Genomic DNA, 143957 nt, shown 5'->3' with positions numbered 1-143957 from the left:
ACTCGGCTGCAGATGTGGTGGGCGTGCCTTAAGCACTTGATCTGGTTGTTGCTGCGCTGCGGCTGCATACAAGCCTTTTGGACTGGAGGCTTTTTGTAGTCACTGAAGTTTATATGTTCATTGTGTAGTGTTTTTCAGTGATCTTGATACTAAAACATTCTTGTCTGTTTCTGGTCAGATGAATGTATATTCTGTATCACGAAGCATATAATAAGCAAACGCAGTCACATTTTTTATTTATTCTAGACCAGCCAATTACACAGGGCAACAGTGCATTAGGGATGACAAATACGGAACGTGTAAAAGACTTGGCTTATATGATAGTTTTCTTTTGTACCTGACAAAGGATTGGGAGCATGGTGCACGCCCACCACATCTGCAGCTGAGTGGACACGCCCAACACATCTGGATCTGGATGCAGGCGATGTAGTCTACCTGTTGTGTTCACAGCAAGATGTTGTGTAATATTTCACTCTGGGTGATTGTGTTCAAAAATGATCCAATGAGTCAGTCCCTATTTTGGTAGCAAATTGTGTGAACTAGATCATTGTACACATTATATAAGTCTGTACATGTCTACACAAACACAACATTCATGACAGTGATGACACGGACAGCATTTTGTGCTTGACCATGTTTATTTGTTACACGACATAGCGGTATGTCACCTGTTATAGGAGCGTCTGGAACAGCGACCAGATCAAGTGGTTGAGCGCGTTCATGCGCTGCAGTAAAGAGCAACGTTTGTTACTTCAAACCCCAGGTCGTGATGGGAACATGTGCTGGATACATTTGGATTATTTTCCTATGGGGAAATAATATGCCACGATAAAGAAGGTTTAACGCGACAATACAGCTCTGGCAGTTTTGTGTCTCTATGGGAGTGAATGGAAGCCGAGAGGACACGCCCCCCATGCTTCCAGATGTGGCTCCGCCTTTACCAGTTAAACTGATCACCAGACAATCCGGAACACCGGACTATCAAGGTGCAACAGCGGCTTGGGAACTTCACACACGCTCTTGTTCCAGGCCTGTCATTTCACACTGTTGTTAAAACAGCCCAACACACAACAAGATCTTCCCGGCATTACTGAACACACGCACTTGAACAATATAGAAACTGAACTCTAGACGGACTTTGGCGACCGTGTAAACAACTCCCGCTACGAGCCCAACACGCTACTACTCCTGCTACTTCCTTAGCCGCACAGCACCGCAGGAATGGTGCCGCGGCTTTACTTCCGCTCTACTTCCGCGTTTCGCGGGATTTGTCTATTTTTTTTTTTTTTTTTTTTTTTATTTTTTTTTTGCGGGATTTGTCTATAGAACGGCTAAGACACCTGCGTGCTTACGTCAGTGGGCACGTGCGTGCTGTTGTTATTTTTTGTTGCTACGTGCATCTTTCAAACATTGCAATCTTTGCAAACTTTGGTCGAGACCAGAAAGTGCGCTATTACACCTGCTCTGAACTTTTCTACGGACACCAGCCTCATCTTTGGGATATTTCTACAAAGACAGCTTCTGACCGTCCCCTGATTCGGACTCCAGGACTCTCGGGAGGAAAAAGCACAGGTTTGTGACATTTTTGACTCGGTACAAATGTCAGTAACGCGCCTTACAAAGCTTTTTAAACCGGGATTGAAATGGCGGCTTTTTCGTTTTTCTTCATACAAATTCACTAAAATCATCGCGATATCAGCTGCAATGAAACGCCGGAGGTACACCCGCGTAGGTTTAGTCCTGGTTTAGTCCTGGTTTAGACCTGGTTTAGTCCTGGTTTAGACCTGGTTTAGACCTAGTTTAGACCTGGTTTAGACCTGGCTTAGTCATGGTTTAGTCCTGGTTTAGTCTTGGTTTAGACCTGGTTCAGTCCTGGTTTAGACCTGGTTTGGTACTGGTTTAGACCTGGTTCAGTCCTGGTTTAGTCCTGGTTCAGTCCATATATGGTACAGGCATAGACAAGTTGGGCATCTTGGCACAGTTCTTTTGGTGAGAGGAAGTAAAAAAGTACTACAGTAGTCGTGTCATGTTTTACATTTTAAATGCAGTAATATTGTAATGTAACGAATTTACAACAAGTCATACATCCACATTACAGTTTTGAAGTCACTTGCCCAACAGTTTTTTTTTACCCCACTGAAAATTCCTAAAAGTAGGGTCATTTATAATCCAGTGAGATTCCTGAACATAGACAAAATCAGATTTAAACTGTTTGGCAAAAATAAATAAAACTTTGCGTTTGGTGTTATTTCACAAACCCCCATCACGGAGAAAGAAGATAGAAAGATTCCAGATTCAAATAGTAACTCTAATGAACAGAGATAAACAAAAGGGAATGCTCTAAGTAAACCCTTAGAGTCGCTCAAAGTACCTGCTGTCTTTTTTTTTCATTCATAGATATGCATTTTTTCTATTAGAGTCAAATGGAAAAATGTTTTAATAAGACTCTAAATCAGTCAATAACAACAGTCATATCTTCATAAGAATATGTAGTTGAACGTGAGAACAAGCACCAAACCAGAGGTCCTCTTCTGTGGAACCGATGTTAATAGTCACTTTTTTGATTCAAGGAGACAGCGCAGAACCACTGATGAATCCTCTTTCTATCTTTAAGTGGTGCGTCCTGTTAGTTCTGGTGTTTGACACAAATGTTTCTTCCCACAGGTCTGTGTGAGCCAAGACCCAATAGTGCTCCTGGCCCCCGGGCCTTCAGGCCCCCAGACCTCCAAACCTCCAAACCTCCAAACCTCCAAACCTCCACATCTACACATCTACAGATCTACAGACCTCCACATCTACAGATCTACAGACCTCCACATCTACAGATCTACAGACCTCCACATCTACAGCAGAGGACATCACATCTTACTCTAAATCACAAACACACCCTAACACACACACCCATAAACTCACGCACACACAAATTCACACAAACACACACTAACACCAGCACACTCACACAAACACACAAAGATTCACACACAAGCACACTCACACACCACTGCTTCTGCCACGCCTGCTGCTGCTCCTGCCGCTTTCTGCCACGCCTTCGCCGCTCCTGCCGCGCCCCACGCCCGCCTCTCCTGCCGCGCCCATGTCCGCCGCTCCTGCTGCGCGCACGCCCGCCTCTCCTGCCGCGCCTATGTCCGCCGCTCCTGCCGCGCCTCCGCCCGCTGGTCCTGCTGCGGCCCCCGCCCGCCGCTTCTTGCGCGCCCGCCGCTCCTGCCTCACGCCCGCTGCTCCTGCCGCGCCCCCGCCCGCCTCTCCTGCCATGTCTCCGCCCGCCTGCTCCTGGCCCGCTCGCCGCTTCTGCCGCACCTGCCACACCACCGCTGCTCCTGCCACGCTCACGCCCGCCTCTCCTGCTGCGACCACGCCCGCCTCTCCTGCCGCGTCTCCATCCGCCGCTCCTGCCATGTCTCCGCCCGCTGCGCCTGCCACGCTTCCGCCCGCTGCTCCTGTCCCGTCCGCCGCTCCTGCCACGCTCGCTGTTCCTGCCGCGCCTCCGCCCGCTGGTCCTGCTGCGCTCACGCCCGCCACTCCTGCTACGCCCACGTCCGCGTCTCCTGCCGCGCCTCCGCCCGCCACTCCTGCTGCGCTCACGCCCGCCTCTCCTGCCGCGCCCATGTCCGCGTCTCCTGCCACGCCTCCGCCCGCCACTCCTGCTGCGCCCACGCCTGCCTCTCCTGCCGCGTCTCCATCCGCCACTCCTGCCATGCCTCCACCCCGCTGCTCCTGCCACGCCCGCTGATCCTATTGCGTCTCCGTCCGCCGCACCTCTGTCCACTGGTCCTGCTGCGGCCCCCGCCCGTCGCTCCTGCCTCACGCCCGCCACTCCTGCCGCGCCCACGCCCGCCACTCCTGCCGCGCCCCCGTCCGCTGGTCGTGCCGTGGCCCCCGCCCGCCGCTTAAGCTGTGCCCGCTGCTCCTGCCACACCACTGCCGCTCCTGCCTCGCCCCTACCGCTTCTGCCTCGCCCTCTCCCGCTGCTCCTGCCTCGCCCCTGCCTTCTCCACCTCTTAGGGTTCACCGTGTGCCGTTACTCGTATGTGTCCGACATACTGCTCCTGCCTCACCCCCACCCCCCCGCTCCTGCTGTGCCCGCTGCTCCTGCCATGTCCCTGCCTGCTCCTTCTGGCCTGTCCTCCTCCTCCTCCTCCTCTTCCTATGCCCCGCTTCGCTTCTCTCGCCAGGCGCCCCAAGCCCTCTACGCCTCCTCCTACTTGTTTCCCTCTTTGTTGCACCTGCCATGCCCCCGCCTGCTGCACCTGCCATGCCCCCGCCTGCTGCACCTCCTGTTTCTCTTCTTTCTGCTTGCAGATCTTTCTTGGGTTTTGTCTTTTCTGAAGCGCTAGTCCTTCCTTCTCCCTCTACTTTCTCTCTATCTCTCACTTCTCCTTTTCTCTCTCTCCTGCTTCTCTTTCTCCCTCCCTCTTCTCTCTCTCCCCCTCACTCTCTCTTTTGCTTCCTTTCTCTTATCTCTCTCTTTTGCTCTCAGTCTTCTCTTTTTTCTTTCTCTTTCGCTCTCTGTCCCTCTCTCTAACCCTCTCTCTTTCTCTCTCTCTCTAACCTGCTGTCCCTCTTTCTCTCCCTCTCCCTCCCTCCCTTTCCCTCTCCCCCTCCCTCCCCTCCCTCTCCCTCTCCCTCCCTCCCCTCCCTCTCCTCCCTCTCCCTCTCTCTCCCTCCCTCTCTCCCTCTCCCTCCCTCTCTCCCTTCCCTCCTCTCCCTCCCTCCCTCTCTCTCCCTCTCCCTCCCTCCCTCTCCCTCTCCTCCCTCTCCTCCCTCCCTCTCTCCCTCCCTCCCTCCCTCTCTCTCTATCTCCCTCTCTCCCTTCCTCTCTCTCCCTCTCCCCTCCCTCTCTCTATCTCCCTTTCCCTCTCCCTGTCTCTCTCTCTCTCTCTCTCTCTCCCTGTCTCTCCCTCTCTTCTGTTCTTTTTCCTCCCGTCGTGTCCTGTCCTGTCGTCTCCTTTTTCCTCCCCTCCTTGAGTCGTCACCTTACCGTGGTGGAGGGGTTTCGGTGCCTGAATGATCCCAGGAGCCGTGCTGCTGGGGGACGGGTCAGACCAAGAGCGGCTCCCTCTCTCTCCCCTCTCTCTCCCTCTCTATATCTGTCTCTTCTCTCTCTCCCTCTTTCTCTTGATTCAATACTAGGGGGATATACCATCAAAGTCACTCCTCCTCTCCTCTCCTCCTCCTCCTCTCCTGTTCTCCTCCTCCTCTCCTGTTCTCCTCCTTCTCCTCCTCCTCTCCTATTCTCCTCCTCCTCTCCTGGACGTGTGGATCTTCAGTTCTTCTGTGTGTAAAAATGAACCTGTAACAGAACTTTTCTCATGTTCCGAACAAGAAAGGACAAAATCCGGGTGGACGTGTTTGCAGTTTGACAGAGAGAGAGACGAGGGGATGGAGAGAGACCCTCTGTTGAAGACTTCTGCCACAAATCAAATCTTCAACTAGACTTGTTCATTTTCATTCTTTATTCATTTCATGGTTCTGTTTTTCACTCGTCTACACTGGACTTTTCAACACGTGGACAGTCTGAGATCAGCTTCATAGTCATTGATTTTTCATGCTCAGAATCACGTGGGCAATATGTTTTTAGAACTGGGATTGTGTTCACTACGTCCACATTTGAAACTATACAATTTCATTAATTTAATTTAATTTAATTTAATTTATTTATACAATTGGACTAGAAAAGAGCACAGGTGAAATTCAGCTGAACACAACACAAATCTGATATCAGCACTTCCATTTCTTCCATTCCACTTCCTATCAGTGTGTTACATCAAGTCCACTGGAATCCAGTTTATACACACGCTTCAATACTGTGGGCTGGTTTAGACGACTTTAAACAGGACTAAACCAGGTCTAAACCAGGTCTAAACCAGGTCTAAACCAGGACTAAACCAGGACTACACCAGGACTAAACCAGGTCTACACCAGGTCTACACCAGGTCTACACCAGGTCTACACCAGGACTACACCAGGACTACACCAGGACTAAACCAGGACTACACCAGGTCTAAACCAGGACTACACCAGGACTAAACCAGGACTACACCAGGTCTAAACCAGGCCCAAACCAGGTTTAAACCAGGTTTAAACCAGGACTACACCAGGACTACACCAGGACTACACCAGGTCTAAACCAAGTTTAAACCAGGTTTAAACCAGGACTACACCAGGTCTAAACCAGGACTAAACCAGGACTACACCAGGACTACACCAGGTCTAAACCAGGACTACACCACTAAACCAGGACTACACCAGGTCTAACCAGGAAACCAGGTAAACCAGGACTACACAGGACACCAGGTCTAAACCAGGCCCAAACCAGGTTTAAACCAGGACTACACCAGGACTACACCAGGACTACACCAGGACTAAACCAAGTTTAAACCAGGACTACACCAGGTCTAAACCAGGACTAAACCAGGACTAAACCGTCCCCCACCATCAGCTTTAGAAAAGCCCCAGCGCTCAGTGACAGGCTGGTGAACAGTTCTCTTCCTCCATTGAAACAAAAGACATGGTTGGACACTAAGGCTGCTCCAGGTCTGGTAACTGTACCTGTTGTGAACACTACTACACAATAACTCCTTCATAGACATTAACTCAGGTCAAAGTTTTGGTATTAGGACATTCATTAATTGTAACACCACTTATGTAGTGTACACACTTGAATGCCCATGTGGTCGTTTTTACACAGGCCGTACAAAACACAAGCTGAAAAACAGACTGAACACAAACAGGCTGTAAGGACCTGGAACCCCCTGTATCCTATGGCCGTGCATTACAAAGACGCCAACCATGGCAGCTGTATAAGCCTGAAAATCTGTACTATTGAACATATTAAAGAAACAATAAGAGGAGGAGATAGACTGAAAAAATGATTACAGAGAGAGTCCTACTTAGTGGAGTTGTTAAGGACCAAAATAGTTTGCTTTTATGGTATAAGCATGAAACTTTGCCAGATTAGTAACACCCCCAGGACTATTATTTTCTGGATATGGAACCAAGTATAATTCAACACTGGAGCTGAGAACTGGACATGTCACAAAATGGACTATAAGAAAATGAGGTTGACTTAAAAAATACTACATAATCCCTTTCTGACAGTCGAATTTGTTTAGTTATCCATTTTGTAATGTTGAACAACTATTTTTCATAAACTCCAAAGGATTAAGGCAGTCACATGATCGTTTTCCTTGAGAATGTAAGGGGTGTGTGGGTTCCCTGTGGCTGAAATCCAAGTTAATTCAATATTTTATTTTTCATATTTATTGGGTTTTTGATAACAAAACACATTTTACAACTCTAAAGATCTGTAAGTGCCATATCATGGTTCATAATGATAGTTAAATGCTGCGTGGAAGCTTAACCCCAAACACAGAACAGAGATCTACCTTAAATCAGTAAAACTTATTCAAAGTGCTCTAAGTGCAGCTGCTACCACATTTGCATGACCCTGTACACGCCAAATTTGTCTTTGCGCACTTGTATCTCCCAGCACAGGCTTCTGCATCCACACTTTTTAAGATCAGAGAATGCGTCCTTTGCCACTTGTCCTAACCACTGACTGCCATCATGCTTCCATCCCCAATCTGCAGGGCTGGGCAGATCTGGTGTCTTAAAATTCTAAAATTCTTAATGGTGCATTATAACTTTTCTGGTGGGGGGTCCACAACCTGCTTCTTTCATGAAGATGTTACAGCTTTGGCTGGAATGTTCCACTGTATGGCATTAAACATACCAGTCTTGTGTTCATTCAGTTAAAGATTGAAAATGTGTTTATTGCTCAAATATCTAAAATGCAGACATTCTTACATTTAGCAGAGTCTCATGTCACCAGGGAGATGGATAAGGTTAATGTCATACGGTGAAAGCAAAGCAATAACATTTTCCATGGAGACAAGCAGGTATCTCACCTTCCACTGGAAATGTTACATTGTGAACCTAAAGACGTTAAATTGCATTGTCCTTTACATAGCCATCTCACATTATGGGAAGAAAAAAACAAACAAAAACATTATTTCAGCAGTTTAAGCATTTTGTTTTTTAATTAGACTTTATTTTAACATTTGAAGCTAAAACATAGTACATTTGTGGTCTTAATAATGGGTTTATATCTTTATTACAATCCATATCTCACTGTAGTACAGGTGTGAACAGAGCCTCCTCTTTTGATTAAATTATAGTCTGAATATCTACAGCTCATTCCACATTGAGAGATCACAATGAAAATACGACACCATCACAAAACCTGGTCAGATCTTGCCTTAATTTGGTCATAATCCCAAATCACCATGTTCACAATTTTTTAGGTGTTTTCAGTCTGGTGTGGGATTACTGGAATGAGCCGTCCACCTCTGCTCTTGTCATGATTGTTATTATGATGTGTGATGTGTTTTAGGGTACATTAATTTGGTGATGATTGTGGTTTATTCGTGGCACATGCCAAATTTTAATTCATCACCGTGACCCCTTAAAAGACAATTTAAGCACAGATGTTGCTAATCTAACATTCATTTATTATGGTAAGGATAATAAAATGCAAGATCATTTACACACTGGCAATTGTAATATTAATGCAGATATTTTTTGGGCAGAAATTTGTTAGTAGCATTACACTACTATGTAACTTTTCTGCTGGGAGCGATAATGGCAGTGTTATATTGTTCCTCAGTATGGCATTAAACTTGTCTAACTCCTTAGAGACAAGCCAGTGGCACAACCAGGCCATGGTTACAGGTCAGATCTATGGAAGAGGTGACCCCACTCACAATAAGAATTCATATTTTTTTTCAAGGTATTTTTTGAGCAATTAAAACACCCAAAATAAAATTAAGGTTACATAAATAAATGTAATGCTTTACTGCTGAATATTTCAGGCAAAGCAATGAAATCTCCATGGTAACAAGCAGCCGTAACGTCCAGAACAAGCCTGCATTAAAGAAACTTAAGTCAGCTTGAAGTTTTTATGTACAAAGCCTTAAATACTAGTCACTTGTGTAGTTGTGTACTTTATACTTTCACTCAAGTACAAGTTTCGCAGTAGTACTTGTAATTTTGAGTAGTTTTTTCACCATTTAAACCAGGAAACTTAAAGGAAGACCAAAGAGCTGACTGAACCATTGAATCTACAGGCTAAACAAAGAGGAGGGAGAGAGAAATGAAGATAGAAAATCAAACCTACATAAAATTATGTTTTACATTCGCCTTAAAGTGGGACTAAACACCTAAACTCCACCCACAAACACATTTCAAATAGATCTGATAAACTTAGGGGCGGGGCTAGGGGGTATAAGGAACAGTGTGACACGTATCCACACTACAAACTCCCCCTCATAGCCAAGATTTTATAAACAGAAACAACAGGCTGTAATCAGGGCAGTCCTGTGTGATGTCACATAGTACTTGATACCACAGAGGCCACTAGAGTTCACATACTCTCATTTTTACACATTTTTGATCAGATTATTTAGCAAATTTACCTAGTTTGCTCTAAGATTAACAAAAAACAAAAAAAAAAGCACTAGAAACAGTAAATAATACTATTGAAGATGCACTGTGTAACTTTTTGATTGGGGGTCTGTCACCTGCTTGTTACTATGGATATGTCACTGCTCTGCCTGGAATGTTCCACAGTATGACATTAAACAGATCTACCTTACATGTATTCAATCACAGGTGGTTTTATTGCTCAAAAATACCTAGAAAAACAGGCGTTGTGACTGTGAGCAGAGTCGCCTCTCCACAGATCTGACCTGTAACTTGGTCTGGTTTAGTCTCCATGGAGATAGAAATTTTTAATACCATACTGTGAAACATTCCAGCAAGCAATAACATCTCCATGGTAACCAGAAAAGTTACACAATGCACCTTTAAAAAAACACCATTAGTTTAGTAACAAATATCTTTGTGATTTCATTTTTACTTTCATTTTAAAAACAGCATTGAAGCCGCTTTGCAGTAGCTAGTATCTTGAGAATACATATTCTTCTTTATAACCTGTATGATTATTTAACATTATTTTCCAAAAAAAGGCAGTTTAAGCAATAATTTAGCTCCCAGCCTTGTTTCCATGTCAGCCATTTTGTGACATGCATGGTACTCGACTCCAGGGTCGACTTGGGCTTGGTTCCATATCCAGAAATGTTGGTCCTAGGGATGTTACTAATCTGGCAAAGTTTCATGCTTGTACCATAAAAGTGAACAATTGGGCACCTTTTTGGTCCTTCACAGCTCCACTTTATGTGTTGTCAGTTGAAAACCTCCATTTTAAACCTTTTTGAAATCTAAATATAAATCTTGTATTAAATCTATGTCTCATTCTTCTCTCTGATTTCGCTGCTCGTTGATGATATTTCAAATGTGCACTGCAAATTGTGTGAACTAGATCATTGTACACATTATATAAGTCTGTACATGTCTACACAAACACAACATTCATGACAGTGATGACACGGACAGCATTTTGTGCTTGACCATGTTTATTTGTTACACGACATAGCGGTATGTCACCTGTTATAGGAGCGTCTGGAACAGCGACCAGATCAAGTGGTTGAGCGCGTTCATGCGCTGCAGTAAAGAGCAACGTTTGTTACTTCAAACCCCAGGTCGTGATGGGAACATGTGCTGGATACATTTGGATTATTTTCCTATGGGGAAATAATACGCCACGATAAAGAAGGTTTAACGCGACAATACAGCTCTGGCAGTTTTGTGTCTCTATGGGAGTGAATGGCTGAAATAAATTAGAAATAATAAAATAAACTGCATATAATATGTGCCTCGTAAACCTTAGGCTATCAATAACCCGACACAACGTTAACCTTCAGAACATAAAAATGAGGTCAAATGGGCTAATTAAGGATATGACGTACACTTCATACTACAAGCATAGACAATGAGACTCGTCTTTTCAGATGTAGGTAACAATACTAACAATAACTTTTTTTTTTTTTAGTAGTTAAACCGCCACCCGCCCGAATTTTATTCAAATATAATTTTTCGTCACGTCATCCGCCCAACCCGCGGATTAACCGCGGATACCGCGGTTGTAACCGCAATCCGCGCATCTCTACCCCCCACACTTCACAGAACAGCACTTCAATTATACATGTACAATATACATGACAAGAAAAAAAAACACTCACACACTCATCCAGACACCACACTGGCCCAGCACTCTGACCCTCCCCTCCCTCCCCCTGACATCATGCTCTGTGCTCAGGGCATCACTCTCTCTCCTCCAGGTATTTTTAGGCCCGAGCCCCGACAGGGCGTAGGGCCTATTGCTTCCGCTAAGCGGAGCGAATGGGGAGTGACGTGCGCATGTCCGAATGCGACAGGGCGACATGGAACATTGTCCTCGGTCGCTCCCAGCACAAACAGCAGTATCCCAGTAACCCACGCCAAAGGCCTGAGCCATATTTACTACTGCTAAAATGAATGGAAGTCAATGGGAGGTCAGGGGGCGACCCCGACGAAATGGTCCAGACGCGCCCGTCACTCACCAATAACCCCACGGTGACGTGGGAAGGTTGAGAGCTTTCAAAAAATGTATAATATGTTGTTCTAATGTTTTCGGATATATTGTTTTTGCTCGAATTATTATTATTTTATTTTATTAGGCCCGAGCCCCGACAGGGCGTAGGGCCTATTGCTTCCGCTACGCGGAGCGAATGGGGAGCAATGAGCGCATGGCCGAATGCGACACGACGACATGCACAGTCGCCCCCGGCACGAACAGCAGTATCCCAGTAACCCACGCCCAAGGCCTGAACCATATTTACTACTGCTAAAATGAATGGAAGTCAATGGAAGGTGATGGGTGACCTCGATGAGATGATGAATGACGAGCGCATCAGTGCCCGTCACTCACCAATGACCCCACAGTGACGTGGGGAAGGTCGAGAGCTTTCAAAAAACGTATAATATGTTGTTCTAATGTTTTCGGATATATTGTTTTTGCTAGGCCCGAGCGCCAGAGGCTGGCGAAGGGCCTATTAGTATCGCAAAGCGATGCTCCGAGTGGCCAAAAAATGAAATGGCGCGATGATGTAACTTGCCCATAGTGACCAGGGACCCTCGCCATCACGTAGCAATGCGCCAGAGGTTTCCGAAAATGTATAGTTGGCCAAAAAAAAAGCGGAACATTGTTCTCGTATCGGTTCTCACCCAATTTTCACTCACTGAACAATGACGAAAAGTCCTGAAATTTTCCCATCTGGTAAAACTCTCACCTCTCTAACTTTTGGCTATTTTCATTTTCCAAAAATAAATAAAATGGCTCGTCAGCGCCCCCAAACAACTCAAAAATGCATTAGGGAATACGAATGACACACAAAAAAATTTGCATGTACAATCATTCAAAGTCAAAATTTGACACAGAAGTCGATCATGTCAAGACAAGGAAAAAATATTATTACACCAACACCATCCGCTCCACTAGGGGGCAGCAATATTGGCTGAAAGTTTGCTAAGCTTTTACAAACTCCCCCAAGGACGTTCACCCGAACTAGCTCAAATTTGGTCCACATTATCGCAAGATGTGGAACATCAAAAGTTATCAAAATTTTTCACACACGTCTTACGGTCTCTGAGCAATGAAGCAACAAAAAATGCATACAATTTTGGAGATTTACAAATTGCTCCCATTTGCTCAAATGAACTCTGATTTCAATGAAATTTGAAACAGTTGTTAAACTCTCTGCCCTGAAGCTACTTAATGTGAAAATTATTAATTTGGTGCATTAGCGCCCCCATAGATTGAAACAAAATTTAATATGTGAGAAAATCATTTGTTCCCAAATAGTTGTTCAAAAGTTTCTGAAATTTAGCACAAAATTCCATTTTGGCATCCTGATCCAAAAGTCAGTAACACCCATGTCATATTTTTTATGGCGTTGCCATAGCGATGACATAAACTCTTCATTGGTAAAATCTACAAATTCTGGCACAAACTTTGGCCGATTTCATTCAAATTATAATCGTGGGTTCACACCCCGACCCTGAACAGATTTATATAAGAAAATCTCAGGTGGGCGCAATAGCGCCCCCTAGAGAAATTGCACGGTAGTGCCAAAATTTACTTTGTCGTAGACATATAAAATTTGGTACACAGATTCATGACATGGTCTCGATCAAAAAAGTCTAGGATGCCCCCTGCCATTTCCCCATCGTGTTGCCATGGTGACAGGCTAAACATCTGACCTCGCCAATAGGACACCCAAGAAAAACTTTGGCATAGCCAAACCAAATTTGGTACACAGATGCATCATGGGAATAGGAACAATGCGGGCTGTGGCGTTTGCGGGGTGCGGCGCAAGCACGCGCGAGGGCCGATCATTGCCGCTTGCGGCTATATTTATTAATATTATTATTATTATTATTAATTTATTCACTTGTTCTTTTAATGTAATGAGATAATGATGAAAAGTGCTGAGAAAAAAATCCCTTTGCATTAGGATTGTGTAGGATTTAAGATGAACACACAGATGTCTCCACTAAAATGTTATGCTAGCCAGCAACCTGAGTGGAAAATGATTTTATTGTGGGGGAGCTTTCTGAGCAAAAGCCCTGAAGGTACTGAATAAGCTGACAGGAGCAAAAGTCCTGGAACCGGCATCCCACCTGTTGAAGACAGCCAATCAGAGGAAGGATGGAGCGTTACCAGGGAGATAAAGCAGGTATGACAGGTGGCATTGTGACATTAAGCAAGAGCAAACAGTCTCAACACAAGTGGGACAGGGTGACCGAAGGATTGCAAAGACTTTATTATTTTATTTGAGTTGGACAGAAGATTTGTTCATTGAAAGATTTCCTTTTTAGCAACATTTTACCACATATAGGAAGAAGAGGAAAGAAGAGATTTTACAATGTCCTCGTTTGAGTCCGAGGGCCAGTCTCCTCCTCGGTGTGGTCCACAGTTCCCTACTTTGGGACAGGAGCCTCCAGAGCTCAGCATGTACAGTGACTGCTACTACCCTCCTCCATCACTGCCCAGCCCTCAGCGCACCACCCCAACGTCCTATGAGCTCAGTGACTACACCACCCCCTCTCCAAATCCTTACCTCTGGTTCAACAACTCCACACCATCTTACCTGAGCAGCACCGCAACGCCGGGGAACCCAGGGCCTCCCTTTGTCCCGCAGCACTATGGAATGCAGAGGCCATACCTTGGCCCAGCCGGAGCTGGGGGTCCAGGAGGGGAGCTAAGCTGGTTCTCCCTGCCCTCACAAGAAGATTTAATGAAGTTAGTGAGACCACCGTACTCCTACTCTGCTCTCATCGCTATGGCAATCCATGGGGCGCCAGACAAAGGACTAACACTAAGTCAAATTTATCAGTATGTGGCTGATAATTTCCCATTTTACAACAAAAGCAAAGCAGGATGGCAAAATTCAATAAGACACAACCTGTCGCTCAATGACTGCTTCAAGAAAGTGCCAAGAGACGAAGATGACCCAGGTGAATTTTTTATGTTTTATTATTACATGTAGATTTTAAATGTAGCTAATTAAATTGACATGTCTTTTAAACTCTACCATAAATACTCCAAATCTATAAAGAAGGCCTACTGGTAGTTACTTTCTACTCCTGTCTTTAAGTACACACAGGTGAGACAGTACTCCTATGATTTTAAAACTACCTTACAATTACATGGCTACAATTATATGTTTCAAAACCTCCCCCAAAATTACTATTATCCCCAAAACTGCAGCAACAAAAGTATTTTGATTAGTTTCTTGGCTGTCTGTAAATCCATAGTGCATCCTTTACACAGTATTGGGAAGTAACTGAATACATGTACCAAGAATATATATTCAGAATACACATTTTGAGTAACTATATTCTGGTGCAGGTACTTTTTCATTTGGTGGTATTCAGAATACAATTACTTTCCTAAAGTCATAGGAATACATTGTTGTACCTGATCACAAAATTTAGGTTTCAAATGGCTCGATATCAGAGAGAGAGAAAAATAGAAAACGCCGCTCATGGTGAGTGCATGTGTGATTTTCCTTTGCCAATTAGTGATACATAAATGCAAAACACAATGAAACAAACAAAGCCCTTTCACTGGCTACGTTGCGTTTTTACTCTATAATTTAAATGCAACTTGATGTAAAAGTCTTCTGTGTATTCAGAATATAGTACTCTGTATGGACCATGTAACAGAATTAGTTTTGAAATCCATTTTAATGCAGGTATTCTGTATTCTGCAACTAAATACATTTTCAAAGTATTCTTCCATCATTGCTTTTACACTGGCGTGGGGTACGGGGGAGTAGTGTAATGAAATGTTTCTCTATCAGAAGAGGAGAAAAGTCTGTAGAGGTGGGAGGAGGCAATCTCCCACAAGGACCCCCCCAGGAGGACTCAAATATTCGCACTCATGAGGCCTGGGGCTCTGGGGGGATCTGAGGATGATTGATCAATGCTTGGCCTGGGCTGCCCTCCTCTTTCACCCGGGTGTGAGATACCAATGGCCCTACAGGATGAGCTCAGGCTGGAAAACAAGATCTGACAAAGATTGCTACGTATTTACCCGTTTGTAAATAGAGATTTGTATCAGTGAGGTCGCTTAAAGTCTACTTACATATTAGCATGCTATCATAACATCTTGGTGTGTGCTTGCATGTGGTAGCTAGCAGAAAGGAAACAATCAACAACTATTTTTAGTGACCAGTGCATATTCAAGAGTGTGCTCTCAGCTAATTTTACATGTCTGAAGTTATTTGTCATTAAACCACTGAAAGTTTCAGTCTTCACTGGTTACTCTAAAAGCATCAACCCATTACAAGAAACAACAGATAAAGCGAAGAAGCAACATACAACACACAACAGTTCTGAGTACCAACAAACATTTAGAATGAGTTCTAGTGTTCCTCCTTCAAAATATGAAGTGATGAGCTGGAAACCAAAGACACTGGCTAACTACATGAAAAAGGTAAGGCTACCATTTCTGTTAACCACATGTTTGATCAGTGCTGGAGTAAAATTTGTATTGTATGCATTTACATAGATGATTAGAATGGGTATGAAACACACCCATTTTAATCATCAAAGCAGTGAAAATGTCAAATGTTTTGCATAAATGAGTTTCCTTCCTCCAAACAAACAACAAACCTGTGGCGCTCTAACAAAATAATTTCGTAAATATACCAAAAATATATATCTTCATGATATATCAATACAGAAGCCCGTGATATCGATACTGTATCATCACATTAAACGATACGATATATCAATATTTCAAAATTTTTGCACACCCCTAGTTCCCTTTATTGAATTGAATTGAAAGTTGACAAACAACTCACAACTAGTACATTATTAACGATGGTACTATTTTAAATTTGTTGCATAAAATACTAAAAAAAATCCTACTCTCTATGCAGCTTAAATTGTCTGGCTGTGACGATGTTGCATTACAACTAAACATAACTGGAAAACATTTTTTGGTAAGTATAAAGCTTACAATATACCACACAATAGTGATTTGTTAAAATTAAAACAACATTCTTGACAGCAAATGTCTGAGTGTGATCTCCGAGTGTTCCCTGGTTATTATTGTCAGTAAGTAGTAATATTTTCATGAACAATTAAGTATTGAAAAGTGCAGTATTATTGAGTCCTGTGTGTTTTCTTATTTCAACAGAAAACTTAAAGAGTTACAAAAAGCCATATCAAACACAAGCCCTAGTTCAAGGTAAGCAACATACACTGGTGAAACAGTGCAATTTCATTGTATGTAATCTCAAGCTCTGTCTTATTCTTTTTAGATTTAACAGCAACCACAGACCAGGTAGTAACATAAAAATACACTAATCATGGTTTGGTGTCTTTAAATGTCACTTCTTCCTGTAGCAGCAGTTGTTCAACAGGAAGAAGACAATGAGAAGTATGTAAGTTATAGTGAATGGTATACAAATTCTACACAGTATATATATATTTTTTGTAGATGTTTTTACTGTAAATGGTGTAAATTTAGCTAAAAACTCAATACAGTATATTCTGAAAGAAACAATAAATTTTTTGACAGTCGACTCTACAAACCATGTTCTTTTTCAGGATCTGGATGAACAAGTATATGACAATGCGAGTCTAGGTGAAGTCTTGACAGCGATAAAGATGCAAAAGAAACAAAATGTCTACCATGGTACAGTGGAAATATCTTGTCAAATCCAAGATAAATGAATAAAAATGACCCAAGTTATAAAAACAATATTATGTTAACAAATTATGTTTTCTTGTCTAGAAACGCTTACTAAGCCCAGTTCAGAAAAGCCCAAAAGGAAAACAAAGCCTGCTATGGCATCACAAAGATTTGGCCATGACCAGGTAATCATGAATTTATAAAACCTGTAATTAATGCAAGCCCACTCAGTAGTCTCATTTCTGTCACTCCCTTAAAATCCACAAGAGGGCAGTGTACACAAAGACTTGAGCTTCTCCACCAGTAATGGCTCAGCAAATTATTCTCTCATAACACAAAGGTATGTTAACTTAAGTTTTTTGTTCCATATATAAACCATTTTACAAACATGTAGTAAGCCTGTCTTTATTGTAGAGAACTTCAGTCCTTGCCTGCGCAAAGTTCAAAGTTGGAAGAGGTAAAGGACTACTAGTATTTTATATCAACACACTGTATTAGAACTATCCTAGAACAAACAAATGTCTAATAAAAAGTATATGCTGGAATTAAAGTTGCATTTCCACAAGTTTACCAGCAGATTGCAGTGTTTTAAACGCTATGGCCACATCTAGCACTCTTAAAGAACCTGTACCCAATTTTTCCCACATATTTAAGTAAAATTTATCTTGCACTAGAACAGATCTATTGTACAAGTATAACCAGCTCTTAAGGTCATAATAAGTCTGTTGTGTACTGTCCGCATCCAGTTATAAAGGATTTTGGTTTGTTGTTAGCTTTACAATGACAGTCAAACTCTGCTCTGGTGTCTCAGAGTTGTAAAAGATGTAGAAAATCAGGTGCATATATATATATATATATATTTTTTTTTTTAAATTTTACATTCGTCTGTAATTTCTAGGATGGTGCATTTGTGGTAAGAGAAAGTTCCAAAGGCCGAGCAGAGCATCCTTACACTTTGATGGTGCTGTAGGATGCCAAGATTTACAACATTAAGATCCGTAAACAAGGCGATTGTTTTTTCCTTGGCACTGGCCTCCATAAGAAAATGGTATGAATAGGTTTACATGGGTCTACATCACTCTATATGGGCAGATCTTAAATAAAATAGAACCCAGTATATTAAAATAAATTTAGTTTAGATTTAGACAAACTTTATTAATCCACAAGAGAAATTACTTGGATCCACAAATTCACCATGATAATCTTGGGGCACGATATACGTTTTTAGGTGGAGGGTCCGAAACCTTCTGGGGTGTTCTACAAAATGGCATAAACATCATAACAAGCTACATGAATGCAAGCAGATATCTTTTGGCAATAAATATTGAAAAATAATAATAATTTGTGGAGAGAAACCTGCCAGGTGTGTTTCATGTGGACCGGTCCAGTAGGTCCCTAATTACCATGATATTAACCATAAACCAGGTCAATTTTGTGCATTTTTACAGTTAAAAGGCAAATTCTACCATTACTCTGACCTGCCCTCAACCTCAGTGTCAAACAATGGGCAGTTTGGAATATTGTGACGTTACATAAAACCAAACTTTAAGACAATGTCATTTTCTCTGCAGTTTAGAAAGAGCAGAGAGTCTGGCACCAAAGTCCACATCTCAACATTCACTTAGGGGCATGTTTGCTGCCAACTTGTCCTGCGTCATTAGGCCCTTGTCATTTTGTGTGTGTGCTCCTGTGTGTAGAATTTCCCTGGAGTGAGAGAGATCATTACTCACCATGCCCACACCCTACTGCTGCTCATTGATGCCAAGGACCTGTGTTGCTTCCTGCACCCAGTCGGACCACAGCAATAACAAGAACTAATAATAATAAGCAAAATATGGGCGGGTAGCTGTTTCTGTATTATTATAACCATTTAAAAAAAAAAAACTTTTCATGTTTTCATATTGCTGGGTGGGTACAGATAGCTACATTCTAGCTATCTGTACCCACCCAGCAATATGAAAACATGAAAAGTCATCTGTGAATTTACTTTTTAGATAATTCTTATAAGAGGTTGTGAGCTCAAATGCTTAGCTAAGCTAAGAATGGGTACATTTTACATGAATAAACAAATAGTTCTCAAATAGTTCTCAATACTGCCATCCATTCAAAAAAGTTGCAATGAAATAAAGTGAGCATTCACACTTTACTGCTGCCTAGTCTCCCTGTAAGCCTCTATAATTACTGTCACATGTTAAAACAAAAGTATCGTATCTACTAATTTAACTGAAAATTCACTATCAAGTCCATGTTTTACCACAAGAAGGCGACACACTACAGTAACTACAGTGACTACAGCAACTTCTCGAATACGTTTTCAAAGTAAGGAGCATTGATACTTGTTTTATTCTCTCTGACAGGACCGAGCATGAACATTACTTTAAATATAAGTTTGATTTAACAGAGCAAAGCCTGTCTTCGTTTGATTTATATTTAGGGTGACCAGAATTTCAAAATAAAAAACTGGGACGTCCTCGGTTTTTTAATGTGGTTTTTAAATTTGTGAAACGAGTGCGTAATTAAGAAAAAAGTGTTCTGCAGAAACCATTCATAACTAACATGTGAAATAGTATAGTCACCTTAAGCAGATTTTATTTATTTTTTTATTTTTTCACAGGGCTCAAAACTGGGACTGTCCCGGGTGAACAGCATGGTAAATAGGCACGTCTGGTCACCTTATTTAATTTTTTTAAGAGTATACATTTTATTTTGAAAGTGCCGTCACACCGGAAGTGTTTGTCCTGTCCTGCGGACCTTACCTGATTTGACACATCTGTGAACAACTATCATCAAAGTTCCTGCTCAGATTCCTCCAAATTATTCTATTTCATATTTGTGATTTTCTGGGACCTGATTTAACCTACCCGCGCTTTTATTTGGGTACTGCGACGGGCGAGGACGATATTATGACTCATTTGATTTATAGTCTGTGGACGCTCTCTTAGCATTAGCATTTGTTAGCTTTGAGCTAAAGTGTGGAGAAATGGAGTCGCTTGGGGTTGAAGATCTGTTCAACTTTCGGCGGTAAGTATTGGACAATATTTTCCCTTTATTACTCGATCAGAGCGATGTTTGCGCCGAGAGTGCAAACCTGATGTGCTAACTTAGCGGTGACCTCAGTTGCTAACTACACAGCTATCTTTTGATCATAGACGAGTGTTATTTATAGCTCCTTGGCTAACTTTATTTCACGGGTCATGTTCACATAATATTGGCTGATTTATGTTGCGAAAATGTTAAAACTGTGAAACCTGTTGTTTACTCTAAGCCACAAACTAAGCACCAATTTACAGTGAGTGGAAATAATATCTTGATCTCTGCACCAACCCTCAACTGGTCACTTTGAGTTAAATTACTTAAACATTACTTATACCACTTTTTACAAATCTCAGATGCCCTAATCAAATCGAAATCTAAGCAGAAATAAACCACAATCTTGTAATATAATAAATGCAACTGCACCCATTCAGTTGTGGGAACAGTATCATTTGTAGGTTTGGACCATAGACTGTACAATCTATCTGTCTAAGCTTGGATGTGTCTTGCCTCACGGAAAACGCTACTAATTACTAATTACTAATCTGTTTTGGCCTGTGTGGCAAAGTTAAGCTCTTATATAATCATGTAGAGACACGTGTAATAACTAATAGAAAATGAAACCTGACAGAGTTGTACACAAATGACCAGATGCATTCCTCACACCAAAACACTCTGGAAGTTGAGTGTAGATATTAGTTTGGGGTAAATTTTTCACACACGAGCTGATTATGATTATAAATACAATGTGCAGACAGAACCTACCCTTACAAAATCATTCCTTGTTTTTGGCTTAAAATAATACTGTTTGTTTTTAACAGGTTTCCCAAAGACCCCCTCATTCTTCTTCTGCTGCTCCTTTATTCCCCTGTTGGCATTTGTTTAGTGCTAATTCGGATCTTTATTGGAGTCCATGTGTTTTTGGTGAGCTGTGCACTTCCTGAATGTTTTCTTAGAAGGTGAGTTTATTCCAACTGTTTTCCATATTCTGTTAACCTGTCCCCTTGTCACAACAAATTCTGAAGCATGATACATTGCTACAGAGATATGTAACAATAAACAATAAATCTGAAACTAATTAATGCTACTGACAATACCAATAATGCAAAATCATCCTTGTAAACCATTTTTTAAGTACACAGTATCATTAAAAAGGCATGTGCAGCAATAAAAGTTTCTTATTCGACCCTGTACAGCTCAAATGTTATTGCATTTCTGCTATTTCTGATAATTATTTGTAATTTACTGTTACAATTTATGTTTTTTCTCTTTGTTATGTATTATATTCTGATGTATGAGCTATGTGTCCAAGTAATTTCCCTTGTGGATCAACAAAGTTTGTCTAACTCTAAGTATTACAGCTAAAATAAAAAAAAATCCCCATTATTGCAAAGAAATTGTTCACGCTATAAATATTGAGTTCAAATATATTGTTTCAGCTTTCATACATTGAACATAAGTCAGTATAGTAATTATTGTGACAGGGTGAGACCTTGTTATTTAGTATTACCTGGAGTTGTGTTTTGTTTAATCCACACTACCCCTGCATATTAAGCTGAGTTTTTCTCTCAGATAGAAAGCTGATCTGCTCCACTTTGTGTTTTTAAACTCCGTACACCTTCACTAGAATCTTTTGGATAAATTCAGCCCTGGAACTGTCAATTTCTTCTTAACAAAAGGTAAATGGTAGCTGTTAAAATAAAATCTACCACTTCATGACATCACAAGGTGGGACAGAGCATTTTGAGCTTTGGAGATGCTGACAGACTAACAGCAAAGGAATACTCAAGCATGTGTGAATGAAACAAAACAACTGCAGGCATGTTTTTGATGAGGTAACAACATTCTAACATGACTTAAAGCTCAGAACAGTCCATTTTGTGTCATAGGACATTTAACTCCTCCGTCTTGGCTGCAGGTTCATAGTGCGGGTGATGTGCTCTGTTCTGGGGATGCACGTGCGACAGAAGAACCCTCGCTCCAGAGACAAAAACACAAAACTGTTGGTCTGTAATCACGTCACAGAGTTTGATCATAACATCCTCAGCCTCCTGACGCCTTGTACCACGGTGAGCAATCTAACCTAACCCTAACCCTAACCCAATGCAGTGTTTTCCTATTAATACAGGAGACTACAGGGGCACCCATGGTAAAAAATAGTTCCATAGCCTAAAACAAATTGGACTATTGATACTTAGCAGCTGAGGTCATTAATAATCCCTGGGGTTGTGATGCTAAATGAAAGCACTACTCTGTTAGAAGCTGTTACTCAAATAGCCTTAATCTGACCTTTATTTTAACACAATCTGATCAGAAAGAAATTACTTAGTTGGAAATACAACAGGTGAGATTATCTGTGCACTTAAAAAAAAGTCTCTGACACTAGTATTAGCCAACAGTTTTTTCAGTTGGTCCCTCTCACCTTTTGGTTGAAAATCAAACACTTAAACAGGACCATAAACACATTTAGTTTTAAATCCATTTTGAGTTTTCAGACAATAAAACTTTTTTGACACTGTTTGCTAATGTGTGCATTGTGTCACCACGATAACTGCTGAACATTTCGCTTATAGAGATACATGTAGAACACCCCCAATGTGATGTCACTGCACTCTGTAATGGCATAACAAAATCTGTTTTTGATGCTGCTCGTGTTATCATAAACTTATAAAAGAGACTACAGTGTTGACATTTAATGACATTTATTCTCCACAAATTGAATGAGATGGAATTATACAACTAAAAATAACAAAACCTTAACAAAATCTACGGGAAACACTGGAATGTCCTGAAATGTTATATTATCTGAAACGATGCAAGAACGTATTTGATGGTTGATAGATGGCAATTGAAATTCTGATTCTAGGAACATTTTATTTGGTTCTTTTTAGTCATTTAACAGTTTAAATAAAGCTATGCATTTTTAATGTATTTCTCATTCTGTAAAGATTTTGAATGACTTTGTGTATACAAAACTTGCCTTGCCTGTTGTCCGTAGCCTCACCTGGAGGGCTGGACGGGGTTTGTGTGCTGGGCTCGGGGCTTCATGGAGATACAGGCCTCTGCAGCGTCTATGGGAGACACTCTGAGGAGATACTGCTGCACTGACGGCACTGCCCCCCTGCTCCTGTTTCCCGAGGAGACCACCAGCAACAGACACAAAGGCCTGCTCAAGTTCAGGTCTGTACTCCCACCCACCACCACCCACAACTCTGCTTTAAAGATGCATTGTGTAGCTTCTCTGGTGGAGGGTCCGCTACGTGCTATGTAGAGAGGCAACCCCACTCACAGTCGGAATGCCTGTTTTCTAGGTATTTTTGAGCTATACACCCAATTGTAATTGACAAAATGTAAGGTAGATCTTGTTAATGTCATATTGTGGAACATTCCAAGCAGATCAATGACATATCTGTAGAAACAAGCAGGTGATGGACCCCCAAATAAAAAGTTACATGGTGCGCATTTTATTTGACACAGTCTGACCACAAATCATAGACTTAGTTGGATCTTCAACAGATGAGCTGATTTGTGCTGTTAAACAAGTCCCTCTCAAATAATATTACAGTCATCAGCTTGGACTGATCACAGGCTCCTGAAAATGTGCTTTTTAAGGCAAGGCAAGTTTATTTGTATAGGACAATTTGTACACAAAGTAATTCAAATCAAAACATAAATAATCATAAAATTTACATTAAAAGAGAAGAGTACAGAATTTAAAAAAAACAATCAGTCACATGCAGAGTCAAACGGAACCTTTTTGAGAATGAATTTAATATTTTAAATCCATTTTGCTGTGTTAATGTTGCTAATGTGTGCATTGGCTATCCATGGAAAATCCTGAACATTCCCGCATAGAGCTACACATAGAACACCCTCAGCATGATGTCATTGACCACCACTAACACTCACTCACATATCACATTCAAACAACACATGGACCACTGCTGCTTCACTGTGGCACCTCCCAGCGGTCTCCCATCCAAGCACTAACCCAAGCCCAGCCCTACTTAGCCTCCAAGATCTGATACTGACAAAGAGGTATTGCCAAATGCAAAATTTACACAAATTTCTGCAAACAACTCTCCAATTCTCCATACCTACTTTCTTGATAACGTCATAAAAGCTTGAGCTCTGCAGGCCTGGCCCAGTCCATCACAGTCTACCAGCTCTGGAAGATAAATATAGCTTTAACTGTAGAAGAGGGTTTTAAAGTTATCATCTGGACACTGTTTTTGAAGTCAGGTTGCTTTCATCCATGATTAAAAAACTCTAAACAACACAGAAATCAGAACATTTGTTTGTTTTTGGCATGTTTATTGCGATTGTAATTAATCTTGCAGCCCTATATTTCAGATGGAGGGAAGGGGCCTCTATATTAACTCTATGGGAGCGTCACTGTTTTTGAAAGAACTATTCAAACTTATGATCCACATATGTTGATCTTAAGGTCTTTTCAGCTGTCGACACTCACATCTTTAGGGTTGAATAATGGCACCGCTTTCTGAAACTATTGTGAAATTATACAGACAAAGAAGACGCTGAAGTTTGTGCCAGTTTTTGTTTCGGTGGATAGACCCAGTAACTAGAGATATTAACCGCAAACGAGGTTATCAAATCTGCATTCTGATCGTTAAACAGCTAAGTCCAGCAAAGATTTCTGACCTTTTTCCAACACAGTTTAAACTAGGCATTAGGAACGGGACAAGATCTGGTGTCCCTGTTGTCTTGGCCAATATAACTGCGATTAACACGTATATCATGATTGCTATTGCTGACGGTTTTAAATGTTATAGATATGAATAATTAGAACTTTAATATTATGAATATGTTCCATATTTAAACAACTGTTATAAATGTACCATGTTGTAAGTGCAAACAACAGTGATCTAGAAGAAAACGTCATGGATAAGTTGCTTTTTTCAGTACATTCTGGTTATAAAATGGTGATTATCTTTGCTGGCGATTCTCACAATTATACAAAATGTCCCATGAATGATTATTGTGTACCCTTTTTATCATGATAAATGATATTGTCATTTATTGCCCCTTCCCCAGTTTAAAACGTAGATATTGTATGTGGTCTTCTTCTGGTGTTTTTGATATCATTGTATGTGGTCTTATATTCTTCTGACCCTGCTCTTCTTCTGCAGCTCGTGGCCATTCTCTCTGGCGGAGCCTGTTCAGCCTGTGGCCTTACACGTATCCAGACCTTTCATTGCTTTGGTAAATCACATTTAACTGAATCTAATGATAGTTTTTTGACTCTATTTTCAAGGAGCTTTATGTAGCCTCTGGTGTTGAAGTTAAAAAAGGTACTACATTAACAAATTAACCTGTTTTGCCAGAGCAGCAGATAGAGGGCACAATCAAGTTTTTCTCATTCTCAGTAAGCACAGAACTTTTGTTAATAATAGTGTAAATTTACTACATGTTATTTTCAGAGCATCCCAGAGTGCAGCTGGCTGGTGGAGCTCATGTGGACCTTTTTTGTTCCAGTCACAGTGTATTATGTGAGGTAAGAAAAATGTTTTATTTAGTATAACTTTGCCTGCAGCCATAAACTTCCTAATACTTCAGTTCAGTTTTATAGATTCTAGTTGACATTCATGTTATATCACTTTCCACACTTCCTTTTTGCATTAACTTGTAACTTGTGACTTTCTCTTGTTTTAAAGCTGGCTCCCTCCGGTGTCCAGACAAGATGGAGAATCAACACAGGAGTTTGCAGATAAAGTTCAAGAGGTAAAATCTAAATCTAACTTTACATATCATTATTTTAGATAAAAAACAGCACATATGATGTACTCTCGGTTCTTCATTTAATACACCACAGCGTTACACTTAAAGGTGCAGTATGTAACTTTACGTTTGGGTGTCCGTTACCTGCTTGTTTCCATGGATATGTCATTGCTCTGTCTGGATTGTTCCACAGTATGACAGTATGACAGTATGACAAACAGATCTACCTTTGTTCAATTACAGGTGGTTTTATAGCACAGAAATATCTAGAAAAACAGGCGTTCTGACTATGAGTGGGGTCACCTCTCCACAGATCTGACCTGCAACTTGATCTGGTTTGGTTTCCTAAAGATAGAAAGGTTTAATACAATACTGTGGCACATTTCAGACAAACAATAACATCACCATGGAGAAAAGTATTTGACGAATTCTCTACCTGAAAAGTTACACAGTGCACTTTAAAACATATGTTAAAACACCTCAGCTAAATGTGCACAATGTACCTGTTCTGGCTGATCTGTCAACTGCTTGTCTCCATGGCAGTGGCATTTTTTTGCTTACAATACTCCACAGTATGGAATCTAACATATCTGTATTGCATTTACACAACCACAAGTGTTTTATTGCTCCAAAATATCTTGAAAAACATGCATTCATACAGTAAGCGGGGTCTCCTCTCAACAGATCTCACCTGTAACTTGACCTGAGGGTGTCAGCGTTGTGGAATATTCTAGGCAAAGATATAACCTTTCCATAGAAACAAGCAGGGAGCTGACCGTCCAGCAGAAAAGTTGCATAGTGCACCTTTTAATATAGCCATTTTTTCCAGTGTTTTTTTTTTAATGTTTATTTTTCAGCTGTTGGCCGCTGAACTTGGCGTTGTCGCAACTAAAATCACCAAAGCCGATAAAGCAGAGCACACGAAGAGGAAGAGATACACAGCCCCACAGGCTCAAACAAGTATGCCCCCTGAAAAAATATATTTAAATTAAAGTAGTAAAATACCTGTAATCATGTACTTCAAGAGTAAAAAGTAAAAGTATTTAGCAGATTTGTGGTGAATTTTGTTCAGTACGAACAATTAAATTTTTGTAGCTTCTTATATTTGCTCAAAATATGAACGTATTTAAAATAAACCCTGACCCTTTTCAGCAGATGTCAAACAGTAATAAAAATTTTTTACTTAAATCCTGTTCAAAAATGTAGTGAAGTAGAAAACAGATACCTGCTCTCAGATGTAGTGAAGTAAAAGTAAAAAGTATCCACTTAAAAATCTACTTAAGTAAAGTACAGATACCTAAAATTTATACTTAAGTACAATACTTTTTTACTTTGTTATGTTCCACTCATATGCTCTATATATAAATAAAAACATAGCTAACGTGCTAGCCACCGTGTTCCAAATAGGAAGTGAGCATGGGGGCACTTCCGGCTCCTCCTGACCCTGGCTCCCATTGACTTGCAATATTGTTGCGACTCTCTCTGTAACTGCTTCTGTGAGCCTCATCGTTTTGGTCTTAAAATGTTCGTATTAACCCACTCTACGTGATCCTGATGTTTTTATTTCACAGGTTATACTTTTCATTCCACTGATTATAGATACAAACTACTTAAGTGTTGCATTCTGTTATTTATCCACTGCAGCTGATATTTTTTCATTTTGTACATCAAGAATAGTTTTTGGGGGGATAAATTTGCTTCGTGGTTTCGTTTCAATATTATCGTTTATCATCTATATTTACAGCAGTATATCACACTTCGTATTATGTTATTACTACGTATATGTTATTATTATTATATACATATTATGTATTATGTGACAGGCCTATTGTGTCTGTTCTGGATGACTCACTGTTTGCCTGCCTCAGGTGTCCGGCCCGGCTCCATCGGTCTTGGTTTTATCCAGAGCCTGGGCACAGACGAGCGCAGACTGGCAAAGATGGCACAGCAGGTCAAAGATGTGCTCCCTCATGTCCCTCTCAGCATCATCACTAAAGACTTGGGTTAGTTTCCTGTTGGTTGTTCATTCAGAAGGCTTGAACAATGAGGGTAAAATATCCAACTGGGATTTTTCTGACAAGTACGAGTGTTTTGAAGTGCACACTTCAAATATAATAGCTTAAAGGTCCTATATTATGCAAAATTGTGTGCTTTAAGGGCTCAAGTTACCTGTTACAAGTTACCTGATTTTTTTTTTTTAATAATACTTAACATCTATAGTTGACAGATTCATTTAATACCATATTTTAGATTCTGGACAGTTTAAACCAAAGCATTAAGATCTCCATGAAGACAAACATGTTAAAGTTCTTTTATTGGTTTATAAAGCTCTTAATGGTCTTAGTCCTATTTATTTATCTGATCTGCTTTTATCATATGAGCCCTCTCGGACTCTCAGGTCCTCAGGTAGTCTCCTTTTAGCTGTCCCAAGAGTCCAGACTAAAACTCACGGTGAGGCATCTTTTAGCTTTTACGGCCCCCGTCTGTGGAACAGTCTGCCTGAGGATCTGAGGTCCGCTGCGAGTGTTCATATTTTTAAAAGTAAACTTAAAACATATCTTTTTAATTTAGCTTTTAACTGAAACTTTTACCTGTTTTAACTTAAATTATCATTATTATTGTTATTATTATGGTAGTTTTAAATTAAATTATCATTACTATTTTTTTTTGTCTCCATCTGGTCTTAGCTACACACTTTTAATTTTTACTATAACTTTTAAGAGCTTTATGTTTATTAGTTTTTTAGTTTTTATGTTTCTGTTTAAATTGTGGTATGGGGGAGGGGTGTTAATTAATGTAAAAATGTTTCTGTTGCATGTGAAGCACTTTGTGCTACATTTCAAATGTATGAAAAGTGCTATACAAATAAAGTTTGATTGATTGATTGATTGAAACAGGTTGCAGACCCTTTCAGAAAAGTTACACCTGTTTAACTTGATTTTTGTTTTCATGTTTTGTTCAGCGAAAACAAACTGTGTGGATACAACCATCACAAATTTACTGGAGAACAAAGAGGAGCCCCTGGAGGCTTCTGGGACGTCAGCGTTCAGTTCGACGCTCAGCTCCTTCTCAAGCTCCGCCCCCACCATCAAGGTCAGACCCTTAATGAACTCAGCATTTTATGAAGTGGTGAAACTATGCTATGAACTATACCTCAGTAAAAACAGAAAGAAAGAAAATACAACAAAATTCTGAATGTCTAAAAGCATTTTTGCTTCAAATAATGGTTTAGTTCTTTTCCAATTGTCCCTGTAAAAATGTAAAATCTGTCAATCACTTGGACAACATATAATTTTAAAGCTCCACAGTGTAACTTTTTAGCAAAAAAAATTTTAAAAGTCTAAAAGACTTTAATTTATTTATTTATAATATATAAATAATATATCATATTACATTACATTACATATACATGTAGTTATATATTTAAAGGATTTTTAATTTACCCTATTTGATGATCCATAATCATGTTGTTTCCTCATCAAAAACATCCTTTTCCACCTTGCAATGTCATGTACAGGGAGTGTTCTACTGTGTTTTTAAACTCCATACATTTTCATTCAAATCATTTGGATAATTTCTGCCTTGGAATTGCCGATCGCTACTGAACTAAAGGTAAGGCTTGATAACATCACAAGGTGGAACAGAGTATTTTGAGCTTTGGAGATGTAGACAGACTAATAATAAAGGATTACTCAGACATGTGTGAATGAAACAAAATAGAACTCCATGCATGTTTTTGATGAGGTAAGATTATGACAAATCTTAAAGTTCACAAGAGTCCATTTTTGAGCAACATAGACTAATAAACACGGACACAGTTTCCACAGCATTAATTAGAAGGAAAGTCATTCCATGTCATGGAAATTTCAATTAATTCAATTTAGACACAATTCAGTGTATTGATGTTTTTTTCCTCTGCTCACTCCACAGCCTGCTGCCAAAACATTTGGGAGATCACCAGCCGACAGACACCTGTCTCTGCAGGAAAGGAAAGAAGCTCTGTACAACTTTGCCAGAAGGTAAGACACTCAATTCACTGGAGTTTATTTTTTTATTCAGGGTTTTCAGGCAGATTCCTTTATTGTGGCTATGACAGATTAGACTACTCATTTTACTAAAACAGTTAAAATCATTATATTTAGGATTTTTGGAAAAATTTTCACACACGTTTGATGAGGAAGCAACATTATAACATAGATCAGATAATAGCTTAATATCGGGCCTTAAAAGACATTCTCTCATAACTCTCATTTTATAAATGCTGACTATTTCTTAATGTTTTTTTTGTTTTTGTTTTTTTTTTGTTTTCCAGACGTTACATTGAAAAGCATGGACTGCCCCAAGAAGACAGTCCCTAAACTCTGGGTCAAGCCTTTGTTCAGAAACTTGCCGCTGTCTCCTCAAATCTCAAATGGTTTTATATTCAGTCTCATTCTCAACATGTTCACTTTGGTGTTCAATCCCTTATTTTGGCTGGTTCATCATTTTGATAACAATTTGTATTACAATCCACTGACTGTGAATCATCTATTTATTTTTATAATGTCCAGAGCCATTGATGAGAATAAAATTCTGCTTGACCTCACTGATAACATCATTTATTTCTATATATACCTTTTCTTAACGTCAAAAGACATAAAGTAACTTTAAGTGGAGGACCTCCTTGTCTCACTGGAGATATTAATGTTTTTCCAGTAATCTTCCACAGTATGGCATTATACTATTGCCTAGGGATGTAACAATATCCAAATCTCTTGGTACGATATTATCACGATATGCATCTCACGGCATAATATTTATTGCGTTATTTTGAAAAGGCTTATATAATTGTAGGTAGGACACTCTTTTTGCTTTTAAATATACCGTGACAAGATTTTGGTGTACATTATTTCCATCATAATCCCAAGAATTCAAGTAAACATATTTCTTCATGTTGTCTGCACTGAAATGAAGTATGAGATATGTAGTTCTCTATGTTTATAAGCTGTTGCTACTATGAAACCGTTTAAGCAAAGGAACTTGTAATTCGATATATTTTGTAATAGCCCACAATATTATTGTGAGACTTCTAACGATACGATATCACTGTATTTCGGTTATTGTTACATCCCTACTATTGTCACTTTACGGTGACATCACGCTCAGGGCATTCTACATGTATGTATATGGCTGAATGTTCATCAGTTACCAGGGTGACACAATGCACACATTAGCAAACAGTCAAAACGTTTTTAGATGGTCAGAAAAAATACAAAATAGAGACCGTGATCATCACCATTCGTGGTCCTGTTTAAGAGTTTGATTTTCCACAAAAAAGAAAAATGAAAAACTGTTGACTAATGCTAGCTAGGTTGTGACTAATGTTATTTTTGAGGGACTTGTTTAACAGCATAAATTATCTCTTCTGTTGTGGTGATATCGGCTGCAAAGTCTCCATACCTATGTCAGATCTTGAACGTCATACTGTGCAGTGGCATTTGGCATCCTGTAAAGATCTGGGATCTCATTTATAAAACTTTACATTGATTTCTTTAAAAAAAAAAGTGTATGTAGGGTAGGGTGACCAAATTTTCAAAATGAAAAACTGGGACACTCCTGGTTTGTGGTGTTTGGTAATAATAAAATTGTGAAATGAGTGCCTAATTTTAAAAAAATGTTAAGCACTTGGCCCATGTGAGTCATTTCTTTGTGTTTTGGTCATTTTAAGCAAATTTTCTGTAGCTTACCTAAACAAATGACAGTTTATATCTCTCTTTACTGTTGGCAGGGATCAGATTGGTCAGAAATATGGACATCTGGGACATTTCTTGTATAAAATTGGGACAAATCAATGGTTTTGTATAAATCTGCTGGGACAGGGAACACAAGGCTCAAAACTGGGACTGTCCCGGGTAAATACTCTCTGGTCACAAAAATATCAAACTTGCTCCTCTTAAGACTTGTGCCAACTGTGTAATGTAAAACTAGAACAGAAGATGGAGCATGGATCTTAAACTTTTTTTTTTTTTTTTCCAATAATCAGACAGTTAAATGTCGGAGAATAAAACGTCAAAGCTCACAAAATAAAAAAAAAATAAAAATATATATATATATATATATACAAAATCTAATTAAATTAATTGCTGTTTCTCTTAGTTAATTATGCAGTTTAATAGATTCAGTTATAATGTTCACTTTTAGAACTCTACATTTAATTTACATTTAAGTATAACATAAAATTTTAAATAAAAACGCTTTATTCCTACCGGAAGTTTTGATTTCTTACTTCCGGGTCAGTGTTGGAAGTGCTGCGGATCAGGCTAAAGGCTAAAAGCTAAAGGTTCTGAAATGTCGGGTTTAGAAGGAATTACAAATGAATCGGCTGCAATAAAAGACGACCAGGACATCGGTGAAGATGAAGAAGATCAGTCCGATGAGGAGTACGTGGACCCGACCCGATACGTGTTTTACAGGTGAAATATTTTAATTTTGCATTTATGGGTGTGCAGTATCGGCTTAGCTTGGTGGTAGCATCATGTTGACTTAAATATCGATAAATTGTTGAACTTAACGATTTTTGTCATACCATGTTTGTTTTACTACAAGCAATTGTATATCTGCACATTTGCTAATAAATGATTAGATAGAGAAAGCTAAATATATCTGATATGGTCTTAATTTCAGAGTTAGGGGCGTCACCTCATTACTCGTGGTATATTCAGGGGCATTTTAAGAGCGATTTAAACATTTGTTTTTTGGACTTTATTGCAGTAGTAATGTTATATCACCTTTTAATGTTATTTTTTGTTCTTTTGTTACAGGGACAGGAAAGAGTGGGCAGATCTGGAGCCTGTTCCCCAAGATGATGGTCCAAACCCGGTGGTGAAAATAGCCTATTCTGACAAGTGTAAGTGCGACGGAAGAACTACCCATTTGCTTATGAGTGTATAGGCCGCATCTCCATTCTTTTTCCTCGCTTCTTTCTTGATTCCTCTCTACGATCCACCATTTTTCAGCTGTTCATCAAATGTGTCATATTAAGCATGTCCCAAAGCTCAGAGGAGGCAAGGGAAGGAAACCGTGGTCAGTCATATTTAACATGCACATACCAAAAAGGTGTAGGCTGAAGCTTAATCTGATCAGGTCTACCCTTTATCATCATTAAGCATCATCTTGAAACCAGTTCAAATGTATAAATATAGCGAAAAGAAACAAACAAAACAGCAATGTACTGCAAAGTATAGCAGGAACTATAACTAAAGGTCATAATTAATGTATCTGCAAAGAGTTAAACATTTGGGTATGCAGGAGGGGGACATCAGAGCAAATAATTAAATTTTATTTGTCTCACAGCGAGAAGTTTGTATGTTGGAAAAACACAAGTACAGGGACAGCAAGAAAGGATGTTGGACATATATTTTGTTTAATTTATCTGAAACTCTCACCTCTGTCCCTCTCTCCTCTGCTCCTCTCTCCTCCCTGTCTCTCCTGTGTGGGTGGGACTTCCTCACCCATTTCCTGCACAATCAAGGAGAGGAATCAAGAAGAAGGAAGCAAGGAAAGAGAAATGAGACACGGCCATAGTGTAACTAGAGGTGGTATGAAACATGAGTTTGGGTCCATGAGAACGAGACATGATTTGGTTTGCTTTTTTTTCTATTTTTGCCCTCTGCAAAATTTCACAGCACTTTTTTTTTATCTCTTAAGATATGTTTTCTTATGTGTGCACACTCCTGGTTTATTGCATGTGTTTGCTATCTCTGTGAATGTTGAGTTGTCAGTTTTATCAAATAGGAAATTTTTAAATTGGCAACTTTACATTCTGGAAGAAGGATTTGGCATTCGATGTAAAATAAATACAACCACTTGCCCTTTTTTTTTTTTTTTTTCCACAGTCTCAGATGTTTACGATTATTTCCGAGCGCTGCTGAAGAAAGACGAGAGGAGTGAACGAGCACTGGCTTTGACTTCAGACGCCATCGACCTGAACGCCGCCAACTACACAGTCTGGTGAGAGCAGACTTGACCTTGTGTTTACATACATTATTTTGCTATTATTTTGGCTATAGACACATGTACTCAGCCATATAGAAAAGATTGATGTTTTAAAACCACTTACCATCCACCCGCCCGCCGGCGGGCGATTTTCCAATAAAAAATGTTCACTCTGTATATTCACCTTCATTATTGTTTTCACTACTGGCATGCCATACATCGTTTGAAAGCTTAATTTCTCAATAAAACAACTATATCATTCATTTTATGCCACACAACGAGCCCAAAACGCGATAACTTAAAAATTCACATCATAATCAAAGAATAAGATACGCGTTTCTTACCTTTGAGCCGGTTCTGTCGGTCCAAAACGCGTTCAATCCATGAAAAGTTGTACTCAATAAATCCGTAATAATCCACAGAAAAAGAATATCAAGTTTTTTCCATAAAATAATTCCATGTGGGTAAATAATCCAGAAAATCCTCGTCCGTATGAATGGATGAAAGCGTGAATGAAAAGAGATGTTGCATTTCCGAGCCTTCTCCCTCTCTGAGTTCCGTTTCTCTTGGCGCTCTTGGGTACGCTTGTTTTCCTCACACTCTTAGCTTCAAAATGAGACCCTCCCCGCTGTTGTCGGTGCCTGGTTTAGCTGGGACAAGCCGCTGAAGAAGCTAACGTACCGACGTACTTCCTGGCTTTACGCACGCGTCATCAGTTTGTTTACGGGAAATCTCTTCAGTCATTGGATCTTCCAGAAAGTGATTGACATATTGTTTTAGCCTATCACCAGAGCTTTCAAACGGTGGGTGGGACATTCAGATGGTCTTTGAAACGGACGCGGTGTTTACAGGCGCCACAGAGAGGGACACAAGAAGCGGTGCGGGAGGGGCCATATTGGGCAGATCTGCCACTTGGAAGACAATTTTGGCTACTTTTAGGTTTTTTTCTTGAGAAAACATGCCTAAAGCTCAGAAGAATTAGTATTATAATAATAACAATTATTATTATTATATTATTATTATTTTAGCACAAATTTGGCAATCTTGTGCCGAATTGTCATTTTGTATACACAAAGGCTCACAGCATCAAAACCCTTTGTCCTAGAGATCTGAAATTCTACACAGTTGTTGCCAACAACTTGAACAATGACTGTAGTGAGTCACAAATGCCTAGCATGAAGTATGCCCAAGCTAAGGCCTTTATTTTTTTCAATTGTTTTTTCGAAGCAAAAAAATACAATTTTTAATTGACTGTACTGTAGGTTAGGCAGCACTCACAGTCTTCATATGCATATCTACAGAAACTAGAAGGCCTAAGCTTTAAAATGGTGCCTCACACAAGCATGTGGGTTCTAAGGTTTTCTTTTAATAAGCTATGGCACTTGGGTATGTAGTGCTATTGTGCACACGCCAAAATAGGTGGATGGTAACAGGTTAAAAATTGGGAACTTCAGAAAATGATAGGTCTTTTCTCAATTGCAACTTATTTACATAATTAATATATTCTTGGATATCTTTATTTTGTATGTCCTCAGGCATTTCAGGCGAGTGCTGCTTCAAGCCTTAGGGAAAGACCTGAGGGAGGAGATGAGGTACATCACTGCCATCATTGAGGAGCAGCCCAAGAACTACCAAGTCTGGTGAGATCTACCTTGTAGCATTTGTAACAATGCTGCACCTCCACCATTTACAAGATTTGTCCAGCTTTGTTATGAGCAGACCACCAGAACATTCAAATCCACAAGTCACAAAGACTGCAGACTGCCCCGATGTAGTTTAGCCTTCTCATAGGGTCTTAAAAAGTGGAACAAGATTAATTTGTTAAAACATATCAATAAACTAAAAAGTAAATACATGCATATCTGAAAACTGGAAATATTACATGTAAATTAATATTCATTAATTATTAATATAAAATATTGAAATGTTTGACCAGGCATCACAGGCGGTTGGTGGTGGAGTGGCTGAATGATCCATCTGAGGAGCTGGAGTTTATTGCAGAAATTCTGAGTCAAGACGCCAAAAACTACCACGCCTGGCAGCACCGACAGTGGGTCATCCAGGTACAGTTCTTAAAGGTTTTTTTTGTTTTTGTTATCACAACAACAACAACAAAACTTACAGATAGTAGCTTTACAGTGCACACAACATTTTATTTTATTTTTTCTGATTATGACCTTTTTTTGTGGAATAATACCTGTCGTAGATATTGGTCATGCACAGATCAGATGTTGTGTGTCTGTGATGGGAAAAATGCATTTACAGGAACCGTTCATGTTCATATGCAAAGAACACATTTTTCTGACTGTTTAACAACATTTAAGAAGGTGCATTAAGTTTAAGTATACCTCTTGTTCCCTTTACCTTTTGCAGGAGTACAAACTGTGGGAAAATGAGCTGTCGTACGTGGAGAGTTTGTTGGAGGAAGACGTCCGGAACAACTCTGCCTGGAATCAGCGGCACTTTGTCATTTCTCACACCACCGGCTTCTCCGACCCGGCCGTCATCCAGAGGGAGATCGAGTGAGTCCCACCTGTCCATACTGTGGTGTAACTACTTATACCATGGTCAGAGAGAAACAACAGAAATATCACTGTTCTGTATCACTGCTGAGAATGCTACAGAATGTACTAACTAGCATCATTTAAAACATTAGTGAACAGGTTTTCACATTTACAAGTGAGACATTTCAGTTGGTAGCCGTGATATTAATGCATTAAATAACTTGGAGAAGTGCTTTCAAGTTGTTTAATGGTTACTGATGATATGTTTAGCATCATGTTCATTATGAGATTATTACAGCATATTTTTTGTGTCTGTTGCAGCTATTGTTTGACTCAAATCAAGAAGGCGCCTCACAATGAAAGTGTCTGGAATTATTTAAAAGGGTAAGACCTGTTTTATCTTTGTTTCTAAGTTTCAGGCAGATTCAAGTTTTGATTTTTGTAATCGATCTACAAAAACATATGTAGTCAGTTTTCATTGCAATGTTATAATTTAAGATTTAAGATACTAATATAGTAGTAATTCATATGATTCGCTGTAATCGGTAAATAGAATAATAGATAATATGATTATTAATGTGTGTATTTTTATTTTTGTATGAGAAGGTGGGTATTTTACCTTACTTTTCTAGTTAAAAAGCAAAACTAACAAGATCTTGTGAGATTTTACCCCATGTATTTACATATGGACTGAACCAAAGAAGGATTAATGCTAAATTTCTTGAAAAGTCGTGGAGCTGAAAAGTAGTAATATAATGATAGCAAATTAAATTAAATTAAAATTAAAACAAATAAACAAAAAGTGTGATCTGAACAAGCAGTTTATTTATTATAGATTACATTGAAGTCTTGTTTTGTCCCATACCTGCCATTTGGGAAGCGTTACCTTGTATTAATTAATGTCATACTGTGGAACATTGTATTATTTTTATAAACTGGTATTAGTATATTCTTGGACTTACAATTTGTGTAATCCATAGACTATATATAAATGGACATAGCTAAACCACTAGCCACCATGTTCTAAATCGAAAGTGAACATGGGTGCGCTTCTGGCTCAGTCAACTCTGACTTGGTTTTGGATTAAAAAAATGTTGCCCTGCTTTCTGTAAGTGCTGTTGTCAGGCTCCTCATTTTGATTTTAAAATGTTTGTATTAACCTGCTCTGCGTGATCCGGGTGTTTTTATTTCACTGTTTAGTCCATCGATCAATATCTATTTTTAATATGTAACTCTCCTAATTTGCCTCTGCTAGCCTCATGAGCTCATGACTGGAGCCAAATGCTATGGGTGACGTCATATTGCCTTAGTCCACTTCTTTATACAGTCCATGGTTTAATCATATTTAGAATCTGAAATGCTAGTGGATGTGTTTTAAGTGACAGTATAAAATGTACATAACAGACTTTTTTTTTTGTCTTGGAGGCTGTTGGTTAGATTAATAATAATACTGTTCTTGTTTTTCCCAGGATGCTTCAGGATCGCGGTCTGTACTCTCAGCCCGGCCTCATGGAGCGCGTTCTGGAGTTAAAGGAGACGCACTGTTCTCCATATCTGCTCGCCTTCCTGTTCGACTGCTACGAGGATGCCATGGAAACCAGCAGCCAATCAGAGACAGAGGAGCGGGCGGACACACTCAAGAAGGCCCTAGAGGTGAGGCCGTATTTTGAAGAATGCATTTTTTTGATTTTACATTTGATACAATTATGTACCCATATTTGAGTTGGCTATTATTGTACAGATGAGTCCTCTGTAGTCACAAGGTTTATTATCCCACTCTTGTTTCTTGAACCACTTTGCAAAATTGGGAAAAAGGGGAAACATTATACTATATTTTATTTTTATATTTATTTATTCAACTTGTCATTGTGGTTGCATGAAGTTTACTTAAAGGTCCATTATGTAACTTTTCTAGTGGAGTGCCCATCAAATACTTTTCTCCATGGAAATGTTATTATTTTATCTGGAATGTTTAAGAGTATGGCGTTAAACCTTTCTATCTTCATCCAGGTCAGCTCTGTGGAGAGACAACCTCGCTCACAGTCAGAATGCCTGTTTTTCCTAGGGATTTTTGAGCTGTAAAACCACCTGTAATTGAATAAATGTAAGATAGAGCTGTTTAATGGCATACTGTGGAACATTCCAGGCAGAGCAATGACATATCCATAGAAACAACAGACAAGCCCCACCCCCACCAAAGTTACACAGGACACCTTTAAAGAAGCATATGATCTCGACAGCTAACGTCAAAATAAGTGCTATTTAAACTTAACCCTGTACACAATATTTAAATTATTTTATCATCATATTGAGACAAAATCTATTATACATGATCACTATATATAGACTCTTGCTAACATATCTGTGTAATCTCTCAGTTGTCCTGGTAGGATACATGGCAAAGAAAAATTGCTATCTTACTAATATAATTTGACTGTTGATTCTCATTCTTTACAGATTTGTGACCTTTTAGCAACAAAGAAGGACACGATACGAAGAGAGTACTGGCTCTTTCTGGGACGATCTTTAAAAAACAAATATGGCGTTGTGGATGTGAACGGAGAGGAGCCAGAGTCAGTCCAGTCCTCTGCGCCTCAGGAGCAGAGCTAAAGTTTATCACATTTTAATGTTTCCTCTTGACTGTGTGGTACGGGTCAGTTTAAAGCCTGGTTTATAGAGAAAGATTTCCTCCTACTTGAAATGTGCATCTGCTAAAGGTGCATTGTGTACCTTTTCAGGTGGAGGGTCTGTCAAATGCTTGCCTCCATGGAGACAACAGTATGGTATGAAATCCAAATCAGACAAAGTTACAGGTCAGATCTGTGTCGAGGCAATCCCCGCTCAGTCAGAATGTCTGTTTTTCTAGGTATTTTTTCTAGGTAATTGAATAAATGTAAGGTGTGTTAGCTGTTTTAATGTCATACTGTGGAACATTCTAGGCATTGCAATGACATATCTGTAGAAACAAGCAGGTGATGGACCCCCACCCAAAAAGTTATCCAGATACGGTAAACCTGCATTTGACCCATTTTTGCTGCTTTAAAGAACAAATATTATGCATTATGTGTATTATTATTGGATTCAGAAGTCAAGGATTTGTCATTTTCACAAGTAAATTGCAAATACTGGAATATAGAATGCAAAACCACAAGGTGACATTAAGACTGCAGCAGATACAGTATAACGTGCAAATGCGTTTTGTCTGTTGCATCAGTACAGAGTCCAGATCACAGTTATGGCAGTTAGGGTGATTTCATGTTTTAGGACTTAAAATGATATCTAATTAAAAAAAAAACTTTACTTAGATTTGCGGCCATCTTGCTCTTCTGTCATTAAGTATTGTTCATGTAGTGTCATATTGCATACAGTTAGCATGTTTGTGGCTAATATCACAGCTTGTATTTGCCTATATTGCTGTTTTAAATCTACCTTGACTCGTACCACACCACTCCACCGGAAACCTACCTGTATTTGTGACTGTATTAGTACCATGTATAGTTTATATTGAAATAAACTGCAGAGCAGAAATTAATTGTGTGCTTTTCTCTCATTTTGTTGGATAATATAACAATGTCCCTTTTGATTTATGGCACTAAAATATGGAATAAAACTAAATGAAATTGTGAACTAATTTTATCCATGTCATATTTTGTTAGTTTTTTTGGTAAACTTTGCACCTAATATAGATTCAAAAACATTTAAAACTCAACAAAGACTTTTTTTCGCAGTAGCGTGTGTAGTGTAATTCATGATTTACTTAATGATTTGATTTATATTACGCCTTTCATGACACCCAAAGCCCTTTACACTCCATGCTGCACTGCACTTCACACTCAGTGGTGATGAGTTACTATTGTAGCCACAGCTGGCCTTGGGCAAACTGACAGAAGCAAGGCTGCTAATCTGTGGCATCTGCCCCTCTGACCACCCGCGCTCACACACACCATTTTTATACTAGGCAATGTGGGTGAAGAGTCTTGCTGAAGGACACAACCACTGGCCACCTGCGATGTGATGAGATCAGGCATTGACAAGCTGGTATAGTCACAATACACATAGTGGAGCCCTAAAGGGACATTTTTCATTGTTTGGGAAAGTAAGTCACGGATGAAAAATTTAAATATGTGTTGCCTCTGGAGGTAATGTTGTATACGGGTCAAATATTGGACCAATTTTGGCACATTTTGTTAAGGTCAGAATTGTGTGATTGTAAAACTGGTGGATAGAAATTAATTGGGTACATTTGTTTGAATTATTTGTGTATTATTTCATTTTTAATCAGCTCTTTCCTTTTCCTCTTTGATTCATTTCATATTTTGCATATCTCCAAAACAACCATTGATACTATATATTTTTTTTATTTTCCATCTATTCTTTCAAACAATACTGCAGTCCACACAATAGCTTCTTAGCACATTTTATTACTCCACTTTATATGACAGAATCAGAATGAAAATGCATGGAAAAAGTGCCTTAAGTAAGATAACGTCTTTATTTTCTTCGTCAATCATCTCATGGAAACCAAACAGAAATTTTGAGGTACTCTTCCCACTTTTGCCAATTTTTTATTATTTTCTTATTTTATTTAAACTGAAAAAATTTAATAAGTAAAAAAATCAAATATATTAAAATTCAGCTTCCATCATCACACGCTTTCCTTCTGTCTCTGTCTAATTGGATTATAATGAATTTGACCATTTCCCATCATTGTGCAGCCAAAACTCTTTAACTCTTTGTTAGATTTTATATTAATGATATTTTTGATCAAAACTCTCTCCCACCACCGTTTTCATCAACTGCCTGCTCGATTCAGGATTCACCAAACAAAGCATAAATTTCATACTTTATCAATCATCCTAAATACACTCCAAACCCTTCTGATTAGTTTGTGCTAATTATTAAAAGTTGAGAAAAACAAGAAATTAGTTGAGGATAATAGGCTCTGTGCACAGCAGCACTAGCTAGCTCACTGTGTCTCAAAGCTAACAGTCACGTTTATTAAAATAATAAACTATAAAATAAACATTCAATTTTTTTTTATTAATTAAAGTCAAGACTACACAATTGTTTTTTTTTGTTTTTTTTTTAAATGTGTAGAATAATTCAGTTTGGGGTGTTGTTTGTATATTTACTATGCCTCAAAATTAGCATTAGCATTAGCATTGAGACACAAACTTCTACTTTTATAAACACAGAACTGTCCCTTGATTAAGTATTCATTATATTTGTGTACTTTTTAACATGTTGTCAGTGACATCCACCCACCGCTCTCTGTTCACTGCCATATCTTTAAATATTTATCCATTTTAGCACGGCTCTGCAAAACCCCGCATAAATACACAGTTGGACAGGATTTTTTTTTTTTTTTTAGTTGGACAGAAGGTAGTCACAGGAACACAGTGAGGTTGATGGGCGCTGCTGTGCACGGAGGACCTTATTCAGCTGGTCCAAAGGTCAAACTTCTTCCGTGTTGTCATAGAAATGACCTGAGGAGAAATCAATACAGTGAATTGGTGTAGCATCATAACTTTTTGTCTTAGGCTACTGAAGACCGTAACAAGAAATAAAGTGTCGTGAGTGTACTACATGCATATATTAAATACTGAAATTATATATTTGTTTAAATATTGTTAATGAAGTCACACAATTAATGTTTAACTACTGACATCTGATATATGTGTTTAAAGATACTGCTGTGTAGGTTGTGACTTTTTAAGGAAATTCTTTACAGAGCAGCTGGTGAGGGGTCATCCTGGCTGGCACCAAACCTAAATGGGTCTGGTCATTCCCATAAATGGAGAGGCTTCAAGGAGGAGCCAAGGCGTGAACCTGGTCAACATATCATTTGCATATTTCTGTGAATGTATACATACTGGGTGAAGGGACAGATGCAGGCGTCAGATTACCTGATTATAAGACCTGTGTAGAATAGGCCATCAGGGACAGTGATTTGACCCAGAGCTCTGTATTAGAATTGTATTGTATAATAGGGAATACATTTTTGTGATTTCAATCGATCGATTCCAGTCATTATTTTTTACAATTGGAACACAACCACACTACTTATAGGATCAAGGTTATGACTCTAAAATAATACAAAAAATAATAATAATGTAGCTTGAAATTGTTCTGCCAATTGTGAAGGACAAGACAAAGCAGTTTTCTTGCACTAATGACAAATATAGGTCTTGTACTAAATTGTTTCATTCACACAAGTCTGAGTAACTCTTTATTATCAGTCTGTGTACATCTCCAAAGCTCAAAATGCTCTGTTCCACCTTGTGATGTCATCAAATATATGAAGCAAGATATATGGAATTATGTAACAAGACAAAAAAGTTAAATAACTCTACTAAAGATATTTTGACAAAGTAAAGGGTGGCTAAATGAGAGGGCGTGTCCAAACTTTTGAATGGTAGTAGGTACTCTTTTAACATTATGAGAAGGGTCTGTTTTCAGTGTGTCCTTGGCTTTAGTGTCAGTACTCACATTATAGAAAATAGCTGTTAATTGGACCAGGACATAGTGATGACGGCAGGATTTGGGTCGTCATAAACAGACCTGCGGCGTCTGGATCCACAACTCTGTAAATAAACACATGAATAGACCATCACCAGAAAGGTTACACATTGTACCTTTAAATATGTAGGTGTTATTTACATTTTTTCTCATAATCCCATAAGAATTTTTGTGTATTTTATAAAAAGCGTAGACTCTATACTCAATACCAATTCTAATACCACCATGATAATAAAATTCACCCTTTCTTTAGACAATACACTGTGATTTTCAACATTAAAGCATAGTACTTTCTTTTTTGTTCCCATGTTGTGTTACATCTGTGTAATCCCTCAGTGGTCCAGGTAAGTTCCATAGTGGTCCATGGGTGTATACTAATCTATGTGCTCTTATACTTTTAAACTTGTTCTGATACAGCTCAAGATCATTCTAAAACTATTCAGGAAAGGTTCATGAAGGTTCAGACGAGACGTTTTAGTATCAGTACTTTTGACAATCCAACTGCAATAGTATCAATTGTACTTTTTAGTGGGGCAGATTGGTATAGGCTCCCTTATATCTTTTCTGCTCAAAATGAAATAATTCAACCACCTGGTAAAAATGGGATGATAAAAAATTATATCGCTTATCGTGAATAAAAAGGGTAGACAATCGTTCGTGGGATATTTTTAAATATCAAGATAATTGCCAACAAAGATAATCTCCATTTTTATCACCAGAATGTGCTTCTGCATGATGATAGCTTCTAAATCATTGTTGTTTCACTTATAACAAAGTACAGTTCTGTAACTGTTTAAATATGGAAACTATTCATAACGTTACAATAATTCATATCCATTAAATTTTTTACCGTCAGCAACTTTAATAATTATTGGGATATTGTCGCTGAAGGTCCATATTAAGCCAAATTGACTCTTATGAGCTTTAAGCATTGTTATAATGTAGTAACCTCATCAAAACATACCTGAAGTTGTGTTTTGTTTCATTCACACATGTTTGAATGACACTTTATTATTAGTCTGTCTACATCTCCAAAGCTCAAAATCTCTGTTCCACCTTACGATGTCATTAAGTGGTTGTTTTCAAGTTAATGGACCATCTTTTACATTTAGATCAGTAGAGACTGGCAATTCCAGATTTAAAATTATCCAAATGATTTTAGTGAAGGTGATTGAACCTGGACACAGTGGAGGACTTCTTGTATTACCACATGACATCACAAGGTGGAACACAGTGTTTGTGTTTGAGAGAAGAACTCAAACCTAAATATGCAGGGTTGTGTATTAAACATGTGTGAATGAAACATAAACCAGAAAATAGCGTAACATGAGTCCTTTAATAACAATTATTTTAACCATGATAATAGTGACACCAAATTTCAATATCGCCTCCTGCCTTCCTCCCTGTTGTTGTGTTAGCATGTGTGTGTTTTCTGTGTTTACCGGCACACAGGCACTTTTCTTGGTGCAGAGTTTGACTTCACAGTGGAGGAACAGGTCGGAGCTCCCTGTGAATTGAAACATGTTGAAGGAGAAGAAGTTTGAGGTGCTGCGTCCGTTTCCTACCACCTTCACCGTGTGGTCCTTTGGGTTTGCACACCTGAGAGGGACATACAAGAACACATGAGCACGGTTGGACAGAGCACTGATGTCCATCAGGTCTGGACCTTAGATACCAGAACCACACATTTTATAAAAACTTTATAAAGACGAGTGGATCTGAAGCCATATCCTGTCTCCCTAATTTCAGAGGGTGTGATTTACAGGCAGGGGGTAGACTGGCAATCTGTGTGTTCTGGAAAAATCCAGAACGGCTGTGTTACTGTGGGGCCTGTGGAGCTATTATGTCCAGGGCTATTCTGCGTATAGCCCTGAACATAAAGGTAGATTTTTTTTCCAGCTGTTTAAAAGTCCTGTATTACTACATATTCTCATATAATGTTGTTTCCTCATTAAAAACAGACCTGAAGTTGTGTTTTGTTTCATTCACACAAGTTTAACACACACACACATGCATATTTAGGCTGAGTTCTTCACTCAGACAGAAACACTCTGTTCCTCCTTGTGATGTCATGTGGTAAAACAGGAAGTGCTCCACTGTGTATTAAATCTCCATACACCTTCACTAGAATCATTTGAATGATTTCAATTTACAATCTCTACGGAGTTAAAGGTAAAAGTTAGCTGTTGCACTATATGACATCACAAGGTGGAGCAGCATTGGAGATATAAACAGACTAATAAAAAGGTTACTCAAACATTTGTGAATGAAACAAAACACGACTCCAGGTATGTTTTTGATGAGTTAACAACACTACACATGGAATACTCTGGTGAATGTATAGTGACCAAACCAGCTATAAACCAGCCCTAAACCAGCCCAAAACCGTGACTATCTAGGACTAAACCAGGACTAAACCAGGATTAAACCAGCTCTAAACCAGCACTAAGCCAGGTCTAAACCCAGTAAATGCCTGTGTAATAGCAGACCCTCACCCGTGTAGCACCAGATCATATTTGGGTGTGCTGTCGGGCTGTGGGTGACTGGTGGCCCAGCAGGACTCTGTTACCACAGAGACGAGGCTGTGGTCCAGACCCGAGGTGCCGAGTTGGACCCAGATGGTCTGATCCAACTGCAGAAGGGTGTCAGGCAGAATGGGATGAGTCCGGGCAAAGTCCAGGTAAGACTTCATAGACAGGTTATAGGACCAGGTCCCTGACACGATCTTCTGCACCACCGAACTGCACAAAGATGTGGATGTTCATTGATTAGTCATTCCAAATTAGCACTGTTGCCATAGCAATTAACAATTCAAAGCTAAATATCATATCCTTTGAATGATCAGAAACAAAAACCCATGAATATTATTTTTAATGTATATCACTTTTATATTTTTGTATAATTATTAGCAATAATATTTTTAGGCCTATTTTGAAACCTTATTTATTTTTTATTCAGACTGTTTTGGTATTCTACAGCTGTTCTTATACTTGGCTGTTGCAACACAGCAAGTTCCCCATTGTGGGATGAATGAGGAAATTGCTGTGTTTTACACAAGTTATAAACAGAACAGGTAACACCTAATAAATATCTCACTGTATTTCCCATGGATTTTAAATGATAAAGTAAAGGTAAAGTGAGGTAAAAGTCAGATAAAAAGCACTTTACATTTAGGTTTAAAATGACTTTATAGTGTTTCTAAAATGATCACGATTACATATTTGTTAGTGCTTTAAATTACATATTGAATGCGACCTGATAATAAAACATAACTGAACATATTTGGCACATATTCTTGTTGTCTGACCTGTCTCTGATGCGCAGGGCCACAGTCTTGAGGCTGGGCTGGCTGTAGAAACAGGAGAACTCCACAGAGAACTGGTCCTGACGCGTCACCATTCCCGACTGGTTCTTCATCTGGATTGTGTTCTTAAAGATCACGTGACTGTTCTGGGTCTGTCATGCACACCATAGTTAAAGCTGCAGTATGGAACATTTACATATATAAGAATGTTCACAAGGCAAAAATATCCAGGTTAGGAAAACTGTTTTTATCATTTTACTTCTAGTATCTCCTTTAAAGCCAGTCTATATTGAAAGTGCTTCCATCTCCACAAACCTTTTGGCTTTATTATTCCACATTATGACATAAAACATATCTTCACAGACAATGTTCTAAAGTATGTTTTTAACTTTCTATTTCCATTGATTCATGCAGTTGACATTCCACCTCCAGAAAGTTCCATACTGTCACTTTAACTTTAAAACAAAGTTGTGTGACAATGACACTGACCGTGACCTCTGTGCCGCAGGAGTTGATGCTGTCGAAGCCAAATGTGATCATGTGACTGTGTGGGTCCATGCGCCCTCTGCAGCTGGGATCGTTCAGGTGCAGGTCTGAGTACTGGACGCCCTTCTCGTTCAGGAGGCACCCAATCAGATCCACAGTGGCTGAGTTCTGCCCACACACCGTCGGCTCACCTGGGAAACAAATCCAGAGCTCCTCAGCTTGTATAATGGAAGGATGTGGAGTCAGGAGAGGTTTTTAATTTTAATTATTGATACTACAGCTGATGTCATCAAGATTCCCTGGGGGTGTGATGCTAACTGTAGGCACTGCTCTGTCTAAGGCTTTGTTAGACTTTAACCTGAGCATTAACTCAATCTGACCATAAAGAACTGCCAAAACGACAAATGGGTGGACTGTTTAAGACCTGGATTAGTTCTGGTTTGAACCTGTTTTAGACCTGGAGTGTTCTTAATTGATTCCTGGTTAAATCCTCAATTAGAACTGGCACAGCCCTGGTTTAGTCCTGGTTTGGATCTGGTTTATTCTTGGTAAGTCTAGGTTTAGTCCTGGTATAGCTCTGTTTTAGTTTTGGTTTAGTCTTGGTTTAGTCCTGTTTAGTCCTGGTTTAGATCTGGTTTATGCTGGGTTAGTCTGGGTTTAGTCCTGGTATAGCTCTGTTTTAGTCTTGGTTTAGTCTTGGTTTAGTCCTGGTTTAGTCCTGAGTTTAGACCTGTTATAGCCCTGATATAGCACTGGTATACCCCGGGTTTAGTCCTGGTTTAGATCTGGTTTATCGTGGGTTAGTCCAGGTTTATTCCTGGTTTAGTCGTGGTGTCACCCTGAGTTAGTCTTGGCATATACACTCCAGTATACTTACAACACAAATACACTTCAGTATCACAAGTAGAAGATTGTTTGGGAAATGTCAAGATTAAATACAGTCAATTATGGAAAGTGAGGCAGCCATTTTGTTCTCACCAAAGGTCTTGTTGGATTTGTATTTATGGGCAAAGTTGGCACGACAGAGGCAGATTTCTTTGTTCAAGTCAACTCCACAAAACTCATGTTCACTGCAGTAAGTGTCCAGGCAGAGACCAGTTTTACCAACTGAAACAGGCACAGAATAGAAAATTAGAGGCTCAGGGTGAAAAGAGGGGGGATTTTTTTTACTTTAAAGGTCCTATGTTGCACAATATTGACTCTTGTCAGCTTTAAGTCATGTTAGAATGTTGTTACCTCCTCAAAAACATACCTGAAGTTGTGTTTTGTTTGAGTAATCCTTCTGTCTGTCTACATCTCCAAGGGTCAAAATGCTCTGTTCCACCTTGTGATGTCACCTATTCTCTGATCTATGCTATAATGTCGTTTCTTCATCAGAAACATACCTGGAGTTTTGTTTCATTTCATTTACACATGTTTAACACACAAACCCTGCATATTTCTAATATAGATCCAACCATTCTCAGTTCAACTGAGCATCTGGTGTTGATACTAGTTCTTGACAATCGTTACAAAGCGGCATCAAAAACTGTTGCCAAATCTCGTTAGTAGTAGGAATATAGATTAGCTCACCACAGTGGGCCTGAGTCTCCCAGTTGGACAGGTTGAAATTGGCCTGTGAGCAGAGGGTGGCGTAGGCTTGATGGAAACTGCACTGAAGCCCATCTACAGAGGGGTAAAGGCAGAGGGTCTGAAGGCACGAGGCGAGGAAGGGGGTGGGGTCGATGTGGGCGTTGCAAGGGGCAAACACAGAACTGTTCAGGAGGAGACAACTGAGAGAAGGGGACATAGAGTTAAAAAAGTATAGTATTTGTAAGTGTACTAAGAATAAAAGAGGACTGAAATGGACTTAAAGTGACTTACAATCTATGATGCAAAACTGGGAAATTAAAGGTGAACTATGTAACCTGGTGATCTGCGTGTCTCCATGGTTTCTTAAAGGTCCCATATTAAGCAAAATTGACTTTTGTGAGTTTTAAGCCATATTATAATATTGTTACCTCATGAAAAACATATCTGGAGTTGTGTTTTGTTTCATTCACACATTTCTTTCTTCTTATTATTATCCACCTTGGGATGTCATGAAGCAGTTTACAGGTTAACAGCAAGTTACCATTTGAGTGTAGCAATTCCAGGGCTCCAAATCACACTAGTCAAGCTCAGGGTAAATATGCAGGATGTGTGTGTGAAACATGTGTGAATGAAACAAAACACTCTAGGTATATTTTTGATGAGAAAACAACATGTGAGTGGAGTTGCCTCTCCAAAGATCTGACCTGTAACTTGGCCTCCTTTTGCTCTCCATGATAATAGAAAGGTTTAATGCCATACTAAACATTTCAGACAAAGCAATAACGTCTCCTTGGAGAAAAGCATTTGACAGGCCCTGCACCACACAATGCAGCTTTAATAATGATAATACTTTAAGTACAAAATCAAATTTTAGCCTTGAACTGCAAAATGCTCTTTCCAGTATTTTAGATGCAGTCTGTCTCTGCTGCTGCTGTTTGACTCTTACTGTTGGGCTGCAGTTTCACAGTTGATGGTGGGATCTTCAACATCTGTCTGGGCATTGTCACATCTGGAAAAATAAACAGAAGAGCACTGGGTATAAGACAGGTACACTGTTATGGAAAAAAGAACATTCACACTTTTAAAATCCATTTTCCAGTTTTCAGACATTTTTAAACATTTTTCTTTTCCAGTGTTTGCTAATGTGTGCATTGTGTCTCAGTGGTATCTGGTGAACATTCTGCCAATACACATACACGTAGAACACCCCAAGCCTGGGGAGGTGGTTTTATCCATATTTTGAAACATGTATGGGCTGGATTTGGACTATAATTAGACCTGACTCAGTCCTGGTATAGTGATTTTATAGTGATATTAGTTCTGGTTGTAAAAACTTGTTTTAGACCTGGGGTATTGGTTTAATCCTGAATTAGAAGTGGTAATCCTGATTTGTATTTGGTTTAATCCTGTTATAGAAAATGGGATACTTACTCCCAAACTACCTTTAATATATGACAATGTTTCAGTCAGTGGATTGGTCAGAACATCAATTATGATGTTTTATAGTTTTATACCAGTTTTATACCATATTGTGGATCCACCACCAGAAAAGTTACATGGTGCTCCTTCAATTGAACTTACCCATCTTGACTGAGATCAGACAACCGCACTTTGTAATCCTTTGTAGCATTTACACAGAGACCAGTTAGTGTGGCAACATCTAACCCTGGATCAGAGAAAGAGAGAGAGAGAGTTAGTAACTACATAACTTTTGTAGTTGAAACTACAAGGGTCATGGAAGATCAGATTTCATTTCATGCGAGATAACTCAAAGTAACACCTGGGACTGTGAAGCTCTGGGCCCTGGTTTTTGGTTCTCACCTCTGAGGATGATGAGAGCAGAGAGCCCATCAAAGTGCAGCTCAAAGTCTTGTTTGTAAACGACAAAGATTTCAGATGATGTTCTGGAGATGGTGAGTCCTTCAGGCATCTGAGCTGTGCTGATGTTCACAAAGGAACCATTCATCTGAAACACAATGCACTGACATCAGGCACTGAGGGACATGGACCCAGAGGTCAAGTAAAGTAAAAAAACACAAAAAAATCACTGAAAATCTGTTCACGTGAGAGAACTGTTTACAACAGTAGAATGCTACTGTCACTAAGTGGCTATTATTTGCTTTTGCATGCATTGTGACTTATTGTGATTGACAAACTGAGCATCTGAAAAGGCTGTGTCCATATTAATAAAAGTGTGGCCGTGGTAAAAAGTAAGACAATACTGGTGCTTAGAGGTAAGTGGTAAAGCCAGGTGCTTATCTAAATAAATCATATTAGAATTACTGTATATCTAACTACATTGATTACAGTAGACATTTTAAACAGCCTCTCACTATACAGCCTCAGAATACCTACCTACAGTACCTACCTACAGTAGGTATTCCGAGACAAAAAAGTAGGCTATGCTATGAAAATCCTATCAAATGAATTAGATTTTTTTACTATAATTGTACAAGTGTAAGAATAATGTCTCAGGTATTGGTATCAGTATTGGTACTCTTCATATCTGTTTTGGAAAAAGTGGTATAATTTTTTTTTGGTTGAAAAAAGTCATTTTGGAACAGTACAAATATGAACCAGACTGTGATTCTTTTAATAACCATGATCAGTATAGATCAGTGGGTGGAGATAGGGGGTAGGTGAAAACAGACATCTTCTGAAACGTTGAGTCATTTTGAATGCAGGACAGGATTACTTAAACATGTATTTAACAATCAAAATACAACTCTGAGCAAGTGAATGATGAGGGAGTCAAGTCATTAAATATGATTTTACATAGTGTTTTAAATATTTTTAGGTTTGTGGATTTTATTATGTGCTTTTGATACTTTCCTCCCTGGGGGTGTGATGCTAACTTTGAGCACTACTTTATCTGAGGCTTGTTAGACTTTAATCTGATGTTTATTTTAACACAATTTGACTAGAAAGAGCTGTCTTAATTAGAACTACAACAGGTCAGGTGTCAAATAACATTACAGCCACAAGCTAGATAACATTAGCCAACAGTTTTTCATTTTTTTCTACCATGGTAGTCACTAATGGGGATTCAAATAAACTAATAAACTAAGGGACCCAATATTTTATAATTAAAAGTCATAATACATTTCTGTATCTCACCTTGACTCCGCCCTGTCCGATGTGGATTTGAGTGGAGTGGACAGTGAGGAGGAGGTGGTCCAGCAAACTCACATCCCTCCTGCGCCGCTCCTTAAACACGACCCCCAGCTGCAGCCCCCCATCACCCTGGGAGACCAGGGAGTAACCACATCTGTCTGGGATGGACCAGAAGCCCCCTGAAAAGTCACTGACACTGAAGCCAGTCACTGAGCACCACTGAACAAGCAAACACCTACACAAGGAGAAGAGGAAATTATATTAGAATTATTTTTTAGCTGGATTAGAAATCATCAACTAGAACAGGACACAGGATTTTGTGAATTAAATCTGTTAAACTGCACTGAGACCTTTGACTGAGACACAAAGGCGACTGAGAAGAGCAGTGGAAATGTCACTACAGCATCTACAGTATCTCTTTCTCTGTCACTATGTTCATATCTTGTTTTAAGGACAAAATAGCAAAATAAAAACACCAGGGTCATGTAAAGTGGTTATTACAAACATTTTAAGACCAACTGAGCAGCAGTTACAGAGGGGATATGTTTTTTTTTAATAGAAAGAAACTGTAGCCAGAGCCGATGGAGCCAGAAGTGCGCTCATGCTTACTTCCTATTTGGAACGTGGCGTCTAGAGGGTTAGATATGTCCATTTATATATACAGCGTATCATGAGTGTCAGCAGTTTCCATGTCCTTGAAATGTAATGAGACGACCACATTGTGACATACAGGTGCACACTCACTCTGCGTTGTGGCAGTGGTTGCAGGGCTCTGAGGTCAGGACATTGGACTCATTACAGATTCCCAAAGAGCCATCAGAGAGACAGGCCTTAGAGTCTCTGGGTAGGACCACACCTGGACACAGCAGGAGGAAAAGGCACATAACAGCATGTACATTACTGATACTTTGCAGCTGATTACACAAATTAAACTTAATCTGAGTTTTATTTTAGCACAATCTGATCAGAAAGAGCTGATATGGTTCAAACTACAACAGATGAGATGATTTTTACTGTTAAAGAAGTCCCTCACACATAGGGTGACCAGATTTGCAAAATTAATAACTGGGACACCCCCACTGGGATGTTGGTATAAATACAATTGTGAAAAGAGCGCATAACATTGTCCATTCTCAACTCACTTGTGGTTTAGTATAAAATCTGAGGGACTTTTGTTGGTGCATTTTTTGGCCTTATGGTTATCTTCAGGCACAGTTTTCTGTATTTTAGCTTAACAAATTACAATATGTTCCCCTCTTTACTGTTGGCGAGTATCAGATTTGCCAAAAATACGGACACCTGGGACATTTCTTGTATAAAACTGGATAAATCTGACAGTACATAAAACAGAGAGCTCAAAGCTGGGACTGCCCAGGTAAACAGGACACCTGGTCACCCTGCTCACATGTAAAATTACATTTCATAATCATAATGTCATAAGTTATCTAGCATAAGCAACAGTTTTTCAGTTAATTTAATAGATCCATGATTGTAATCAACACGGTAATTTCTAAACTAGTAACTAAAACTATTACTCAAGTAAGAGTTACCTCAATAAAAGTTTTACTCAAGCAGGTGTAAAGGTTTTGGTTACTCTTCATTCTGTGAGTAAAATGTAACTGAGTCCTACGCTCCTCTGCGGGAGCTTACCTTCGTCTCTGCATCCACTCAGAGATAATTCCGTTTTTCCTAATGTGACGTTGGTAGAGTCCACAGTGCTGGTCTCAGGACTGATCACCAATAACAAGTTCTGAAGAAAAACAAGCAAAATGTAAAACAAATCTCATTAAACTATTGATACTATGCAGCCGATGTCATCAACATTAACTGGGGGTGTGATGCTGACCAGAAAGAGATGCTTTAGTTGGAACTACAACACATGAGCTGACATGTGCTGTTAAACAGGTCCCTCTCAGATAACATTACAGTCACAAGAAAGCATCATCAGTTTTTCAGTTAGTCTCTCTCAATATTTTGTTGAAAATCAAACACTTACAGGACCATGAACTCTCATATTGATGAGAAGCTCCTGAAAATGTGCTGTTTAAATCCATTTTATATTTTTCCTTTAGTTTTCAAATGATCTAAAACTTTTTTGACTGTGTGTACTAATGTGTGCATTGTGTTACCATGTTAAGTGACAAACATTCCATCACACACATACATGTAGAACACCCCCAGTATGATGTCACTGCAAAGTATCAATGTTACATTTGGACCAAGTCTTTACGGCAGCTCTGCACTCACTCTGGGCTCAGGTCCGGTCACTGCTGCGACTCCATAGATCCCCCCAAACAGAGACAGAGACACATTGAACTGTGAAAATAACAAGACAGTGGACTAAACACAGAGGCAGCACACACTAAAACATTCAGACATTATGGCCCGCAAGCTGTAAATTTACCTTGTTTGACTTAAGTTGCCAAAACAGTAGTAACAAAAGAAATAGCTTTAGTGTTCAAATCATACACATTGCCTCACTTACCATTGTACTGTAGTTTACGTCCAGTATGCTAAACTGGAGTGAGCAGGTGGAGTTTCCTTGGATCCCCGGGAGAGAGGGGTACTGAGGAGAGGAGCTGCTGACATGGTCCATGTTCAGAGACAGAGACACAGAAGCCACCCCTGAGCTCGGAGTAAGCAGGCAGTCCCCTGGAGAAGAGGCTTTATAACCATCAAAACAGAAGAATAACGAACCAGCAAACTCACTCACCTGCGGGAGAGAGAAACAACAGACCAATGAAATGTTAGTTTTATACTCATTATATTCATTCAACATTTAAAGGTTCTATATTACACAGAATTTACTCTTGTGAGCTTTAAGTCATGTTTGAATGCTGTTACATCATCAAAAACATACCCTGAGTTGTGTTTTGTTTTATTCACACATATTTGAGTAATCTTTTACTATTAGTCTACATCTCCAAAGCTCAAAATGCTCTTTTCCACCTTATGATGTCATCAAGCAGTAGTTTTCAAGTTAACATCTCCTTTTACTTTTTGTTTGGTAGAGATTGGCAATTCCAGAGCTGACATCAATCAAATGATTCTAGTGAAGGCGTATAGAGTTTAAAAACACAGTGAAGTACTTCCTGTATTATGACATTACATCACAGTATGGAACAGTGTTTTCTGTTCTAGAGAATTAAATGTGTTGATGAAACAAAAAACAAGGTATGTTCTGGCATATTTCTGATGAAGAAACAACATCATAAAACTATTCAAAATCAAATGATGTAAAACTTGTTTATTTTCATACGTACACTATCTTTAAATATCTGCTCCATTTATTTTCAGTATTTGTACATCCAAAAATACATTTAGTTGTACTTTTGTTCCCTGCGGCCCTCTCTATATTTGTGTTATTGTTACTCACATAAAGTGATTTGTATTCTTTTCCGTAGACAATGATGGGACATGAGAAATTGAACTGTACAGAGGTGAAAGCTGCTCCTGTAAATAATAAACAAACACTTTTATTATGTAGCTCATCTTTTACTGTTACATATATTTTTTTTTATATATCTTTATGTCTGTAGTAATATTTGACCCCCATTAACCATTATCTTGACAGCCGCTGTTAGATAAGAAATCAAGTGAAGAAACAACTGAAAAATCATGAGAAAACAAAACCCACCTGAAGAAAGACAGACCATTTAGCCTATGTTTATTACTGAGAATAAACTTTGTAAATGCGACCTCATTAACGTAACATTTAAATGGAGCGCTTCAGGATACAACAGTATATTACATTTTACCTGTCGTTTGACTCAGAGCAGCCAGACAGAGGAGGAAAAGGGGGAGGAGCATGTTGAACCGACCAATCAGCTGACAGCAACCTGGAAGGAAGTTTGATACATGATGAAAATATTCTATCTGATGCAAACTGTAGGCACTGCTCTGTCTGAGGCTTGTTAGACTTTAATCTGAGCTTGACTTCAGTTAGTCACACTCACGCTTTTTTGTTGTTGTTGAAAATCAAACTCCTAAACAAGACCATGAACACTCCTGTTGATAAAATCTGCTGTTTAAATCTATTTTGTTTTCAGATGATCTTGATGAAACGTTTTGAGTTTGCTCATGTGTGCATTGTGTCACCAGGGTAACTGCTGAACATTCCAACAAGATGCGGATGTAGAACACCCCCATGTTGATGTTAGTGCAAAGTATCAATAGACATTATGGAGATGATGAGCAGTTATTAGAATTAGGAAATTGCACTGTTGTACCAAGGACACTGCCTGATCACACCTTGAAATTTGGCATAAGTGATCAGAGGTTATAATACTCCCTACAATAGAAGCATGGGCAGACTTGATTGGGCAATACCCCAATGTGTTCATGGTTCTTAAGCCAATATTAAGCTATTTTCTGATAATAAAGTTGATTAAATTTTTTTTTTCTTTATCAAAAACAGACCTGGAATTGTGTTTTGTTTCATTCACAAATGTTTAACACACAAACCTGCACATTTAGGCTGAGTTCTTCTCTAAAAAGGAAAACACGCTGTTCTCTCTTGTGATGTCATGTAGAAATTCAAGAAGCGCTCCACAGTGTTTTAAACTCCATACACTGTCATTAAAATAATTCGGATCATTTCATCTCTGGAATGGTCAAACTCTACTGAACAAAAAGGTAGTTGTTGACTTGAAAACTACCACTTCATGACATCACAAGGTGGAGCTGAGCATTTTGAGCTATGGAGATGTAGACAGTATAAGAAAAAGCATGTGTAAATGAAACAAAACACAACTCCAGGTATGTTTTTTGGGAGGTCTGCCTCTCATTAAAATCTTAGCTGGTTAACTTGAGGTACATTTAAGTTACACTTTACTATGGGTATGAGATAAGATGATATAAAACAGAGTGGAGGCAAAAAATGTACTTGAAATAATCAAATAAAATAAAGCAACTAAATAAATAAAAATAACAACAACATAAATGTCATTGTTTGGTGATGCGATTCCAGCTCCCACACATGAATGTAGTCATTGTGTCCTTGGGCAAGACACTTAACCCACCTTGCCCCCAGTGTGTACACTGGTGTATGAATGTACGTGTCAGTGGGTGAGTGGTTCCTTTATGTAAAGTGCAGAAAAGCGCTATGAGACCATGTACCATTTACTTTAACTATATAGAAAACACCAAGGCCACATCAAAATAGGCACAAATAGGAACTAAATGTGGATCAAAACCAGGACCAGACAGTGCCTAAACCAGGTTGGTGGTTTTTAGATTCTAGATTGTGATGTTCCAGGAGCCAGATTTCCCTGTTGTTTACATTGTACTTTACCATTAAACATCCAAAACGTAAACTCACAAATGCTCAACTTAGTCATTTCGATTAATAACTAGAAACTTACTCTACTGCAACAAAAATCTACATTCTAGCAATATTCATTTTAACCACCACCCCCATCTGTATTAAAGGTACATTGTGTAACTTTTCTGATGGACGGTCTGTCACCTGCTTGTTTCCATGCTGTTATTGCTCTGCCTGGAATGTTCTACAGTATGACAATTAACAGCTCTACCTTACATTTATTCAATTACAAGTGTTTTTATAGCTTGAAAATACCTAGAAAAACAGACATTCTGACTGTGAGCGGGGTTGCTTCTCCACAGACCTGACCTGCAACTTGGTCTGCTTTGGTCTCTATGAAGATGTGAATGCAATAACATTTCCGTGAAGAAAAACATTTCAGAGACCCTCCACCAGAAAAGTTACATGTAGAATGTTTTGATGTCATCTGAAATCCAGCAATAGTTACATCAGGACTAAATCAAGACTAGTGTGCACCACTCTATTTATTCAGTCTTTACCTGTTGTGTCGTTTATCTTCAGTGTCTCTCCTGATGTTGGTAGATGTTTAGTAGACTCTTCGGGTCTGAATCACGAGAGGATCTGAGAGTCCTGGTTGTGGACCTGGTCTATAAGCTGCTGCTCTTGGGCCTGGGGCATGATCTCCTGACACGAAACCACCAGTCAAACCAGTCCCACACCGATAGATTCCTGAGAAGATGCAAAAATGTGAAATGTAGACGACCCGAATACATGAGACAGGAAACTGGGTCTGGAACATGTAAATTTCATCCCTTTAATTATCTTATTTCTTATCTTGTTATTATTATATCTTGTTTAGGGTCTGTCCACACGCTGGTTCGGATTTGGTCTGGTTCTGGTGCCAGTTTGGTCCCAATTTTGATGTGATGTGTGAACTCAGACCAAGTGTGTACTCTACATCAGTGGTTTTCATTTTTTTGTTCTCTATTTTTGTACTTTCTTCTGAGTATACATCCTAATTTGTGTAATAGTTATTATTAAGTATACATTTGTTTACTCATATTGGAATTGATTATTTTATTTGATTATTATATTTTCTTAATAATACACAAACATTCCTTAAGTTGTAATGTTGCCTAAAATACTCTTCAGTTTCACCTAAGTTTATCTGAAATCTGAAATAAGACAAATTAAGTGAAACTTTATTTCGATAGTACATGCAGAAACAACCGCAGCTGACTAAAGTGCTGAATAGGTCATAAAACATTTCAACAAAAGCAAAAAAGAAGCTAAGACAACATCTATCAATAAAATACATATTATTCTTTTGATAGATATTAGGCAAAACTGACTCTTTTAGCCAAGTTATAATCAAAATATAATCAAAAACAGACTTGGAGTTATGTTTTGTTTCATTCACACATTTTTGAGTTACCTTGCATTATTAGTCTGTGTACATCTCCAAATGCTCTGTTCCACCTTGTGATCTCATCAAGTGGTAGTTTTCTAGTTAAAAGCTCCTTTTATCTTTGTTTAGTGGAGGTTGGAAATTGGAAAAAAAAAAAGTTGGAAAATGATTCTAGTGAAGGTGTATGGAGTTTAAAACATGGTGAAGCACTTCCTATATTACCACATGACAGACACACCACATATTTTGAAAATAAAGAGTTGTTTGAAAAGAACTCAGCCTAAATATGCAAGTTCTGTGTGTGAATGAAACTCCAGGTATGTGTTGTGATGAAGAAACAACACTATATACAGATCAGATCCTTAACAAGTTGAACGACAAATCCAAACAATATCTGGTCTAAGAGAGGGTGCTGTGTTCTGTGTCTTGACTTCATGACCTAAATAAACATTATTAGTCCAATAATACTTAGCGTAGCTATTAAGATAGTTGCCCCTGTCTCTATCTCAATCAGTAACATGTCTTTAACACAGAGAAATATGAAATACATAATGCATTTACATTGCTCATTATAAGGCTACATGTCCTGAAGTTATAAAGTTGAGGTATAAATAAACAAACGTGAAATAATTTTCTCACAACAGCTTCAGAAAGTGGTACCCCAAAAATGTGATTATGAAAGGCAACTTCTGAAAGGACTTTAAACAATAAGATTAGAAAAGCTCAGTCTGTGAAATCCAAAATATATAAAGATGAGGTTCAATATTTGTGGATTATAAATTTGGAGATTTCTTCAAAAAACAGTTTAAGTAATTTTGGCCCCTGTTCTTTATCTGAAATGATGAAAACACCAGAACATGAACACAACATTCACTTGACCTATACATTATTCTCACAGTTTTTTGCATACCAGACGGATTCTCTTTCCCATGATGCTCTGAGGCCAAGGGCATTGTGCTTTTCTCAGTGTAGTGTGGCAGCTCCTTTTACACAAATATACAAATATTAAACTTGTTAAACTAGAAATACAGGAAACTTTTATACCTGTTCATATTAAACAGGTCTATCTAAATGTGTCTAAAACATAAAATGTCTTTGTGCATGTGTTTCTTAACCCAGAATTTCAGTGATTTCACACTTCTTGTAGCAAAAAGAGGCAACATCAACCATTCCAATTTTACTGAGAGAAAATTCAAACCAGACACAACACTTGATTTTGTAGTACTGATGAAGAGACTGGTCACTGTTTTGAGCTCCCTGAGTTCAGATGGGGAGATCTTCTATATCAGGGGTGTCAAACTCATTTTGGTCCGGAGGCCGTATCCAACCTACTTTGATCTCAAAGGGGCCGGATCAGAAAACTCATGGCATATAAACCCCAAAAATAACAATAAGTTCAAATATTTGTGCAGAAAAACGCAAATCTATTACAGAAATCTTTTTAATTGATGAACTCTTTCTTATTATAATATTATAATATTATGAACAACCTGACACTTTAAGAAAAATTCAATTTCAACACAATGTTTTAACATGAACTTGTATGTAAACAGGAATAAGTCAGTTTTTCTTGTAAAATCCTGCACTAGGCTCCACTTTTCTCATGTTGGACATTTTTCTCATGAGGGTGTCACAGTCAACAGTCAAAACGATCGTCCTTTAAGAGCGTTTGGAAAGAGACAAGTCTTCATTTGTGCTGCTCTGGTGGGAGGGGCCACGTACAGAGATGCTGGAGACGCTGCTATGATCAGCACCGCAGAAAATTACCAATATTTTAATAGAAAATATAATTAAAATATTTTAGTAGAAAATCACCCAAGGGCCACATTAAAGGTCTTTGAGGGCCGGATCTGGCCCCCGGGCCTTATGTTTGACACCTGTGTTCTATATATTTAAAGGTGAATTATGTCACTTTTCTGGTGCAGGGTCCATCATCTGCGTGTTTCCATGGATATGTCATTGCTCTGTCTGGAATGTTCCACATTATGACATTGAACAGCTCTATTTTAAATTAAATTATAGCTGGTTTTATAGCATCAAAACACCCAGAAAAACAGGCATTCAGACTGTGAGTGGGGTTGCCTCTATAAGGATCTGACCTGTAACTTGGTAAAGTTTGGTCTCCATGAAGATAGAAAGGTTTAATGCCATACTGTGAAACATTCCAGACAAAGCAACAACATTTTCTTGGAGAAAAGCATTCGACGGATCTTCAAAGAAGAGGAAGAAGAAGAAGACGATGAAGATAGTGACAATAAAGAAGAAGAAGTAGAAGAAGAAGAAGAGGAAGAAGAAGAAAAAGAAGGCAAAACAATGGAAAATACAGGATACCTATATCATCAACATCATCAAGCAGAGGTGGGTAGCACTTAAGTTACATTTACTTGGGTAACATTTTCAAGAAACTGTATTTTTCAGGGTAGATTTCAACATACTTTTACTCCTACTTGAGAAATATGTAGGTTATAATGACCAGATTTTCAAAATTAAAAAACTGGGACACCCTTGGTTTGTGGTGGTTAACAATAATAAAATTGTGAATCAAGTGCATCATTAAGGAAAATTACATTTTCTTTGTATTTTGGTCATTTTTAGCAGCTTTTCTGTATTACTGAAAAAAATGACAATTGATGTCTCTCTTTACTGTTGGCAGGGATCAGCCTGGTCAAAAATAGGGACACCTGGGACATTTCTTATATAAAACTGGGATAAATCAGTGGTTTTGTATAAATCTGCTGGAACAGGGGACACAGGGCTCAAAACTGGGACTGTCCTGGGTAAATAGAGCCGTCTGGTCACCCTAATGTAGGTAACACTATTTAAGTAGCAGTACCTCTCCTTTAGTACTCCGAAAAAAAATGTGGCAACTCCTCCCACTGTGAGTAAATCTACATGTGACAAAAGCTTTATGTCAACAATATAAAATGCTTTGGACATTTGTGTTTCTCTTTCTGATGTCATTTAGTTTTGGACAAGTTTTCCCAAATACTTTTTCTCTTGACTAATTGAGTGATTTCTTGGACCATTACTTTATACTTCTACTTGAGTAATTATTTATTTTATTTTATAATTTTATTATTATTTAGAAGTAACATGAGTTCCATTTTGGGTTCCTCTTCCCACCCTGACTTTCTCTTGACATCATTTCTGCAGGTTCACTTATTTTGTTTTGTTTGTCAGGATTAAAAAAAACTCAGACTTTTCCTTCCTCATCTCCTTGGACCAGTCCTTGAGCAAACATATGTCCCTCCCTTCATCAAACACACACTCACTGCTTCAGTTTTTGGTTTGGTTCTGGGGCAGGAGCAGAGGCAGTGGAGCTCAGGAGAAGCCAAAACACGTGAAAATACAGGTGAAACGACAGGTGCGACTATAGGTGAAAAAGCCGGTGAAACGACGCACCAGGTGGACACAAGTGAGGTACGAAGCTACATTTTTTAATCACATTTGTTCCAGTGGTGAGTGACTATGTGGAATTTTAAGGTCCTATATTACACAAAATTTACTCCTGTGAGTTTTAAGCCGAGTTATAATGTTATTACCTCATCAAAACATACATGGAGTTGTGTTTTGTTTCATTCACATGTTTCAGAAATCCTTTATTATTAGTCTCTCTACATCTCCTGGAAAAAAACACATATACCACTACCTATGGCATCAACACTGAAAATTCCATCCAAAAAGTATAGGGACAATTTTCATGCAAGGAGCAAATTTTTGTACCAGTTTAAACATTAATATAACTAAATAAAGGTGTTGTCTTGTATTTTTATAAGTCTAAACATAACTCTTGTGCAACGTAGACTAGACAAGACTTTAGAATTTGGTCTTTGTTAACATGGTTGATTAGTTAGGTTAGTTATGGAATTTCCTTGTAGGTCTGCTGTCCATATCCATCCATGTACTAATACAAAATATATAAAGGAAATAAAGTGAAATTTGAAATATAATTAACCATGTTTTGGTTAAATGAGTAGCCTGACTTGCCATATGCAGATGAATCACCTTACAAATATTGTGAATCTAAATAGATTAAGATAAAATTGTACTGTAATGCCTTCAAATATTGACACTCTCCAGAATATTTGGTGTTTCTGTTAAATTATACTCTTTTTGTTAGTGTTAAAATGTTTGTTTTGGTTTGAGGCTATATTCTCTTTGTCAGTACACAATTCCTTACTCTCACCGAGTTTTCTCTTTTATCCAGGACTGGTGCAAGGGATCATTATCATCATACCAAAAGTTACACTTGGTTTTCCTTCTCACAAGATCCACAATACATCCATATGGGAACATTCACCTGTCAAACTGTTTGGACAAAGTGTGACAAAGATGAGGACACTTCACCTGTCTGAAAACACTTCACCTGTCTGAGGACACTTCACCTGTCTGAGGACACTTCACCTGTCAGATCACATTTCTCCTGTCTAAGGACACTTCATCTGTCTGAGGACGTTTCACCTATCTGTGGACACCTGCCTCGTGGCAGGTGAGGCAGGTGAAGATGTCGATCAGTGTGACTCTTACGAAGGTGTGGAATTTACCTGGTCGCAGTGACAGGAAGGTCACACTCAAATTCAGAGGTAAAATGTCCAGTATTATATAATAAAATATGATATAAATGAAAATAACATCATATAATATAATTGTATCCTGTCATGACTCATGTTTGTTTGTCCATCAGGTTTCAGTCACAAAACGAGGATTCTTCAGAGCGAGGAAACAGCCGTCTTCAATGAGGTAAAACACATCTCTTTCCTTCCACAACTAAGCCCCACAGTCTCTTCAGGCTACACTTTCTGCAGATAGGTGCAAGGTTTGATTAGAGTTCATCTTCTGTCTGTTTACTCTGTGTTCTTGAGTGGCAGCCATGTTTGCAGATATAGTTAAATAGCTGTGAGGGTGAATAAATAGTGTTACTAATTGTACATGAGACAATAAACTCTTTAAAACTGCAAACAGTACACAGAGAACTGATTTGACCCCAAGAGCTGGTAATACAATATATCTGTCGTGGGACAAAACTCTTTTCTCTTTTTGTGGTCATTTTGTGGTGTCTCAATACAAAGCTTTACTATGGAAAACACAACATTGTTCAGTCTGCCCCTAAAGATGTTCTATTATTTAAGTTAATCAGTTTGCTGGCTCTGTCAATTTTTCAGATGTATATGTCCTAAACTAGTGTCCAATTTATAATAATATTAAAGGGCCTGTATTATGCTATATTCTAATCCAGCGTTCTCCAACCTTTTCCTCTGGTGAGCTACTTTTACAAAATAAAAATGCCAGAGAGCTATTAATTTCAGTGGTTACAAGAAATTAAGAGTCACAAAGAGTGGTTAGATGGGAACATTTAGATGAATATAAAACATAAGCCATTTATTAGTTCACGAAGTTAAGTATCAACATGATGCATTTACAATAGTAATAGCCATTTGATTAATCAAATTTGATATTACACCATAAGTATAATTCAGAAATCCCTTGGTGAGCTACGTGGAAGGGGTTTCCTTCCAGGTAGCTCCCGGGCTACAGGTTGGAGAACCCTGTTCTAATTTATATTATAATGTTGTTTTCTCACCACAAACAGACCTGGAGTTGGACTTTGTTTCATTCACACATGTTTAACACAGACATCCTGCATATTTAGTCTAAGTTCCTCCCTCAAAAAGAAAACACTCTGTTCCACCTTGTGAAGTCATTTGGTGATACAGGAAGTGCTCCATTATGTTTTTAAACTCCACACACCTTCACTAGAATCATTTGGATGATTTTAGCAGTGGAATTGCCAATCTCCACTGAACTAAAGGTAAAAGAAGCTGTTACACTTTGAGCTTTGGAGAAGAAGACAGATTAATAACAAAGGGTTACTCAAACCTGTGTGAATGAAACATAAAACAACTCTAGGTTTGTTTCTGACAAGGTAACCACATTATAACATGGCTTTAAACTCAAAAGAGTCAATTCTGCATGATATAGGACTTTTAAATGATTCAAATAAATACATGAATAAAATTATATAATACAAATGTATGTAATACATTTTTCTCTATACATTCATGTAAGTAAACTACAGAAGAAGTTTCAAATTGATCTCTCTAAGTGTAAAATTTTTCCCACTCCCCTGCAGTGTCTCACCTGAGCCCCTCCTGCTGAGCACACAGTGGCTCTCCTTCATCATACACGACTGTACAGATACTGCAGTCCTGTTCACACTGACAATACTGTAAAACTATTGTTCACTTTTATTAGTCTTTTGACAGGGGTTCTCAAACTGTCATGCATGTCCCACTGGTGGTACAACTCTTTAGAGACCAATTTTACTCCTAGTGACTTCAAATCACACTGGAGAGCATTTTTCAGATATTGAAAATTTAGCCATTTTTTTACACCAAGCTGCAGTCTCTGGGGACTCCCTAAAACATTGTTTTCCTATTCACCAGGTCTAAAAACAGACTTTTGACAAGACAAATTTTAATTTAGACTTTAAATTTAATAAAAACTTTTTCTTTTACTTCCTGTTGATGCATCTGAGTGGCAACATTTTCTCTCAAACACAGTAATGTCAAACAACAGTTCATTTTATTGGTGGTTAGGCGCACAAATGTTTTTGTCAATATATTTTTGCACACTCAGGATAAGTTTAGGTTTTGAAATGAATAAGTGAGGGTTTTTAGTAGGGATGGGCATGATTAATCAATTAATCGATAATTGATCATTAAGAATTTTATCGATTACATTAATTTTAATCGACAAACCGAATGTAGGTTGCTGTGCGTAGAGTGCACAAACAGGGGTCCGTACATGAGTCTCCCTGCACTCAGAAGGAGTGAGACACAAACAGTCGGTCAGTCTGCAACGTACCGAAGCACAAATGCGTATTTAACGATGACTTGTACAAGAAATTCCACGCTTTCTGTTGCGTTCGGGACAAGTGGGAGGCCATGTGCACAGTGAACAAAGCAGCACATATGTGTCGGTGTCCAGTGGGAAAAAGCTTTACCAGGTGAGAGTCGCACAATGTCGATGACGAGTCCCCACCTCCCACCCCCCGTACGGTGTCCTGGTTTTGACAAACGCAAATCTGGTCACACTAACCTGTATTCCACTGAGTCATGTCTTTTAATCCGACAGAAATTGATCGCATCAGCGCACAAGAGCTGTAGTTTTATCTTCGCTGAGTTTATGCAAATTAGCGATGCGGTTTTAAGTTTTGTTTCTGTGAGAGTTGCGCATAAGTGAATTAAACACATTATAATGTCAAACGGGCTGATGTGGCTCTAGAGTCGTTACGGTTTATATGTCGTAAAGTTGAATTTATTTATGCAGATTAGTAGTGCAGATAGTAATAATAATGATGATCATTTTAATTTAAAAACGTTAATGACTAATCGATAATCGATCGTTAATTCTTCCGACGATCGATTAAGAAAATTTCATCGAATGCCCATCCCTAGTTTTTAGTTAAGTTTGCTAACTGGGTCTGTAATTTTTTAGACAAAACAAAATTATGAATTAGTTAATAAACTTATGAATATAAATGCAAATAAAACAACTAAACTATGGCAATATGCTTGTTTACACAATCCTGCAGTCAAATATTTTATGCTAAATACATTTTTACAGATTTGGACAGTTAATTTGGTTATTTTTACTGTAAATTTACTGCATTTGTGGATCTTACTACAGATTTTAACAATACAATTTAATCATATAATACATATAATGATTGTAATTTGTTTTTTTGTTTGTTTGTTAGTTTGTTTTTACAACTTAATAAATAAATCCCAAATGAAAAAAAAAAAAAAAAAAAGATGAATTAGCAGCAGAATTCATTTTGGTGGCAGGGGCTGATGGGTAGTGTAGTCCAGATGCAGAAGCCCCTCCCACAGAGTGACATCACAGAACTCCCAGGCAATGGTGAGATCAGTGTTTGTTTTTCAGGCGTGAGTCCAAACTGATGTAAAACTCAATCTGATAACACTCTAGTTTCTTTCTCATAAAAGTCCATTGTGTAACTTTTCTTAAGTGGGGTACAAACATTAGACTTATCTATCTCCTTGGAAACAGTCAGGTAGTGAATCCAGGCCAAGTTACAGGTCAAATCTGTGGAGAGGCTGCTCACCATAAGAATTGGGCCTATGCAGTTAATCAAATTTTGATCGATATCGAAATTCTGTCTTTACTATTCGCCAGTGATCAGCCTGGATCTTTTTAATGAAGTCTACAGTCTGTCCTTTGTAAACACATTTCCTAGTAGTTTGGAGTAGAATTTGGAGGAAGAAATTTGACTATTTTTGGTGTTAAATTGCAGTTATTAAAAGTCAATATATGAAGAAAAAAGCAATTGTGAATCGTGAAAAGCAGCAAAACACCTGACAAATAATTCAGTGTTTAAGACCAATCTACATCTTCACAGAAACAAGCAAGAAAAGTTATATAAGAAAAGCTACATAGTGCACCTTTAATTCTGAGTTTATTACAGTAAACCTGTATTGAAACAGTATTTGTTATTTTGCAGTATTTTCGCTGGCCTCACTACGTTAACTTGGGCAAAGATGAAGTACTATCTGTCTGTGTCTACAACTGCAGCAGAATCTTCTCCAACAGGTCAGTCCCTAGATTATTTTAAAGGTGCGGTACCAGATTTTCAAAATGTAAAAAACATCTCCTCATTTACTCTTTCATTGTGTCTTTTTTCCTTGTCTCCTCTCTCCTCATCTCATCTTTCTTGTGTCCTCTTTCCATGTCTCTTCTTTCCTTGTCTCCTCTCTCTTCATCTCCTCTCTGCTCATCTCCTTGCTCCTTGTGTCCTCTCTCCTCATCGACTCTCCTTGTCTCCTCTCTCTTCATCTCCTCGCTCCCTGTGTCCTCTCTCCTCATTGGCTCTCTCCTTGTCTTTTCTCTCCTTGTCTCCTCTCTCCTTGTCTCCTCTCTGCTCATCTCCTTGCTCCTTGTGTCCTCTCTCCTCATCGACTCTCCTTGTCTCCTCTCTCTTCATCTCCTCGCTCCTTGTGTCCTCTCTCCTCATTGGCTCTCTCCTTGTCTTTTCTCTCCTTGTCTCCTCTCTCCTTGTCTCCTCTCTGATCTTCTCCTCTCTCCTTGTCTCCTCTGTCCCTGTCTCGTCTTTCTTGTGTCCTCTTTCCATGTCTCTATTTTCCTTGTCTTCTCTCTCCTCATCTCCTTGCGTCCTCTCTCCTCATCGGCTCTCTCCTTGTCTCCTCTCTCTTCATCTCCTCTCTGTTCATCTCCTTGCTCCTTGTGTCCTCTCTCCTTGTCTTATCTCTCCTTGTCTCCTCGCTCCTTGTGTCCTCTCTCCTCATCGGCTCTCTCCTTGTCTTTTCTCTCCTTGTCTCCTCGCTCCTTATGTCCTCTCTCCTCATCGGCTCTCTCCTTGTCTTTTTTCTCCTTGTCTCCTCTCTCTTCATCTCCTCTCTGATCATCTCCTCTCTCCTTGTCTCCTCTGTCCTTGTCTCGTCTTTCTTGTGTCCTCTTTCCGTGTCTCTATTTTCCTTGTCTCCTCTCAATTCATTTCCTTTCTCCTGATCTCCTTGCTCCTTGTGTCCTCTCTCCTCATCGGCTCTCTCCTTGTCTTTTCTCTCCTTGTCTCCTCTTTCCTCATCTTCTCTCTTCTTATCTACTCTCACTTCATCTCCTTTCTCCTCATCTCCTCTCTCCTTGTCTCCTCTCTCCTCATCTCCTGTTCTCCTATCTCTTTTTCTCCTTGTCTCCTATATCCTTGTTTCCTGTTTTCTTGTGTCCTCTCTCCCCGTCTCCTCTTTCCTTGTGTCCTCTCTCTTTGTCTCTTCTCTTCTCACCTCTTCTTTCCTTGTCTCCTCTCCTCATCTCCTCATTTCATCTTTCCTTGTCTCCTCTTTCCTCGCCTCCTCTCTCCTTGTCTCCTCTCCGTGCAGACTCCTGGGTCAGTTGGAGATCAGTCTGCAGCATGTGTTAACATCAGGGCGGTTAATTCTCAGAGAACCTCTCACTGACGCCAACTACAGTCTCACAAATGTAAGTACAGAGACACCCAGGTATATTAAGTCATTTTATTCTTAAATGTTACTGTAAGTTTTGTTGTTTTAAGTAAACCTTCTTTAACTGAAAGAGGCATATTAAATGGGCATTAACAACTTCATTTTACGAAAGAGGAGAAGCTTAAAGCCGTAGTGTGAAACATTACACAAAACTGATTCATGTGAGGTTTTAGCCATGTTATTATAGTGTTACCACTTCAAAAACGTACCTGACATTGTCTTTTGTTTCATTCACACGTTTGAGTGACCCTGATTTATTAGAGTGCATCTCCAAAGCTCAAAATACTCTGTTCCAACTTGTGATGTCATGAAGTAGTAGTTTTCAAGTTAACAGCGCCTTTTACCTTTACTTCAATAGCGACTAGCAATTCCAAAAATCCAGAAATTATCCAAATTATTCCAGTGAAGGTGTACGGAGTTTAAAAAGACAGCTGAGCACTTCCTGTATTACCACATGACATCACAAGGTGGAACAGAGTGTTTTCTGTTGGAGAGAAGAACTCAGCCTAAATATGCAGGATTTGTGTGTTAATGAAACAAAACACAACTCCAGGTCTGTTTGTGATGAAGAAACAACAGTATAACACAGGTCAGAAAATAAAATAGAACAGAATAGAACAGAAAATAGATCATAAAAATAACGTAATCTGGGCGCTTTCACCTAACAGAAAAAGTGACGTAGTGCATCTTTAATGAACTGAAGTGGTTATTGTAATTTCCAGTGTATTTTCTGTTGTGATTAGATTTACATTGAGTTGGACATCAGGTACCACCCGGTTCAAGGATCTGCAGGAAATTGGGATGGTCAAGACTTCATCCGACTAGAAGACAAAGACCAGTGAGAATTATAAAACATTACACTTCAGATCATACTAAATTTAAACCTATTATTGTTTATAATAGTAAGTAATAGTTTTGTCACAACATGACAAAAGTAAACACGATACTAACATTTCAAACTCAATTTCGATACTGAGGAATAGCCTCGATACAGATTCTGATACCACTTAATAAAAACACTCTTTACATAGACAATAGAATGTAATTTTCAACATTTAATAGTACTTTATTTTCTATTCCCATGTGGTATTTCAGTATATCTGTGTAATCCCTCAGTGGTCCAGGTAGGTTCCACAGAGGTCCATGGGTGTATACGAGTCTATGTGCTCTTATACTTGTTCTGATACAGCTCAAGATCATTTTAAAGCTTTTCAGGAAAGGTTCATTTCTGTCCTCAAATGCTCAAATGAGTATCTAGTTTCAATATTAGTTTTAGTATCGATTAATATCTATACTTTTGACAACCTTGGTAAATATGCTCCTTATTGATTCTTAATGTTTCCAGTTCACTTGTGATCAGAAATGACGCTTTTGATGATATTGAGAGGTGAGTATTACAATATTATACGTATTGCATTTGACGTTTACACAAATCTAAAAATATATGTTCATTTGTAGTCAGCTGTCAGGGATCCGTCCCATCCAATTAGAGCGCGAAGTTCGGCGCTTAGGGAGGGAGTTAGTGACAAGTGGTGAAGATGATTATGACAGCGATGAAGACTGGGACGAAGACTACACTGAGTTGGAAGCGGTCACGTCCACACAACTGTTCAGGTAAAGCCACCAGGGGAAGTTTTCTTCTATTAATACTTTACAGCCACTAACGGGGGTTATAGAGACATTTTTATGAATAAATACTGTATAGAAAAACAAGGAGAGCATAAACATGAATAGATCCATTAAGATACTGAGACTAATAATTTCATTTATGAATACTACACATTGCCAAACGGGGAGTAGAGAGCCACTTACTTGACCCGGTTTTGTCTTCATAAACCCCTTTTGCTACAGTTTTAAACTATTTACATTCAACAATCACAAACTATCGAACAATGGAAGAGATGTTATTTTAGACAGCCACTAGGGAAAGTGGAGGTCCATTTACTCAAGTGTACCAGCCATTTTATTGTAGATGCTGTGAGCACTTTGCATGGGGCGATCTAAATAGTTCTACACATAGAGTGAACCACCCTCAGAGAGAGTCCAGGGTAATTTTTATATTCAGTATGTTCTGCTGTTTGTAGCCACCAGGGGAAGTAGACAGTTATGCATTCTTGTGATACTGCTTAATCTAGGGTGACCATATTTTCGTTTGTGAAAACCCAGACACCTCACAGGGGGTGGGGCCTCGACACTGAGCTACTCTCACCTCGCAACCTGTGCACATGGCCTCCCACTTGTCCCGACCAGGACGGAAAACAGGGAATTTCTTGTGCAAGTCATCGTTAAATGCACATTTGCACTTCAGGATGTTGCAGACTGACCAACTGTTTGTGTCTGCTCACTCCTTCTGAGTGCAGAGAGCTATGAGAAATGCTCAGTTTAATGGCACAATGAAAGATAATGAAAACCTGGACATTTGCATCACTTAAAAAAAAACAAACCTGGACGTCTAGGACAGGACGCAAAAAATGGACGTGTCCCGGGAAAAACGGACGTTTGGTCACCCTAGTTTAATCCAGATAATAAATGTACTCTTTTTTTTCAGTCGTTGCAGAGCTCTGTCCAAGAGAGAAGCAGCAGCCACTCCCAAAGTCCAGAGTTTTCAGGTCTGATCTTGGTCTTAATTTAAATTTAAAGTAATTTAAAGAAAATTAAGTGTGTTTCAAATGAATACTTTGCATTTCTTTCTTGTTATTATCAGATAAGTGTGAATGTTCTGGAGGCTCAGAAGCTGGCTGGAGTCAATATAAATCCAGTCGTGTTTATCCGAGTCGGGAATCACAAAAAACACACAGCCACTCAGAAGTCCACCAACTGTCCATTCTATAATGAGGTAAACAAAGTCAAATGTTCTAGACCTGAAAATATAGTGAATTTAAAAAAGACGTAAATTTTTTTCCTGGTATTCATTAACAAACTCCACTCCTGTATGCCCCTGGGACAGCAGATGAAAATCAACCTGTGGGTTTAATCTGGCATATTTCCCTTTTCCAAATAAAATAAAAATAAATAAACATGGTAAATGGTCACATTTTTATACAGCACTTTTCCACCTTCAAGTCACTCAAAGCGCTTTACATCAAGGAACCACTCACCCATTCACACACACACATACACCAGTGCACCCAGACACCTAGGGGCAAGGTGGGTTAAGTGTCTTGCCCAATGACACAATGACAGCATTCATCTGTGGGAGCTGTTTTTGCCTTTTGTTCTCTGTAAATTCCAATATTTATAATTCATGATATAAACAGGTCCATTAAATTCCATGTTTAAAACTCCAGAACTGATTTTTGTTTCAGAATTTTGTGTTCGAGCTTCAGGAGGCTCCAGAGATGCTCTTCGACAAAGTCATCGAGATCAAGGTCAGTGCTACCTTCACTGCACCACCATCCTCCAGCCATTTTAAAAAGGATTATTTGAATATTATCCTTTGTTAATAACAATCAAAAGTTATTCCTCAATTTCCTAACAACAACTAGCATGGTAACAGTGCTCATCTGCATTAAAATCTCAGTTTCACCCCAAGAGCTGCTTTTACAATGTATCTGTGCTTTGGCAAATCTTGGAAATATTTCTGTCTCTTTACACGTTCCTACTTATTTATTTATTTCAGGTGTTTCACAGAAAAACGCTGCCATTTCTCTTGGATCTGATTGGATTGTTCAAAATGGATATAAGGACTGTCTTCAACCAACCAGGTACCAGATATCTGTTCTCCAAGCATTCATAAGTAATCATAAGCGTTACAATGTCTTTGAATACTTGTCTTAAAGCTTCAGTTGTGACTTGTTGCAGATCAGCGCTTCTACCAGCAGTGGGCTCCGCTGAGTGACCCCACCGACACACGCTCTGGGGTCAAAGGTTACGTGAGGGCGACGGTTGGTGTCCTGATGAAGGGGGACAGTCTGGGCACCAGCATCGAACCGGGGTCCCATTCCCACGGATCGCCTGAAATCGAGAAGTGAGTTACCGCACAGTTCTACCATCTGTCCCAAATATTTATCTAAATTTTGGGGATCGTTAAATCCTTCCCCCGACCAGTATCACAGGTTGTTGATGTGTCCTTGAGCAAGACACTTCAACCTCTTAAGTTTTTTGTGAGGACCCTTTGCAGTATTCTTCTTTGGCACCTAGTTTCCTATCACTGATAAATGATCTATTGATTATCCACAGGCATGCTAATCTTATACCCCAAGAGAAACTATAATACCATAAAATACTACTAATAATATTAATTAATAAAACTTGAACAAAAATACCAAGTCTAAACCAGATCTAAACCAGGTCTATTGTAGAACTAAATCAGGTCAAGTTTTTACTGGTGATATTCATGGTCTATATTTGTTAAAAGTATAATTTGCATTCATTATAGAAATGCATGTTGCTCCCCTCCCCCTAGTGTCCAGGAACCTGTACTGGCACGCAGATTCCCATGTTAGCTCGGATTTAGCGTCTATGGCAGAAGAAGTACTCAGAAGATACAGATACTGGAGCAAAAATATACTCAAGTAAAAGTATCACATGAAAAAATCAACTTAGGTAAAAGTATTAAAGTACCTGGCTAAAAATGTTCTGTGCAGATTTTGAGATCTAATAAAGCTTCAAATTAGTAATGATTTTGATTCAGATTTGTGCTGAGGTTTGATCAGCAGAATTAACTGAATCAAGCATTTTTTCCTACCTGTTTTAATTGTATATTTTTTGTTCAAATTACAAATGTGTTAAAAAATAAACTCTCAGCCTTTTCACCAGGTTGCATTTACTGTATTTTTCGGGCTGTATGCCGCACTTTTTTCATGGTTTCGAATGGTCCTGCGACTTCCTCAGGTGCGGCTTATGTATTAAAATATATAATTTTGCATGTTCGTCATTTTCATACTGACAGCCACGAGAGGGCGCTCTAGGCTTATGTGCCAGTATCTGCTACTCCTGTATGGAGTAACTCCTGTAAATGGATCTATTAAAATAATAACTCCTGTACCACTGTCACTGGGCATTCTACTCTGGTTCTACTGCACATGTCTCCTGCAGAAAGAGCCTCCGTCCTGCTGCAAACAGTGAAATCTGCAGCCAAAAACAATAATCGAGCAGCAGAAAGAAAGTTTGGAGTGAGGGAGACACTTATGAGGCACTGGCGAAAAGCGGAGGATACTCTTAACTGCAAGGAAGAGAACAAAAAAGCGGGCTAAAAGCTAGACTTGGTGATCTGGAGTGAAATGGGGAGTTTGGTAAACTTTTTAAGTTCTGTTGTTCATGCTATAGTTATCTGAATAACTGTTCATGTGTTACGTTAACGTACTGGACACCTATTCAGCCTGTTAATCTCTGTTCCAATGTTATTATTACTATAACCTGCCTTTCATGATGAAATGTCCGTTCTTGGTCTCTGATTTTACAAAATAAATTTCCCCCAAAAATGGCATTTATAGTACGGTGCGACTTTTTCTTCTTCATCCTGCATTTTGCTGGTTGGTTGGCTGGTGCGAGCTGTACTCCGGAGCGATTTATAGTTCGAGAAATACAGTTAATAATAAAAAAAAAAAACTTTTACTTTTCAGTCAGTAAAAAGTACAGATACCTGCTCTCATATGTAGTGAAGTAAAAGTAAAAAGTATCCACTTTAAAATGTACATAAGTAAAATACATATAATGTACATAAAATGTATACGTAAGCACAGTACTTTACTATTTTTACTTTGTTACGCTCCATCACGGCTTAGCTTTACTATAGCATTACTATTATTACTTCTACTGTCCCACAGAAACCTGATGCTTCCTCGGGGCATGTCTAAAGAGCGGCCCTGGGCCCGGTTCAGGGTCCGGATTTACCGAGCCGAGGGCCTCCCCACTATGGACTCTGGACTCATGGCCAAGATGGACGTGTCTGACCGCACGGTCTTCATCGACCCGTACGTGCAGGTCACCTTCTGTGGGCAGCAGGTGAGCACAAACTGCCTGCAAATATACGGTCTTCACTGTATTTCATTATTTTCATTTCTTTGAGGTTTCTACATGATTTTCCTTGGTTAAAGCCACAATATGTAACTTTTTAGTTCTGTTTATTGAACTGAAAAAGATCTTCCACAGTATTCATATAATAAATTCTAGTACACCTCAAAGTAAAGCTATAACATGGATAAGCGCTGACAGCTGACCAAAATAATTACTACATAAAGTTTATTGAATTCAGCTTTAAAATAAATGTAATTCAATATTTTTTATAACACCTTTGTGATTGATTAGTTGATTGAAAGTTCTTAAAAGCTGATTAATTAAATGAATCAACACACAGCAGTATTTATATAATTCCTAAACCATGAAAACCCTGCAGTATTTTGACCTTTGACTCTGCCCTTTTCAGGGTGAGACCTCTGTTGCTGGGGCGAGCAGTTTTCCCGTTTGGAATGAAGAGATTTTGTTCATCGAGCAGTTTCCTCCTTTAGCTCAGCGAATCAAAATCCAGATCCTCGATGACTCAAAGACCGGAGATGTCGCTTTGGCAACGCACTTCCTGGACCTGCAGCAGATCTCAGACCCAACCAGGAATGGTCAGTTGGGATTTAAACCCTATCAAACTGAACATCTGCATATGACATGATTTTAATTTTGATCTTCGTTTAGTCCTTCAATTTGACCAAACTTGACTGATCTACAAGAGAAATTACATGGTCACAGTATAGTTCAATGCATAATAGTTCTTCTCTCAAACAGAAAACAATCTGTTCCCCCTTGTGATGTCATGCGGTAATACAGGAACTGTGTTTTTATACTCCATACACCTTCACTGGAATCATTCGGATTTGGAATTGTAAATCTCTACTGAGCTAAGGGTAAAAGAGAGCTGCTAACTTGAAAACTACCACTACATAACATCACAAGGTGCATTTTGAGCTTTGAAGATGTAGACTAATAATAAGTAATTAAACAATAACTCAAAACAAAGTTGATCATCTACATATGCCTTGATTTTATTTTTGATCTTGGGTTAGTCCTTCAGTCCATTTGAGCATACACACACATAACACAATAATTAATTTACTACAAAATCTTTATATTTCAGGTTTTAATCCCACATTTGGTCCAAGTTGGGTGAATTTGTACGGATCCCCTCAGAACTCTACTCTGAGAGATATACACCAGGTTTGAGACACTTGCTCACAATTTTTACTTAAAGGTGCATTGTGTAACTTTTCTGGTAGAGGGTCTGTCAAATACTTTTCTCCATGGAAATGTTATTATTACTTTATCTGGAAAGTTTCACAGTACGGCATTAAATCTTCATGGAGACCAAACCAGATCAAGTTACAGGTCAGATCTGTGGAGAGGCGACCCCACTAACAGTCAGAATGCCTGTTTTTGTAGGTATTTTTGGAACGGTAAAACTACCTGTAATTGAATAAATGTAAGGTAGAGCTGTTTAAAGTCATACTGTGGAATATTCCAGGCAGAGCAGTGACTTCTCCATAGAAACAAGCAGGTGACAGACCCTCAACCAGAAAAGTTAATGCACCTTTACATTTTTTGACATTTGACAAAAATTAGTTTCTCATGAATTTGCTCTCTTAGTATAAAAGACTGAAATTGCAATACTTCTTGCAAGGCTCTAAATGAAGGACTTGGAGAGGGCATTTTTTATCGAGGCCGGATCCTGATCGCTCTAACTGTGGAGGTCTACACTTCTCCTTCAGCTAATAATGAGGTCCCAACTGGTGCTGTGGCAAAGGTAAGATTTAAAATTTCAACATTAAAGCACCCATCTTTCACCATTTTCTGATCTGTGTTACAATGTTGTTTCCTCATCACAAACAGACCTGGAGTTGTGTTTTGTTTCATTCACACATGTTTAACACACAAACCCTAGATATTTAGCCTGAGTTCTTCTCTCAAACAGAAAAAAGTTTTACCTTGATGTCATGTGGTAATACAGGAAGTGCTTCACTGTGATTTTAAACTCCACACACCTTCGCTTGAATCATTTGAATAATTTCAGCCATTGCAAATCTCTACTAAGCTAAAGGTAAAAGGAGCTGTTAACCTGAAAACGTCCACTACATGACATCACAAGCTGGAACAGAGCATTTTGCGTTTTCGAGATGCAGACAGACTTATAATAAAGTGTTACTCAAACATGTGTGAATGAAACAAAACAGAACTTCAGGTATTTTTTGAGAAGCTAAAAGCTTAAAGCTCATGAGTCAGTTTTGTGTAATATAGGATCTTTGTAAAATAAATTTAAAAAAAGTTCCATACAGTTTTATTGCAGAAATGTATTCTTTATTATTATTACATTATCTTTTATTCAAGCTTATTTTTATGTTGTGTGGCCGTGGGATATATGTGTGTTCATAATTTATTTGTTAAAACTTAAAAGTGCACTATGTAACTTTTTTGGTGCAGTGTCTCCATGGAGATGTTATTGCCTTCATCAGTAGGGCTTTAAACGTATCTGTCTCTGTTATTTATTCAATCTCCGATGTTTTTATTGGTGAAAAAAATATCTGAAAAAACATATGTTACATAGAGCAGCCTCTCCTCTCACTGGTGGTTTCCATGGAGATAGACAAATTAAATGAAAGACTGTGGAACATCTAGGCTTTGCAGTAACATCTCCCCAGAGCCGAGCAGGTGGTGGACCCTCAACCCCACCTTTAAAATAATGCAAACATGATGAGTGCTGTTGCTTTCACTTTCCACTTTAACAAAAAGCATGGTGAAAAAGCTATTCGTAACATGGCACTAACTGAGCCGTGTTTTTGAAGGTGAAAGGGGCTCTGGGTAAACTGGGATTGAGGAAGAAGAGGAGCAGTAAGAAGAAGAACCAGGAGCAAAGCACAGGTTTGTACAGCACTAGTTTCTTTCATTTTGTTATAATTCCATATGTATATTTATGTTTAGTTTTGCCCTCTTTTAAATGTGTCTTCCTCCGCTGCAGCTCCTCCTCCTTCAGTATCTGGAGACAGCACCGAGGACTTTGGGGAGGTTCCTGAAGCTGTAACCGTGGAAACAGAAGAAATCCACCCACTTCCTGAGGTCAGAAACACAAATACGAATGTAATGCTTTCCCCGCAGCAGAGGATGGGTCAAATGCAGAATACATTTTTGCTTTAAGGGGACAATATAAACAAATATCTGAGAAGGTGAGAAGAATTCACATGAAAGTACCTGATTTTGACTGAACTTGAGAAACAGAGCAAGTTTCTTAACAACAACTAACATGCTAATAGTGCACTTCCTCATTAATTGCATGAAGACAGCACACAGTGGTCTCAGTTTGACCCCAAGAGTTTCTTTCATGATATAGCTGTACTGTGGTAAAACCATTTTTCTGCTACAAAAATTTGGTTACTTGGGCACTTGTTGTCAAGGCGGCCGACTTAAATATTAAGTGCTGCGGGAAACACTGTGATTGGTTGTTGTGCCCAATATCCCTGCTATGATTTTTGGTTGCCTCCATGTTTTTGATCCTGATTGGTTATTTGCTCTCAGCATTTTTAGTGAATCTCTACTCTTTGTTTTGACTGACTGGCTGTGTCCCTTGCCTGACAATGCCATCCTGATTAGTTAATAGCAACATTTCTTTTTATATATATGTAATATACAAGGAACTGAAGGGATGGCACTGTCAGGTAACTCCCTCTTCTTGATCCTGGTTGGTTGCTTTGTATTCACAGGGTTTTCTGGGGGAGAAGCAGGAGTTTGTGTTGTTTGCATCGCTGTTTGAAATCACCATGATGGACCCAAGTGTGGGCAACAAACCACTCAACTTTGAACTGTCCATCGGTAATAAAAAACAAACAAACCTTAAACTTACCATTTTATGCGGTTTTAGTTTATGTAATATACGTGTCATACTATTATTTTATACAAGAAAATGTTTGTTTATCTTGCACCTAATGTAAATATATACATAAATTTATATATTGATAGATAATTTTCAAGCAGGAAAAATAAAGTTTGCTGTTACACATTTTTATAAACTGTCCTGGATTGGAAGGTACGTCCTCAAGTTAACAGCTACCTTTTACCTTTAAGAGATGGACAATTCCAGGGCTGAAATTATCCTAATTATTCTAGTGAAGGTGTGTGGAGTTTAAAAACACAGTGAAGTGTTTCCTGTGTTATCACATAACATCACAAGGTGTAGTGTTTTATGTTTGAGGGAAGAACTGCTCAAACATATGCAGAGCCTAAATATGCAGGATTTGTGTGTTAAACATGTGTGAATGAAACAAAACACAACTCTAGGTATGTTTTTGATGAAGAAACAACATTATAACCTAGATTAAAAAAATAGCGTATTATGGGCCCTTTATAGTCAGTCAGTCTCTTTTTAGTATATCTTCAGCCCAGGTTTCTTTCTCAGGTAATTTTGGTAAAGCTGTGGAGGTGGTGCGGAGGCGCGCTCAGAGCAGAGAGGAGCTGCATAGGAGCCGTCAGGAGCTGAGTGAGGAGAGCCAGGGCCTTCTGGAGTCTGAGGAAGAATTGGACCGAGACCCGGACCCAGAACTGAACCCAGAACCAGAACCTGAGAACCACTCTGTAACTGAGCCAATGAAGGCAGAGTACACCGAGTATGACAGGTAATACATATGCCCGTACAATATTGATCATGAAGTTAAATAACCTAGTGCTTTTTGGTTTGCTTTTGACACATTATTACACATCTATGGGGTATTAACTGTAGACACATAACATATTATTTAGATCACCGTGGCATGTAACCTTTTATTGTTTTGAAAATGCTGAATTCACTAAAAAACATATTATGTTTAACTCCCTTTGCTCTTCGCATTAAGTCACTCCCCCTTCAGAGCGCTATCACAAGACAGTCTGCATACATTTCGCTAATTAAACTACAGCGCATCTCATCATGTTTGTCAAGTTTTAGTGCAAGTTTTTGTATCCTGCTTTTGTATATTTATGAAAAATTGTCCTGGAGCATGAGTTATGTGGGTTTGTGGGCTGAGTTTTGGACAGGATTGCATAATCTTTTTGCGGCAGCAAGTCACCACAAAAAACTGCTCAAACCATACTTAAGAACATTCTCCACAAAAATTTCCATAGAGACAAGTAGGTAGAGGCCCTTCTATTCTATGCTTGAATCAGTTTTGTGAAGATGCAAGTCCACTCACAGTAGGCTCACAGTAGGTTACACGGTGCAGCTTTAAGCATGCTTCAAATCTCATTAGTTAGACTTAGATAAACTTTATTGATCCACAAGCCCAAATGCTCTGTTCCACCTCATGATGTCATGAATCGGAACATTTTCAAGTTAACCTTGAGTTCAGAAGTGACTGGCAATCTGAGGGCTGAAATCATCCAAATGATTCTATTGAAGGTGTTTAAAAACACAGTGAGGCACTTCTTGTCCACTTATAGTGGAGTGTTTTCTGTTTGAGAGAAGAACTCATACTAAATATGGAGGATTTGTGTGTTAAACATGTGTGAATGAAACAAAACACAGCTCCAGCCAGAAAATAGTGTAATATGGGCCCTTTAAAAACTTCTTATTTGGTTTTCCAGGTCTTTCCGGTGCATCCCTCTCCAGTCACGGCCTAAACCCTGTCTCTGGGTCCTGTCCCGGTTTGAAGACCACAGTCCTCGACTGTATCAGTCCAGCTGGCTCCACAAGATCTCTGACCGCCTGGAGCTGGGTCTGGAGCAGGTGGAGAGGCTTCTGAGGAGACCAGGGTCCAACGCCAAGAACAGACTGCAGGAGGTGCTGTTGGAGCTAATCGCATCCTGCAAGTATGGAATGAGAAAGGACTAAACCAGGACTAAACCCAGATTAAATGAGCTCTAAACCAGGACAAAACCAGGACTAAACCAGGACTACACCAGAACTAAACCCGGTGTTAACCTAGTCTCTCCCTCTCTCTCTTTCTCAGACATTTCAGTGTTTTTTCAGACAGACGCTCTCAGTTCAGACCCAACACTTTGGACCGCTGTCGTAAAGACTTCCTCAAGAAGAACCTGGTGAGTTCAGGCTCCTTTCTTCTGTCTCGGTCTCGCTCTGTCTCGGTCAATCCTTCTCACTACCGCTCTTTCTCTCTTACTTCCTCTCTCTCCCCATCTCTCTCTACCCCTCTCTCTCTCTCTCCTTTACTTACTGTCGAAACCTGATCTATTGCAGGTGATCTTGGCCCGTCAGGCGGTCAGAACGCGCCGGAAAATCACCAAACGAAACATCAAACAGAAACTAACCGACGCCAGGAAGATACTCAAGAAGCTTCGCCTCCTAGCTCATGAGGTCAGAGGTCGCAAGGTCATGAGGGGCCAAACCTGGTTTACTTTCACACCAGCCTACACATCTCACATTTATATACTCCTGAGGCAGTATTAAAGGACCCATGCTAAAATGAGTTATTGGAATTATGTCATAACATTGTTAATTGAAAAACAAACCTTTAGCTGTATTTTGCTTCATTCACACTGGTTTGATGAATGATGTTTAGTAAGTGCACTTCCTCTGAACACTCCAAAAACATGCAATTTTGAATTTTCCAGGGTTGTTACATCACAGGTATTATTTTCATCTTTAAAAGGCCAGTAACAATTAAAATACAAACAATGCATCTTTGTGATCCTCAAATAAAGGCGCTGATTTGACTTTTACATACATATACGTTATCCATAATAAACCAAAGCTAAAGTATTCATTTTTAAATTCATAATATAGGATAGTTAACTTAATAGGCAATTTATGAACCTGTTGCCTATGTCTCTTTCTCAGCCTCAGAGCACAATTCCTGATGTGTTGCTATGGTTACGCTGTGGTAGAAAACGATTGGCTTACGTCCGGATCCCCGCCTACTCCATCCTCTTCTCAGTGGTGGAGGAGCAGAAGGGGCGGGACTGTGGCCATGTGTCCACTTTTTACATGAGGGTGAGTTGTTATTATGTAGTATCTGATTAATAAGTTTCATTTTTGTTTATTATTGTGTAACTTTCTCTTGTGAAGGGTCAGTTTATAATTTAGCATCTTATAATCTACATTGGTTTAAAAGTAGGCTAACAAAAAAATTCTATGGTGGCCAGATCGCTATTCATGAGTTACAGAATGCTAAAAAATTAGAACCTTTGCCAAAGTGTTTGAAGGGCCCGTATTACGCTACTTTCTTATCTATGTGCTAATGCTGTTTACTCATCGCAAACATACCTGGAGTTGTGTTTTGTTTCATTCACACATGTAGCACACAAACCCTGCTTATTTAGGCTGAGCTCTCAAATGGAAAACACTCTGTTCCATCTTGTGATGTTATGTGGTAATACAGGAAGTGCTCCACTGTGTTTTTAAACTCCATACACCTTCAGTGGAATCATTTGGATGATTTTAAAAGGCACTTGAAAACTACTGCTACATGACAAGGTGGGCCAGAGCGTTTTGAGCTTTGGAGATGTAGACAGACTAAGAATAAAGGATTACTCAAACATGTTAATGAACTCCAGGTATGTTTTTGAGGTAGCAACATTATAACATGGTTTAGTTCACAAGAGTCAATTTTGTGTAATATAAGAAACATTTTAAAATATACTATATTTTATGAATAGGAAAAATTTCTCAAAATGCTACAGATAACAGGAACCTGAAACTCATGCATAGGCCTCTCCTTAAACTGGACATCAAAAAGTGAAATACCAAATATAGAGCAAAGCATAGCCAGAATGATGCATGCATGTTTATTCTGTTATGATCTTTTGTAACACACTGTTTGACTGCAGTCGCCGGGCTCTGCTCCTGGGGAGGTGTTTGTGAAACTGGAGCTCTACCTGTGGCTGGGACAGAGTAAATACAGTAAAGATGCTGTGGGCTCCTTACCTGAGGACTTCACACCCATGCGTTTACCTGAGGAGGGGGTGGGGCCTCCCACCAAACAACTTCCTCTTAGCCTAGCCTGTCAAGGTGGGTCAATCACAAAAATGTAGAGATTTAATGATTATTTATATATTGTTATATGTAACTTCTGGATTTTAAAGTATTTTTTATGCTAAAGATTAATGTTATTTCATCTATATTACTACTTTTATTAGATTCATCTGAAAACAGTCATTAAGTTAACTTGATCTTTTATACCTACATACTTAAACAATTTTGAAAAACATTTTGTCGTAAAAAACTTAAGATTTCACTTTTAGTACCAATAGTTTCCAATGAAAGACTTTAGTTTCTGTTTTAACTCTGGTTTGGCCTCTCATTTTAAAACATCACATTTATTCTGGAACCTTTGTGTGTTGTGTTCACAGACAGTCGGTATTTCCAGCTCCGGTGTCACCTGTACCAGGGCAGGAGCCTGTTAGCTGCAGATGATAATGGGCTCTCGGATCCATTTGCCAAAGTGCTGTTCTCCACCCAGTGTCAGGTCACCAAGGTAACGGCCAACATTTGGGTCACAGGACTTCTGCTTTTTAACACAAAATGTCTTGTGAATATTGGATGTAACATTAACCCAATTAATCCTACTAAAAAGGAGAATAATTAGACACAATTTAATCATAAACATTTGCAGACAATTTTTTTTTTTTAATCTGAATAACATGAATAAGTTTGGCCCTCAGCACGCTATTTTGGTCCATCGATTAAAAAGTTTGGGCTCCCCTGACACAGACATTATAATGCTCCTTACACTTAAAGGTGCATTGTGTAGCTTTTCTAGTGGACGTCTCAATGGAGATGTTATTGCTTTATTTGGAATGTTTCAAAGTATGGTATTAAACCTTTCTATCTTCACAGAGACCAAACCAGACCAAGTTACAGGTCAGATCTGTAAAGAGGCGACCCCGCTTACAGTCAGAATGCCTGTTTTTCTAGGTATTTTTGAATATAAAACTACCTGTAAATGAATAAATTGACCCCAACCAAAAAGTTACATAGTGCAAAGGACATCATTATTTCTGAGTTTTACCGAAGTATTTTAATGTGATGTTTGGACAGTGAGCTTATATCACTTAGATTTAATTTCAAGTGTTTGCATTTAAATGCTGTGACATGTTCAGAGGGTTTTAGTTTAATATTGTGGTGCGTTTAGGTGCTGCAGGACACGTTGTCTCCGGCCTGGACCCAGTGTTTACTCTTTGACAGAGTTTTATTGGAGGGATCCAGAGAAGAACTGGAGCTAGACCCACCCCTTGTCATCATCAACATTTACGACCAGGACGCCATGGTAAAGCTTCCTGTTTACACAATCATGAACAATTATAGTTAACCTAAACTGTAATTCTCATTGTATTTATGTCTATGTACACTGCCACTGGTTTTGCAGAGTGAATTGGTAACCCTGTTACGCTGCCTGTTCTATTGACTCTTTGCAGTAACATCACGCCTGGGAAGAAGGGGTTTCTACATGTATCTATGTCGGTGGAATCAAATCAAATCAAATCAAACTTTATTTATAAAGCACTTTTCATACAAAATGCAACACAAAGTGCTTTACAGTGATTAAAAACAGTCCCGCATTTCCAACCACCCACCCACCAACCCACCAACCCAACCCCCGCACCCCCAACCCCACATAGTCAAACAACCCAAACACACACACTCACATACACACAAACATGCACACACACACACACACTCACACTCACACGCTAAAATACATAACCGGACACAATAAAATGTGAGGCTGAATATAGGCGAACCAGTTGAATGTTTAGCAGTTACTATGGTGACACAATGCGCACATTTGCAAACACAGACAAAAAAGCCTTTAGTCTAATTTGAGTAAAAGAGCTTCAGGCAAAGTAGTGCTTTCAGTTAGCTTCACACCCCCAGGCTGATGACATCAGCTGCAAAGTATCAATATCCCTGTTAACAAAACACTATAATGTTCCAGTTCTCAACAAACCATGCTCCAAAAATGTGTCCTTGGAGAAACTAAATAATTTTTAGTAGAAAATAGTAAAAATCTCGCCAGAAGAATCCATATTAACTCATGTGCTGCATTCAAGGAGCTTACTAACCCTCTGATCTGTTTTGTGATGCATTCAAAGGCCTTACTAACCCTCTGATCTGTTCTGTGTTGTGTTCAAGGGCACTCCGCGGTCTCTGGGTCGGGCCTATGCAGAGCCGCAGATCAAACGTGTGGAGGAGCTGTACTCTAAACCTCAGCTGAAGTTTTACGACATTTCTCTGGGAAAAGTTTCGGCCGGAGAACTGCTTGCTGCGTTTGAACTCATCGAGTTTGATTACTCTGCACCGGGGGAGGTACAGAGCTGCAGCAGCCGTCACACATTTATTCTATTACTGTATGTTTTTATTGCAAAAAATGTAACTAAAAATATCGTGAAAAAATATGCTTTGTGTTTGTGAGTGGGCTTGCTTCACCCTCATAGACTGTAAAATTGTTGCCCCTCTGTACTGATCACATGACTCTCTCTAGCCCCGTCTCCCTCGAAGTCTGGACCCTCAGGAGTTGGAGGAGGCCGAGGACCGCACCTTCCTGATCCCAGAAGGAGTGAGACCTGTGCTCAAAACGTTTAGGATTGAGGTAAAGATCAGGAGGAATCAATATAAGATGTTCTTATAAATCTGATTGTTAATAATAGAACAATTTGACAGTATTAAATTATAACTATTTTCTAATCTTTGCTATAATGCTTTATCAAAACATATTTGGAGTTGTGTTTTGTTCCATTCACATGGGTTTAACACACAAACCTTGCATATTTAGGCTGAGTTCTTCTCTCAAACTGAAAACGCTCTGTTCCACCTTGTGATTCCATGTGTGGTTCCACTGTGTTTTTAAATGCCATACACCTTCACTAGAAACATCTGGATAATTTTCAGCCCAGGAATTTACAATCTCTACTGATCTAAAGATAAAATTAGCTGTTAATTAGAAACTACTGCTTCATGACATCACAAGGTGGAACAGAGCATTTTAAGCTTTGGAGATGTAGACAGTAGTGATGCAGGGTTACTCAAAGATATGTGTATGAAACAAAACACAACTCCAGATATGTTTTTGATGAGAACATTCTAACATGCCGTAAAGCTCATAAGAGTTAATTTTGTGTAATATAGGACCTTTAAACATAGGCTTGAAACATCAACTATATTATGTAACATTAAAATCATTACTGAAGCCTTCTTCTTTTCTCTTCTACATTCAGGTCTTGTTCTGGGGCCTTCGGGACCTGAAGAGGGTGCAGCTTTTTGAAATAGAGCGCCCCCTGGTGAGAGTGGAGTGTTCAGGAAAAACGCTTGAGTCAGAGGAGATCGAAGATTACAAGAGCCAGTCAAACTTCAAGGATGTGGTGCGATACCTGGATGTGGTAAGGCCCAAACCGGGACTGAACTGGACCTAATCTAATGTAGATCTAAACCAGGACTGAACAGGGCTTAAAATGGGGCCTAAATCAGGTCTAAACCAGGTCTAAGTCAGGTCTAACCTGGACTTAACCAGGTCTGATCCCGGTCTCTCCCTGTGTGATAGGAGCTTCCAGAGCAGGTCTACCTGCACCCGCCCCTGACCCTGTTCGTGGTGGAGCGGAGGGCGTTTGGGAGGTTGGTCTTGGTGGGGTCCCATGTGGTCCACAGCCTGATGTCCTATGGCCCAAAGGAGCTGGGGGCGGAGTCAGACCAAGAGGAGGAGGGGCCTATACAAAAAGGTAACGTCCACTAAAAATCAATATATTTTAGGAGTAGTGTGAACATTATACTTAATAATAAATTTTGCATGCTACACAATTTGTCACATTTTTATTTAGAAGGTAAAAATAGCATTATGTAACTTTTCTGGTGGAGGGTCTGGCCCCTTCTTGTCTCCATGGAGATTTTATTGCTTTGCCTGGAATATTCCATAGCTTGACATAGAGTGACATGGAATTTAGAGTACACTTCTCTAGCTTGCATTTTTTACACATGTTCATTCTCACAAAAACATGTATTCTTACTGGTAACCTCTCCACAGACTTCTAACTTGTCTTGGTGGAGATACATCAGCTTAATGCCACACTGTGGAACATTACATGCAAAGCACTAATATCAAAGTTGACTCTTGTGAGCGTTAAGACATGTTAGAATGTTGTTCATCAAAAATTAAAAATCACACATGTTTGAGTAATGCTTTATTATCAGCCCCTAAAGCTGAAAATGCAGTAATCCACCTTGTGATGTCATGTAGGTAGTTTTCAAGTTAGCAGCTACCTTTTACCTTTTACACAACTGTATGTATGTTTGTGATGGGGAAACAACATTATAACATAGACCAGAAAATAGTGTAATACAGGCCCTTTAAATATAATGATCAAAGTTAGTCATTTTGTATCTGAAGTCAATCTGGATTCTAATCATATCATAAAATCCAAGAGAGTACAAAAACTTATTCCTTCTGTGTGATGTCTGGTTCTTTTGTTCAGTTGTGCAGAAGGAGGTGAAGGTGGCTCCTGTGGACACTGTGGGAAACTTGGGACTGAGCTCTCTCAACCTCAAACAGAGCAAGATCCCAATCAAGGTACTACCCAGACTAAAGCAGGACCAAAGTGGGACTAAATCAGGATTAAACCAGAAATAAACTAGGACTAAACCAGGATTTAACTAGGGCTAGATTAAGGCTAAATCAGAACTAAACTAAGGCCAAATCAGGACTAAAGGAGGACTAAACCAAGTCTAAACCAGGAATACACCAGGATTAAACCAGAACTAAACTAGAATTTAACTTGGACTAAAACGGGGCTAAACTAGGATTGAACTGGGGCTAAACCAGGACTAAACCAAGACCAAATCATGACTAAAGGAGGACTAAAGGTAGATTAAATGAGGACTAAATCTGGACTAAATCAGAACTAAACCAGGACTAAACCAGGACTAAACCAGGACTAAACAAGGACTAAACCAGGACTAAACCAAGACTAAACCAAGACTAAACATAATAAAATCTGAATTAAAACCAAGACTGAACCAGGACCACACTCTCCCCATAACATTTCTTGCCCCTCAGAACCCTCTGAAGGTGGTGTCCAGCAGACTTCTAAAGGAGGAAGAGTTGGAAGAGGAGCCAGTGGAGCCAGAGGAGCTCGACTGGTGGTCCAAATACTACACCTCATTACAAGAAAGGGACAGAGAGGTAATCGATACAACCACATCTATACAGTTCCTATATGGGAAAGGCACATTTGACGTCCGAAAAACAAGTAATATCAGGACAAAACCACAATTTAAAGGGTCCATATTATGTTGTTTTCCTGGAGTTGTGTTTTGTTTCATTCACACGTTTAACACACAAACCCTGCATATTTAGGCTGAGTTCTCTTCTCAAACTGAAAACATTCTGCTCCACCTTCTGATGTCATGGAGTAAAGGAGTTCTCCACTGTGTTTTTTACTCCATACAATTTCACTAGATCCATTTAATTTCAATCTCTACTGAACAAATGGCAAATGTGTTAGGAGCCAAGAGTAAATAGCAGGGCATATTGTGTAGAATTGGCTTTTTTGGCTAACCTTCATCATTAGCTTAGCCATGATGCATCTTGATTGATTCATACATTTTTATTTTCCTATTATTGAGGCTGAAGATCTCAGAAATGCCCAGTTTTCATCTACCCCCTTTCTCCACCCACTGCTCTGGACTTAGTTGTGATTATTCAAAATAGTCATACTCTGGGTCATACATAGGGTTCAGACACATCACAAAGCCATGCTTCAACCATAAAATGGATGATTGAAAATCTGCTGTTTGCTACGGTGAAATGCCTCCATGAAGGACTTCAATGGAACCAAGCATGACATGTTTTATTTAATACTGCAATTGACAATGAACAAAATGTACATTTATGATATGTTTAAATTTAGAAGCAAAAGAAAGATTTCAGCTCTGTCAGCTGAACAAAAGTTTCAGTGAAAACATTTCTCAGCTCATCCAAACCTTTGTCCAGTTGACAGAATCTTCTGCTATGGATCCTACCTGGTGTCTACCACAGACTGTATCTACACAGATATTTTAATTTAGTAGTAAACTCCCCAAAAATCATATGGCATCATAACCAAGACAAGACAAAGAAGCAAAATTGGCCTGACATCTTGAATGAATGTTTTCTAAAACAGTACTTTATCCTTTATTTTGAAGGGCTTGCCTGTAAAGAGTGACTTAAAGGTCCTGTTGGTGTATCACTCATAGTCATACATGGTCTTTTATTTATTTATGTTCTATGGTGGATGTTTGTATTTTGCTTTCTTGTCCTGTCTTTGTGATAAGGCATGTGATCCCCTGTCCCAAGACAAATTTCTCTCATTGGAGACAATAAAGGTTTATCTTATCATATCTTGAAAGCAATGCATTTTATTTTTGTAGGCTGAATCTCAGAGAGAACTGGAGGAACAAGCAGAGACAGGTGAGCAAGCTGCAGTGGCCTCTAGTGGACACAGATGAAACTGTATTGTTTATCTGTAGTCTCTTATGTTCTGATACAGCTCAAGATCATTATAACGCTATTCAGGAAAAGGTTAATGTCCTGTGAATGTGACTTTTTACTATTGATACCTGCTCAAATGAGTATCTACTGTCAATACTATTTTTAGTATCGACTAGTATTTGATCTGATTCTTGATTTTCAACCCCTACTTTTTCAGATGGGGTCAATTTGACCATGGCTAACATTGAAGACGAGGAGGAGGAGATGGTGGTGGTAGAAACAGAACCTCCAAAGAGAAAGAACATTGCCACTCTCACGGTCAGAATTATTTTTCTAAATCATTTTTTATTTTTCTAAATAATGGTTAAAAGTAGTAGTAGTATTAGTATTAGTATTAGTAGTAGTAGTAGTAGTAGTAGTAGTAGGCCTGCATTGATCCATCGTTTTCAGTTCCATCTTTGATACTATAGTTTAAAGCCTATACCAACAAAAATAAAACAGATCCATATGTGCTATGGAGCTGTTATTTTATTGTTATTATTTAATCAAGTCACTGCAACTTTGCATTAATAGAAGTTCAAACATTATGAGACTTTCTCTGCTAACTATGACCAGAAAATAGTCTTATTATATTTATATTTATAAATATAGATTTATATGTCCAACCAATATCTGATCCAGCAAATTTTTCTGGATCGGCGCCAATATCTGATACCAGTATCGGATCGGTGCATCCCTAAGTAACAGTGTGTCTCTTCTTTTTATGTCTACAGTTGTACATTGGTAAGTTGTGGTAGTAGTATCAGTAGCAGTAATAGTGTTTGTACTAGTAGGCATATCAGTAGTAATACTGAATGAGTACTCAGTCGTAGTATGCTGAGTGTTCTGTTTGTGTCTCTGTATGGCAGTTGTACAGTGCTGAGTTGTAGTAACAGCAGTAGTAATGATTATAGTAGTATTTGTAGTAGTATGCTGACTGCTCTGTTTATGTTTCTGTATGGCAGTTGTACAGTGGTGAGTTAGAGGCTCAGTTCCATCAGTTCCAGGACTGGCTGCAGATTCTGCCCCTGCTTAAAGGCCGAGCTCTCGGGGACTCTCTGGAGGAGGAGCCAGTGGAACGCATCATGGGGAAGTTCAAGGTGGGTCCTGGTTTATGTGGATATGCTTGTCTTATTTTTATTTTATTTGGTTCCAATCTAAAATCACTGGTACTTGATGTTGGCTTCAGATGTTTTCACGGTGTATCGAAATAAGACTTTTTTATTGTTTTTATTTTTCAAAATATTATATATGCCATGTATTCTTGATGATGATGTTTTATTTTACACACACAGGAGTGATTTGTTTTAAATGTTAACTTTTCTATTGCTTCACATTATTTCATTTCATGCTGTTCTACAATTATTTGACCAATTATGGTATTGCTTGGGTAAATCGGATACTTTTGGTTTTAATTCCTTCCTAAAATCAAAACATATGAAACCTGAGCATTTTGTAAGTATCAGACGTTTATTTTAGTGGGATGGCATGAAAATCAAAATCCAAAAATGCAAAAATACCTTATTTTATTCCTGGCTGTTAAGTGATGATTTATTGCTATTGTCACATACATACTGGTCAAAAACTGGTTCACTAGCAAGGACCATATTACAACAATGGAATATGATAAAGATATTTGATGATGTGATTTTTTTTATTTATTTTTTTTTTTTTTATTTTTTTGTGATATCTGTGTGATTTTCGTGTGATTTTGTTCAGGGCTCGTTCCTGGTGTACCCGATCGACCCGGAGGCAGACAGCCCAGTGCAGATTACAGAAGGCATCCCCAAAAACTCCCCCATCAAAGTCCTGGTCCGAGTTTACATCATTAAGGTACTCACACTCTAACATAATGCAATCTAGTCATTTATACAAAATATTTCTGTAGGAGCTATTTCTATACATTTATGATTAACTAGTAGATTTAAGTTCATCATCTTAAAGGTTGTATAGAGGATTTTCCAAGGAACGAGAAATCCAGCGACTGTTTGTCCTTTTTCAAATGTTGCGCATGCGTGAAACCACCCCCCCCCCCTACAGCTCCCTACGTAGAAACACCTCCTCCCGCCTCCTCCTTACGCCAGAAACAGGTTTGTTTACAGCCGGTGCTGCACATGACTTGTAAACAACTAACTACAGTGTTGGTTAGGCAAGACGGAGAAGTGAGGAGCGGGGGGAGCGGGTGTGCGGACATTTCGTGCGCGGACGAGAAGTGAGGAGCAGGGAGAAGAGCGGAGCAGGGAGCAGGGGAGAGGAGAGGGGAGAGGGGAGCGGTGCGCGGAGATTCCGTGCCCGGAGAAGTGAGGAGCAGGGGAAAGAGCGGAACGAGCAGCGGGGAGAGGAGCAGGAAAGGGGAGCAGAGAAGGTTGCACGGAGATTCAGTGCGAATGAACTAGCTACAACACGCAGCAGCAAGCGGACTCTTTCTTTGCCTTGAAAATTACATTTTCAGACATAGGATATCGCTTTCGTGTCCTGAAAGATGTTTGTCGAGCTCTTGGAAATAAAGTACGTTTTCATAATAAGCAGAAGTGACCTGTCCAGGAGTAATTTGGCGACCAATGCGTCAGTCTTTAGACCCTGCGTCTGCTTCAGTCGCGCCATCGCTGGAATGAATCTTCAAGAATCACCTTAGTTTGGCTTCGCTGCTTTTCCCCTTGTCTTCTTCTTTCAGCAATCTCAAAAACGGACTTTCTTTTGCGGCTAACTGCTCCTGGATTCTTGTCTGCCATTGCAACAAACTTTGTGCTAACTGCGAGGAAGATATAGGTAAAAAAAAGCCGCTAAGAACTGTTGCGTTGGTGGAGTAAACAGCGTCTGTGCGGCTTGCGTCTGTGGACTGCGTGACAGGCGTACCTAAACCGTGTAATGGCAGCGCGCAGGCAAGTCAGTTACGCTAGAAACGTAGGGAGTTTGATTGACAGCCTGTCAGCTAACAGATAACGAGGCAGTGTCGTTATCTATTGGCAAATGTTTAGCCCCACCACGTCCAGAGTTGATGAATTTTGATTCTCTTTTTTTTGGTCATCATAATTACAAGGCTACTGCATCTCTATAATGCTATCATTGACAATTTGAAACAAAAAAAATCCTCCATACAACCTTTAATACAGGTTTTAAATGGAAGGTTCTCAGATTAACCCCCCCCCGTCCCGTCATTGCTCTTTCAAAATAAAAGCTCCCTCTCTCACTGCTCTTTCTGTGCTCAGGCCTCCAGTCTCTCACCCACTGACCCGAATGGAAAAGCAGACCCCTACCTCCTGCTCCAGGTTGGGACCCAGAGTCAGGACACAAAGGACCGTTACATCCCCAAACAACTCAACCCCGTCTTTGGAGAGTCAGTACCATCACTATTATTTCTGGTTTAGTCCTGTTTCAGTTAATGTTTAATCTTGGTTTAGTCCACGTTGTGTCCTCGTTTACTCCTTGGTTGTGTCCTGATTTAGCTCTGGTTTAGACCTTGTTTAGACCTTGTTTAGTCCTGGCTTAGTTCCTACTTTAACCATGGTTTTGTCCTGGTTTTGCCCTGGTTTTATCCCTGGTTTAGTCCATATTTATTTAGTTTGGTTTAGTCCTCTTTCAGTTCATTTTTAATCCTGGTTTAGTCCTGGTTTGGCTGAGTAGATCTTGTCCATTCCAGGGTTTTTGAGTTTACGGCCTCATTTCCATTGGAGACTGAGCTCCTGGTGAAAATTCTGGACCATGATATGGTTGGCGCGGATGATGTCATCGGTGAAACTCACGTGGATCTGGAAAACCGCTTTTACAGCCGTCACCGGGCAAGCTGTGGACTGCCCCTGTACTATGACACGTAAGAAGCAGGAGAAGTTTTTATTTTTAATAACTTGAGGTAGCATGTAAGCATGGGACAATAAACAATAAGATCGTTTAAGAAATCTCCATTGTATCAACAGAATGTGCAGAAATTACTTATACTACTACTACTACTATAATACTTATCCATAATGATCTCTACTACGTCATTGTTGTTTTCATCTTTAACAAAGTATAATACTACAGCAGTTTAATATGGAACCTATTCATTACATTCAAATTATAATTATTCATATCCATAACATTTTAAAACTGTCAGCAAATTTAATATTTATCGTGATGTAATCGTTAATCGCAGTTATTTTGGCCATGGTTATGGTTAACCCAATATATATCTGTAATAAAAGATAAGAGCTTTAGTAGATCTGTTGTTGAGAGATTTTTGTCTATTGTGTTTAATCTGTGTACTGTGTGTGCTTTTATTGTGTTCTAATTTTACTAATATGACACATTTTGCATTTCACTGATCTTTAATGTCTTGTCATGTGTAAGGACTGAATGTTTTGTGCCTGTCTTGTATACAACCTGCCAATGGGACAATAGAGGTAAAATGAGCCTGCGTGGCACATTTACATGCTATACTATCACGTCTTAATTAATGTGCACTGTCCCATACTTAAAAAAATAAACATAAATATGAAAAAACACTCTTCATGACATTAACTGAACTGTACAATAAGGCCTACAAGCCAAATAAATAATGTAATTAACGCATGGCTGAATAAATAAATAAAGTTTAAAAAAAAATCACGTTTGTTTTTCAGAGAAGGGTACAACATGTGGCGGGATGCAAAGAAACCCACCACCATTTTAACTGAGCTCTGTCAGAAATACAACATACCAGACCCAGAGTTCAGGGCCAACGAAGTCAAAGTCCTCAACAAGATCTTCAAAATACCCCCAGACGCCATCCCCGAGGGTAAGACCTGGTTTAGACCCGGTTTAGGCTTGGTTTAGACCCACTTTAGACCTTGGTTTGAACAACAATTTATTCTAAAATTTTATCTCCATATGCTTTATTCCTAAATTATTCTTTAGACATAGACATCAGACATGGTTATAGTTTAGGTGTACATTCGTCATAGTTTCAGCCCCTTTGGTCTTGTCCTGGTCTAATCCTGGTTTAGTCCTGATTTAGCTCTGCTTTAGATCAGTTACTTGGTCTAGCCCTCGGTCTAGTCTTGGTTTGGTTCATGGTCCCGTCTGTGGTTTTCTCTCTTGGTTCAGTCCTGGTTCAGTCCTAGTTCTGCCTTGATTTAGTTCTGGTTTAATCTTGTCTCAGTCTTGGTTTAGACCTGGTTTAGCCCTAGATCAGTGCTGGTTTAGTCCTGGTTTAGTTCTGGTTTAGTCCTGGTTCAGTCCTGGTTCTGTCTTGATTCTATCTTTATTCAGTTCTGGTTTAATTCTGGCTCAGTTCTGTCTTGGTTTAATTCCAGTTCAATCCTGGCTCAGTCTTGATTTAGTCCTGGTTTAATCCTGCTTTCCGGTCTTTAATCTAATACTCTCTGTCTTTGTGTGCAGCCCTCGTGAAGCAGAACCAGCTTTCGGAGGTCCAGAGGGCAGAGCTGGAGGAGCACATGGCCCTGGACGTGCTCCATCACTGGGCCCAGATGAGCGAGTTCATCCCTGGAGCGGTCCCCCTGGTCCCGGAGCACGTCGAAATAAGACCTCTAGTGAACTCCGATAAACCAGGATTACCCCAGGTCTAAATCTGTCTTTTATTATCCTGGTTACATTTAGTCACATTTATATTTCACGTTATTGATACTTTGCAGCTGATGTTGCTCTGTCTAAGGTTCTGCTACTCAAGTTAGACTTCTTAAATCTTATCTTAATCTTGTTTGTTTGCGAATGACCCTAAAGCAAAAAATCTTTCAGCAACAGAAGTCCCTCAGATTATGAATTACACGAGAATGCACAATGTTACACAATCTTTTCACAATATTATTTATACCAACCATCCCAACCCGGGTGTGGCCTAGTTTAGAAATTTTGAAAATCTGGTCACCCCTATACAAGTAGAGCACCCCCAATAGGATGTCACTGCAAAGTATCAATAGTTTCTCATCTTACCCAGTTTAATCTATTTAGTTAAAATATTTTAATCAAATTTATGTAAATAATGCATTTTTTTTTCATCAAACTTATTCTTTTAAAAGTTTAAATAAATTTTTTAAAGATAATGTACAGTCATGGGGATGCTATTGCTTTGCCTGGAATGTGCCACAGTATGACATTATATTTGTATATCTTGAAATCCAACAGGTGTTTTATTGGTCAAAAATATCTTAGAAAAACATGTGTTCTTATCTGACCTGTAACTTGGCCCAGTGGCTTATCGCCTGCTTATCATCATGGAAAGCTAAGTTAATGCTGAACTGTGGAATACTCCAGACAAATCTTTCACATCTCCATGGAGACAAGTAGTTGATGAATCCTTTTCCAGTTACATAGTGCGCCTGATTTAGTTTTTTTGTTTTTGTCTGCAGGGGTTCCTTCACATGTGGGTCGACATGTTTCCCACAGACGTCCCAGCTCCGCCCCCAGTCAACATCAAGCCCCGCCTCCCAGTGCAGTACGTGACATTACATACGCTTATATTCACTTATTGATACTTTGCAGCTGATGTCGTCAACATTCCCTGGGTTCCCTTGTTTTGTTTTTTTTCTTGAGTTTACAAACTATTTTCAAACTTTTCTGGCCATATTTGCTAATGTGTGCATTGTGTCTCCATGGTAACTTCTGAACATGCAGCATACATAACATACATGTAGAAGCACCCCCTCTTCTCCAGTGTGTGGTCACCGCAAAGTGTCAGTCCAGGATTAGTACTTTAGAACCGGTTTGGAACTGGATTAAGACTTAAGTTTATGTTGGTTTAGTTTTAATTTTGACTAGAGTTCAGCCTATATAAAAAAGATGATTTCACAATTGTTATTTTGGGCTCTGACAAAGTTAGAATAATAAAAATAAAAACTATTTATAAAGATGTATTTCTAGTTTATTCCAAACATTAAACCCTGTATTTTTTTGGAAGATACGAGCTGCGTGTGATCATCTGGAATACAGACGATGTGTTTTTGGACGATGTAAACCCTTTCACCGGAGAACCCTCATCTGACATTTACGTCAAAGGGTAGGTCCCTGAATGCACCACAAAGACTAGAACTGTTAGGCCCTGAACGTGCCACACTCCAATGTAGATGATTTTGAGACGTCTCCAGTTAACTTCTTTGTCTGATTCCTTTATATATGTTTTGTCAGTAAGAGCTGAGCATACAAACCTACAGTGACTGGTAATGTATCTTGTGATGTCATGTGGTACAGGAAGAGCTCCACTGTATTTTTAAACTTCACATACCTTCACTAGATTCATGTGGATGATTTCAGACCTGGAATTGCCGATATCTCCTGAACAAAAGATAAACATTAGCTGTTAAGTTGAAAATAACATGATTTCGGAGCATTTTGAGCTTTGGAGATGTAGACAGACTAATAATAAAGTGTTACTCAAATATCTGTGAATGAAATAAAAGGTCTGTTTTTGAGGAGGTAATAGTATAATATGGCTTAAAGCTCGCAAGAGTCAGCTTTGTGTAATATTGGACCTTCAATAATAAATTTCCATTGAATCTTGTTGCAGGTGGATTAAAGGTCTGGAGGGAGAGAAGCAGGAGACAGACGTCCATTTTAACTCTTTGACCGGAGAGGGCAACTTCAACTGGAGATTTGTGTTTCGCTTCGACTACCTGCCCACCGAGGTACATTCAACATTAGTTAGTTGAGGGGAAAAAACTATTAAGTACATATAAATAGTAAATGTCTATCTACTGTTTGTTTAATGTAAAAAATAAATCAATATGGTACAAGAGTGATATTTTATTTGAAGAAACAATCTAAAAATATTGATACTTTGCAGCTGATGTCATCAACAATCCCTGTGGGTGTGATGCTAACTGAAAGCACTACTCTGTCTGAAGCTCTGTTACTCAAGTTAGACTTTAATCTTAGTTTTGTTTCTGTATTGATTAGATTTTTCTATGTTATGAAATATCCAACATTCAAATGCACAAATGTGGAACCTGATAATTTCTATTATTGACTAGACCTAAGAACTCACTGTGTCACAACAAAATCTGCATTTTAACAGCATTCATTTTAGTTAGTGGCCTATAGAACGCTGCAATGTCCTTCCTGAATGTCTCTTGAGATCCTTGAGTCAACACAGGCTGTCAGGCTACTGCTGCAAAACAAAATTATTCTGTTACTGAACAAAAGATTTTAAGAGAAAACTTTTGTCCAGTAACAGATTTCTTTTTCCTGGATGACTGATAACACAGACAAATAGGCTACTTGTTACCTCAAAGAGGTGATTAATTGTGGATTTGATTTAAAACAATGCAATTGGTAATATATACAATGAACTATATTGAATGTATTACAGAAAGAAGTGGTGTATAAGAAAAAGGAGTCCATTTTCTCTTTGGAGGCGTCGGAGTTTCGTCAGCCGGCTGTGCTCACGCTGCAGGTCTGGGACTATGACCGCATCCTCCCCAATGATTTCCTCGGTAAATAATCAGAATATGTCAGAATAAAGGTTTGATTTATTTATTCCAACAGCATGCAATCCGAGTAAATGGTAAATGGTCACTTTTTATGTTGTTTTTTTCCACCTTCAACACATTCAATGTGCTTTTTACATCAAGGACCCACTCACCTATTCACACACACTCATACACCAGTGTACGCAGACACTGGGGGCAAGGTGGGTTAAGTGTCTTGCCCAAGGACACAATGACAGCATTCATTTGTGGGAGCTGGAATCACACCACCAACCTTTGGGTCAGTGGATCTGTCCACTCAACCAATGATGGTTATTACATCGAGATCAGGATTCAAACCACCACCCTTCAGATCAGTGGACAAAACTCTACACACATGCTCCTAGTTTAGTTTATTCCTAGTTTAGTGTAGTCCTGGTTTAATCCTAGTTTAGTCCTGGTTTATGGCTGTTTTAATCCTGGTTTAGCCCTGGTTTAGTCTTGGTTTAGACCTAGTTTAGCCCTGGTTTATTCCTGGTTTATTCCTGGTTTCATCCTGATTTAAACCTTGTTTCGTCCTGGTTTAGTCCTGGTTTAGTTCCTGGTTTAGCCCTGGTTTAGTCCTGGTTTCATCCTGGTTTAGTTCCTGGTTTAGTCCTGGTTTAGCCCTGGTTTAGCCCTGGTTTAGTCCTGGTTTAATTCTGGTTTAGCCCTGGTTTAGTCCTGGTTTAGCCCTTACACATACTATATTCTTTAATCTTGAGCCATTCATTTTTCACAGGTTCCATTGAGTTGCCTCTCTACGACATGGTGCGTCCGGCCCGATCCACATCCAATTGTTCTGTGAAAATGACGAAGGACCGAGCGTCGCCGCGGGTTTCCATCTTCAGGAGCAGAAAGCTGAAGGGCTGGTGGCCTCTGACGCGACTCAAAACTGCAGAGGACTTTGAGAGAGAAGAGAAAGAGCGAGCGTCCAAGAAGAAAAAGGAGAACAAGAAAGACAGACGCAGCAAAATCAAAGCTGAGGACCTCCAGTTTATCGACGCCAATGGAGCCACACATATACTGATGGTAGGGAGTAGGTGTAGTGACTATACATCCTGAATTTCAGACTTCCGGTCATCGCTCAGTGCATACTGGGAAGGGCCCTCCGAAAAAGTGAGTGTGAAACACCATGTTTGATCTCCCAGTGGAATTGTCTATTGTCAAAGCCAATCTTTTTAAGTCTTTCAAACCATATCGCTTTTGTTTCTGGTTCTGATATTGTCATATTTTAGTTGTGGGATTCGGACATCGTAATTGTGTGATTGTTAGCTGTCCTAACAGTGGAAAACGGCTTGAGAAATGGGCTTCAGAAGTTTGCTAACTCAATAAATGCAAAAGGGAATCAGATGTGTGTGACTGCAAACCTCTGTGAAAACTGTTTCCTTTCCCAACGGAATAGAAAAATAGTGAAAGGTGAAGGCGATGGGCAGGATTGATACACAGGAAGAAAGGCGCCAGCAAAGCAAAATCTCGATCCCTCGCTCAACCTGGGTTACGAATTTAAAAAGTCAACACCAAAGTGAAAGGCACCAGCTGTTCACCAAGAAACACCTTTCACTGCAAAATGACCAAGACGTCATGTTGCTGTAAAACCACAAGAACAAGAAAGTGCAGCTCAGTCTGTTTGTCTTCTGTATCTCTCGCTTAACAAACTGGATTTTGCTTTGTTGTCGCTCCACATACAAAATGTTGGCTGCAAACACGGGATGATTTCTTAGGCACCCAAAGGTTTCCTTTTTCATCCTTCCTGTGTATCAATCCTGCCCATCGCCTTCACCTTTCACTATTTTTTTCAATTCCACTGGGAAGGGAAACAATTTGGACAGACGTTTGCAGTCACACACATCTGATTCCCTTTTGCATTTATGGAGTTAGTAAACTTCTGAAGCCCATTTCTCAAACCGCTTTCCGCAATTAGGACATTCAACAACCACAGAAGTACGATGTCCAAATCCCAAAACTAAAATATGACAATGTCAGAAGATATGGTTCAAAAGACTTGAAAAGATCAACTTTGACATTAGACGCATCCCACTGCGAAAACAAACATGGCGGTTTGATGCTCACTTTTTCGGAGGACCCTTCCCAGTATGCATTGTGCGATGACCGGAAGTCCGAAATTTGGGATGCATGTATTGAAAACGAAAGCTAACAAACAAAAGTGGTGAGCAAACTTAAGACTAGACATAATTTATATAATCACCTTTGGGCACCATTGGTCTGTGGTCTACACAGTATAATACAACAAACTCAGTGTCCAGGTCCAGAGATGCATTTTCCAAGATTTACTCTAAGTTTTGCAGGCAAACAACAATATTACATGATCAAGGTCTACACTTGTTGTCTCTCCTGCCGACTGGAACCCCCCCCCCCCCCAGGTGCACTCTGGTCTTGCTGAACCACCCACCTTTATCCCTTAAGTGCCCCACAGACTAAACCAAAAATAGAAATGGTGCTAAGATAAATAATAGCAAATTAGATTAAACAAAGGAATAAGCAAATATAAGAAGAAATATTACCATAGCAAAAATATATTAAGATATGCACATTAACCCAAACAAAAATATAAAAAACTAATTTTAGAATAAACAAAATAAGCAAATAGTATGGAGTAAGAAAGCTGTCAAAAATATTTGTGCGCATAAAAATCCGTGCGTATTTGGCAAGGCAAGTTTATTTGTACAGCACAATTCGTACACAAAGTAATTCAAAGTGCTTTACAGAATAAGAAATACATTAAAATCATAATAAAAACAAATCAAAACATAAATAATCATGAAGATTAAAATTAAAAAAGAGAGACATAAATTGGAGAGAAGAGTGCGGAATGAAAAACCTTTCAGTTATATGCACAGTTAAACAGAAATGTTTTGAGTCTGGATTTAAACAGCGTCACAGAAGAGTCTGTCTCACATGTTCAGACTGTTCCAGGTTTTAGCTGCATGAACCTGAAACGCTGACTCCCCTTGTTTAGTCGTGACTCTGGGCACCAGCAGGAGGCCGGGCCCTGACTCCTCAGAGTGCGAGATGGTTCGTATGACACTAACATGTCACAGATGGACTTTGGTGCTCGGCCATGGAGAGACTTGTACACAAGCAGAGCTGCTTTAAAGTCTATTCTCTGAGGCACAGGAGCCAGTGCAGAGACCTGAGCACAGGACTTATGTGCTCGTACTTCCTAGTTCGAGTAAGGACCCGAGCTGCAGCGTTCTGGATGTTCTGCAGCGTCTCACAGCTCGTTTGGAGAGACCAGTGAGCAGAACATTACAGTATCTAACCTACTGGAGACAAACGCATGGATAAGTTTCTCCAAGTCTGCTTTAGACAGTAAACCTTTGATTTTTGCTATGTTTTTTAGATGGTAAAAGGCTGCAGATGTTTTGGCTGTAGTTGCGCATAAAATAAATATTTGTAAACTCTCAAATGAGTCCAGTCGTACATAAAATATATTGTGTGTATTTTATCCATTAGAATATGAATTGAAAAATTACGACGTCATGAATTACAATCACCAAATGAAAATTTACGATTACGCTTTCATCAGTACGAATACGAATTCACAGACGGAACTTTACTGTCAAAAATACGTCATCACTTCACAGACATTATCCATCGAGCAGAAGAAACATCAATATATTTCGTCATTTCATATCATTTGAGAGTTTACAAATATTTATTTTATGCGCAATTACAGCCAAATATGCTCGGATTTCCCAAATACGCACAGATTTCTATTTTATGCGCTCGAATATTTTTGACAGCTTTCTTACTCCATAAAATAGCTTCTACACAAAGGACGAGTCAAACTTATTGATCCACAAGGGAAATTAATTGGACACAGTAGCTCACACATCACAATATATTAAAATAACAAAGATATAAATGGTAATAATACATTCTAAATTAGCAGCAAAAGAGACTGGTGTCAAATAAGGCATAATTATATAAATGTATATGTACAGATAAATAATACAAATAAAAAATAACAATATATAATAACAAATATACCTCTCAGCTAAATATTATGAGTGTTTATGTGAATCCAGGGCAAAGTGGAGGCAGAGCTGCAGCTGGTGACCCTGGAAGCAGCTGAAGCCAATCCGGTCGGAAAAGCCCGGAAAGAACCAGAACCTCTGGACAAACCAAAGTATGTGAGAATTCTTTGCAATTTTAATCCATGTTTAGTCCTGGTTTAGTTCTCGTTTAGTCCTGGTTTAGTCCTGGTTTATTGCTGGTTCATCCCAGATTTTATCCTGGTTCAATTCCAGTTAGTCCTGTTTTAGTCCTGGTTTAGTCCAGGTTTAATCCTGGTTTAGTCCCAGTTTAGACCTTACTCTTTCCTCTCTCTTCCCAGCCGTCCCACCACCAGTTTTTCATGGTTCTTGAATCCAATGAAAACTTTCGTGTTCCTGATTTGGAAAAACTATAAGTGGTACATCATTGGTCTTCTCATCCTGATCATCCTCACCCTCTTCCTGGTTTTAACTGTCTACACTCTGCCTCAGAACATCTCCTCACTCATTGTTAACGGATAAACCTCACTACATTACCCATAATCCTTTACTGCTGAAAGTTCGCATTCCAGTATTAAGCTCTTCTACCCCATATCAACAAGTATAAAGGGCCTTTATCTTGTTTAGCAGATTAATTTATAGAAAACATTCAGTTCATGGGTATACATTGATACTTTGCAGTGACATCACACTGGAAGTGTTCTACATGTGCCTGTATGGTACATTGTTCAGCTGTTACCATGGTGACACAATGAATATATTAGCAACTCAGATTGTCTGAAATCTCAAGAAAAACTATAAAATGGATTTAAACAACACATTTTCAGGAACCTGTGCTCAATCTAACCCTAACCCTTTCAACAAAAATATGAAATAATAATTGAATATTTGAAATAAAGCTCAAATAAACTCTTACTTGAGTAACAAGTCCAGACAGAGCAGTGCTTTTAGTTAGCTTCCACCCCCAGGGAATGTTAATGACTTAAGATGCAAAGTATCATATTTGAAGAGTATTAACACCAAACCTATCCTGAAGCCAAAGAACATTCACTAATTTAACCTTAATTTAGAGATATTTGATTGAATATTCATCAGTGCCAGATTACAGAGTGTTTTGTATCAGAGTAAATTTATTTACATGTTTTAAAGGGCCCATATTACGCAGTTTTCTGATCTATGTTATAATGTTGTTTCCTCATCACAAACAGACCTGGAGTTAGCGGAGTTCTTCTCTCAAACGGGAAACACTCCCACTTCCACATTGTGATGTCATGTGGTAGTACAGAATGTGTGCCACTGTGTTTTTAAACTCCATACACGTGCACTAGAATCATTGTGATTTCAGTCCTAGAATTGCCAATCTCTACTGAACTTAAGTTAATGGGTACCTGTTAACAGAGCATTTTGAGCTTTGGAGATGCAGAAAGGCTAATAATAGAGTTACTCAAACATGTGTGAATCAAATAAAACACATCTCCTTTTATGTTTTCCAACGTAGCCTAAAGCTCACAAAAATAATTTTTGTGTAATATAGGACTTTTAATTAATGGATGATTCATGAATGAGGAAAATACTACAAAATGTTGTCGTTAAATAGAAAATAAACAATAATTATCTGCCAATAAACACACAATTGTCAGTGAGCATCTTAAAGATACTGCATGAGCACTTGGGTACTGATCCAAATGTATAGACGTACCATTGACTGCTTTATATTGTAAATTATTTAATGTAAAGTGATTGTATGAATCAAGGTAAGAAATTGTATATTTTGAATAAAAATAGTAAATAAAACTCATCTAAAACAGCTTAAAGAAACTGTATCCTGCTATCTTTGTTTTAAAAAAGTTACTAAAATCTCACGTTCAGAACCTCCAGAATTCCCTTCCTGAGCTGCAGAGGCTGCACTAGCTGGTTCATGATTGGTCTTTTTAGGGTTAAATCAACTGGATTTCAGCCTTGGAAATGGCAACCCAAATCAGAGACTCATGTGAGGCTCATTCTCATTTGGTTTTTAAGATGATTCTACAAACAACTTGGCTATTGAATGTTTCTGTAACCGAGAGTAAATTACCTGGTCCAAGGTAAATAGACCTCAAGAAATTCTAGCCATAGTTTCCAGACTTTTATTTTGTAACAGGAAGTAGTTTACAGCAGAAACTTCAATAAATAACCCACAGGGTCTGTCTGGGTTTATCATGTGGTCAGTTTTGTGGCTAAATGCACACAAGGCATTTCAGACAAGGACGCAGTTTGTCTTAAAAAAAAAACTGTGAAAGAAAAACAACAGAACTCCAAAACAGAACTGTGATTTGTGATATTTACACAATTTGAGCAATTGCCGTTTTGAGTCCCTAGCAAAAAGTTCAGACAATTTATTGGCAGAAAAGGGATATTTTTTCCAATTTAAAAAGTATATAGAGTCTAGACAAGTGGTAAGAGGTTGTACCGGAAGAGCATCTGGTATAAAAAACATTTTACATTATAATGCAGACAACTACAAGGCAGATTATTTGCTGAGTTAATCAAATTAAAATATTGTAAAACATTCACAAAATAATTAAAACAACTTTTTCTTATATCTCTGTGTTAAAATCAATATAATACATGTTTGAATTGAACATCAAACTGAATAGATGCAATGAAAACTTGAAAATGAATGAAAATTTAGATTTGCCACATGTCCAAGGAAAAGTTCCAATGGTTTGAGTCAATTAAATAACTACAATGTCTTATAATGTAGTTTATACCTATTAGCAAACATACAGAACTTAAAGGACCTATATTACACTGGTCTATGTTATATAATGTTGTGGTTTGTTTCATTCACAAATGTTAAACACACAAACCCTGCATATTTACCCTGAGTTATTCTCTCAGACAGACAACACTCTGATCCACCTTGTGATGTCATGTGGTAACAGTGAAGCCCTGGAATTGACAGTCTCTACTGCTCTAAAAGGTAAACAGTAGCTGTTAACTTCAAAACCACAAGCTTCATGACATCACAAGGTGGAACGGAGCATTTTGAGCTTTGGAGATGTAGACAGACTAAAGGATTACTCAAACACATGTGAATGAAACAAAATTGATGAGGGAATATCATTCTAACATGACTTGATGCAAACAAAGAGTCAAGTTTGCATAATATAGGACCTTTAAACTTTGCTTGTGTCTGCTGGCTTCCATTTTAAGAGTTACCAACGATAACAATATTCTGTACACTTTTCATTAAATACAAGAAAACCCCTTTGAAATATTTAAATTTTAACCATCACCAGCTCTAAGTGCATACGGCAGGTTGGACTGATTGGACACAGGCAGCAGATAAACATAAACCGTTACCTAGCAACCACGACTTTAACCAGACTGTATATATAAACAGGCACAGCTAACCCTCTAGCTGCCGTGTACTTCCAACTAGGAAGTGAACATGGGGGCGCCTACGACTCCATCGACTCTGGTTCCAATGCACTTTCTATTGAAAACCCATCACACATATCTCGGTAACTGCTGCTGTCAGGCTTCTCATTTTGGACTTAAAATGATCTCATTAATTCGGTCTTAGTGATTCTGGTGTTTTTTGTTTTGTTGTTTTTCGTTCACTTAGTCCACTTTTTTATACAGTCTAGACAAGTTTTGGCCCTTGTTAAAATCATAAATAAAAAACCTTACAATTAGACAATATAGAATGCCTTTATTTTGGTAAGTCAACATACTACTAATGTGTAATTTTTAACACATAAAAACCTGTCGTATGCACTTAAAACAGCTAAAAAGGTACAATGTTGGAGTGTCCCAATAAATACTTTTACCACAATATCGAAGAACTTTTTATTGCCAAAAGGAGGGGAGTAATAGTTTATCAATAACATTACATTTGTGCGTTATTCGACTGAAATATTATGAAGCATTTTGGCTTTTTTACCGCGTTAATGGATTTGAGGTGTTTTTTTTTCTCAAACGTTCAGAGTCTTTTTGACGGAGAAGATGATGTCCTTGATCTGGGGCACGCTGTTGTCCTCCAGGATCTTGGCATAGGGCATTGGGATGTCCACACCAGTCACTCGGGTCACAGGGGAGTCCAGGTAGTTAAAGGCGGGACCTGAGAGACAAAAACAAGAAAATAGGTCCTAGAATATAGACTTTTGAATATACCAATTTTTTTTTTCTCCAATGAACTGGAGACAAGTCTGTCTTCATAGAGTTGTCATGATACAAAAATATAAAACTATGTTGATACTAAAAAATAGAACAGATACTCTAACGATTCCAAAACCATGATGATATATTTTTTTTTTAAAAGCACTTTAGACAGTAGAATATGATTTTCAACATTACATTGTAGTACTTTCTTTTTTATTCCCATGTGGTCTTACATCTGTGTAATCCCTCAGTGGTCCAGGTAGGATCCATAGTGGTCCATGGTCGTATATTAGTCTATGTGCTCTTATCACCGCACCAAATGCCAAACTTCGGTGTGGTCCCTTGGGTCCAAACCAACTCTTCAAAATGCATTATGGGAGGGGATATGCATCTCCTCCACCTGAAATGATACGCTATATGCCTTTGGCGACTCCAGTGCAATAAAAGATTGTTGCCCAGACGCAGCCGCGATTGGACTGCATATTTCGCCAACAATGGCCAATATAGAGAATGTAATACACGAAGATGAGCGCAAGTACCAATGTGCAAATGTGTCGCTCCATAGGGTGTGTATGTTCGAACACCGGGACCTGCACAAAGAGGTCCCAGTGTTCCCCATGTTCACGTAGCAACCAGCATTTTTTATTTTAGGCAATTAATTAACCAAATAATTTTATGGCAATAGGCAATAGCTGATTTAACTGATTCAACTTCAAAAATGCCCTGCTTTTAGCCTAGTGAGAGAAGTGCTACAGTCAGACTAGATCCAAACCAGACTCTTGAACCAGCGGGAGCAGCTCCGGTTTAGGCCGGGCTCAGATGAGCTGGAGTGGGCAGTGGTGTTAGGTACCTTGACCTGACAAGTGCTATCCTGGAGAAGAACCAACTGCGCAGAGGACAGATCCCTCAGAACAACATATAACTTACCAAAATAGATTTTGCACCACCTCGGAACCAGCTGCAGTCCACAGCCCATTCTCGCTTTCACTGCACAGATCCATTGCGTAGAGGATGGCACGGACCCACTTGGACCCAGTCCAATGCACACTGGTCTTACGTGCCCCCATCTGGAACCAGCACATGGAGGACAGAGCCTCTGGACCTACCCGACCAACCCGCTCGGAGGACGGCACAAGACCAAGGACTGGACCCCCAGCACCGTCCTGAGGAGCTGCGCACTACGGTGAGTGCTCCTGTGTCTTTATCGCTGTTACCCTAACTCAGCGCTTATACTCCAGGGAACATCAGTATTGGTCATTGGAAGTAATCAAACTAGCGATGTGAAAACACCCCAAGACATGTAAAAATCAAGTACAGAGTTTTTAAATAATTGCAGTTAATTTCACACACCCTCCATGATTCGGGCGCAGATCTCGGCTCCAACCCCAAACTGTGGCCAGCCCCCCTCCACCGTCACCAGGTGATTGGTCTTCATCACACTGGCCTCAATGGTGTCTGTGTCCATCGGCCGGATCGTTCTCATGTTGATCACCTAAAACAATACAGACAGACAAAAGTTTAAAGGTGCACTGTGAAACTTTTCTAGTGGAGGATCTGTCCACGGCTTGGTTCTATGGATATGCCATTGCTCTGCCTGGAATGTTCCACAGTATGACATTAAACAGCACTACTTACATTAATTAAAAGTGGTTTTAGAACTCAAAACTGCCTAGAAAAACAGGCATCCTGACTGTTAGTGGGGTCGCCTCTCTACAGATCTGACCTGTAACTTGGTCTGCTTTGGTCCACATGAAGATAGAAAGGTTTAATACCATAGTGTGAAACATTCTAGACAAAGCAATAACATCCCCATTGAGAGAAGCATTTAGCGGGCCCTCCACTAGAAAAGTTACACAATGCACCTTTAAATTTCATTTTTACTTTAATGTAGCAGACCAAAACAGGTGCTTGGTGGCAAGGCTCTACTTTCTTTTTGCTGCTGATCTAGAAATGAGTAAATGTCCAAACACATGCCTAATATTTACCAGACTGTTTCGTACCCCATGCAGTTGAATGCCACTCCCAGTGTGTGCCTAATGTAAATGTTTTGTGTCAATACAGCTTCTGACTCATGTCTGAAAGCTCCTACATGCAAAGTTCAGAGTTTAAGAGTTTCAGAATGCATATGTGTCCACTTTACATAGTGCAGCTTTAAGTAAAAAAGTAAAAAAAAAATTTTCATTAATCCAACACATCACATTTTCTTAGGTTGAGCCTGGACTTACTTCACACTCGATGCCTTCTTTAGATAAAACTGCCGCTGCGTCTAAACAGTGTCCCACATATCTGGAGTGAGACACCAGTGTCACATGAGTTCCTGAAAGATAAAAAGATTCAGATTTTAAAATGTATCCTTGCCTTCAGTTTAGACTACTAATTTTTACTAAAACACAGTTAAGATCGTTATATTAACAATTTTACTAAACATTTTACAATTTATTATTCCAATTTGGTAGTTTTCACATTTTACCTCCTGGTTGGAAATCATGGCAGCACACAAGGGAATTCCGTAACTGTAGTTTATTTAATAGATTTTATTATTTAAATGATTAGACTAAAACTGGACCTGCTCCCATGTTGCTCCAGCTCCTTCCCCACACTGCTGTTGCTTGTGTAGAGCACAGCGTGAGACTCAAATCTGTCCCCATGTCAACGCTTCTGCATAGGAGCAGTTCATTTTTTAAACCACTAAATGGTGCTATAGAACGCACCAACACAAATGTAAACACTGTGTCAGCAGACTGTTGGAAATGTGTTACACACACCTTGAGGGCTCATGTACCCATCACTACCACAGGGACACAGACATACGAGTGCTTCTCTCTCTTTCTCACTTTAAACTTATTATGGATGAAGAAGGCCTAAATATCTCTTTGTGGACCTTTTTCAAACAAAGTTTAGGAGTAATGTACATGTATTCACCGTGCTGTCCGCAGGTGAATACAAGTACATTTGATCAGATTATTTTGCAATCTTTTGAAACCAAATTTAGCACTAATGTTCTGTGTCAATATTGGTCTTAGTACTACAAAATAAAAACTGAGACAAAGTGTTCTCTGTCTGAATATGTGAGCTACAAGTCTGTCTTTTGGCTACAGCTGCTCAAAGATACGCAATTTTCAAATGTAAAGGCAGAGGATAAAATCTCGTGAGATTGTCATACAAAGAAAGTCATTGGGCTGTGTGGACAGGGTCAGATTGGGAACAAAATTCGGCCCTGGAATTTTTCCTCTGGACCGGCCCACCATTCAGTACCGGAGCTCCCCATTATGAACACTATAAACAGTGCGTAGTGCACATCACAGGCTGGGGAGGGACAAAGGCTCAGAAATGTGGATTCCAAGTTGCTTTTCTTTACAAACATCACATTAACTAATAAAAACACTGAGTTTTAATAAAGTATGTTGTTTACACATAGAACGGAAAAAAATAACAAAATAAAAACGTAAATGACGTGTCAGGTGAGATTAATTTGGTCTTCCGATATTTTATGTCATTAGGTTATTTTTTCAGACCAAGAGTTTTGTTTCATACCTGACAGTTTTGACTGCTCACTAGCGGTCATGTCAGGGTCTTGAACCTGGAGCGGCCACATTAAAGACAAATGACTTAACGCAGTGAGCTAAACTACCTCACCTGCGTCTTCTGACCACATGTCTAAATGTACAAAGCTGTAAACGTGCCTTATGAACAGAGCGTATAGAAGCCATGAGGGGCTCTCTAGGGGAGGGGTGTGTAAAATGAATCTTTGTAGATATTACTACCAGTATATTAGCCAGTGGACCATAGACTCACTGTATAAAATAGACGGATTATTTGTCTGTCAACATAGAGGATGCGGGCATTTGCCTGGTCGTACATATTGCCAGTTTAAGTCTGTATGTGGATGTGGGCTGAACTTCAGTCCAGCTGCTTTTTTTCAGATGGTGTAATCAAATGTTTCTTGGAAGTGACCTCAGTGACCCTTGATAATATACAGACAGGGTACAAAGGCTAGTATCTAAATACTCTGCTTTTAATACGTTTTTATTTCTACTTTGTGGACCATTCTGCATTTTAAATACAACTTTATAAGTTCAATATACACTACCATTCAATGTTTATGTTGTTTTTTTTACTAATTTCTACATTTTATATACACACAGAAGACATCAAATATATATGGAATTATGTAGCAAAGAAAAGAAGTTTAACTATAAAACAAAAAAAAGTTACATTTTATATTTCAAATCCTCAAAGTATCCACTCTTTGCTTTGTCTTGAAATATTTCGTAGTTATTTAAACTGTCTCTACTTTAGATACAAATAAAAAGCAATAGGCATATTGGTAACAATAACTAATACATGTAACCTTGTCTTAGTAAAGAATGAACAAAGATTTATGTTTTTTTAAGTTGGGGTTGGGTAAATAAGGAGTTAATTCATAATGAGCAATTAAAAAAAAATAAGTGTTTGTTTCTGATTTATTAAGGTGTAGTTATTATAAAGAAGTATCAGTTTATCTTTTATTACCACCATAACTCCACACTGACCTTGCCTCTCGATCTTTGCTTTTCCGATGGGAATAACAAAGTCTTTGGACTGTGCCTCCTCAGACATCTCAAAAGGAACGCCATACATGAGCTCATTCTCCAACACCACCACTGAAACACACAGAAACCTCAGCGAGAGAAGGTCTTACACACACCCCTTTCCCACTAGCAAAGGGCAAACCTGGGTTGTCCTCCCGGATGGCGGCTTTGAGCAGCCCTTTGGCATCTTCTGAGTTCCAGGGACTGACCACCTTCAGACCAGGACAGTGTGCGTACCTGAACGCAACACAGTAATAATCAGTGTTAAGAACGGTTAAAAGATTTTTATTTTTTTACTTTGCATTGCAACACTGGAATTTCCCCACTGTGGGGGAAATAAAGGTTCCTATCTTTTGTACAGCCCTACTGATTAATTTAATCAGTGTCACCAAAAGATTTGTCATATATACAGTACAAAATTTCAGCATTCATTCTGAGCGCTACACTCATATTACTTAAAAGACACACTATGTTATGTTATGCCATTAAAACCACTTGTATCCATAAACGACATTTGATATCATGGGTCAGATCTGTTCATATTAAAAAATAATGTTTAAGTTTTAATTGTGCACAAAACAAACTGAAATGTTAAACTGTGAGTATGAACTCTGTTCCTGATGATCTCAGACCATCTGCATCATTTTCTATTTAAGAGTTAAAAAAACAAAAACAAAACATTTTTAGACACTTCATTGCTGAGGTTAAGGATGATTATTTAATTAAATCAGTTCACTAACCACTGCCCCAATCTGATATAGCAGCTTCACATCCTAGCCTATGACATGTACATTGTGTGTGTGAGGTCCTTGAACGCACCACGCGGCAAAGCACTGTGAGTGTTGAGCAGCGACTCCTGCCGAAGCACCGTTGGGACCCCTGAACACGATGGGCACAGGCTGCAGACCTGCCGACATGTAGTATGTCTTCGCCGCAGAGTTTATGACCTGGTCTATGGCCTGCATCGAGAAGTTAAATGTCATGAACTCACAGATTGGCCGAAGTCCTGCCTGAAAACAGAAAAACAAGAGCAAGAGGAGTTACTGTTTATGCCATGGAAAGACTAAACCCACAGTCCACTAAACTAAACTATTACGTATCTCTGTATCTGACCCAAACTCCACTCCCCATTTATACAGAAATGGATTAGAAATAGATGTATTTATATAAAGACAGAATAAACTTGTGACTCATGAGCTTAATCTGCCTTTTTACATATATGAGTACAAAAAAATACCAAATATTCAGCTAACTCAGTCACACCTTTCTGCTGTTGTCCCATCTAAATGTATAAAATTGCTGGATAAATCACCTTTTGTAATTCCATGCAGGTGAATTACATTATATTTACATAAACACTAAAGCTACACATTTTGCTTAATAAGATCTTTTTTTGTTTTGGAGTCTGTGTATAGACCAGGAAATAATTATTTGATTACTAAATTAGCTGATGAAACATGAACTAAAATCAGTGGCCGCAGTAACGTGCGTACTCAAATTCAAGTTAATATTACATTTTTGAAATTACAAGATTATGTAAATGAAATGTAAAACCACAAACTTATCTAATTTCTTTCTGACCATGGTCCCTTTGATTACTTTTTTATTACCGTATTTTATGGGCTATTAGGCGCTCTGGATTATAAAACGCACTGTCATTAAATGGTCTATTTTCAAACTATTTTCACATATAAACCGCACTGGACTTTAAACGAAACACAACAGTTGGATGGGTCAGTTGGACTTTGGCGCGTTCACGTTGACTCTGGGTTTTGTTCAGTTGTGGCGTGTAGGGAGGGTGTTGTCTGGGACCGCTGGATTGTCAGCGTGTTTGCAGTGACTCAGTTGTTCAGTTGTGTCTAGAAGTAGCACATTGCACTCGCTTTTTCGGTTTGTTCCTCCATTCCGTTCCTCGTCGGCGCGGAGTGATGAGTGTGGCTGCGGGTGTGTTTCGCTGCGCGGTCACTGTCTGCTCCGTGCGTGTTTGTGTATAGGGCGCTCTGGATTGGGGGGAACGCAGTCGTTTTTTGATGCGGTTAGAGGCTTAAGAGCGCGTCTAATAGCCCAGAAAATACGGTACTATTTTCTGGTTTGCATGTCATTTAAGGAATCTTAAAGGTCCAGAAATAATTTTAATCAGATTTTGGTGTGCATGTGAACAAGGTCAGTGATTGGTTGCATTTCACTAGTTTCAGCCCTAGTGGAAATTCAGGGTAATCACCAAAAGGTTGAGTTGGTCTTCTACAGATTAGAAGCCAGCTCTTTCTGGTGTTAAAATAAAACTCAGATTAAGTCTAACTTGAGTAACAGAGCCTCAGACAGAGCAATTACAGTTAGCTTGTTGACAATATCAGCTGCAGCTTGCTACTCACCATAGCAGCTCCAACAGCAATTCCGGTGAACCCCATCTACAACAGACCGAAAGCACATGAGAAGGGTGTCCAAATATTTAAACTGAACTGCATCTGCACCAATCTGTTGTTATAAATAAAATATAACACCAAAATATAAAAAACTATTGCCGAGTTTCAGATAACATCACAACATTCTATGGGCCAGTAATATTTAAAGGCGCATTGTGTAACTTTTCTGGTGGAGGTTCCGTAAACAGCTTGGTTCTATGGATGGAAAGGTCGCCTCTCCACGGATCTGACTTGTAACTTGGTCAGGTTTGGTCTCCATGAAGACAGAAAGGTTTAATGCCATACTGTGAAACATTCCAGACAAAGCAATAACATTTCCACAGAGAAAAGCATTTTTACGGGCCTTCCACTAGAAAAGTTACACAATGCACCTTTAATACAGATGAGGGGCAGTTAAAATTAATGTTGCTCAAATTCAGATTTTAGTTGTAATACAGAGAGTTCTTGGGTCTAGTCACTTTATTATTATTATTATTTATTTCATTTATATAGCGCTTTCACAGACATTTTCTGTCCCCAAAGACGCTTTACAGCATTATTCATTCAGCATTCATTCATACAGCATTATTCATTCACTCTATACCCTGGTGATGGTAAGCTACTATTGTAGCCACAGCTGCCCTGAGGCACACTGACAGAGGCGCGGCTGCCATGCCATTCGGCGCCATCGGTCCCTCCGACCACCACCATAACTCACACACATACCACTTTCATACTAGGCAATGTGGGTGAGGTGTCTTGCCTAAGGACACACAATGATTGAATTGATTGTATTTAACTGACCATGACTATCAACTGTTTATGGAGACCTATGTAGCATGTTTTGGGTTGATGGGGGAAACCGGAGCACCCGGAGGAAAACCATCCAGGCACAGGAAGAAACATGCAAACTCCACACAGAAAGGCCCGGGCGACCCGGGGATTGAACCCAGAACCTTCTTGCTGTGAAGCACGAGTGCTAGCCACTCAGCCACCATGCCGCTCGTCACTAATAGAAACGATCAGTTTCTACATGTGTAAATTACATAATAATTATTATAACTGTATAATTCCTAAAAAAAGTAAAGTGTAATCACTACGGAAATCTGGGACTACGACATCACCATATTCGAGAATCAGAAAATCAAATATTTTCGGGGACTGTTGGGATGTTGATGGATTTCAGAATGGAGAGAAACCATGGATGTTGACGTAGCAATGGTCCAGTCGAACTCTGAAACCCCGGTCTAAAATGGATCTAATCCTGGACTTGTATTGTAGATGAGCAGCTCACCTCTGAAATGGGAGTGTCAATAATTCGCTTGTCTCCGTACTTCTTCCACAGACCTCTGCTCACCTGAAAGAAGCACAGCAGCAATCAATTTGGTGGGATAATATCTGTTGGAAATATAAATTAAGAGTTTTACACAGATCAAGCATCAGTTTGTGAAGAAAAGTAAAAAAATATGTTGAAAATTACAGGAAGCAGAGGGTTCTAATTTAGATAGTTGTGTATTGATGCCATCACAGTAGGGAGAAATACTGTATTTTTCGGACTATAAGGCACACCATCAATAATGTTGAATTCTCTCGTCTATTTTCTTACATAAAGCAGTCTGGATTATAAGGCGCATTAAGCGAAGCGAAATTTAAAGCCACATGGTTAATTTGCATAAACTATAAGAGCTGAAAATACAGCTCGCTCATTGTGCCGCTGATGCGGTCAGCTTTTACCGGTCTTACTTCGCGAGGCTCCTGACAATGGTAGCCGAAATACTCCAACAATCCATCAAGCAGTCTGGCTTTGAAGTTTATCAAAGTCGTAATAAAACATTTTGACAGATTTTTGAGTGCCGTGTACCACATAAAATTGATTTGAGGTTAGTAAACACCTACTACATAAGGCGCACTGGACTATAAGATGCACTGTTGATTTTTGAGAAAATGAAAGGATTTTAAGTGCCTTACAGTCCAAAAAATACAGTATATCCAAAAGTTACGTACAATTTTTAAGAAATATATAAATATAAATTCTGATACTTTGAACATGATTTCAACAAGGTAAAGGTTTTATATTTTTTGGCCCAGTTTTTTCTTCTGGCCCAGTGTAGTACATAGACAAACTTTACTGATCCACAAGGGATTATTTATTTGGACATGGTTGCTAGGTAAGTTATAAAATTCCCTAGTGGGATGTCATGATTTTGAACCAGGAAGTAAAATTTGAAACCTATAAAAATGCCAAACTTAAGGAAAAAAAATGTAAATTTTTTTGTAAAATCTTAAATGTAATGATCTTAACTGTTTTAGGCAAATGTGTTGTTGTCACAGGCACTTTGAGACTCTTCACCCATCTTCCTTTATAGTGAGTCTGTGTTGACTCTTTGAATTTACATATATGGTCGACAACTATTTTCTATTAATATTACATACGGCAAAACTGATGCAAATGTGTTTTTAACTGTTATCCATCATTTAAAGTAACTGCAAAACAGCAAGTTTAATAGTATGTAACTGTTCTGGTGGAAAGTCCGCCACCTGCTTTTCTCCATGGAGATGTTATTGCTTAGTCTGGAATGTTTCACAGTGTGCCATTAAACCTTTCTACCTTCATGACCAAACAAGACAGTTACAGGTCAGATCTGTGGAGGCAACCCCGCTTTTTCTAGGTATTTTTGACTTACAAAAACCATCTGCAATTGAATAAATGTAAGGTAGGGCTGTTTAATGGCTTACTGTGAAACATTCCAAGCAAAGCAATGACATTTCCATAGAAAAATGAATGTGACGGACCCACTACCGAAAAGTCACACAGTGCACCTTTAATCCCCATGAAGTTCTGGGTCAACACAGACCACTAAATTGTCTTATTGCACCAATTCATAGAGGAAAAATAGAATATCTGCTAAAACAATATCTTGGAGGGACATTGGGCGGATTGACAAACTGATCAGTAAAGCTGTCGACACGATCGGCTGAGAGCTGGAGACATTTGTCACAGTGAGGGACAGGAGGACACTGGATAAACTGCTCTCAATCATGGACACTCCTGCTCACCCACTGCACCAGACTAGAGGGACGGAGGAGCTCATTCTCCAGCAGGCTCCTACAGCTCCGCTCAAGCAGTGAGAAATACAAGACTACATTTATACCACACTCCATACAGATGTACAACAACTCACCCTTGTGTAACAAATAATACTCCCTACAACCGTACAACAACTCAACCTTGTGTAGCAGACAACCATGTCATGTAAATCATCACATCATCTTTGCACTGTTTTTCTCTTACGACCTCTTTAAGACAGAGATATATTTGTATTACTATATTTCTAGATTTTATTTTTACTTGTGCATTTATATAATTATGCTTTATTTGACACCAGTCTCTTTGTTATTTTTGCTACTTATTTAGAATTTATTATTACCATTTATATTTTTCCTCTTTGTTATTATAATACATTGTGATGTGTGAGCAACTGTGTCCAAATTTGCCTTTGTGGGTCAATAAAGTTGTTCTAAGTACCGAGAACTGTAGAATTTTCAGTATCGGTGCATCCATACAAACGATATACTCGATATTCTAATTTTGCATATCACCAGAACAACAACTGCAGTATTATCCTTTTTTCCGATACATCTTCCACTCTTCTGGTCTCACCTTGTACGCGCCATCGTACTGAGCCACTTCTTCTCCCAACAGAAACACTCTCTCGTCTCTCTCCAGCTCCTCATCCATCGCCTGATTCAGAGCATCGCGTACAGTCATCTGACAAAAGCAAAACAAATACATTTAAATGAAACATACAATACTGACTTCTGCGAGTCTGTAAATGTCTTATAATCATTTTCTCTAATTAACTTACTTTACTAACTTAATTTTAATAAATATTGTGACAAACTCTACGAGGAAAAGTCTTGATCCATGTCTCAATCCATGTAGAACAGAAAGACAATTTACAATTTCTGATGTTAAAGATCCTATATTACACAATACTACACTCTTGTGAGCTTTAATCCATTTTATAATGTTGTTACCTTAACAAAAATATACTTGTGTTTCGTTTCATTCACACGTTTGAGCAATCCTTTATTATTAGTCTGTCTACATTTCAAAAGCTCAAAATGGTCTGTTCATTGTGAAGCAGAAGTTTTCATGTTGACAGCTCCTTTTACCTTTAGCTCAGCAGACATTAGCAATTCCAGGTTTCAAATTATCCAAATGATTCTAGTGAAGGTGTATGGAGTTTAAAACACAGTGGAACACTTCCTGTATTACCACATGACCTCACAAGGTGTTTTCTGTTTGAGAAAAAAACTCAGCCTAGATATGCAAGTTTTGTGTGAATAAAACAAAACACAGCTCCAGGTATGTTTTAATGAGGATATAACATTGTAACGTAGAGGATGTAATAGTGCAATTTGGGCCCTTTAAGTAGTTTTATGTAAATATTGTGGTCTACTATAAAGACAAACCTCAACACATGTAAATAGCTTCTTAGTAACAACCACAGTTTTTCTATTCATATATTACATTCTAATCATACATCGTGGAACGTAGGGTTATAAAAGCTCATTTAATTCAGAAGTGCAGTTTAATAACACCTTAAATGATGGTTTCTTCTGTTTATTTGGTGCAGCTATTGTTTTGATGATTAAGTTAGTAAATTAAACTAGCAAGACTCATAATGGAGGGGAGGAGCAATGCACGTTACATCAGAAGTAACTGAATGAATGACTCGTACTTCCATGTTAGATTACAAGGCAAAAATTAAATTAAACTGAGGATAATCTGAATTTAAAACACAATTCATTTCTTAAGAGTTGTCAAAAGGGTGACACTGACATGACAAACGTCCATGCCTCAGCCCTAGCCTGAGAGGACTATGGGAAATAACGCCAACACAAGAGTCCATAACGCATTGACTTGAACTGATTCGAAGCACGTTAAGTCGAGCAAACGTGCTGAGGTTGTTTTTGATGCCATGATGCAAAGGTATGAGAAAACATTCATATAAAGTCCGCGGCTAATGCTAAAAGCTACCACTGACCTGGACAGCGACTGGAGCGCTGCTGTGAAACCCGCTCCTCTGCAGAGCCGCAACTGCATTCTGCTCAGAAACACACAAACATACAGCGTTACAGACCCGCACAAGGTTAAGAGGGATGTTAATAATTGTGTTTAAAAGACGTGGGACCTTTCCGGAGCGGAAAAAGCACCTCAGCGACGCCATGTTTAACCTGTCCTCTGCGCCTCTGCCGGACGTGGAGGAGAGGAGAGGGAGCGAGGTCAGGGGAGGCAGCCAATCAGCGCTCGGGTTTACAGTGACGCTGGGGACGTAACACAAAACGCAGCCAATAAGAGAAGGACTTTTGGAAACAGAGGCGGGACTAAGCGTGTATTTGGGAAAATGCCCAAGGACAAGGTTGGTGGATCCGTGGATGACAGCTACCAGTGCTTACTACACCTGCAAAAAAGATTATTACATTATCATCAGCTATGACCAATAAATCAGTCAGTGGACTATGATCTTTATTTCTGTGCTTGTGTTTTGGGAATGTTTACTTAGTGGTACCATTTGAAAAGAGTTATTTCTACAATGATAGTTTTGATGACTTGATGATCATAATAATAAAGTCTAATCAACCATGTCCACTCTGAATCTTATTTACTGGCATCACAAAAAGAAGACTGGCAGTTATGCAATACTCTGGTTCACTTTAACGACAAACTAGTCAGAAAATTAGTCAGAAAACTCGTCAAATTAGTCAGAAAATTCTAAAATGGCCAGGTAAGTTTATTTGTAGATTAATTTGCTTTACAGATGAAGGGCGCTAGCATTATGAAATCATATTGGTGGCCAAAAAGAAGGCTTTTAAATGTGCTATCTCACAAAAGAAAAAAAAAAAGAAAAAATCATAAGACCATCCACTCTGGAGAGAGGCCATTTGAGTATGACCAAGGTGGAAAAAACATTTAGGATAAAAAAAAAAACAACTTACATGTCACACAAATCTACAGTCAAATCAACTAGCCCTTTGTTGGTTAGACAGAGCCCTTTGCTTTGTCTAACCATGTCGAATCTCACATGAAAGTCCACACTGGGGAAAAGATGCAGCTGTGCTGTCAGATGGTCAGATTTTATTAAAAACCATGAGAGCATTCACACAGGTGAGAAGCCATTTGAGTGTGACCAGTGTGGAATGACATTTAAGACCAAAAACCTGCTATCAAGTCACAAAGCTTCCCACAGTGAACATAGGCCATATGAATGTGGCTAGTTTGAGGCAGCCCACCTCTTCAATCACTACTGAACCCACACAGGAGAAAAATTCAGATCACAGCTGTGACCAATGTGGGAAGGAATTTTGAAGATGTTTATAAATGTCACATAAAAATCCACTCTGGCCAAAAGCCTTATAGTTGTGTCTTTTGTGAGAAGAGTTTCTGAATATTAAAAGACCTCACCGTGCACCGTCGGACACATACGAGACCATATGTGTGTGAAGAGTTTGGGATGGCGTATAAGCAAAGAGCTACCTTAAAAGTCCACAACAAAACTCACAATGAAGAGGAAGCAGAGATGCTTTATGAATGTGACCAATGTGGGAAGAAATGCCTCAATATCAGTCACACCACAACGTCCACAGCAATGAGAAACTATTTAAATGTGAGGAATGTGGACAGACTTTCAAATGGAACAGTGCTGGAACAGTACTGTAAAACAACACCAGAGCCAAAGCCATACTGGGGAGAAGTCATATACTGCATGTGTGACCAGTGTGAGAAGACGTTTTGGTCATCAAGCATGTTACCAAATCACAAATGTGTTCACAGTTAAAAGAGGCCGCACAAATGCAACTAGTGTGATAAATCTTTTAAAAAGACAGAGCACATCTCTGTTCACTCCTATACCCACACAGGAGAAAAAACACAGTTGTGACCAGTATAGTGATTGCTTGATTGCATTTATAGCCTTTCAAGATACCCAAAGCGTTTTACAGTTCATTATTCAGTCACTCCACACTCAGTGGTGGTAAGCTACTATTGTAGCCACAGCTGCCCTGGGGCAGACTGACGGAAGCAAGGTTGCCTATCTGCGCCATCGGCCCCTCCGGCCACCACCAACACTCACGCACACAGCACTTTCATACTAGGCAATGTGGGTGAAGTGTCTTGCCTAAGGACACAACAAGTTTTTTGCCACTGGCGCCCCACTGTGGCACCTGGAATACCTAGTGGTCTCCCAACCAAGTTCTACCCAGGCCCATCCTGCTTAGCTTCTGAGATCTGACGGGATCAGGCTTTGACAAGCTGGTATGGCCACACAAGTGGCCATGTGTGCATCACACAAGAAAATCCACTCCGGAGAAAGACGTTATAGTTGTGATCAATGCAAGAAAACGTTTACAACAAGTTCTTCTCTCTATATTCATTGCCTTGTTCACACAGGAGAAAAAACATGTGTCTGAAGAGTGTAGACAGGCCTCTATAACCAATTATATGAGGAAACACATGGAATGCCATAGTGAACGGAGGTCATACAGCTGAGACAAATGTGGAGAAAGCTTCAGAAAGCCAGGTCCACTGAAGGTGCACAGTTTTGAACATACTAAAAGAGCTGCTGATCCTGGATCACGTGAACCTCAAGAGACTCAAAAGCTTCATAGAATCCACACTATGGCACCAGTGTAGTAGTCCAGGAGTACTGGTATTGCCGTTGATTTTGACCAAAGAATAAGAAAACTTGTATGTGTCCTTTAGTCTGTCTGCAGGTTAAGGCAATGGCAACCCAGATTCAGCTGTGACTTTTTTTTTTAAGCTAACACGAGGAGAACAACCTATATTAAGTTCCTTTAATTATGATTTTAGTATTAGTATTATTACTGAAGAAAGTGTACAGGTCCAGTGTCTGTCATGTGTTAAATTATGAATTTATTAATTCCAAACTGGCAAAAAGTTTTTTATTTTTTTTTATTAACAAACAAGTTAACTTTCAAAATGATAATGAGGACTATAAAGTTTTACATTACTGAAAATAAGACTATGTCCACACATTCCCAAAAACCTTTGACGTCAACTTCATAGTGGTTCAGTGAAATCAGTGTTCAGGGCATGTTACCATGTTGCAGTCGGAGGGTTGTCTCAGGGAACTCCAAATGTTAAATTGCAACAACTTAATTTTCACAAACAACAATGTGAAAATAGAAGGAGAGCAAAATGTGGGTTATTCACTCTTAACTACAGGAAGTAAAAAGTGTTTTGGATAGTTTTTCAGAACTTTCGCTCAGCATTACATTACACATGTAAATGGATGCAGTGGGAGGCAAAAGTAAAATGGAGCATGAGAAATTGGAATGAAAAATGAAGGTGGGTTTAGCAAATGAAAACAACTCAGACAACAGAGCTGCAAAGACATTTACAACTGTGTTTATCATTGAATAGGATAAACACAGTTGTAAATGACACCAAGCATTTTTGCTGAAGGAAACATACAGATGTTTTAGGTTTTGGAAATGGAAATTACTTTTTATTATAAAGACACAACCATTTAGAGCTGTTGTTAGTTAATTATTAAAAATGCATTATGGTATACTTTATTTTGCCTCCACTTGCCTCCATTCTGGAATGTTAAACATTCTGGTGACATATTATCTTAAAGGGTTTACAGCTGGGGATCAGAGTGGGTAGTGTGTGGCATGTCTGAGAGTTTCTTGTTGATTTGAGCAGAGCAAATATAATATCTGGTTTTGTGGGATACCTGTGTGCATATTGGTGTTTACATTCCTGGGTGTATTTTTTATTTTACTCAGTATATTATCAATTAGTATCCATTAATTGAGTTTTTGATAACCCCCGAGGCTACACCTGTTAACTGACAATAGTTATACCTTTGTGAATGAATGACATATTTTACCTTGACAGAGCAGATAGCAAACTTAATTTTCATTTTATGTGAATAGGCCAGAATATGACAGCTATAGCTACCATAAACTGAGACAAAATATCCGCAATCTGGAAATTAAAGAGCAAAACTGACCACAAAATTCAGCCCTAACGTCCACCTCAATTATAAGCGGTTCCGACTCTCAGAGAGTGAGTCCAAAGTAAAGTTCAGATTGGCGTGGCTAAGGGTCGGCATGTTCGTGTAACAGACCCAACCGAACCACAACAACTCTGCCTTTTTTACTCTCATCAGTCTCTTCCTCTTCTTTGCGATGTTTCCTTTTCTTCCTTGTTCTTTCTTTGGACTCCTCTTCATCGTTTTCCTCCAGGTCCTCCTCAACTTCGTCCTCGACTTCATCCGCTGAAGATGCAAAGAGTTATATGTTACAAAGGTGTACATTTCAATCATGCTTTCTCAAGCAGCTCTATTCTCCATTTCAATTGTTTTCAAAGGTGTTTTCAAAGGTGATGATGTCATGGTTTTCTATATTATTTATATTGTGTTTCATGTAATCCACAAAACTACAGGTACGTAACTGCAGACTGGGTACACTACGCAAGATGCACTAAGGTAGGACTAAACCAGATCTAACACAAAACAAAATTTGATATAGGATAATATAATAAATGAGAGCAGCCCTAAACTAGGAAAAAACATGTCTAACCAAAGACTAAACAAAATGACAGATCATAATAAGTGATACTGAAGCCAAAAGAATGACAAAGCTAAGGGACTCTTAATTAGCAGACTAAACAGATGCAGGTCCAAGCTGATTCTGACAACACCTAACTTTTAAATCTAAGAAATAATAATAATAAGTAAAATCTCCCATCACAATTACAGGATAATTCAACTCAGTAATACTATTTTTTGTAACTTATATGACCATTAAAATCAGTCAATTTTGATTGTATTGTATTAAATCATTCACTTCAACTCTTCTTTAGGCACAGTACCTGATTTTTACTGTCTTAAAAAAATGAAAAACAGAAGTTCCTAGTTCCTTTCTTTGATACACTGTAATGTATCAACAACTAGCAAGCTAACAGCACATGTCCTGATGATCAATCTATAAACTGCCTTAGATGAGACTGGGAAAACTACCTGTCAGTTCAGTCTCCGCTCGCTCAGTATCGGACTCGGCCTCCACCTCTTCGCTCCCCTCCTGCTGCTCCACATCTGGGCTTTGATGGGCTTTGAGCTGCTCTTGTTTTAACCTCTGACCAAAGCGACCGTTTGACAACAGCTACAAATAAAAAAAATAAAAAAAAACACAATAAACTGCATTAGAGTTAAGACAAGGTCAAAATGGAATAAATTTAATGTTTTGGAGTTTAGATTTGGACCAATGAGGTATAATATCATCGCCATGGTCACCTATGGTCACCAACATCCAATTCCAGCAGCCATGTTTTCACAATACTGATACTTTGCAGTGACATGATGCTGGGGGTGTTCTACCTGTATCTCTAGTGGTAGAATGTGGAGGAGTTACCATGGTGACACAGCGAGTGAGTATACATTATAAATGGACATAGCTCATCCACTAGCCGCTGCGTTCCAAATAAGAAGTGAAAAATTGTCGACTCCCTCTCTGCAACCGCTGCAGTGAGCTACGTCATTTTGGTCTTAAAATGTTCGTATTAATCCACTCTACATGATCCTTGCTATTTTGTCTATAAATAAATTCCCATCCCTAATACTGAACCCGGCTCCAAATTTGCCCCTGTAACCACTAGCCTCGTGAGCTTCATTTGACTGGAGCCAAACACTATGGGTGACGTCACACTCGCTCAGTCCACTTCTTTATACAGTCTGTGTTTGGTACAACTTCACTCACCCTCCCGCGTCTGCCCTGTAGTAGCCGTAGCAGCAGGAGCCTCACAGTGTCTTTGTTCTGACACAGTCCCAAAGCGTTCAGAGAGTCTAGCCCCGACCCGGACACGCCCTGCAGCCTAAGCTCCGCCCCTAGAGACGCCTGCACAAAATTGTTCTTGTAAACGTTTCGCGTGAAGAGCGGGATGGACAGCGCCGTCACGATCCGCCGGTCCAACAGTGCACCAGCCTGCTCCTCCGTCAAGACACTAACAGAAACAAGAGGTGATATGAGGGGGGGAGGGATTATCAGCTTGATCAGTTGGCTCGGAGCACAGCAGCATGCAAGCCAGCTCACAGAGGCCACATCTCAATTCCCTTTCCTTGCTTCCTTCTCCTTGATCCTTCTCCTCAAACCTGTATTCTTCGGCTGTCAATCAAATAAGTCAGATTAAGTGGTGTCCCGAAGAAAACCATGAAAGGAAGGAGTAAACCTGAGGGCGGCTTCAGGAGCAGACGTCAGAGAAAAGAATCAAACTTTAGTGGTCTCAGTGATGAGTTTATATCCTCTCTCCTACCCGTGTCTCCTCTGTGGGCAGGACTTCACCTCACCCATTTCCTGCAGACTCAAGGAGAGGAATCAAATTGACAGAAGTGAGAAAAGAGAAATGAGATGCGGCCTGTGTCTCAAAGCTAACAGTCACTTTTATTAAAATCATAAAATATAAAATAAATAACCTATTAAAATTCTAATTAATTAAAGCAAAAGACTACCCGATTGTTTTTAAATGTAGAATACTTTTGGAGTTTGTGGCGTTGTTTTAAAACTTATTATGCCTTAAAATTAGCATTAGCATTAGCATTCATTCACAAACCTTCTCTTTCTAAAACCAGAGGTGTCCTCGAAAGAAGTATTCATTTCATTCATGTAGTTTTTAACATGCTGTCAGTGACATCCACCCAAAGCTCCCTGCCCAATTGTTTATCTTTAAATACGAATTAATTTTGGCATGACTGATGAAAAAACATGGATAAGCAATTCAACAGAAAGTAGTAACAGAGTAGTAAAGTAGTAGTGGTAAAGTAGTCATTACAACACTCAAACTAAGGCAAGATTTAAACTATTTTAAGGGCCTATATTACAGTATTTTCTGATCTATGCACTAACTAACTAACTAATTGTATCTATTTATGTTGTTTTTTTTCCATTGACACATATCCTGCATATTTAGCCTGAGTTCTTTTCTCAAACAGAAAACACACTGTTCCGCCGTATGATGTCATGTGGTAATACAGGAAGTGCTCCACTGTGTTTTTCAACTCCATACACATTCACTACAATCATCTGGATGATATCAGCCCTGGAATAGCTGGGTTTCACGTGACGTCACAGGGCTACATTTGTCAGCACACAAAATCAGATGGAGGGCACGAAGTGAACTGACTGGAGGAAAATGCCTATGTGTTGTGTAGTTTGCCAATTGTTCTGAGAGAAGGAAAAGCGATTTTTTTAGAGTACCGAATATAGTCGTCCACAAAACACAGAAATGGGAAAAGCTGACAGAACAAAGCCATAAAAAGTGGATTACACACCTATGTTTGCGGTCGGGAGGAGCAGAATCCGCAAATGCTCGTGTCTGCAGTGACCACTTCGACAAAGGTATGTAACAAAGCTAAATTGTTTTTTGTGGTTTACCTAAACATAAACAAATCATTAATGACTAACGGCTAACAACATTTGTTGACATTAAATAGTTCGGACAGATCGGTTACTGCCGATACACTGCAGTTTTTCCATAACAGTCTATATGCACATAAAATAAGAGAAACACTCACCCAGGCCAAGACCAAACGATAATCATCATTTAGGCGTTTTGCACCAAGGTTGAGGACCCATCCACTGACAAAAAAAGTTATATTCCTCCAAACTTTTGTACGCCTTCATCTGTTGTCTGGTGTAGAACGATGTCTGGAGAACTAGATAGTTTGTGATATCCTCTGTTTTGATTGTTGGCAAATCTTTTACTTCAGTCAAAAATTCTCTAATTTTCAATAAGATGGGGTCACGTCCAATATATTTGTCAACTAACTGCTCGTACTTTTGCCTTGCTACTGGCTCTAAATCCTTACAATAAGAACTCTTCTCCATATCTGTGTTCTCCATAGCTGTGTTTGTTGTGTTTGTCTTCACTTTCTGCCCTCCACCTGAAGTTCGTGCGTCATCGTGATCATGTGACTGAAACCCTCCTATTGCTGATCTCTACTGAACTAAAGGTAAAAGGAGCAGTTAACTTGAACACTAATGCTTCATGACATCACAAGGTGGAAAAGAGCATTTTGAGTGTTTTCTGTTTGAGAGAACTTAGCCTGAATATGCAGGATTTGTGTGAATGAATGAATCAGAAATTAGCATAATATGGGCACTTTAACCCACATTTTTGATTAATAAGCAACAAAACTGACTGGCTGCTCTTGGCGATGGCGGCCGCGTCTGGAAACATGGCTCTGATGCAGTGTGTGACGAGGGGGGCCTTCTCCTGAGCCCAATTTAAACAGCGTCGCCACGGAAACATCGACATCGGCTTTGAGCTCGCAACCTTCTGATGGAATGGACTGCCGTGCTGTCGAGACAGCTCCTTCATCTGGAGGGAGGGGGAACAGCACAGTGTATCTTAAATTCAGATGGACACTAATTATAGGGTTTGTTCTTATTACAAAAAAATAAATTTAACTATTAAACTGTACTACTAAAATATTTAGTAGAATGAATAAACTATAACAAATAACATCAGTTTGCTGCATTTCACAGTCTAGAATGAGGGGGAAGCAAGAGACACTTTTTCCTATTGATGATATTGTAATGTTGAACCTGAACATTTCTATTATTGACTAGACTCAGGACTTGCTGTACAGCACAAAAATCTGCATTTTAACAATAATTATAGCTGCCCCTCCCATCTGTATTAAATATTATTGGCCTATAGAATGTTGAAACGGAAACCCAGCTATTTCATTAATTTTCAACTCTTTCAACCCTTTGATAAGCACTGTGATTATGAAAAGATTTGCAAATGATAAATTAAGACTATGTTTGCAGAGGTTTTAATACAAAATGAATTCCAATGGAGACCTTTATATTTAGTTCTTTGTAGACTAACTTGTAAATAACAATAGCTTTGTAAGTATTGCTACTGTTAAAACAGCATTTTTTATTCAATTGCAATTAATCTGTCAGACAAACTAGGTCCAAACTATGGTTGTCAAAGGTAATGAAAATCAAATAAATCGAAGCTAAAAACTAGTATTAAAACTACATACTAATTATCGATGCTAAAAAAGTCCCATTCATGCACCTTTGCTGAATAGCTTTAGAATGATTTTGAGCTGTATCAAACAAGAATAAGAGCACATGGACTGGGATACACCCATGGACCACTATGGAACCTACCTGGACCACTAAGGGATTACACAGATATAAGGCCACAGGGTAATAGAAAAGAAAATCATAGTCTATCATCTAAATTGTGTTTGTAATTATTTTACTATCAGAATCTGTATTGTGGAGTATAGAGTGTATTCCTTAGTACTCAATCGAGTTTGAAATTTTATTATCATGACAACACTAGACCAAAACTCCTTAACTGAACTGAACTGTGCCTTACCTCTCAAACCTCTCTCATGAGCTTTATATTAACCTCACCTCTAGTTTGAGTTGTTTGCTGATGAAGTCCATCATGGGTTTTCTGGCTCCTCTGGCAGACCACAGGACTCTGAAAGCTGATTTATAACGTGATTGACTGACCAAGAGGGCTGCTCTCGACTTTTTCCCAGAACGCTTTTCTTTAGGTCGGGACTGGGGCTCCATCTGCAACACAGTAGAGAAGTGCATTTCATACTGCTTGGTGTGTGACAATGAATCATGAAAATGTAAAAATTCTGTTCAAAAAGGGAACATTTGTGTAGACACGAATGCTGCCATGGTGTGTAAGGTACAGAATCTGGTTCTATCTGTTGTGAAATGAAAAGGTGTACTATGTAACGTTATCAATGGGGGTTCGTCACCTGGTTCTTTCTATGGAGAAGTTGCAGCTCTGCTTGGAATATTCCACAGTATGACATTAAACAGCGCTACCTAACATTTACTCAATTATAGGTGTTTCTATAGCCTAAAAATACCTAGAAAAACAGGCATTCTGACTGATAATGAGCGTGGTTGTCTCTCCACTGATCTGATCTATCACTTGGTCTGGTTTGGCCTCCATAAATCTAAAAAGATTTAACATCATACCATACATTCCAGACAACGCAATCAATTCTCCATGGAGAAAAGCATTTGATGGAACTCCACCAGAAAAGTTACACAATGTACATTTAAGCGTGCTTTTGAAAGCACTGTATGTAAGATTCCACACAAATGACCTATCTGTGTCCCCAAATACAAGGTAAACATGTTTAAATCAAATATAGCGTTTACTGACAGCAATTGTAATACTGATTTATTCTTAATTACAAAAACAGTGGACCTGATGGACAAGTTGTTCATATTGTAATTTCAAGTTGATTCAATCACAAATGAGCCTCACAATAGTCCATTTGGGTTTCCAAATTTAATGCTGATATCCAGTTGAATTCTCTCTGATCTGACACAACTAGGTCAAGTTTATGTAATTTAAAATCAAAATCTTACATACAGTTCCTTTAAAGGTGTATTATGTATTTTTAAGTATTTTTGAGCTATAAAACCACCTGTATCCATAGAAAGAAACAGGTGATGAACCCCCCAGCCAACCAAAAAGTTACAATAGTGCACCTTTAAAATAAACATTTTTGTCCAACAATAGCACAACAGAATGAGTAACCAGCAGCATAGGTGGTTTTCAGATCCTAGAATGTGATGATGACAAACTCTCAGATGCAGGGCAAGAGCAAGATTTTCAATTTTAATTACCCTATTCTATTACAGTATTTTCTGATCTATGCTATGACTGTTGTTTCCTCATCATAAACATACCTGGAGTTGTGTTTTGTTTCATTCACACACGTTTATCACAAAAATCCTACATGTTAAAGCTGAGTTCTTCTCTCATGCAGAAAAAAAACACTCTGTTGCACCTTGTGATATCATGGTAATACAGAAGGTTCCCCACTGCTTTTTTAAACTCCATATACCTTCGCTAGAATCATTTGGATGATTTCAGCCCTCGAATTATCAATCTCTACTGAACAAAAGGTAAAAGGTAGCTGTTAACTTGAAAACTAATGCTTCATGACATCACAAGGTGGAACATAAGATTTTGTTCTTTGGTGAAGTAGACAGACTAATAATAAATGGTTATGCAAACATGTATGATATGAATGAAACAAAACACAATTCTGGATATGTTTTTGAGGAGGTAACATGAGTTCACAAGAGTCGTAATATAGGACCTTTAATAACATTGTACTTTGCCATGAAATATCCGAAAGGTGAATTCACAAATGATGAACATGATCACTTTGATTGGTAACTAAAATCTAGAACAGACTATATTACTACCTAAATCTTCTTTTTAACAATTTTAGCTGCCCCCATCTGTATTAGATACTATTGTCCTATAGAATGTAATCTGAAACCCAGCAGTTAGTACCTGTGCCGTGTTTATGGGTCTGATCCATAGAGTCCTCTTGCCACACTGTCTCTTCCTATATTTGCTGCGTATGAGCTGGGCGCAGGTCTCACACAAGAAGCTGGATTCCTGGAGTTGTTCTGCGGCCTGAGGGAAGGTCCAGCGAGCCGTCTCCAGGTTGGTGAAGGTGCACAGGGCTCGTCGGTTAAAGCTCCGCCCGTGGCGCTCAAACTTCACCCGACAGCCACTGCAGCGCTCATCCTCTGGGCGGGATGACGTCTGGGCAACAGGAGGAAAGAGATTAATCATTTTACAGTCAATACATTTGAAGCACTTTTCATTAATTGTGAATGTTATTGGGACAAGGCACTTTTCTCCACCGTGCAAAACGCAAGATTGGGTCTTTTGGGACAATTTTCTAACAAGCATTCTGTGTGTGTACACTAGTGTATGAATGTGTGTGAATGGGTGAGTGGTTCCTTGATCTAAAGAGCTTTGAGTGCCTTGAAGGTGGAAAAGCACTGTATAAAAATGTGACCATTTACCATTAGATTTGTGATTTATGTTTTGATTCTGCACATTTTAAAACATTCCCAAGACCATGTGAAGTGCTAAACTAATATAGAAACCATGCATTCAGGAAAGTGCTTGCGGTGGTCCTAAAGTCTGAACTAGTTAGCAAACAGAATATATTGTTATTTGAAAATTACTTAAATAATTGCATTTTTTACGATTTGCTAATTGCGATTTAGATTGCGATATGTCTTGCAACCCAAGCCCACTCTCGAACCTGCTTAAAGTTCGGCCTCCTCTTCCCTCTCTTCCTCGCTCCGCTCTGTGACCCTTCTCCGGAGCAGACCACTTCGGCACCGACCGCAGGAGCGCAGTCAGCGGCAGGCGACACCTCCACTTCTCCCGGCGCGTCCCACTCTTCGGGAGCCACCGCTATGGTCGCACTGTTGTCGGTCTCCATCACAAGCAGAGCATCGCTGTTCGTCAAGTTAACAATGCATACAGACGCACAAAAGAGGGACACGGGCTTCAGTTATAAGTGTCCCCGACGTGGGCGCACTGCAATGTGAAGAATCTATGAGAAGGATTATGAATAAAAGCCTAAAACAAGAAAGAAAGTGTAAAAATGTGTCAAAAAGGAAGTGGAAAATGGATAAACACTGTAGTTTTACAGCGGATTGAGATGGCGCCCTCTTGCCGCGGGAGGACACACGTGCACAGGCACTGGACTGGAGTGTTGTCGCCACCTGAAGGTCGAGTTTGAGTACATAAAATAACCTAATATCGCAAAACAAAACATCAAGCGTTTTTAATGTGGTTTATTTTGTTGTTTTGTTATTCGTATAAAATCTTTAAAAAAAAAAGCATTATTATTATAATTATTTATGTTTAAATTTATTTAATGTTTAAGTTTCAACACAAGCTAAAATATGAAAAGGCTCATAAAGCGCAACAAATCATTATTATTTATTTGCTCTATTTTAAAACCGCCTATACAAAACGTGGTTTTCTTTTACAGTCATGGTGCTTTTATTTTGGTGAAACCGGAGGTGTGGTTTCTTTACATGCTTAGCTAGTTGTTGTAGATGTAAACATTGATGCAAATGAACTTGAACCGTAATTTTCCTACTGTTTGGGTATTTGTTTTTGTCGCTGTCGGAATAGCAGCTCAAATGGCACGGTTTTAGGTAAGATTTACTCCTATTTCACTGTTAATCTGCGGGGTTTTCCCATAGGTAATTGGTTAGCTGCAGATGTTAGCTTGGTTAGAGCTAACGTCACAGCTGTTTGATGCATCAACAAAAAAAATCTGCATTTGAATGTAGTCCTGTTTTATTCGGATTTGTGTCAGAAAGGATTCTCGGTTAGTTTTGAATTAGTCACGTTATTATTCTAGTGTAATAATGAATTTTCTATGTAGATATATTTTTGTACAGCTTTCATACTCTTATTCTTCACATAAAACATGTTTAGTGTAAGGATTGTTGTATTTTTATCAGTCAGTGTGTGGCATTCTTTATCATATGTCTCAACTGTGCAGTTTGTGAATGCGGTGTTAAATTAAATCAGATGTGTCTAGATTGAGATGGTGAGTGAACAGTGAATATATGGTACAGAGGAGGGACAGTGAATATAAACATTAATTAATATATTATACATAAGTGGATAGAGAATATATGGTGAGATAGAAGGATGTTAGGTAGGTAGGATGGTAGTGTTGTTGAATTTTTATACCATAATCAAAATTAACTATACTATCACTATAATAAAAAAAAAGTCTGATTTATTAAAGCAATTGTGCGCACAATCACAGAACTACCTGTCCCTAAGCTACAATCATAACAATGCATACAAAGTTTGTATACCCCATGGGGGGCATAGGGCACATGAATGATGCAAATACAAGGCATAATACTCTTCCAAGGATAGGTCAACTCAAATCAAGACACAACAATCAGTGGAATAACAACTTGAGACTTTTGTGGGGGCGCAAGGCCAGAGTGTCTGCATATGATAGCAGCATTAGAGCAAGTTATTAGTTAGATAGTTGCAAAACTCACAGCCATTAATCAACAACCTAAACCCAGTAAAAGAGTAAAGACTAGAATAAAGATTTCCATAACAGTAGGGACAAAATATTTTAAGATGCACAGCAACTTTTCTGATGCAGGTAACCACCTTGTTTCCATGGAGATGTTTTTTGCATTGCCTACTGCCTAAAATATTCCACAGTATGGAATTACACTTATACATCTCCAAGGAATCAATTGGTTCAAGTTACAGATCAGATCTGCGGAGAGGGGAATCCGTACATAGTAATGGTGCATGTTTTTCAAGATGTTTTTGAGCAATAAAAACACCAGGGTTTAAATAAATACATAATGGTAAATGGTCACATTTTTATATAGTGCTTTTCCACCTTCAAGGCACCGCTCACTCATTGGCACACCAGTGTACACAGACACTTGGGGCAAGGTGGGTTAGGTGTCTTGCCCAAGGACAAATCGATAACATTCTTCTGTGGGATGTAGAATCTCACCACCAACCTGTGGGTCAGTGGATCTGACCGCTCAACCAATGAGTTTTTTTTTTTTTTTATGTCGCGAGAGCGGGATTCGAACTGCCGACCTTCGGATCAGTGCACAAACACTCTTACTAAATGAGCTACTGCCATCCCGTAGTTAGGTTTAATATCATATTATGGAAAATTTCAGGCATCTACATGGAGACAAGTTGGCCAACCTACTTGGTGGATCTTCAAGTTAGAGGGTGTGAGATGCTGTTTGATGCAGGTACATTTCTGAATCTTGTCCAGGATTAAAGCAGTTGTAAATTGTGTGTTTTATTTTAATGTTGATATTATTACGGCCTACACTGGGTGTAGTTAAACCTTGTGGAAGCTGAAAGATTTGTCTGAGTGTCTGGAGCTTGGCCTCAGTTGTGATGAGGGGCTTGTGTTTATCTCATCTTTTTACTTCTAGAGTTGAAAAATGTATCAGTGCTAATATTGTTATCCACCAATATGTTTTTATGCCCCATTATCTCTATGATTTTGATAGTAAATCCACATTTTTTTTAACCCCTCTGCAAAATATCTTAACTCAAAAAAACTTTGTCTAGTTGACAAAATTGAATTTTTCTTTTGCTCAGTGCATCAAGTCTCAACAGACAATGTACAGTTATAGAAGAGATAAAGCTAAAGTTAGAGGTGACTGTTTCAATGCAATCATCATAAAACAAATGATAGCAAATGTACTATTAATCCACTTGTTGTTGTTGTTTTTTTGTTTTTTGTTTTTTTTGTCTTGTTTTGTTTTTCAAAATCTATTGGCTTTGTTACAGACTGTAAATATCAATATCAAATATCTGCAAATGTTGGTTATTAACTACAACAGCAGGACAAATATTTAGAGATGTGTGATATATCAATTCAAGTATGTTATCAGTTGATATCAATGCTTGATACCGATATTCACTACACGTTTTTTTGCATTGCCCCATTCTTTATGCACCCTTTTTGAACAAACTAATAACTCAAAATGGAAATAGAAGATATTTATATGGCTTTATGTAACTTTTAAAAAAATATATAGTAAAATATATTTGCAATATATTTATAATTGATTTTTCAAAAATTATTCAGAACACCATCACAAATTTTGGATATGTTAAAAACAGACATCTAGTCTTTCTAAAACAGTCCCATTTAATGTTGGCGTGTGCTGTAATTTTTTTGGTATAACATGGTAAAGATGGTACCAAATGTATTTTTTCCATTTTTAACACTATATCTTCTAGAGCGTTCATCACAGAGGCTCAGTTTTAAAATACAAAGTACACAGCATGTGCGGGAAGGTGTATGTTCAATGTCAAACCTCTGTCTTTGAAATCACACTTTGCACAGACCTTCAAAGATGCCCTCATATTTGAAGAGTAGAATTTTTGAGGAAATTCAAGCCCCCCCAAAATCTGTGATAAACCAAAAGCACATGTGTAAAAGTCCATATTCTAAAAGTAAATTTGCCAAATTTCAACTTTTTAAATTTTGAATAGTTTTTTAGATACAGCAATCTGAAAGTGGCTCTTCAGAAAACTGCTCAAAAGAGGTCAAGGGGTAGTTGACAAAATATTTTTTAATGACAATACTATAAGGAGTTAAAATTGGGTACTTTTCCTATTGGAAAGTGTGTGAACCTCCTAGAATTTTTTTCAGTCAAATTTGAGATGGTTGAGTGGGGGCATTCAGAGGGTTGGCGTGGAATGACCCTTCTGTGACCTACCTAAATCTTGATTTTAAAACATAAATCGCCAATCACAATTGCTGTTCGAAAAATTACCATTTACCATTAGAATCATGCAGTTTACAGTCAACAAAATTACCATGAAATTAATCATCAATTATAATATCAGAGGAGGGCATTGTTTTAAGCTCTGTAACAAACTGCAATTTCCCGCCACTAGATTAATTCATATGCACTGGCTCCTCGTTGGTCGGTCTCAAAGCCTGTGACGCCATGGTAACTGTGACGCCATGGCAACTGTCCGCCATCATCCTCCTGTCTCCATGGCGACCGCCTCCCCCGCGGTCTCCACGGTAACCGCCTCTCACGCCTCTCTGGTCCTGGTCTCGTTTCAGGTCGTTGGGGATTCGACATTCAGCGATGGAGAACGGGAGTCTGGGCTACATGGTGCGAATGTTTTTATTTTGCTGTTTCTAAAATACAGCAGTTTTTATTAGGGTTTCTATCCAGAATCAGAACAAAGGAACATCAGTTAAACTACCTCTGAATGTAATTGTGAAAACAGAACAAACCAGAATTTTGGAAACATACATCAGAAACATCTTCAGAAACACAAAACATCTCATTAGTCCCGCCCCCTTCAGGATACATATTTTTTTTATAGATCAGGTGAGACTGATTTACTCATGTGCTTATAAAATAATTCTCCACCATATCCTTAGCTCATCTTATCTCACAGCTAACATCCTTTTACACTACATCCATAATTTCCTCTTTGGTCTTCTTCTAGGCCATGAAGACAAGCAGGTAATGAACCCGGCACTGGAAAAGTTACACAGTGTACCTTTAATGTGAATATGAATATATTTTAACAATTCAGTGTACAATAGGATTAACTAACAGGTTGAATGCTAAAATAATGTTAGTTGCAGTCCAAATTCTCTGGATACTCACCACAGTACCCTGTTTCTCCAGAGGGGGGAGTGTGTGTCTCTGAATGTTGGCGGCTGCTTGTACCGCACTTCTTTGTCCACACTGCGGCGCTATCCGGACTCCATGTTGGGAGCCATGTTCAGAGGAGACCTGCCCACCGTGAAGGACGCACAGGGAAACTACTTTATTGACCGCGACGGGACACTGTTCAGGTCAGGACATTAAGAGGACTAGGTTGTCGGTTGGGGTTAGTATTGGAGGGGAAGCCAATATTTTCAAATCATCGGCAGAGTGGTTGAGTGGTTAGAACTCTCACCTCACAGCAGGTTGCGGGATGGACTCTCTGGCCTTTCTGTGTTTCTTCCTTGTCTGGGGGGTTTCTTCCAGGCACTACTGGAGGATTTAATTAGACTTTCTTCTTCAAATATTGCCTTATATTAAACAGTTGAATGAGGGGACTGGGTGAACATTCAGAGGATAAAGAATAGAAAAGCAGCCGGACCAGATGGTATCAGCTGCTCCAGTTATGAAACACATCTTCAACATAAGGGTGGTGCCAAAGATTGGAAGACCTCCTGCATGGTACCAGTGCAAAAAGACACAGCACGCCAAAGACCTCAGCAGCTTCAGGCCAATGGCTCTCAGACTCTGGAGAGGCTCGTTCTCCAGGTGTGGTCTGCTGGAGTAGCAGCATCACAGAAAGAGAAGAAGCTGGACAAGGTCATCAAATCCAGCCCAGTTTAAATACCATGCCGGCGAAAGTCAAAAGTGAGGACCGAGGCGCGACGACCATAGTTTTGTGAGGATTCATGTGGTTCGGAGGGACATAGTTAAGGCGGGAGTCAATTGTTTTCAAGGTGGCCACCCTAACTATAGAGTGCGGGAAACACTAAGGTACCTTGAAATCAAATAAACTAAAATTATATAACCAAAATTTTTATATTTCTACAATATTCTGAGTGTCTATTAAATGAAAATCATGAAAATGTAGTATGATTGTCTCCAGTCTATAAGACAATGAGGCGATATTTGAAGCAGAAAATTTAATCAAAAGCCCCAGTCCACCTGAACTGCCCCTTTTTTAAAAGCATTTCCCCAAAGCAAATCGTACAACAAAACTACACACAAAGAAAATTACCATTTTCTTTCATATTCAGAGGCTTTGTCGCTTCCATTCCAACAACTACACTATCCAATTTAAGGATGTGCCAGAAGCAAAAAAATTAAAATTAAAATTTAACCCAAGGTTTAAACTTTGGCTAAATGAGGTCCAAACTTTATTAGAACTGCAGAAGAAAACCAGAAAGAGTTTACAGTTAGAGAACCACAGCTCTCGTACTCTTGTGTAACTCCAGCGAACTTGTCTAACTTTGAATCCTCACATTTCTGCTTTTGTCAGATACGTCTTAAACTTCCTGCGCACGTCGGAGCTCACTCTTCCCTGCGACTTCAAAGAGACAGAGCTGCTGAGAAAAGAGGCCGACTTCTACCAGATCGAGCCCCTGCTGCAGTGTCTGGGAGACCCCAAGCCCACACCGCTGTATCCCACCGACTCGTACGAGGAAGTGGTGGAGCTGTCCAGTACCAGGAAGCTGTCCAAATACTCTAACCCCGTGGCAGTCATCATCACCCAGCTAACGGTCACCACCAAGGTCTGAACATAATTTGGATACACTTTGACAATTATGTATTAAAGCTACATTACTCAACTTCTCTTGTAAAGGACTTGTATAGTTGTATTCAAATCGAAAGCTAAGCCCTTGCTATTGGTGGTTTTCAGATTCTAATATACTATACTATTGATAATATCTAAAAGGTGAATTTACTAACAGACGTTGAACCTGATCATTTCTGTTTGTGACTAGACCCTAAAATTATATATTACTGATATAGTATTGATACTTTGCAGTGACCTCATGCTAGGACTGTGTGTATGTCTATGGTGAAATGTTTAGCAGTTTCCATGGTGATCAAATAAGTTTCATGTTAGCAAATACAGACCAGTAAGTTTTAAGATAAAAAAATACAACATTTTTAAATAACACATTTTTAGAAGCCTGTGATCAAAACAAGCACTGATGGTCCCGTTTATTTGTTTATCAACGAAAAGGTGAGAATACTAACTGAAAAACAGTTGGCTAATGTTAACTTGTGACTGTAATGTTATTTGAGAGCAACTCATTTTAAAGCATAAATCATCTCACCTGTTGAAATTCCAACCAAGTCAATTCCTTCTGGTCAGATTGTGTTGAAAATAATTAATCTTAATTCCTCAGACAGAACAGTGCCTCTATTTAGCATCACACTCCCAATGTTGATGGCATCAGCTCCAAAGCATGAACTGGCCTATAGAATAGGGTGACCATATTTCCGTTTATAAAAACCCGGACACCTTTGGGGGTTTTTTTTGTTTTGTTTTTTGTGCAATTTTGCTATTTTTTACAGCGTATGAACGCGTATTGTGTATTACAGGCGGGTAGTAATTACACACGGGTGGGTCAGGACTAAACCAGGTCTAAACCAGGACTAATCTTGGATTTAAGAAAAAACGCTGAGCAGTTTGTCCGCAAAGCGCGATTGGGCAATTGCCGCGTTTACCTCCGTGAGGTACGGAGCTGAGCCGGTCTTTTCTCCTGTGGTCACCTCCAAGCCCGTCCTTACGGTGAGTCCTGTTTCAGTTCTGGTTTAGTCCTGGTTTAGTCCTGTTTTAATCCTAGTTCAGTTGTGGATTAGACCTCCTCTTCAGTCCTGGAATCAGTCTTGGGTTAGTCCTGGTTTAGTCTTGGTTCAGTCTGTGGCGTAGGCAGTGCAAAAGTTTGATATAATCTCTGGTTAAAGGGCAGATGTAGTCCTATACTGCGCGGGTGCAGTGTTGTACTGGGGGTCTCCAAAAATGGATCTGTGCGGGACTCTGCGCTGTTGGGCTCCATTATGGAATAAATTAATCTTCAGTTTGTTACATAAAGAAGGAGGAAAATAACAAAAGGACGACAGCAGCAATAAATTTTAAAAGGGAAGTAGAAAGGGTTGCACCTGTCCTGTGTGAGAAAAGTGTATAAAGTGTGTGCTGAGGGGTTTTACAGCCTTAAACAGATAGAATAATTGTAAAATATAAAGTTGACTAATTCGCGGATTTCACCTATCGCGGGTTATTTTTAGAACGTAACATTCGTGATAAACGAGGGAACACTGTACTCTCACCTCACAACCTGTGCACATGGTCTCCCACTTGTCCCGACCGGGACGGAAAACGGAGAATTTCTTGTACAAGTCATTGTTAAATGCGCATTTGTACTTCGGTATGCTGCAGACTGACCGACTGTTTGTGAGAGGCTCAGTTTAATGCCCCCAATGAACGGTACTGAAAACCCGGACATTTGCATCACTTTATATAAAAAAAACCCGGATGCCCCGGACATGACGCAAAATACGGACATGTCCGGGGAAAAACGGACGTTTGGTCACCCTACTATAGAATGTTGTGTTGTCCTCCGAAACCCAGCAATACATACTCCTGACTTCTGGAGGTGACTCTACCTGTGCAGGTGCAGAGTGTTCTGGGGGCCATCTCCAACAGCTTCACAAAGTGGAACAAACACATGATGGACACCAGGGACTACCAGGTCTCCTTCACCTTCGGACCTTGTGACCACCAACAGGAAGTCAGCCTGAGAGTCCACCTGCTCGAGTTCATCTCCAAAGCTGTACGCATCAATTCTTCATGGTTCTTACTAGGGGTGTAATGATATCCAAGTCTCACAATACGATATCGTCATGGTATAAACCTCAGATCAGATCAGCTTGAAAAGCCTTTGAAGTTGAAGTGCAAAATTCAAGTAACAACTAAATAACTGTTAAAAAAAACTCTGCGTCGTTCTTGAAGTCCACCCATCAGTGGTAAGTGAGACGCTCTCTGACTGCTTAAGGCTCTGTAGTACATTAGTCTTTGTCTGGCTGTAGACAGCAGGAACAGTACCGTATTTTCTGGACTATAAGGTGCACTTAAAATCCTAAAATTTTCTCAAAAATCGACAGTGCGCCTTATGTATTAATTGTGTTTGTGCTTACTGACCTTGAACTGACTTTATGTGGTGCACAGCGCTCAATCTGTCAAAATGTTTTCGTACGACTTTGATAAACTACGAAGCCACACTGCTTGATGGATTGTCAATATGGCTACTGCAGTCAGGAGCCTTGCAGAGTAAGTCTGACTTAGCTGTTTAGATGCTTATGCAAATAAGTTGCAAATGTAAACAAATGTGCACAAAGCCGCATTAAACACATTATTACTCAATGTATAATTGAGTCCTCCTCGTAGGCAATACAAAAAACAAACTTACATGTGATGGCATTTTATATTTCGGCTCCAGGTAGCCACTAACCTTTTAAACCCAATGCCGTCCACCATGGAAAATGGATGCAAATCACTCTCAATATATTCTGCGATGTATTTTGTTATTTCTTGAGCGCTGTCACGTATAGTTTATTGTCCCGACTTGATTTTCTGAACATTCTTTTCGGTGTGTCAGCTTACCAAGTGACTTCTCATATTGCTAGTATTTCCTGAGGTGTATCGCATGGTGCATTGGCAGTCTTTGCACACTGTCTGTTGTTTGTCCGTCACCTTTACCCCTTTCTTGTTTCGTGTCACGACAAACCCAAAATGCTTCTAGACCTTAGAATTAAAAGCCGCTGTTGCGCCTACAATGGGCGCACAGGCTGATGACATGGCCACAAAGGATTATGGTTCATGTATTTTACTGAAAATTCTTATTTTTGCCTAAAGACACAGAGTTTAATACTGTGATGAGACCACAATATCGTGGCAATTTTACTACGACAATATAGTAATATCGACAATATCATTACACCTCTAGTTCTTACAAAAATTCAAGTGCAAGATTGTCATTGAAGTGCTTATATTAAAGAGCAGTGGGTTTATCTTTTGTTAGTTTGGTATAGTGATACGTTAGTAAGTTCAATTCAAAAAGGAAATGGCAAGAAATGGGACACATTTGGTAAATTATGGATTTGTCTAGTTTTACAAGTTTACAACTGCCTAATTTTCAGCCTGTGAAAAGGGTCCTCCAGAAAAGATTCAATAGCAGTTCAGGGGAAGAGGCAGGGCAAAGAGATCTGTTATCCTTGGCCCAGCATTGAGAAAGTGTTAAGAGTCCCAAATGTTAAACCTGATCATTTCTAGGTGAAAATAGTACCCAGAAGTAATATTACACGAATCTACATTTTAACAATTATAAATTAAGCTATGACATCTTTATTAAATGTTATTGTTATGTTGTTATGTCATCTGAAACTCAACTACCAGTATAACCTTTTTTGTTTTGGTCCGGTTTCAGGGATTTACAATACGCAACACTCGAGTCCACCACATGAGTGAACGAGCCAACGAGAACACAGTGGAACATCACTGGACGTTCTGCCGACGCACTCATAAAGTCCATGATTAAACTCTGAAAAACTGACATTTACCGAGAATGAACAGGTGGAGATGCAGTGGAATGTACAATTTAAGTTATTTGTAAATATGTGAACTGATGGTTTCATTTTGATATGGGCTTACATCAGGACAACCTTTCGTCCAAGACTGGAGCATGTGCCACATCAGTGAAGCAGGGATAAAAAGACTGAACCTTAATGCATCTCATGGAACCCTGAATTTAAAAGTTTTCTTGTTGTTTGTGTACATTCCTGTTTGGTTTTCTTCTTGTGTGTCCCTTTAAAATGTAAGGGCAGTTAATATTTTATTTAATACTTATTTCAGTTAATACTTTTTGACTAGCTAACCATCCTTTTTCACCAGGTATCACTAAAATCCACCTACCCTCAGGCTGTGTTACATAGTCATTATGATACCTCAAGTCATATAACCACGACACGATTACCAAAAATGTTTGCACTGTTGTAAACATGAGTTTACCTGTTTTTGTCAGAGTCATAGTGTTCTTTGATCAACCTGAAAAATATTCAGTACTCTATTCCTGCTGCTAGATTCTGTCTAGTCTTCATTTTCATGTTGCATTGCCTAAGCCTTCTACAGCTCCTGGACCTAAGACAGCTTCACTGACCAACTGTACCAATGGAGGAGCTATACTTAGGACTTCATGATATTTAATGGAGGTTCCACAATTACCTTGAGCTGAAAGAGAGATTTTTGTCAGATTTAAAATTTCAAACTCAAGAAACTGTTTTGTAACTGTAAATTTAGTATAGTGAACATGCAAGCTATAGCAAAACGTCACATAGGCAAAATCATACTTTTGAAAGCATCGATTAACATAAGAGACATCCGAGCTGCCCCTGCTACGCCTTCTTGCTGTTTCTTTAAAATAAACCAAATTGCAGACGAAATATGGTAAACCTAGGTATTGGTGAATATATCCTAGATGGACTCCTTGCTGTCAAAGTTTCAGGTACTGCATGCCATACTTACTCCTTTGTCCTTGTAATGTTGATGTTTGACGTTCAGCTATATATTTCTCTACACCGTAGATTGTATATATGAATGAACACAGTTAATGCACTATTTGCTGCGTTCCAAATAAGAAGTGCGTCAGGAGGCTTTTCTGGCTCCTTCTGACCCTGGCTCCCATTGACTTACATTGGGATCTTGTTGCCCCTCTCTCTGTACCTGCTGTGGTGAACCTCCATATTTTGGTTGTAAAATGTTCATATTAACCCACTCTACATAATCCTGAATTTTTAATTTTGATATTTTGTCCTTAAAATAAAATATGAACATAAATAACGGACCAATCAGATGCCTTCATTCTCCAGGGTTGCTCCCGCTAGTGTTAGCCACAGGTTTAATTGACAGCTAGTGTGTTTTGTTGCTAAGCCCCCTTCCCGGTGAGAAGGGCGGGCATATTTAATGACCTCAATCATGATTGGCTCTTGTGGTTGCTATGATACTTGCGGTTGGATTTCCAAATATGGAGCCTGGCTCCAAATTCGCTCCTGTAACTCCTGTAGCATCGAGAGCTTCATTTGAGCGGAGCTGAACGCTGTGGGTGACGTCACACTCGCTTAGTACACTTCGTTATACAGTTTATGCTCCACACTCACTCCACACAACAATAAACTTATCTTAGTCCATCATGAGTCATCCTCTGAGGTCTTGGATGAGATGCTGACTACATGCCTGTTCACGCAAAATGTAACGTAAGTATGCCTGTTGGACGGTGCCCTTTCAGACAAACTCAGTTTCTTTCTGCTTCTTCCTGGGCTGCAGAGGGTTTATCGCTGTTCACTGTTCATCACTAATCCTACTTGCAACAGGTTTTAGGGGGAGATTCTGTTTGCAGTTCTACAAATTAATACACTATGAGAGAGAGAGAGATTTTATATCCCGAGGGAAATTCAAGTTTGCTGCCACAAACTGTTGCAGTTTTGCTGCAACATTTACAGTGTGCTTCTCTGTCACCTTTGTGTCTCAGTCAAAGGTCTCATTTTAACTGGTCAGGTAGGGTCAGCAGATCCTGTGGAAGAGCCAAAAGTGTCCCTCCTTTGTGCCCTGCAGCATCACAGAAGTGTCCAGGCGGAACAAGGTGAACATAACAGGAAAGGCCCCATTCTTACTCTGCTGTGGTGTGTTAGTATTCATTCCCTCAAAGTATTTCATCTGGAAGGTCCTCTGCCCATAGACTGTATAAAAATGATTGTTATTAATTTTATTTAAACCTTTCCACACTCAAAGACACCGTACAAACAACAATTAAGACACATAACAATTAAGACATGGTGTAAAAAGCCTGTAATATCTCAAATGTCCATAGCTAGCTCCTTAGCTAGTGTCTTGCATGGTGGTCTACATGAATACGGGAAAAACAAACATTCATTTCACACAATCCAACAGTCCCTTACTTGTGTACTTTGAACTGCACATGCTGCATTTCTTAGTTGGTTAAAATCCCATCATATGATCTTCTAAATTAATGTTAAAAACAGCAGGTCACCTTCTGCTTCATCCTCAGTGCCTCAGGCAATCATGCAGAGGACAATAAAGTATTTCCCCTACTGAACACTTGTGATACTGCAGCAAAAGACATGAATGGTTGACAACATTATTACTCAAAATGGACAACATTCATACCTTTCAGCAGTAACATTTCAGATTTTATTCTCATGTGGAAAAAAACTTATTTTCTTTTATGTGTGGGAAAATGCTGTTTTATGTACATTCAGACCTCACAAATAAAGTAAACTCTTTTTTTTTTTGGATTGTGTATTCATAAGTAGCCTATTGGAACCTGTTATCCCATGAATTTCTGTTCTGTATTTGCAATGTATTTATAATCATATGACATAAACTAAAACAATTGATAAAAAATAATGAACTATGGATGAAATGTCTTTTTTAGTATTATGTTTGTCTAAAATGTTATTTCTGAGCACAACTTGCTCAATGCTTCATCTACTGGTAAATGCTGGTAAAAGAATTAGGGCTGCAATAATTGATCTTTTTATAATAAAGACACTGGCATTAATAAACTGAAATGTCACAGTGTCTGATTTTCACCAATAATTCACTTTCAATTGGTAAATATCTATCTAGAAGCCTTTAGAAACGATATTTCAAGCTTCATTTGGTCAATGTATTGTTAAAGTCTCAATGTAGACATTATTTGCTCTATAGATTTTTTTCACAACAGCCGGAAGTGCCGCAATGTAGGGTAAACGTCACGTACGTCAATGCTTTTCTATGGTAAAATATCTGTGGAAATATGTCACGTATTTTCCAGCAGCTTCATAAATCTACCTACCCAACACCAAATCTTCATCCAATAAGGTTCTGTCCATGAAGAATTTGTTAACTCAGACTGATTCTACAATTAAAATTAAAAATCGATTTCATGATATAGATATTAGCATAGACAGAGAGATTTGTGCAGTTTATATGCTAGAAATGTAATTTGTGAACATCTGTAGCATTCGAACTGCACAAATCTCCCTACAATGCTAATATCTACATCATGAAATCGATTTTTAATTTTAATTGTAGAATCGGTCTGAGTTAACAAGTTACTTATTAACAAATGACTTATTACTTAGGTTTTATTCATGACCATAACATTAGTTTTGTTAAGTAGTAGTTCACTAATGCTAGTCATTGTTTGTGATTAAGTTTTCGTCTTTCTTACCTTCATAGTTGTGGATAAATTCTTCATGGACAGAGAATGTCCTTTGTGGACCTTGTTGGATAAAGATTTGGTGATGGGTAGGCAGATTTATGAAGCTGGTGGAAAATACGTGAGACATTTCCACAGATATGCCAAAGAAAAGCATTGACATAGATTACATTTACCCTACACTGCAGCACTTCCGGCCGTGAAAAAGGTCTATTCAAACTTATGTCCCAAACCAGCAAGACGTTGGGAAAGGGAACTTCCGGTGTAGTTGCCGACAATGGGCTCGCCTAACATGGATCTATTAAAACAGACTGTGATAAAACCCATTGAAGTAAATGTGATCAGCGGGAAAATGAAGACGTATGTATACGTATGTGCTGTTTGGAATCATCTTGAATTTGGCGCCTTCATCTCTTCTATTCGCATGTACTCAGTGCGCCCGGAGTTGTGCCTCAGTGGGGAAATTATGAAAACTGAAGTATAGTTGTAATTGTTGATTAGCCGAACTTAATGGAAAGCTACAGTGAAATGTAGATGAAGAAAACGGGGCCTGGGAAGTTGTAATCGCATCTTTCCAGACGTCTTCCTGGTTTGTGACGCAAGCGTGAATAGCACCTATTGTTTGACTGCTGATTACTAAATCGTTATTTGCAGCCCTAAAAACAATCC

At 39.0% G+C, this 143957-nt stretch overlaps 7 protein-coding genes and 1 pseudogene across 10 annotated transcripts; 5 read left to right on the top strand and 3 right to left on the bottom strand.

Annotated features, from left to right (window-relative positions):
- The first annotated feature begins 13883 nt into the window (after positions 1-13883).
- On the top strand, positions 13884-18972 carry LOC129410604 (forkhead box protein I1-ema-like). Its single transcript, XM_055159079.1, has 5 exons — positions 13884-14475; positions 16791-16813; positions 17080-17167; positions 17267-17349; positions 18862-18972. The coding sequence occupies exons 1-5, from the start codon at positions 13884-13886 to the stop codon at positions 18970-18972; spliced, it is 897 nt and encodes a 298-aa protein (XP_055015054.1).
- A 907-nt stretch (positions 18973-19879) lies between these two features.
- aup1 (AUP1 lipid droplet regulating VLDL assembly factor) lies at positions 19880-30521 on the top strand. Of its 3 annotated transcripts, none has more exons than XM_020931660.2 (12): positions 19880-20185; positions 21019-21156; positions 22116-22266; positions 23196-23377; positions 25348-25420; positions 25639-25712; positions 25873-25939; positions 26794-26896; positions 27805-27939; positions 28899-29029; positions 29867-29955; positions 30249-30521. In XM_020931660.2, the coding sequence occupies exons 1-12, from the start codon at positions 20145-20147 to the stop codon at positions 30292-30294; spliced, it is 1230 nt and encodes a 409-aa protein (XP_020787319.1). In that variant the 5' UTR covers positions 19880-20144; the 3' UTR covers positions 30295-30521. The 3 variants fall into 3 exon arrangements, with proteins under 3 accessions (XP_020787319.1, XP_055015061.1, XP_055015060.1); XM_055159085.1 differs by lacking the exon at positions 19880-20185 and adding an exon at positions 21926-22032 and having other exon boundaries at positions 21041-21156; XM_055159086.1 differs by lacking the exon at positions 19880-20185 and having other exon boundaries at positions 21030-21156; positions 22087-22266.
- Positions 30522-32202: 1681 nt separating this feature from the next.
- Positions 32203-39946, top strand: fnta (farnesyltransferase, CAAX box, alpha). The gene is made up of 9 exons (XM_055159087.1): positions 32203-32388; positions 32737-32822; positions 33811-33925; positions 35446-35550; positions 35847-35973; positions 36284-36432; positions 36736-36798; positions 37884-38067; positions 38872-39946. The coding sequence occupies exons 1-9, from the start codon at positions 32264-32266 to the stop codon at positions 39022-39024; spliced, it is 1107 nt and encodes a 368-aa protein (XP_055015062.1). The 5' UTR covers positions 32203-32263; the 3' UTR covers positions 39025-39946.
- A 22659-nt stretch (positions 39947-62605) lies between these two features.
- On the top strand, positions 62606-101573 carry fer1l4 (fer-1 like family member 4). The gene is made up of 48 exons (XM_055159084.1): positions 62606-62684; positions 62786-62841; positions 66623-66711; positions 68016-68115; positions 68882-68976; positions 69484-69525; positions 69597-69752; positions 70687-70747; positions 70843-70974; positions 71444-71506; positions 71758-71842; positions 71940-72105; positions 73907-74084; positions 74506-74692; positions 75205-75284; positions 75745-75867; positions 76904-76994; positions 77092-77174; positions 77816-77924; positions 78508-78724; positions 79668-79892; positions 80033-80120; positions 80278-80394; positions 80878-81030; positions 81867-82047; positions 82389-82513; positions 83171-83305; positions 84172-84345; positions 84521-84628; positions 85254-85415; positions 85577-85751; positions 86502-86596; positions 87083-87208; positions 88435-88474; positions 88713-88813; positions 89500-89634; positions 90254-90367; positions 91744-91871; positions 92175-92345; positions 93133-93287; positions 93890-94071; positions 94858-94943; positions 95406-95504; positions 96012-96129; positions 96813-96936; positions 97691-97980; positions 101001-101101; positions 101309-101573. Exons 1-48 carry the CDS (start codon positions 62606-62608, stop codon positions 101487-101489), a joined length of 6081 nt encoding a protein of 2026 aa, XP_055015059.1. The 3' UTR covers positions 101490-101573.
- Positions 101574-103079: 1506 nt separating this feature from the next.
- On the bottom strand, positions 103080-117384 carry pdhb (pyruvate dehydrogenase E1 subunit beta). Its single transcript, XM_020931656.2, has 11 exons — positions 117285-117384; positions 117138-117197; positions 115748-115855; positions 113381-113443; positions 112057-112092; positions 110504-110694; positions 109827-109921; positions 109646-109756; positions 107339-107430; positions 106464-106605; positions 103080-105072 (listed from the first exon to the last, which is right to left on the bottom strand). Exons 1-11 carry the CDS (start codon positions 117318-117320, stop codon positions 104927-104929), a joined length of 1080 nt encoding a protein of 359 aa, XP_020787315.1. The 5' UTR covers positions 117321-117384; the 3' UTR covers positions 103080-104926.
- Positions 117385-119301: 1917 nt separating this feature from the next.
- On the bottom strand, positions 119302-119418 carry LOC129410758 (5S ribosomal RNA; annotated as a pseudogene).
- A 627-nt stretch (positions 119419-120045) lies between these two features.
- Positions 120046-129655, bottom strand: LOC110166426 (uncharacterized). The gene is made up of 7 exons (XM_020931661.2): positions 129246-129655; positions 128477-128734; positions 126550-126714; positions 125313-125491; positions 122875-123118; positions 122139-122280; positions 120046-121394 (listed from the first exon to the last, which is right to left on the bottom strand). Exons 1-7 carry the CDS (start codon positions 129426-129428, stop codon positions 121216-121218), a joined length of 1350 nt encoding a protein of 449 aa, XP_020787320.1. The 5' UTR covers positions 129429-129655; the 3' UTR covers positions 120046-121215.
- Positions 129656-129997: 342 nt separating this feature from the next.
- On the top strand, positions 129998-142635 carry kctd6a (potassium channel tetramerization domain containing 6a). Of its 2 annotated transcripts, XM_055159088.1 has the most exons (7): positions 130002-130155; positions 131683-131760; positions 133605-133656; positions 134185-134354; positions 135542-135794; positions 137688-137846; positions 139500-142635. In XM_055159088.1, exons 3-7 carry the CDS (start codon positions 133630-133632, stop codon positions 139608-139610), a joined length of 720 nt encoding a protein of 239 aa, XP_055015063.1. In that variant the 5' UTR covers positions 130002-130155; positions 131683-131760; positions 133605-133629; the 3' UTR covers positions 139611-142635. The 2 variants fall into 2 exon arrangements, with proteins under 2 accessions (XP_020787316.1, XP_055015063.1); XM_020931657.2 differs by lacking the exon at positions 131683-131760 and having other exon boundaries at positions 129998-130155.
- The last annotated feature ends 1322 nt before the right edge of the window (positions 142636-143957 follow it).

Source organism: Boleophthalmus pectinirostris, unplaced genomic scaffold (genome assembly GCF_026225935.1).
Source record: "Boleophthalmus pectinirostris isolate CB_2022bp ecotype Guang Dong unplaced genomic scaffold, ASM2622593v1 HiC_scaffold_23, whole genome shotgun sequence".
NCBI classification, from domain to species: Eukaryota; Metazoa; Chordata; class Actinopteri; order Gobiiformes; family Gobiidae; genus Boleophthalmus; species Boleophthalmus pectinirostris.
The sequence above is the reverse complement of the archived record's forward strand: the minus strand, read 5'-3'. Positions and strand labels throughout refer to the sequence as shown.

What these genes read in the sequence shown, in the direction of transcription:
- kctd6a (XM_020931657.2), top strand. Translation starts at nt 133,630, where the DNA reads ATGGAGAACGGGAGTCTGGGCTACATG. An exon ending in ACGGGAGTCTGGGCTACATG is followed by an intron (nt 133,657 to 134,184) that starts GTGCGAATGTTT and finishes CTGTTTCTCCAG; the next exon opens with AGGGGGGAGTGTGTGTCTCT. An exon ending in AGCTAACGGTCACCACCAAG is followed by an intron (nt 135,795 to 137,687) that starts GTCTGAACATAA and finishes CTACCTGTGCAG; the next exon opens with GTGCAGAGTGTTCTGGGGGC.
- pdhb (XM_020931656.2), bottom strand. Translation starts at nt 117,320, where the DNA reads ATGGCGTCGCTGAGGTGCTTTTTCCGCTCCGGAAAG. An exon ending in TCACAGTGCTTTGCCGCGTG is followed by an intron (nt 109,922 to 110,503) that starts GTGCGTTCAAGG and finishes TGTTGCGTTCAG; the next exon opens with GTACGCACACTGTCCTGGTC. An exon ending in CTGCGCCCGAATCATGGAGG is followed by an intron (nt 105,073 to 106,463) that starts GTGTGTGAAATT and finishes TTTGTCTCTCAG; the next exon opens with GTCCCGCCTTTAACTACCTG.
- LOC129410604 (XM_055159079.1), top strand. Translation starts at nt 13,884, where the DNA reads ATGTCCTCGTTTGAGTCCGAGGGCCAGTCTCCTCCTCGGTGTGGTCCA. An exon ending in AAGAGACGAAGATGACCCAG is followed by an intron (nt 14,476 to 16,790) that starts GTGAATTTTTTA and finishes TATTCTTTTTAG; the next exon opens with ATTTAACAGCAACCACAGAC. An exon ending in TAACAGCAACCACAGACCAG is followed by an intron (nt 16,814 to 17,079) that starts GTAGTAACATAA and finishes GTTCTTTTTCAG; the next exon opens with GATCTGGATGAACAAGTATA.
- LOC110166426 (XM_020931661.2), bottom strand. Translation starts at nt 129,428, where the DNA reads ATGGAGACCGACAACAGTGCGACCATAGCGGTGGCTCCCGAAGAGTGG. An exon ending in GACCCATAAACACGGCACAG is followed by an intron (nt 126,715 to 128,476) that starts GTACTAACTGCT and finishes ACTGTGTTGCAG; the next exon opens with ATGGAGCCCCAGTCCCGACC. An exon ending in GCCATCGCCAAGAGCAGCCA is followed by an intron (nt 123,119 to 125,312) that starts GTCAGTTTTGTT and finishes TGTTTCTGTTAG; the next exon opens with TGTCTTGACGGAGGAGCAGG.
- aup1 (XM_020931660.2), top strand. Translation starts at nt 20,145, where the DNA reads ATGGAGTCGCTTGGGGTTGAAGATCTGTTCAACTTTCGGCG. An exon ending in CCAGACCTTTCATTGCTTTG is followed by an intron (nt 25,421 to 25,638) that starts GTAAATCACATT and finishes TGTTATTTTCAG; the next exon opens with AGCATCCCAGAGTGCAGCTG. An exon ending in CTGTACAACTTTGCCAGAAG is followed by an intron (nt 29,956 to 30,248) that starts GTAAGACACTCA and finishes TTTGTTTTCCAG; the next exon opens with ACGTTACATTGAAAAGCATG.
- fer1l4 (XM_055159084.1), top strand. Translation starts at nt 62,606, where the DNA reads ATGTCGATCAGTGTGACTCTTACGAAGGTGTGGAATTTACCTGGTCGC. An exon ending in CGACTAGAAGACAAAGACCA is followed by an intron (nt 68,977 to 69,483) that starts GTGAGAATTATA and finishes TAATGTTTCCAG; the next exon opens with TTCACTTGTGATCAGAAATG. An exon ending in GAGTACACCGAGTATGACAG is followed by an intron (nt 78,725 to 79,667) that starts GTAATACATATG and finishes TTGGTTTTCCAG; the next exon opens with GTCTTTCCGGTGCATCCCTC.
- fnta (XM_055159087.1), top strand. Translation starts at nt 32,264, where the DNA reads ATGTCGGGTTTAGAAGGAATTACAAATGAATCGGCTGCAATAAAAGAC. An exon ending in ACCGACAGTGGGTCATCCAG is followed by an intron (nt 35,974 to 36,283) that starts GTACAGTTCTTA and finishes TACCTTTTGCAG; the next exon opens with GAGTACAAACTGTGGGAAAA. An exon ending in GTCATCCAGAGGGAGATCGA is followed by an intron (nt 36,433 to 36,735) that starts GTGAGTCCCACC and finishes TGTCTGTTGCAG; the next exon opens with CTATTGTTTGACTCAAATCA.